The sequence below is a fragment of the Pseudorasbora parva genome, chromosome 5, assembly GCF_024679245.1.
Source record: "Pseudorasbora parva isolate DD20220531a chromosome 5, ASM2467924v1, whole genome shotgun sequence".
Lineage (NCBI taxonomy): Eukaryota > Metazoa > Chordata > Actinopteri > Cypriniformes > Gobionidae > Pseudorasbora > Pseudorasbora parva.
The window spans coordinates 1,273,494-1,417,672 of record NC_090176.1 but is presented as its reverse complement, the minus strand read 5'-3'; the positions used below and the strand labels follow the sequence as shown (position 1 = coordinate 1,417,672).

General features: G+C 40.9%; 4 protein-coding genes across 4 annotated transcripts; 3 read left to right on the top strand and 1 right to left on the bottom strand.

The window, feature by feature from the left end:
• The first annotated feature begins 31,818 nt into the window (after window positions 1-31,818).
• Window positions 31,819-52,739, top strand: aaas (achalasia, adrenocortical insufficiency, alacrimia). Its single transcript, XM_067442989.1, has 17 exons — window positions 31,819-32,033; window positions 32,175-32,270; window positions 33,058-33,185; window positions 33,301-33,356; window positions 33,472-33,563; window positions 33,657-33,703; window positions 34,193-34,291; window positions 34,580-34,723; window positions 36,820-36,940; window positions 41,126-41,250; window positions 42,112-42,172; window positions 42,261-42,351; window positions 48,910-48,982; window positions 49,845-49,912; window positions 50,190-50,271; window positions 50,771-50,855; window positions 52,561-52,739. The coding sequence occupies exons 2-17, from the start codon at window positions 32,175-32,177 to the stop codon at window positions 52,690-52,692; spliced, it is 1,500 nt and encodes a 499-aa protein (XP_067299090.1). The 5' UTR covers window positions 31,819-32,033; the 3' UTR covers window positions 52,693-52,739.
• A 25,600-nt stretch (window positions 52,740-78,339) lies between these two features.
• On the top strand, window positions 78,340-103,688 carry LOC137074912 (cyclin-dependent kinase 16). Its single transcript, XM_067442992.1, has 16 exons — window positions 78,340-78,635; window positions 83,238-83,399; window positions 84,439-84,563; window positions 88,704-88,829; window positions 89,445-89,501; window positions 89,678-89,792; window positions 90,496-90,590; window positions 90,676-90,738; window positions 90,854-90,977; window positions 91,074-91,194; window positions 91,467-91,564; window positions 99,517-99,622; window positions 99,769-99,811; window positions 101,157-101,247; window positions 101,495-101,572; window positions 103,147-103,688. Exons 2-16 carry the CDS (start codon window positions 83,270-83,272, stop codon window positions 103,236-103,238), a joined length of 1,464 nt encoding a protein of 487 aa, XP_067299093.1. The 5' UTR covers window positions 78,340-78,635; window positions 83,238-83,269; the 3' UTR covers window positions 103,239-103,688.
• A 12,473-nt stretch (window positions 103,689-116,161) lies between these two features.
• Window positions 116,162-141,002, bottom strand: LOC137074915 (tripartite motif-containing protein 16-like). Its single transcript, XM_067442997.1, has 6 exons — window positions 140,391-141,002; window positions 139,718-139,813; window positions 139,398-139,631; window positions 131,560-131,719; window positions 131,371-131,406; window positions 116,162-117,630 (listed from the first exon to the last, which is right to left on the bottom strand). Exons 1-6 carry the CDS (start codon window positions 140,967-140,969, stop codon window positions 117,107-117,109), a joined length of 1,629 nt encoding a protein of 542 aa, XP_067299098.1. The 5' UTR covers window positions 140,970-141,002; the 3' UTR covers window positions 116,162-117,106.
• Window positions 136,491-137,552, top strand: LOC137076214 (uncharacterized; the record flags this gene model as incomplete). Its single annotated transcript, XM_067445147.1, has 2 exons — window positions 136,491-136,759; window positions 136,958-137,552. Coding segments are annotated over exons 1-2 (864 nt in total), but the record flags the coding sequence as incomplete, so codon positions are not given.
• Window positions 141,003-144,179: the final 3,177 nt, after the last annotated feature.

Genomic DNA, 144,179 nt, shown 5'->3' with positions numbered 1-144,179 from the left:
GATTCTCTCAAAAATGTAGCTTCTGTAAGCTTTTATGTCAAAAAAGACTGGGCGTCCTTTCAATAAAGTCCAATTATATTAGAACATTTGTGTAATAGTAAAGAGTAGTTTTTATTCAAATAAATCTGCAATAAACTGCTAATTATAATGCATTTGCAGTCCCTGATAACTAAAACAACTATTTACAGAATTTACAAGTGTAAAAAAAACTCATTTAGTTGATAAAAACAGTCTCTTATTTAGTCTGCGCGTTGTGTGTAAGTGTGTGCGCTTACACTGGCAGGCGCTGGATACGATGAATGAAAACTGTGGAGACGACGGTAAGTAACAGCTAAGTAAGCATGAGGTATTCACCAATGCTTCTTACGACATCTCTTACAGAAACTACGCAAAATATTGTCTTTTGATTCGTTACTACATCCATCAATCAAATCTATGCTGGCTATGCATTGGCTAGGCATTGACTGGCTTATCCAACAAAGGACCGGCGAGTTTGACTGACAGATGTATCACCCAGTGACGCGCTCCCTTTCTATTTATGTGTCCTAGTCAGCTTTTGATTGAAGGAGAGAGACCTGGGAGGGTTTAATATAACCGGAACAGTCCACAGTACAGGGGAGATTGTCAAAATAAGGCTTACAATCGCTATTTCATTGAAAATGGACATGATTGATTACTCTTAACACAAAACGCTTATGCAAACAACGGAGGATTTTTAGTTTTTTCCCCTTATTTTTTCGTTGTTTTGGATTAAAAGTGGGATGCATTTTGAAGAGTGGACTCTTACACAGACATGTATGCTGTTGTTTCGTGGATTCGTCCGATCTGATCTGAACGTCAGGAGATGAAAGATGAGTACCGCGTTCATTATGCTAATGTTTAAATAGCCACTGCTTTAGCATTTGATTTAACCCTTTCCTCTCTGGTGTATTTATTGCAAAAACGAGTTCAGAACATGAATCTTGAGTGTTTTAGCTTTTAAATGATGCATAGTTTGTGATAGTTGATTGAACAGTTTGTATAAAACAAAAGTAATTATAAGTAGAGACACGCCCACTTGCGTCAGACGCCCCGCCCACGATCCGGTGCGGATTAAGAAGTTAATGCCTATGTGCTTAAAAGGCCTTAAAGGCTTGAACCCCGCTAAATGCTGCTTGCAGCTTTAATTATTATTATTATTATTCTCCGCTAAAACGCATCGTGCAGACCAAACCGTAAAGCGTGGAACTTTGAAACTTTACCCGAAGGTAGTCCTCAATTTGGGGAGAACCTCAGAAAGTATGACCCCGATTGGCCAATAGGTGGCGCTACAGCGACCAAAAGCGCGAAATGGGTCATAACTCCTAAACCCTTTGGTCCACAATCAAGTGTCTTATATCATTGGAAAGCTGAGTCCTTGGTGAACAAAACGTATATCTCCGATTTCATTTCCGTCATGAAAATTTTTCCGCCATTTTGAATTTTGTCGAAAAACTACTTTTACGAACTAGTCCCTGGTTTTTTGACCGATTGAAACCAAACCAGTGGCAAAATGTTCTCTGTAGTCTGAATATCAATATTCATTGAGAAAAAGTTGAAATTTCGATTCACGGTTGCTAAGGGGTGGAAAAAGAATGTTGTGGGCGGAGCCTATTTTACTAAAAAGGATATAACTCAAGAAGGAAATGAGCTATCTTCACCAAACTTGGTAAACATGTGTATGGGCTCATTCTTTGGGCACGATAAAAAAATCGCGACGATTGGCCACTTGGTGGCGCTATAATGTGAAAAAAACATGTAAATAGCTATAACCACACGACCGCTAGTCCGATTGACCTGAAAATTGGTATGCAGTGTCTTGGTCCAAGTCCCCATGTATTTCTATGAGGACATTGCCGTATCTAAAAAAACATGGCCGCCATCGGCCAATGAAGTTTGAGCACCTATTAGATGGGGTTAACAGAGGTCGATCGGAACGAAACTCGGTGGGCATGTTTGACTCATGGTCCTAGAGGTCTGTAAGAATTTTGAAAGAAATCGGCCACTAGTTGGCGCTAACTCAAAAGGGAAGCTCAAAAATTCATGAAAATTGTTGGGTATATGTGGCATGACATGCTGATGAAGCATGCAAAGTTTTAAAGAGATTGGACTATAGGTGGCGCTATAACTGTTAAAAAGCTATAAAAACCATGCATTTCCTATGTTAAATTGCCTATATTGACTGTAAATGGACTTTTCCATCTATTATTTTAGTGTTTAAAATCTTGCTAAATAAAACTTAATGACTTTAATGCCTATGTGCTTTAAAGGCCTTAAAGGCTTGAACCCCGCTAAATGCTGCTTGCAGCTTTAATTATTATTATTATTATTCTCCGCTAAAACGCATCGTGCAGACCAAACCGTAAAGCGTGGAACTTTGAAACTTTACCCGAAGGTAGTCCTCAATTTGGGGAGAACCTCAGAAAGTATGACCCCGATTGGCCAATAGGTGGCGCTACAGCGACCAAAAGCGCGAAATGGGTCATAACTCCTAAACCCTTTGGTCCACAATCAAGTGTCTTATATCATTGGAAAGCTGAGTCCTTGGTGAACAAAACGTATATCTCCGATTTCATTTCCGTCATGAAAAATTTTCCGCCATTTTGAATTTTGTCGAAAAACTACTTTTGCGAACTAGTCCCTGGTTTTTTGACCGATTGAAACCAAACCAGTGGCAAAATGTTCTCTGTAGTCTGAATATCAATATTCATTGAGAAAAAGTTGAAATTTCGATTCACGGTTGCTAAGGGGTGGAAAAAGAATGTTGTGGGCGGAGCCTATTTTACTAAAAAGACTATAACTCAAGAAGGAAATGAGCTATCTTCACCAAACTTGGTAAACATGTGTATGGGCTCATTCTTTGGTCACGATAAAAATATTGCGACGATTGGCCACTTGGTGGCGCTATAATGTGAAAAAAACATGTAAATAGCTATAACCACACGACCGCTAGTCCGATTGACCTGAAAATTGGTATGTAGTGTCTTGGTCCAAGGCACCATGTATTTCTATGAGGACATTGCCGTATCTAAAAAAACATGGCCGCCATCGGCCAATGAAGTTTGAGCACCTATTAGATGGGGTTAACAGAGGTCGATCGGAACGAAACTCGGTGGGCATGTTTGACTCATGGTCCTAGAGGTCTGTAAGAATTTTGAAAGAAATCGGCCACTAGTTGGCGCTAACTCAAAAGGGAAGCTCAAAAATTCATGAAAATTGTTGGGTATATGTGGCATAACATGCTGATGAAGCATGCAAAGTTTTAAAGAGATTGGACTATAGGTGGCGCTATAACTGTTAAAAAGCTATAAAAAAACATGCATTTCCTATGTTAAATTGCCTATATTGACTGTAAATGGACTTTTCCATCTATCATTTTAGTGTTTAAAATCTTGCTAAATAAAACTTAATGACTTTAATGCCTATGTGCTTAAAAGGCCTTAAAGGCTTGAACCCCGCTAAATGCTGCTTGCAGCTTTAATTATTATTATTATTCTCCCCTAAAACGCATCGTGCAGACCAAACCGTAAGGGCTACAGACTTGACACTTTGCCACATGGTAGCCCAAAAATCGAGGAGAGCTTATCAAATTATGACCCCGATTGGCCAATAGGGGGCGCTACAGCAATCAAAAGCGCGAAATGGCTCATAACTCCTAAACCGTTTAGTCCACACTCAAGTGCCTTATATCATTGGAAAGCTGAGACCATGGCGAACAAAACGTATATCTCCGATTTTATTTCCGTCTGGAAAAATTTTCCGCCATTTTGAATTTTGTCGAAAAACTACTTTTGCGAACTAGTCCCTGGTTTTTTGACCAATCGGAACCAAACCAGTGCCAAAATGTTTTCTGTAGTCTGAAAATCAATATTCATTGAAAAAAAGTTGAAATTTCGATTCACGGAAGATAAGGGGATTCAAAATGGACGCTCAGGGCGGAGCCTATTTTACTAAAAAGACTATAACTCAATAATGAAATGAGATATCTTCACCAAACTTGGTACACATGTGTATGGGGTCAATGTGAGGTCACGATAAAAAAATCGCGACGATTGGCCACTTGGTGGCGCAATAATGTGAAAAAAACCTGCAAATAGCTATAACCATGCGACTGCTACTCCGATTTACCTGAAAATTGGTATGCAGTGTCTTGGCCCAAGGTAGCATGTATGTCTCTGAGGATATTGGCGTATCTCAAAAAACATGGCCGCCATCGGCCAATGAAGTTTGAGCACCTATTAGACAAGGTTATCGGAGGCCGATCGGAACGAAACTCGGTGGGCATGTTTGACTCATGGTCCTAGAGGTCTGTAAGAATTTTGAAAGAAATCGGCCACTAGTTGGCGCTAACGAGTTTTATGGCTCTGTAATCACGTGGTGTTGCACACATCGGCAAAATATGCATATCATTTGATAGATCTCCTCATGCTGAACAACTTTGCCTCTAGAACCAGTGCTGTCAATCAAATCGTTAATTAAATATTTGCAATTATGTTAAAAACCTACTTTTGCGAACTAGTCCCTGGTTTTTTGCCCGACCGGAACAAAACCAGTCTAGTACAATTCTATAGACTCTCTAGATAAATATTCATTGAAAAAAAGTTGAACTTTTGCATTTGAAAGGCTATAACAGGGCCAATTAGAAAAGAGGCGTGGCAAAATATACTCAAAAGCCTATAAATCCTAAGGGAATACTCAAAACTTCACGAAAATTGTTGGGTATGTGTGGCATACCATGCTAATGAAGCATGCAACGTTTTACAAAGATCGGAGTATAGGTGGCGCTATAAGTGTTAAAAAGCTTTAAAAACCATGCATTTCCTATGGTAAATTGCCCATATTGGCTGTAAATGGACTTTTCCATCTATTATTTTAGTGTTTAAAAGCTTGCTAAATAAAACTTAATGTCTTTAATGCCTATGTGCTTAAAAGGCCTTAAAGGCTTGAACCCCGCTAAATGCTGCTTGCAGCTTTAATTATTATTATTATTCTCCGCTAAAACGCATCGTGCAGCCCAATCCGTAAAGCGTGGAACTTTGAAACTTTGTCAGATGGTAGTCCTCAATTTGGGGAGAACCTCAGAAAGTATGACCCCGATTGGCCAATAGGTGGCGCTACAGCAACCAAATGCGCACAAAGGGTCATAACTCCTAAACCCTTTGGTCCACAATCAAGTGTCTTATATCATTGGAAAGCTGAGTCCTTGGCGAACAAAACGTATATCTCCGATTTCATTTCCGTCATAAAAAATTTTCCGCCATTTTGAATTTTGTTGAAAAACTACTTTTGCAAACTAGTCCCTGGATTTTTGACCGATCGAAACCAAACTAGTGGCAAAATGTTCTCTGTAGTCTGAATATCAATATTCATTGAGAAAAAGTTGAAATTTCGATTCACGGTTGCTAAGGGGTGGAAAAAGAATGTTGTGGACGGAGCCTATTTTACTAAAAAGGCTATAACTCAAGAAGGAAATGAGATATCTTCACCAAACTTGGTACACATGTGTATGGGCTCATTCTTTGGTCTCGATAAAAAAATCGCGACGATTGACCACTTGGTGGCGCTATAATGTTAAAAAAACATGAAAAGGGCTATAACCACGTGACCACTAGTCTGATTGACTTGAAAATTGGTAGGCAGTGTCTTGGTCCAAGGCACCATGTATGTCTATGAGGACATTGCTGTATCTAAAAAAACATGGCCGCCATCGGCCAATGAAGTTTGAGCACCTATTAGATGGGGTTAACAGAGGTCGATCGGAACGAAACTCGGTGGGCATGTTTGACTCATGGTCCTAGAGGTCTGTAAGAATTTTGAAAGAAATCGGCCACTAGTTGGCGCTAACTCAAAAGGGAAGCTCAAAAATTCACGAAAATTGTTGGGTATATGTGGCATAACATGCTGATGAAGCATGCAAAGTTTTAAAGAGATTGGACTATAGGTGGCGCTATAACTGTTAAAAAGCTATAAGAACCATGCATTTCCTATGTTAAATTGCCTATATTGACTGTAAATGGACTTTTCCATCTATTATTTTAGTGTTTAAAATCTTGCTAAATAAAACTTAATGTCTTTAATGCCTATGTACTTTAAAGGCCTTAAAGGCTTGAACCCCGCTAAATGCTGCTTGCAGCTTTAATTATTATTATTATTCTCCGATAAAACGCGTTGTGCAGCCCAAACCGTAAGGGCTAGAGACTTGAAAATTTACCCGAAGGTAGTCCAAAAATCGAGGAGAGGTTATCAAAATATGAGCCCAATCGGCCAATAGGTGGCGCTATAGCGCAAAAAACCAAAAAATTTTACATTTGTGAGCTTTTCTCATAAACCGGTGGTCGTAGACTCAAATGATTTATACTTTTGAAATCCTTGGGCCAAGACGAAAAAACTGTAAGCGGGAATTTTTTTGTTTCGTCTTAAAATGTCCGCCATTTTGGAGTATGTCTGAAACCTATTTTTGAGAACTAGTCCCTGGTTTTTAGACCGATCGGAACCAAACCAGTGTCAAAATGTTCTCTGGTGGCTAATTATCAATAGTTATCGAAAAAAAGTTGAAATTTCGATTCATTTTTGCTAATTGGCTTCAAAATGGACGTTCAGGGCGGAGCCTATTTTGCTAAAAAGGCTATAACTCAAGAAGGAAATGAGATATCGTCACCAAACTTGGTACACATGTGTATCGGCTCAATTTGAGGTCACGATAAAAAAATTGCGACGATTGGCCACTTGGTGGCGCTATAATGTGAGAAAAACATGAAAAGGGCTATAACCACGCGACCGCTAGTCCGATTGACTTGAAAATTGGTATGCAGTGTATTGGTCCAAGGCCCCATGTATGTCTATGAGGACATTGGTGTATCTCAAAAAACATGGCCGCCATCAGCAAATGAATTTTGAGCACCTATTAGATGGGGTTAACAGAGGTCGATCGGAACGAAACTCGGTGGGCATGTTTGACTCATGGTCCTAGAGGTCTGTAAGAATTTTGAAAGAAATCGGCCACTAGTTGGCGCTAACCCAAAAGGGAAGCTCAAAAATTCACGAAAATTGTTGGGTATATGTGGCATGACATGCTGATGAAGCATGCAAAGTTTTAAAGAGATCGGACTATAGGTGGCGCTATAACTGTTAAAAAGCTTTAAAAACCATGCATTTCCTATGGTAAATTGCCTATATTGGCTGTGAATGGACTTTTCCATCTATTATTTCAGTGTTTAAAATCTTGCTAAATAAAACTTAATGTCTTTAATGCCTATGTGCTTTAAAGGCCTTAAAGGCTTGAACCCCGCTAAATGCTGCTTGCAGCTTTAATTAGGGGTTCAAGCACGAAGTGCTGAAACCCTATTGTAATTGTACTGATTTTTATTATTAGGGGTTCAAGCACGAAGTGCTGAAACCCTATTGTAATTGTACTGATTTTTATTATTATTATTATTATTCTCCGATAAAACGCGTTGTGCAGCCCAAACCGTAAGGGCTAGAGACTTGAAAATTTACCCGAAGGTAGTCCAAAAATCGAGGAGAGGTTATCAAAATATGAGCCCAATCGGCCAATAGGTGGCGCTATAGCGCAAAAAACCAAAAAATTTTACATTTGTGAGCTTTTCTCATAAACCGGTGGTCGTAGACTCAAATGATTTATACTTTTGAAATCCTTGGGCCAAGACGAAAAAACTGTAAGCGGGAATTTTTTTGTTTCGTCTTAAAATGTCCGCCATTTTGGAGTATGTCTGAAACCTATTTTTGAGAACTAGTCCCTGGTTTTTAGACCGATCGGAACCAAACCAGTGTCAAAATGTTCTCTGGTGGCTAATTATCAATAGTTATCGAAAAAAAGTTGAAATTTCGATTCATTTTTGCTAATTGGCTTCAAAATGGACGTTCAGGGCGGAGCCTATTTTGCTAAAAAGGCTATAACTCAAGAAGGAAATGAGATATCGTCACCAAACTTGGTACACATGTGTATCGGCTCAATTTGAGGTCACGATAAAAAAATTGCGACGATTGGCCACTTGGTGGCGCTATAATGTGAAAAAAACATGAAAAAAGCTATAACCACACGACCGCTAGTCCGATTGACCTGAAAATTAGTATGCAGTGTCTTGGCCCAAGGCCCCATGTATTTCTATGAGGACATTGGCGTATCTAAAAAAACATGGCCGCCATCGGCCAATGAATTTTAAGCACCTATTAGATGGGGTTAACAGAGGTCGATCGGAACGAAACGCGGTGGGCATGTTTTACTCATGGTCCTAGAGGTCTGTAAGAATTTTGAAAGAAATCGGCCACTAGTTGGCGCTAACTCAAAAGGGAAGCTCAAAAATTCACAAAAATTGTTGGGTATATGTAGCATGACAAGCTGATGAAGCATGCAAAGTTTTAAAGAGATCGGACTATAGGTGGCGCTATAACTGTTAAAAAGCTATAAAAACCATGCATTTCCTATGGTAAATTGCCTATATTGGCTGTAAATGGACTTTTCCATCTATTATTTTAGTGTTTAAAATCTTGCTAAATAAAACTTAATGTCTTTAATGCCTATGTACTTTAAAGACCTTAAAGGCTTGAACCCCGCTAAATGCTGCTTGCAGCTTTAATTATTATTATTATTATTATTCTGCCGTAAAACTCATCGTGCAGACCAAACCGTAAATGCTAGAGACTTCAAACTTTGTCAATAGGTAGTCCAAAAATCGAGGAGAGGTTATCAAATTATGAGCCAGATTGGCCAATAGGTGGCGCTACAGCAACCAAAAACGCAAAATGGCTCATAACTCCTAAACCGTTGCTCCTAAGGGTCAAGTGTCTTATATCATTGGAAAGCTGAGACCTTGTCGAACAAAACGTATATCTCCGATTTAATTTCCGGTATGCAAATTTTCCCGCCATTTTGAATTTTGTCAAAAACCTACTTTTGCGAACTAGTCCCTGGTTTTTTGACATATCAGATTCAAACCAGTGCCAAAATGTTCTCTCTAGTCTGACTATCAATAATTATTAAAAAAAAGTTGAAATTTTGACTCATGAACGAAAAGGGGCGTGGAAATGTACATTTAAGGCGGAGCCTATTTTATTAAAGAGGCTATAACTCCAGCAAGAAATGAGATATCTTCACCAAACTTGGTACACATGTGTATGGGCTCAGTCTTTGGTCACGATAAAAAAATCGCGACGATTGGCCACTTGGTGGCGCTATAACATGGAAAAAACACAAAAAGGGCTATAACCACGCGACCGCTAGTCCGATTGACTTGAAAATTGGTATGCAGTGTCTTGGACCAAGGTACCATGTCTGTCTATGAGAACATTGGCCTATCTCAAAAAACATGGCCGCCATCGGCCAATGAAATTTGAGCACCTATTAGACAGGGTTAACGGAGGTCGATCGGAACGAAACTCAGTAGGCATGTTTGACTCATGGTCCTAGAGGTCTGTAAGAATTTTGAAAGAAATCGGCCACTAGTTGGCGCTAACGAGTTTTATGGCTCTGCAATCACGTGGTGTTGCACACATCGGCAAAATATGCATATCATATGATAGATCTCCTCATGTTGAACAACTTTGCCTCTAGAACTATTTCTGTCAATCAAATCGTTAAATAAATATTTGCAATAATGTTAAAAACCTACTTTTGCGAACTAGTCCCTGGTTTTTTGCCCAATCAGAACCAAACCAGTCTAGGACAATTCTCTGGACTCTCTAGATTATTAATTATCAAAAAAAAGTTGATTTTTTGCATTTGGATGGCTATAACAGGGCCATTTAGAAAAGAGGCGTGGGAAAATACACTCAAAAGCCTATAAATCCTAAGAGGAAACTCAAAACTTTACGAAAATTGTTGGGTATATGTGGCATAACATGTTGAAGACACATGCAAAGTTTTATGGAGATCGGAGTATAGGGGGCGCTATAAGTGTTAAAAAGCTTTGAAAACCATGTATTCCCTATGGTGAATTGCCTGTAAATTGTATTTTCCATCTCTGTAATCAGGTGGGGTTAAAACAGCCACATAATATGCATATATTATGATAGATCTTCTCATACTGAACAACTTTGCCTCTATAACCAATACTGTCAATCAAATCTTTATTTAAATATTCACAATTATGTTAAAAACCTCGTTTTGCAAACTAGTCCTAGGTTTTTTGCCTGATCGGAACCAAACCACAGCAGTATGATTCTCTGCACTCTCCTGATCAATTCATATTTAGACTTTATAAAGTCACTATTATAAAATTTAAAATCACATTTTGTCAGTTTATCACTTCATTTCACCTGATATCTCTCAAATTCATTCAGTGCTTAAAAGCCTTTCATGCAAAAGGTGTCAAATGCTTAAAGACCTTAAATGGCTTGAACCCCGCTAAATGCTGCTCGCAGCTTTAATTATTAGGGGTTCAAGCACGAAGTGCTTGAAAACCTATTGTTATTGTAAGGATTTTTATTATTATTATTTTTCTTCTCCCCTAAAACGCATCGTGCAGCCCAAACCGTAAGTGCTAGAGACTTAAAACTTTGCCAAAAGGTAGTCCAAAAATCGAGGAGAGGTTATCAAAGTATGAGCCCGATTGGCCAATAGGTGGCGCTATAGCGCAAAAAACAAAAAAAAAATACTATTTTGCTTATATCTCGAAAACCCATTGTCGCACATTCAAGTGTCTTACATCATTGGAATCCTTGGCTCAAGCCGAACAAAACGTATATCTCCGATTTCATTTCCGTCATGAAAATTTTTCCGCCATTTTGAATTTTGTTGAAAACCTACTTTTGCGAACTAGTCCCTGGTTTTTTGACCGATCGGAACCAAACCAGTGCCAAAATGTTCACTGTAGTCTTACTATCAATAATTATCAAAAAAAAGTTGAAATTTCGATTCACAGACGATGAGGGGCGTGAAAATGTACATTGAAGGCGGAGCATATTTTACTAAAGAGGCTATAACTCAAGAAAGAAATGAGATATCTTCACCAAACTTGGTACACATATGTAGGGACGCAATTTGAGGTCACGATAAAAAAATCGCGACGATTGGCCACTGGGTGGCGCTATAATGTGAAAAAAACATGAAAATAGCTATAACCACAAGACCGCTAGTCCGATTGACCTGAAAATTGGTATGCAGTGTCTTCGCCCAAGGTACCATGTATGTCTATGACGACATTGGCGTATCTCAAAAAACATGGCCGCCATCGGCCAATTACGTTTGAGCACCTATTAGACAGGGTTAACGGAAGTCGATCGGAACAAAACTTGATGGGCATGTTTGACTCATGGTCCTAGAGGTCTGTAAGAATTTTGAAAGAAATCGGCCACTAGTTGGCGCTAAAGAGTTTTATGGCTCTGTAATCACGTGGTGTTGCACACATCTGCAAAATATGCATATCATTTGATAGATCTCCTCATGCTGAACAACTTTGCCTCTAGAACCATTGCTGTCAATCAAATTGTTAATTAAATATTTGCAATTATGTTAAAAACCTACTTTTGCGAACTAGTCCCTGGTTTTTTGCTCGGCCGGAACCAAGCCAGTCTAGGACAATTCTCTGGACTCTCTAGATCAATAATTATTAAAAAAAAGTTGAACTTTTGCATTTGGATGGCTATAACAGGGCCAATTAGAAAAGAGGCTTGGCAAAATACACTCAAAAGCCTATAAATCCTAAGGGGAAACTCAAAACTTCACGAAAATTGTTGGGTACATGTGGCATAACATCCTGATGAAGCATGCAAAGTTTTAAAGAGATCGGACTATAGGTGGCGCTATAACTGTGAAAAAGCTGTAAAAACCATGCATTTCCTATAGTAAATTGCCTATATTGGCTGTAAATGGACTTTTCCATCTATTATTTCAGTGTTTAAAAACTTGCTAAATAAAACTTAATGTCTTTAATGCCTATGTGCTTAAAAGGCCTTAAAAGCTTGAACCCCGCTAAATGCTGCTTGCAGCTTTAATTATTATTATTCTCCGCTAAAACGCATCGTGCAGCCCAAACCGTAAGGGCTAGAGACTTGAAAATTTACCCGAAGGTAGTCCAAAAATCGAGGAGAGGTTATCAAAATATGAGCCCAATCGGCCAATAGGTGGCGCTATAGCGCAAAAAACCAAAAAAATTTACATTTGTGAGCTTTTCTCATAAACCGGTGGTCGTAGACTCAAATGATTTATACTTTTGAAATCCTTGGGCCAAGACGAAAAAACTGTAAGCGGGAATTTTTTTGTTTCGTCTTAAAATGTCCGCTATTTTGGAGTATGTCTGAAACCTATTTTTGAGAACTAGTCCCTGGTTTTTTGACCGATCGGAACCAAACCAGTGTCAAAATGTTCTCTGGTGGCTAATTATCAATAGTTATCGAAAAAAAGTTGAAATTTCGATTCATTTTTGCTAATTGGCTTCAAAATGGACGTCCAGGGCGGAGCCTATTTTGCTAAAAAGGCTATAACTCAAGAAGGAAATGAGATATCGTCACCAAACTTGGTACACATGTGTATCGGCTCAATTTGAGGTCACGATAAAAAAATTGCGACGATTGGCCACTTGGTGGCGCTATAATGTGACAAAAACATGAAAAGGGCTATAACCACGCGACCGCTAGTCCGATTGACTTGAAAATTGGTATGCCGTGTCTTGGTCCAAGGCCCCATGTATGTCTATGAGGACATTGGTGTATCTCAAAAAACATGGCCACCATCAGCCAATGAATTTTGAGCACCTATTAGATGGGGTTAACAGAGGTCGATCGGAACGAAACTCATTGGACATGTTTGACTCATGGTCCTAGAGGTCTGTAAGAATTTTGAAAGAAATCGGCCACTAGTTGGCGCTAACCCAAAAGGGAAGCTCAAAAATTCACGAAAATTGTTGGGTATATGTGGCATGACATGCTGATGAAGCATGCAAAGTTTTAAAGAGATCGGACTATAGGTGGCGCTATAACTGTTAAAAAGCTTTAAAAACCATGTATTTCCTATGGTAAATTGCCTATATTGGCTGTGAATGGACTTTTCCATCTATTATTTCAGTGTTTAAAATCTTGCTAAATAAAACTTAATGTCTTTAATGCCTATGTGCTTTAAAGGCCTTAAAGGCTTGAACCCCGCTAAATGCTGCTTGCAGCTTTAATTATTATTATTATTCTCCGCTAAAACGCATCGTGCAGCCCAAACCGTAAAGCGTGGAACTTTGAAACTTTGTCAGATGGTAGTCCTCAATTTGGGGAGAACCTCAGAAAGTATGACCCCGATTGGCCAATAGGTGGCGCTACAGCAACCAAATGCGCAAAAAGGGTCATAACTCCTAAACCCTTTGGTCCACAATCAAGTGTCTTATATCGTTGGAAAACTGAGTCCTTGGCGAACAAAACGTATATCTCCGATTTCATTTCCGTCATGAAAAATTTTCCGCCATTTTGAATTTTGTTGAAAAACTACTTTTGCGAACTAGTCCCTGGATTTTTGACCGATCGAAACCAAACCAGTGGCAAAATGTTCTCTGTAGTCTGATTATCAATATTCATTGAGAAAAAGTTGAAATTTCGATTCACGGTTGCTAAGGGGTGGAAAAAGAATGTTGTGGGCGGAGCCTATTTTACTAAAAAGGCTATAACTCAAGAAGGAAATGAGATATCTTCACCAAACTTGGTACACATGTGTATGGGCTGATTCTTTGGTCTCGATAAAAAAATCGCGACGATTGACCACTTGGTGGCGCTATAATGTTAAAAAAACATGAAAAGGGCTATAACCACGTGACCACTAGTCCGATTGACTTGAAAATTGGTAGGCAGTGTCTTGGTCCAAGGCACCATGTATGTCTATGAGGACATTGGTGTATCTAAAAAAACATGGCCGCCATCGGCCAATGAAGTTTGAGCACCTATTAGATGGGGTTAACAGAGGTCGATCGGAACGAAACTCGGTGGGCATGTTTGACTCATGGTCCTAGAGGTCTGTAAGAATTTTGAAAGAAATCGGCCACTAGTTGGCGCTAACTCAAAAGGGAAGCTCAAAAATTCACGAAAATTGTTGGGTATATGTGGCATAACATGCTGATGAAGCATGCAAAGTTTTAAAGAGATTGGACTATAGGTGGCGCTATAACTGTTAAAAAGCTATAAGAACCATGCATTTCCTATGTTAAATTGCCTATATTGACTGTAAATGGACTTTTCCATCTATTATTTTAGTGTTTAAAATCTTGCTAAATAAAACTTAATGTCTTTAATGCCTATGTGCTTAAAAGGCCTTAAACGCTTGAACCCCGCTAAATGCTGCTTGCAGCTTTAATTAGGGGTTCAAGCACGAAGTGCTGAAACCCTATTGTAATTGTACTGATTTTTATTAGGGGTTCAAGCACGAAGTGCTGAAACCCTATTGTAATTGTACTGATTTTTATTATTATTATTATTCTGCCGTAAAACTCATCGTGCAGACCAAACCGTAAGGGCTAGAGACTTGAAACTTGGCCAATAGGTAGTCCAAAAATCGAGGAGAGGTTATCAAATTATGAGCCAGATTGGCCAATAGGTGGCGCTACAGCAACCAAAAACGCGAAATGGCTCATAACTCTTAAATCATTTGTCCTAAGGGTCAAGTGTCTTATATCATTGGAAAGCTGAGACCTTGGCGAACAAAACGTATATCTCCGATTTCATTTCCGGTATGCAAATTTTTCCGCCATTTTGAATTTTGTCAAAAACCTACTTTTGCGAACTAGTCCCTGGTTTTTTGACATATCAGAACCAAACCAGTGCCAAAATGTTCTCTCTAGTCTGAATATCAATAATTATCAAAAAAAAGTTGAAATTTTGACTCATGAACGAAAAGGGGCGTGGAAATGTACATTTAAGGCGGAGCCTATTTTACTAAAGAGGCTATAACTCTAGCAAGAAATGAGATATCTTCACCAAACTTGGTACACATGTTTAGGGTCTCAGTCTTTGGTCACGATAAAAAAACCGCGACGATTGGCCGCTTGGTGGCGCTATAACATGGAAAAAACACAAAAAGGGCTATAACCACGCGACCGCTAGTCCGATTGACTGGAAAATTGGTATGCAGTGTCTTGGCCCAAGGCCCCATGTCAGTCTATGAGAACATTGGCGTATCTCAAAAAACATGGCCGCCATCGGCCAATGAAATTTGAGCACCTATTAGACAGGGTTAACGGAGGTCGATCGGAACGAAACTCAGTGGGCATGTTTAACTCATGGTCCTAGAGGTCTGTAAGAATTTTGAAAGAAATCGGCCACTAGTTGGCGCTAACGAGTTTTATGGCTCTGCAATCACGTGGTGTTGCACACATCGGCAAAATATGCATATCATATGATAGACCTCCTCATGTTGAACAACTTTGCCTCTAGAACTATTGCTGTCAATCAAATCGTTAAATAAATATTTGCAATTATGTTAAAAACCTACTTTCGCGAACTTGTCCCTGGTTTTTTGCCCAATCAGAACCAAACCAGTCTAGGACAATTCTTTGGACTCTCTAGATCAATAATTATCAAAAAAAAAGTTGATTTTTTGCATTTGGATGGCTATAACAGGGCCATTTAGAAAAGAGGCGTGGCAAAATACACTCAAAAGCCTATAAATCCTAAGGGGAAACTCAAAACTTCACGAAAATTGTTGGGTATATGTGGCATAATATGTTGAAGACACATGCAAAGTTTTATGGAGATCGGAGTATAGGGGGCGCTATAAGTTTTAAAAAGCTTTGAAAACCATGTATTCCCTATGGTGAATCTGTAATCAGGTGGCGTTAAAACAGCCACATAATATGCATATATTATGATAGATCTTCTCATACTGAACAACTTTGCCTCTATAACCAATCCTGTCAATCAAATCTTTATTTAAATATTCACAATTATGTTAAAAACCTCGTTTTGCAAACTAGTCCTAGGTTTTTTGCCTGATCGGAACCAAACCACAGCAGTATGATTCTCTGCACTCTCCTGATCAATTCATATTTAGACTTTATAAAGTCACTACTATAATATTTAAAATCACATTTTGTCAGTTTATCACTTCATTTCACCTGATATCTCTCAAATTCATTCAGTGCTTAAAAGCCTTTCATGCAAAAGGTGTCAAATGCTTAAAAACCTTAAATGGCTTGAACCCCGCTAAATGCTGCTCGCAGCTTTAATTAGGGGTTCAAGCACGAAGTGCTGAAACCCTATTGTAATTGTACTGATTTTTATTATTATTATTATTATTATTATTATTCTCCGATAAAACGCATCGTGCAGACCAAACCGTAAGGGCTAGAGACTTGAAACTTTACCCGAAGGTAGCCCAAAAATCGAGGAGAGGTTATCAAATTATGAGCCAGATTGGCCTATAGGTGGCGCTATAGCAATCAATTGCGAGAAAGGGCTCATAACTCCTAAACCGTTTGGTCCACACTCAAGTGTCTTATATCTTTGGAAAGCTGAGTCCTTGGCAAACAAAACGTGTATCTCCGATTTTATTTCCGTCATGAAAAATTTTCCGCCATTTTGAATTTTGTCGAAAAACTACTTTTGCGAACTAGTCCCTGGATTTTTGACCGATCGAAACCAAACCAGTGGCAAAATGTTCTCTGTAGTCTGATTATCAATATTCATTGAGAAAAAGTTGAAATTTCGATTCACGGTTGCTAAGGGGTGGAAAAAGAATGTTGTGGGCGGAGCCTATTTTACTAAAACGGCTATATCTCAAGAAGGAAATTAGATATCTTCACCAAACTTGGTACACATGTGTATAGGCTCATTCTTTGGTCTCGATAAAAAAATCGCGACGATTGACCACTTGGTGGCGCTATAATGTTAAAAAAACATGAAAAGGGCTATAACCACGTGACCACTAGTCCGATTGACTTGAAAATTGGTAGGCAGTGTCTTGGTCCAAGGCACCATGTATTTCTATGAGGACATTGGTGTATCTATAAAAACATGGCCGCCATCGGCCAATGAAGTTTGAGCACCTATTAGATGGGGTTAACAGAGGTCGATCGGAACGAAACTCGGTGGGCATGTTTGACTCATGGTCCTAGAGGTCTGTAAGAATTTTGAAAGAAATCGGCCACTAGTTGGCGCTAACTCAAAAGGGAAGCTCAAAAATTCACGAAAATTGTTGGGTATATGTGGCATAACATGCTGATGAAGCATGCAAAGTTTTAAAGAGATTGGACTGTAGGTGGCGCTATAACTGTTAAAAAGCTATAAGAACCATGCATTTCCTATGTTAAATTGCCTATATTGACTGTAAATGGACTTTTCCATCTATTATTTTAGTGTTTAAAATCTTGCTAAATAAAACTTAATGTCTTTAATGCCTATGTGCTTTAAAGGCCTTAAAGGCTTGAACCCCGCTAAATGCTGCTTGCAGCTTTAATTATTATTATTATTCTCCGATAAAACGCATCGTGCAGACCAAACCGTAAGGGCTAGAGACTTGAAACTTTACCCGAAGGTAGTCCAAAAATCGAGGAGAGGTTATCAAATTATGAGCCAGATTGGCCTATAGGTGGCGCTATAGCGATCAATTGCGAGAAAGGATTTATAACTCCTAAACCGTTTGGTCCACACTCAAGTGTCTTATATCATTGGAAAGCTGAGACCATGACGAACAAAACGTATATCTCCGATTTCATTTCCGTCATGAAAATTTTTCCGCCATTTTGAATTTTGTTGAAAATCTACTTTTGAGAACTAGTCCCTGGTTTTTTGACCGATCGGAACCAAACCAAGGTCAAAATGTTCTCTGGTGTCTATTTATCAATAGTTATCAAAAAAAATTTGAAATTTCGATTCATTTTTGCTAAAGGGCTTCAAAATGGACGTTCAGGGCGGAGCCTATTTTACTAAAAAGGATATAACTCAAGAAGGAAATTAGATATCTTCACCAATCTTGGTACACATGTGTATGGGCTCAGTCTTTGGTCACGATAAAAATATCGCGACAATTGGCCACTTGGTGGCGCTATAACATGAAAAAAACACAAAAACGGCTATAACCACACAACCACTAGTCCGATTGACTTGAAAATTGGTATGCGGTGTCGTGGCCCAAGGTACCATCTATGTCTATGAGGACATTGGCGTATCTCAAAAAACATGGCTGCCATAGGCCAATGAAATTTGAGCACCTTTTATGTTTATGGCTCTGTAATCACGTGGTGTTGCATACATCTGCAAAATATGCATATCATATGATAGATCTCCTCATACTGAACAACTTTGCCTCTAGGGCCATTGCTGTCAATCAAATCGTTAATTAAATATTCGTAATTATGTTAAAAACCTACTTTTGTGAACTTGACCCTGGTTTTTTGCCCGATCAGAACCAAACAAGTCTAGGACAGTTGTCTGGACTCTCTAGATCAAAAACTATCAAAAAAAAGTTGATCTTTTGCATTTGGATGGCTATAACAGGGCCATTTAAAAAAGAGGCGTGGCAAAATACACTCAAATGCCTATAAATCCTAAGGGGAAACTCAAAACTGCACGAAAATCGTTGGGTACATGTGGCATAACATGCTGATGAAGCATGCAATGTTTTAAAGAGATCGGACTATAGGTGGCGCTATAACTGTGAAAAAGCTATAAAAACCATGCATTTCCTATGGTAAATTGCCTATATTGGCTGTAAATGGACTTTTCCATCTATTATTTTAGTGTTTAAAACCTTGCTAAATAAAACTTAGTGTCTTTAATGCCTATGTGCTTAAAAGGCCTTAAAGGCTTGAACCCCGCTTAAATGCTGCTTGCAGCTTTAATTATTATTATTATTATTCTTCTGCCGTAAAAGCGATCGTGCAGACCAAACCGTAAATGCTAGAGACTTCAAACTTTGTCAACAGGTAGTCCAAAAATCGAGGAGAGGTTATCAAATTATGAGCCAGATTGGCCCATAGGTGGCGCTATAGCAACCAAAAGCGCGAAAGGGCTCATAACTCCTAAACCGTTGCTCCTAAGGGTCAAGTGTCTTATATCATTGGAAAGCTGAGACCATGACGAACAAAACGTATATCTCCGATTTCATTTCCGTCATGAAAATTTGTCCGCCATTTTGAATTTTGTCGAAAATCTACTTTTGCGAACTAGTCCCTGGTTTTTTGACCAATCGGAACCAAACCAGTGCAGAAATGTTCCCTGGAGACTGAATATCAATATTCATTGAAAAAAAGTTGAAATTTCGATTCATGTTTGCTAAAGGGCGTCAAAATGGATGTTCAGGGCGGAGCCTATTTTACTAATAAGGCTATAACTCAAGAAGGAAATGAGATATCGTCACCAAACTTGGTACACATATTTATGGTCTCAGTCCTTGGTCACAATAAAAAGATCGCGACGATTGGCCACATGGTGGCGCTATAACATGAAAAAAACATAAAAAGGGGTATAACCACCTGACCGTTAGTCTTATTGACTTGAAAATGGGAAAGCAGTGTCTTGGCCCAAGGCCCCATGTATGTCTATGAGAACATTGGCGTATCTCAAAAAATATGGCCGCTATTGGCCAATGAAGTTTGAGCACCTATAAGACAAGGTTAACGGAGGCTGATCGGAACAAAACTTGATGGGCATGTTTGACTCATGGCCCTAGAGGTCTGTAAGAATTTTGAAAGAAATCGGCCACTAGTTGGCGCTAAAGATTTGTATGGCTCTGTAATCACGTGGTGTGGCACCCATCCACAAAATATGCATATCATGTGATAGATCTCCTCATACTGAACAACTTTGCCTCTAAAACCATTGCTGTCAGTCAAATCATTAATTCAATATTTGCAATTATGTTAAAAACTTACTTTTGCGAACTAGTCCCTGGTTTTTTGCCCAATCGGAACCAAACCAGTGCCAAAATGTTCTCTGTAGTCTGAATATCAATATTCATTGAGAAAAAGTTGAAATTTCAATTTACGGTTGCTAAGGGGTGGAAAAAGATAGTTGTGGGCGGAGCCTATTTTACTAAAAAGACTATAACTTAAGAAGGAAATGAGATATCTACACCAAACTTGGAACACATGTGTATGGGCTCAATTATTGGTCTCGATAAAAAAATTGCGACGTTTGACCAGTTGGTGGCGCTATAATGTGAAACAAACAACGACCGCTTGTCCGATTGACCTGAAAATTGATATGCAGTGTCTTGGCCCAAGTTACTATATAAGTCTATGAGGACATTGGTGTATCTCAAAAAACATGGCCGCCATCAGCCAATGAATTTTGAGCACCTATTAGATGGGGTTAACGGAGGTCGATCGGAACGAAACTCAGTGGGCATGTTTGACTCATGGTCCTAGAGGTCTGTAAGAATTTTGAAAGAAATCAGCCACTAGTTGGCGCTAACCCAAAAGGGAAGCTCAAAAATTCACGAAAATTGTTGGGTATATGTGGCATGACATGCTGATGAAGCATGCAACGTTTTAAAGACATCGGACTATAGGTGGCGCTATAACTGTTAAAAAGCTTTAATTAGGGGTTCAAGCACGAAGTGCTGAACACCTATTGTATTTGTGCTGATTTTTATTATTAGGGGTTCAAGCACGAAGTGCTGAACACCTATTGTATTTGTACTGATTTTTAGGGGTTCAAGCACGAAGTGCTGAAACCCTATTGTAATTGTACTGATTAGGGGTTCAAGCACGAAGTGCTGAACACCTATTGTATTTGTGCTGATTTTTAGGGGTTCAAGCACGAAGTGCTGAACACCTATTGTATTTGTGCTGATTTTTATTATTATTATTATTATTATTATTATTATTATTATTCTGCCGTAAAACTCATCGTGCAGACCAAACCGTAAATGCTAGAGACTTCAAACTTTGTCAATAGGTAGTCCAAAAATCGAGGAGAGGTTATCAAATTATGAGCCAGATTGGCCAATAGGTGGCGCTACAGCAACCAAAAACGCGAAATGGCTCATAACTCCTAAACCGTTCATCCTAAGGGTCAAGTGTCTTATATCATTGGAAAGCTGAGACCATGACGAACAAAACGTATATCTCCGATTTCATTTCCGGTATGCAAATTTTTCCGCCATTTTGAATTTTGTCAAAAACCTACTTTTGCGAACTAGTCCCTGGTTTTTTGACATATCAGAACCAAACCAGTGCCAAAATGTTCTCTCTAGTCTGAATATCAATAATTATCAAAAAAAAGTTGAAATTTTGACTCATGAACGAAAAGGGGCGTGGAAATGTACATTTAAGGCGGAGCCTATTTTACTAAAGAGGCTATAACTACAGCAAGAAATGAGATATCTTCACCAAACTTGGTACACATGTGTATGGGCTCAGTCTTTGGTCACGATAAAAAAATAGCGACGATTGGCCACTTGGTGGCGCTATAACATGGAAAAAACACAAAAAGGGCTATAACCACGCGACCGCTAGTCCGATTGACTGGAAAATTGGTATGCAATGTCTTTGCCCAAGGTACCATGTCTGTCTATGAGAACATTGGCGTATCTCAAAAAACATGGCCGCCATCGGCCAATGAAATTTGAGTACCTATTAGACAGGGTTAACGGAGGTCGATCGGAACAAAACTCAGTGGGCATGTTTAACTCATGGTCCTAGAGGTCTGTAAGAATTTTGAAAGAAATCGGCCACTAGCTGGCGCTAACGAGTTTTATGGCTCTGCAATCACGTGGCGTTGCACACATCGGCAAAATATGCATATCATATGATAGATCTCCTCATGTTGAACAACTTTGCCTCCAGAACCATTGCTGTCAATCAAATCATTAAATAAATATTTGCAATTATGTTAAAAACCTACTTTTGCGAACTAGTCCCTGGTTTTTTGCCCAATCAGAACCAAACCAGTCTAGGACAATTCTCTGGACTCTCTAGATCAATAATTATCAAAAAAATGTAGATTTTTTGCATTTGCATGGCTATAACAGGGCCATTTAGAAAAGAGGCGTGGCAAAATACACTCAAAAGTCTATAAATCCTAAGGGAAAACTCAAAACTTCACGGAAATTGTTGGGTATATGTGGCATAACATGTTGAAGACACATGCAAAGTTTTATGGAGATCGGAGTATAGGGGGCGCTATAAGTGTTAAAAAGCTTTGAAAACCATGTATTCCCTATGGTGAATCTCTGTAATCAGGTGGGGTTAAAACAGCCACATAATATGCATATATTATGATAGATCTTCTCATACTGAACAACGTTGCCTCTATAACCAATACTGTCAATCAAATCTTTATTTAAATATTCACAATTATGTTAAAAACCTCGTTTTGCAAACTAGTCCTAGGTTTTTTGCCTGATCGGAACCAAACCACAGCAGTATGATTCTCTGCACTCTCCTGATCAATTCATATTTAGACTTTATAAAGTCATTATTATAATATTTAAAATCACATTTTGTCAGTTTATCACTTCATTTCACCTGATATCTCTCAAATTCATTCAGTGCTTAAAAGCCTTTCATGCAAAAGGTGTCAAATGCTTAAAAACCTTAAATGGCTTGAACCCCGCTAAATGCTGCTCGCAGCTTTAATTATTATTATTATTATTATTATTATTATTATTATTATTCTGCCGTAAAACTCATCGTGCAGACCAAACCGTAAATGCTAGAGACTTCAAACTTTGTCAATAGGTAGTCCAAAAATCGAGGAGAGGTTATCAAATTATGAGCCAGATTGGCCAATAGGTGGCGCTACAGCAACCAAAAACGCGAAATGGCTCATAACTCCTAAACCGTTTGTCCTAAGGGTCAAGTGTCTTATATCATTGGAAAGCTGAGACCTTGGCGAACAAAACGTATATCTCCGATTTCATTTCCGGTATGCAAATTTTTCCGCCATTTTGAATTTTGTCAAAAACCTACTTTTGCGAACTAGTCCCTGGTTTTTTGACATATCAGAACCAAACCAGTGCCAAAATGTTCTCTCTCGTCTGAATATCAATAATTATCACAAAAAAAGTTGAAATTTTGACTCATGAACGAAAAGGGGCGTGGAAATGTACATTCAAGGCGGAGCCTATTTTACTAAAGAGGCTATAACTCCAGCAAGAAATGAGATATCTTCACCAAACTTGGTACACATGTTTATGGGCTCAGTTTTTGGTCACGATAAAAAAATCGCGACGATTGGCCACTTGGTGGCGCTATAACATGGAAAAAACACAAAAAGGGCTATAACCACGCGACCGCTAGTCCGATTGACTTGAAAATTGGTAAGCAGTGTCTTGGCCCAAGGTACCATGTCTGTCTATGAGAACATTGGCGTATCTAAAAAAACATGGCCGCCATCGGCCAATGAAATTTGAGCACCTATTAGACAGGGTTAACGGAGGTCGACCAGAACGAAACTCAGTGGGCATGTTTGACTCATGGTCCTAGAGGTCTGTAAGAATTTTGAAAGAAATCGGCCACTAGTTGGCGCTAACGAGTTTTATGGCTCTGCAATCACGTGGTGTTGCACACATCGGCAAAATATGCATATCATATGATAGATCTCCTCATGTTGTACAACTTTGCCTCTAGAACCATTTCGGTCAATCAAATTGTTAAATAAATATTTGCAATAATGTTAAAAACCTACTTTTGCGAACTAGTCCCTGGTTTTTTGCGCAATCAGAACCAAACCAGTCTAGGACAATTCTCTGGACTCTCTAGATCAATAATTATCAAAAAAAAGTTGATTTCTTGCATTTGGATGGCTATAACAGAGCCATTTAGAAAAGAGGCGTGGCAAAATACACTCAAAAGCCTATAAATCCTAAGAGGAAACTCAAAACTTCACGAAAATTGTTGGGTACATGTGGCATAACATGTTGAAGACACATGCAATGTTTTATGGAGATCGGAGTATAGGGGGCGCTATAAGTGTTAAAAAGCTTTGAAAACCATGTATTCCCTATGGTGAATTGCCTGTAAATGGTATTTTCCATCTCTGTAATCAAGTGGGGTTAAAACAGCCACATAATATGCATATATTATGATAGATCTTCTCATACTGAACAACTTTGCCTCTAAACTAGTCCTAGGTTTTTTGCCTGATCGGAACCAAACCACAGCAGTATGATTCTCTGCACTCTCCTGATCAATTCATATTTAGACTTTATAAAGTCATTATTATAATATTTAAAATCACATTTTGTCAGTTTATCACTTCATTTCACCTGATATCTCTCAAATTCATTCAGTGCTTAAAAGCCTTTCATGCAAAAGGTGTCAAATGCTTAAAAACCTTAAATGGCTTGAACCCCGCTAAATGCTGCTCGCAGCTTTAATTTTTATTATTATTATTATTCTGCCGTAAAACTCATCGTGCAGACCAAACCGTAAATGCTAGAGACTTCAAACTTTGTCAATAGGTAGTCCAAAAATCGAGGAGAGGTTATCAAATTATGAGCAAGATTGGCCAATAGGTGGCGCTACAGCAACCAAAAACGCGAAATGGCTCATAACTCCTAAACCGTTCATCCTAAGGGTCAAGTGTCTTATATCATTGGAAAGCTGAGACCATGACGAACAAAACGTATATCTCCGATTTCATTTCCGGTATGCAAATTTTTCCGCCATTTTGAATTTTGTCAAAAACCTACTTTTGCGAACTAGTCCCTGGTTTTTTGACATATCAGAACCAAACTAGTGCCAAAATGTTCTCTCTAGTCTGAATATCAATAATTATCAAAAAAAGTTGAAATTTTGACTCATGAACGAAAAGGGGCGTGGAAAATTACATTTAAGGCGGAGCCTATTTTACTAAAGAGGCTATAACTCCAGCAAGAAATGAGATAACATCACCAAACTTGGTACACATGTTTATGGGCTGAGTCTTTGGTCACGATAAAAAAATCGCGACGATTGGCCACTTGGTGGCGCTATAACATGGAAAAAACACAAAAAGGGCTATAACCACGCGACCGCTAGTCCGATTGACTTGAAAATTGGTATGTGGTGTATTGGCCCAAGGTACCATGTCTGTTTATGAGAACATTGGCGTATCTCAAAAAACATGGCCGCCATCGGCCAATGAAATTTGAGCACCTATTAGACAGGGTTAACGGAGGTCGATCGGAACGAAACTCAGTAGGCATGTTTGACTCATGGTCCTAGAGGTCTGTAAGAATTTTGAAAGAAATTGGCCACTAGTTGGCGCTAACGAGTTTTATGGCTCTGCAATCACGTGGTGTTGCACACATTGGCAAAATATGCACATCCTATGATAGATCTCCTCATGTTGAACAACTTTGCCTCTAGAAACATTGCTGTCAATCAAATCGTTAAATAAATATTTGCAATTATGTTAAAAACCTACTTTCGCGAACTAGTCCCTGGTTTTTTGCCCAATCAGAACCAAACCAGTCTAGGACAATTCTCTGGACTCTCTAGATCAATAATTATCAAAAAAAAGTAGATTTTTTGCATTTGGATGGCTATAACAGGGCCATTTAGAAAAGAGGCGTGGCAAAATACACTCAACAGCCTATAAATCCTAAGGGGAAACTCAAAACTTTACGAAAATTGTTGTGTATATGTGGCATAACATGTTGAAGACAGGTGCAAAGTTTTATGGAGATCGGAGTATAGGGGGCGCTATAAGTGTTAAAAAGCTTTGAAAACCATGTATTCCCTATGGTGAATCTCTGTAATCAGGTGGGGTTAAAACAGCCACATAATATGCATATATTATGATAGATCTTCTCATACTGAACAACTCTGCCTCTATAACCAATACTGTCAATCAAATCTTTATTTAAATATTCACAATTATGTTAAAAACCTCGTTTTGCAAACTAGTCCTAGGTTTTTTGCCTGATCGGAACCAAACCACAGCAGTATGATTCTCTGCACTCTCCTGATCAATTCATATTTAGACTTTATAAAGTCACTATTATAAAATTTAAAATCACATTTTGTCAGTTTATCACTTCATTTCAGCTGATATCTCTCAAATTCATTCAGTGCTTAAAAGCCTTTCATGCAAAAGGTGTCAAATGCTTAAAGACCTTAAATGGCTTGAACCCCGCTAAATGCTGCTCGCAGCTTTAATTATTATTATTATTATTCAGCCGAAAAACGCATCGTGCAGACCAAACCGTAAGGGCTGGAAACTTGAAACTTTGTCAATAGGTAGTACAAAAATCGAGGAAAGGTTATCAAATTATGAGCCAGATTGGCCCATAGGTGGCGCTATAGCAATCAATTGCGCAAAATGGCTCATAACTCCTAAACCGTTTGGTCCACACTCAAGTGTCTTATATCATTGGAAAGCTGAGACCCCGTCGAACAAAACGTATATCTCCGATTTCATTTCCGTCATTAAAAATTTTCCGCCATTTTGAATTTTGTTGAAAACCTACTTTTACGAACTAGTCCCTGGTTTTTTGACCGATCAGAACCAAACCAGTGCCAAAATGTTGTCTGTAGTCTGAATATGAACATTCATTGAGAAAAAGTTGAAATTTCGATTCACGGAAGATAAGGGGATCAAAATGGACGCTGAGGGCGGAGCCTATTTTACTAAAAAGACTATAACTCCAAAATGAAATGAGATATCTTCACCAAACTTGGTACACATGTGTATGGGCTCATTCTCTGGTCTCGATAAAAAAATCGCGACGATTGACCACTTGGTGGCGCTATAATGTGGAAAAAAACATGAAAATAGCTATAACCACACGACCACTAGTCCGATTGACCTGAAAATTGGTATGCAGTGTCTTGGCCCAAGGTACTATATAAGTCTATGAGGACATTGGTGTATCTCAAAAAACATGGCCGCCATCGGCCAATGAATTCGAGCACCTATTAGACGGGGTTAACGGAGGGCGATCGGAATGAAACTCAGTGGACATGTTTGACTCATGGTCCTAGAGGTCTGTAAGAATTTTGAAAGAAATCGGCCACTAGTTGGTGCTAACGAGTTTTATGGCTCTGTTATCACGTGGTGTGGCACCCATCCACAAAATATGCATATCATATGATAGATCTCCTCATACTGAACAACTTTGCCTCTAGAACTGTTGCTGTCAATCAAATCATTAATTAAATTTTCGTAATTATGTTAAAAACCTACTTTTGCGAACTAGTCCCTGGTTTTTTGCCCGATCGAAACCAAACTAGTCTAGGATAATTCTCTGGACTCTCTAGATCAATAATCATTGAAAAACAAATTGAACTTTTACATTTGGATGGCTATACTAGGGCCGTTTAAAAAAGAGGCGTGGCAAAATACACTCGAAAACCTATAAATCCTAAGGGGAAACTCAAAACTTCACGAAAATTGTTGGGTACATGTGGCATACCATGCTGATAAAGCATGCAAAGTTTTAAAGAGATCGGACTATAGGTGGCGCTATAACTGTCAAAAAGCTTTAAAAACCATGCATTTCCTATGGTAAATTGCCTATATTGGCTGTAAATGGACTTTTCCATCTATTATTTCAGTGTTTAAAAACTTGCTAAATAAAACTTAATGTCTTTAATGCCTATGTGCTTAAAAGGCCTTAAAAGCTTGAACCCCGCTAAATGCTGCTTGCAGCTTTAATTATTATTATTATTCTCCGATAAAACGCGTTGTGCAGCCCAAACCGTAAGGGCTAGAGACTTGAAAATTTACCCGAAGGTAGTCCAAAAATCGAGGAGAGGTTATCAAAATATGAGCCCGATCGGCCAATAGGTGGCGCTATAGCGCAAAAAACCAAAAAAATTTACATTTGTGAGCTTTTCTCATAAACCGGTGGTCGTAGACTCAAATGATTTATACTTTTGAAATCCTTGGGCCAAGACGAAAAAACTGTAAGCGGGAATTTTTTTGTTTCGTCTTAAAATGTCCGCCATTTTGGAGTATGTCTGAAACCTATTTTTGAGAACTAGTCCCTGGTTTTTAGACCGATCGGAACCAAACCAGTGTCAAAATGTTCTCTGGTGGCTATTTATCAATAGTTATCGAAAAAAAGTTGAAATTTCGATTCATTTTTGCTAATTGGCTTCAAAATGGACGTTCAGGGCGGAGCCTATTTTGCTAAAAAGGTTATAACTCAAGAAGGAAATGAGATATCGTCACCAAACTTGGTACACATGTGTATCGGCTCAATTTGAGGTCACGATAAAAAAATTGCGGCGATTGGCCACTTGGTGGCGCTATAATGTTAAAAAAACATGAAAAGGGCTATAACCACGCGACCGCTAGTCCGATTGACTTGAAAATTGGTATGCAGTGTCTTGGTCCAAGGCCCCATGTATGTCTATGAGGACATTGGTGTATCTCAAAAAACATGGCCGCCATCAGCCAATGAATTTTGAGCACCTATTAGATGGGGTTAACAGAGGTTGATCGGAACGAAACTCATTGGACATGTTTGACTCATGGTCCTAGAGGTCTGTAAGAATTTTGAAAGAAATCGGCCACTAGTTGGCGCTAACCCAAAAGGGAAGCTCAAAAATTCACGAAAATTGTTGGGTATATGTGGCATAACATGCTGATGAAGCATGCAAAGTTTTAAAGAGATCGGACTATAGGTGGCGCTATAACTGTTAAAAAGCTTTAAAAACCATGCATTTCCTATGGTAAATTGCCTATATTGACTGTAAATGGACTTTTCCATCTATTATTTCAGTGTTTAAAATCTTGCTAAATAAAACTTAATGTCTTTAATGCCTATGTGCTTTAAAGGCCTTAAAGGCTTGAACCCCGCTAAATGCTGCTTGCAGCTTTAATTTGTAATTTGTATTTTGCAGGTGTGGAAAAAATAAAATGTAGTTTGTAACAAAATATTTTGAGGGAGTGTATTTGAGTATTTCAAAAACTTAAATACTTAAGAAAAATCACTCACCATAGTAAACGATTTTGCCATATTTTCGGTCTGATGTTGGCAATGGCAATGTCCAGGTTAGATGCACGAAAATCACGTGACACCCTAACAGCTCTGGACCGGGTCTCTCCAAGAAGTAATCGAGTTTTGAAAACAGGACAAGAAGTGGCGTAGCCTGACAAGCCAGACCCACATCAAGAAGATGTTGGGTCTGGAAACCAATCCAATGCTCTCCATTGACTTTGTATTGCGTGAAGCTACCTTCTTGTCATTTCAGACTCATTACAAAAAAACAGAACAATGTCTAAACGCTGATATGTGACAAGGTGTATACAGCAAACAAGCTAAAAAACATATACCGGTAACAACATTTTTATCAACCCAAAAAAATGAGCGTTTACGGAGACAAAAGTGGATACAGGCTTTCCCCTCCAGTGGGCGTAGTTCTCAGTGTAATATAACTTGTCACGCTCTGTCTCTATTGCATGTATGCACTTTTATGTCTTTAAACTAGGGGTGACCCCGAATAGTCGAAGATTCGATGCATCGATATGCGGTGCTGAATTCGACCACCTATCTCGCGGTCGAATCTTCACAGGTGTTAAGCAGGTGTGGCGCTGAGCTTCATGTCCGGTGTGCAACCCCTTTAAGGGCGCTGGGCCGCGCCACGCCTTTAAAATTCGCACACATTTAATGAGTGTACACACACACACACTGGTAGCGGCATTCAGTGCCTGTCCGATGCGACACAGGAAGTTGTTTAAAATTCTGCCGCGCCACAGAGCGCCATTTCAAGGTTTTATATTTAATTTATATTTACCTCAAATCGTCAATGTATACTGATTTCACCCTGTGCTACAAGATTGTGCAGCTCTTCTGTCAGAAAATCGATTCAAAATTGAGCTTGCGCGAATATAATGTGAGACACGGCGCTGATCTTCGTGTGCCTTTAGGCATAATCAGCTTAGGAACATGCATGTAAACGCACTCAAAGTTCTCTTTTCCTCTCTAGGTAGGTATTTTTTTTTTAGGTTTCACATAGATGATTCGACTATCAGTCGACCATAGAAAGATTCGACAATTCTGATTCGAATGTGTAAATCCTTAGTCAAGGACACCCCTACTTTAAACACTGTTTTTTGGGGGGTCAACAGCTTATAAAATCTTCTGGGTTTTTGGTTCTTTTTAGCTTTTCTGTACCCCTTGTCACATATCAGCTTTTAGACATTGTTCTTTTTTGTTATAAGTCAGAAATAACAAGGAGGCAGCCTCACGCAATAGAAAGTCAATGGAGACGGTTGGTTTGTCCCCAACGGAATAATAATTTCACATTATGATTAATGTGTACCTTGTAAAATGTGTTTTACAATGTTTTATCACTCAAGTAAAATGCGTACTTTGAATACAATGTAAGTTGCTTTGGATAAAAGCGTCTGCCAAATGCATACATGTAAATTATTAATCATATAAAAAAAGAAAAATCAGTATTTTTCACATCAGTATTTTGTATTTTATTTTGTTACATTTCATGAGCCAGTAATTGTAATTTGTAACAAAATAGTTTTTGATGTATTTGTGCCCACCTCTGCACCTTGAGTCTCTCTCTTATCAACATCAGACAATTCACACACTGATTTTTCAGGAATGTTGCCAAGTCGTTCCTTACTTACAATGTTTAGGCCTACATTACTCCCACTCACCTCCTGCTGTCCCTGCTCTTCCTCAGTAGTGACTGTATCATGCTCCTCGGCGCTCCGTGTTCCTGAGTCATTTGCTGATTTATCGGTGTTATTCGCGTCAGATGTAGACGGGCGCGGTTCGTCTCTGTGTGGACACGCGAAGTGCTTATGTCCCAGATCTCCACAATCAAAACAGCGTAGACTATCCGTAGTGGCATAAACCATGAAATAATTCCCCCCCTTGAATGACACGTAAGGATACTTCCAAGGTTCGCTCCGGTGAATTTAAAAACATATACACCTGACGTCTAAATGAAAGGACGTGCTTTAACACGGTGTTTTTACACCCTCAGGGAATCAATCGGACATCAATCGGACATCAATATGGACATCAATCGGACAATCGGACATTAATCGGAATCAATTTGGTAACCGCGATCTTACCAAATCGTTGCAACTCTTTTGTGATAACATCGTTAGATATAAAAGGCGGAACGTTTGAAATGGTAACTTTTGTTGCTGGAGCGGATAGCGGGGTTACCGGGACATACGTTTCCTTCACCCATATGCCACTGACAGTCAACTGATTGACTAACGCCTCAGATTTCAAAAACACAACAACTGCCCTATTCATTCGAGAGGTCAAGACGACATTCTCAAAATCCCCCAGTTCTCCTATCACCAGCAGCAGATCCTCCACTGTCACTCCGGGCTCTGGCACACACCTGCACCCGTTACGCAGTGACAGTGTTGGCGTTCCTGGCGTGGGAACAGACGCCATGCTGGCGTCTCTAGACGCACACACACTAAGAGAAAAACAACTTTTCTCTATGTGTGTTACAACAAAAACGAAACGAACAAGAAAAGAAACGTAAAGTGGAAAGAAAATTAAGAAAAACAAAGTTTCCACAAGTGCTCTCAGCAAACACTCAGCTCCCACACACAGAGAGTAATATAATATAAAACTATTATGAGCTGAAGACTTACTGAAGAATTACTGTATTTTACTTAATAAGGCATGAGAAACCATGTTCTATTATGAAGATAGTAAAAGGTACAACATGTTCAAATCAATAACAAGCATGAACACTTACCCAAATGATTCTTTATTCAATTCAATTCAATTCAGCTTTATTGGCATGACTGTCGGATAGTACAATGTTGCCAAAGCATTAAACATGTAACAAGTTATACAGGTATAGATATCTAAATACAAAATAAAAAAATTCAAAACAAAAACAAACATATACATTGCTATATTGTAAATATAACTCAATCACATGGGGGACTTTAAGGCTCGCATATTCATACCAGCAACTCTTTTATTTTCAAGGGAACTTTAACAAGAATGTTTAATGAAAGAAATAAACCAGAATCATAGCTAGTGCAGTTTTACTATAGTAACACCTTGGTTAAATTAAAAAACGATCGTTATTAAGTTACAGCTTCAGGACTTTTATTATGAAAACGCGTTCGACGGTTTGGTGTTGTGCTTCATCGCGGCTTCCATAAACCTAAAGGCGCGAGTTCAGCTGCGGTCCTTATATTTACCTCAGACAGTGAGTAACACACAACAACACACCCATGAGGCTAAAAGATCATGTTTAAAGCTTGATTGAGCTTGCTGGTCATGCGTGTGTGTGTGTTATCCTCCTGCGGAAGTGAATGAGAATGTGATTGTGTGTGTGTGTTTTTTGTAGATGTGTTCACTCAGTCTGTTCCGCGCGCCCGTGACCGCCGGACTGACGCTGCGCGAGCACAACAACGAGCTCGTGCCCGGACTGCCCGACACGCAGGTGCGCGTGACACACGAGATGATTTCCCTGTTTCTTATCTTCTACTGTTTAAACACAACTTTCAGGTTTTTGTTTCGAAATGAAGACGCCAGAGAGTTTACTTTAACCGGGCCATGAAATGCATTATGTTATTATAATGTTTTGCGCGTTGTGCGAGGATTTGATTAGAACTACAAACATGAATAAAAACTACAAACATGGCGGATGTCACAGACTGACGGTTATGCTGCCTTTACATGCTATCGGAATTTGTAATATTATCGGCTTTCGATTGATATGACATCCTATATTTTAATTTAAAGATGGTGAATAAGTGAATAACACATTCACAACATGCTTCAACATTTCACTAAATATTTTGATTAAAAAGAAAAAATTGTTTAAACTTCAGATAGTAACTTCTTCATTCGTTCTGTACACTATATTGGACTACAAACACGAATAGAACTAAAGACACGAATGAAAAGTGTTAAACTACAAACATGGTGGATGTGCGAAACTGGCGGTTATTATGCCTTCATGTGCTATCGGAATTAGAGTAAATGCCAGTTTCCTAGTTAAAAAATTGGACATGAATGCCCTCTCAAGTTAAAATATGAATGCGATGAAGGTCCTAATCAAGACTTGGGAAGTGGGACATTTATGATGGAATTATGGGAATATCCGAGTTCCAGCCAATCACACATTCACATGTTGCCCACATGATGTCACCATGACACAACGTTCTGTGTGTGACTGATGTCAAAAGCGGAATATAATGACTGTGTGTGTGTGTGTGTGTGTTCAGTGGTCAGATCTGCCCAGTCCTCAGTTCACCAGAGACACTCTGAAGGGTCACAGCCGTCCCGAGAGCAGCAGTAAATCAGCCTTCCTGGACCAGAGGGACACGCTGTGGATGAGGAGCGCCGGAGCCTGGTGAGAGTGTGTGTGTGTGTGTGTGTGTGTGTGATCCATCGGACTGTGTGTGTGTGTGTGTGTGTGTGTGTGTGTGTGTGTGTGTGTGTGAGACTAACAGTCCTCTCTCTCGTAGGAGAGATGCGGGCCTGTACGGCCTGCTGGACGAGATCACGAACAGCGCTGAGGAAGGTGAGTTGTGTTTACATGTTTGTGGTGGGGTGTGTGTGTGTGTGTGTGTGTGTGTGTGTGTGTGTGTGTGTGTGTGTGTGTGTGTGTGTGTGTGACGTGTGTGTGTGTGTTTCAGTGCCCAGGTTCCTGTCGGTGAGCTCGGCCTGTCTGCTGGCTCTGCTGAGATGGGCTTCTTCCTTCCACGGCTCTCTGTTCCCTCATCTGACCGTGAGTATGAGCTGTCCCACACACACACACACACACACACACACACACACACACACTCTCTCACGAGCGCTCTGCTTCTGCTTCTGTCTGTAGTTGAGCAGTGATGAGATGGTGGCAGAGTTTTCGCAGATGCTGGATTGGTAGGTCCTTTATCAGCCCTTCCGTCTGCTCTGTTTGTCATAAGTGCAAACTAATACACATTTTAAAAACCGCACCTTTGACTGATTTAACTGCAGGTAGAACATTGATTCTGTCACTGAGCAACACAAAAGCATAAGCACCGATTATACACCCAGTCATATTCCCTATGATTGCTGATGTGCTGCTCTTATGGTCAGTGTTGGGAACAGTTCTGCTCAAGATCCTCTGTGTTTGTGGGATCTGAGGTTCAGGATTCATTCAGGAACTAAAAGAAAAGATCAGCATTAGTCACAGTAGTTCTCTTTACTGTCACTTTAATCAATTTAACACTTCCTGGATCAATACAAGTGTTCATTTCTTTCATAATAAGACCGATAAGAGCAGGATGAAGCCCTTGGGCTGGTCAGGTGGTTTGATCCCTTGTGTCGACACTGTGTGTGTGTGTGTGTGTGTGTGTGTGTGTGTGTGTGTGTGTGTGTGTGTGTCAGGTCTGACGCCGCTCTGAGGAGCTTCGCTTGGCATCCTCACACAGATAAGTTTGCAGTGGCGTTACTGGACGACTCCATCAAGATCTACAAATCACACAGGTACTAATGCTCTGTCTAACACACACTGCACTGCACAGCCAATCAACAATACACAACACTGACATTACTAAGGTCAAAGGTCAGATGAATGGAGTTATGTCCTAAAGGAAAGAAGCGATTCTGGAACGGGAACGAGCCGTCAGTAATTCAGTCCCACACTACGTAGCTTTGTGGCTAATTTGCATAATGCCCGCCTCTGGTCGTGATTGGCTGTGTGTGTGTGTGTGTGTGTGTGTGTGTGTGTGTGTGTGTGTGTGTGTGTGTGTGTGTGTGTGTGTGTGTCTACAGCTCGACGAGTCCCACGCTGAAGCACCGCTGTCAGAGATCTGTGTGTGCCCTGCAGTGGAAGCCTCTGTGCGGCTCGGCTCTGGCTGTGGCCTGCCAATCCTGTCTGCTCATCTGGCACGTGGACCCCGCCTCACTGTCCACCAGGTACACACACACACACACACACACACACACACACACACACACACACACACACACACACACACACACACATGCTGGTCTATGTGGTTTACAGGGACTCTCCATAGGCATAATGGATTTTATACTGTACAAACCGTATTTTCTATCCCCTTACACTGCCCCTAAACCTACCCATCACACACACACACACACACACACACACACACACTGCCCCTAAACCTACCCATCACACACACACACACACACACACGCACACTGCCCCTAAACCTACCCATCACAGGAAACATTCTGCATTTTTACTTTCTCAAAAAAACATCATTTAGTATGTTTTTAAGGCCATTTGAATTATGAGGACATTTGATATGTCCTCACAAACCACATTTATAGTGTAATACCAGTGTAATACCCATGTAGTTATACAAATTTGTGTCCTCATAAACCACATAAACAGGCTCACACACACACACACACACACACACACACACACACACACACACACACATCAGTCCTGTCTGCTCATCTGGCACGTGGACCCCGCCTCACTGTCCACCAGGTACACACACACACACACACACACACACACACACACACACACACACATCAGTCCTGTCTGCTCATCTGGCACGTGGACCCCGCCTCACTGTCCACCAGGTACACACACACACACACACACATCAGTCCTGTCTGCTCATCTGGCACGTGGACCCCGCCTCACTGTCCACCAGGTACACACACACACACACACACACACATCGGTCCTGTCTGCTCATCTGGCACGTGGACCCCGCCTCACTGTCCACCAGGTACACACACACACACACACACACACACACACACACACACACACACACACATCAGTCCTGTCTGCTCATCTGGCACGTGGACCCCGCCTCACTGTCCACCAGGTACACACACACACACACACACACACACACACACACACACACATCAGTCCTGTCTGCTCATCTGGCACGTGGACCCCGCCTCACTGTCCACCAGGTACACACACACACACACACACACACACACACACATCAGTCCTGTCTGCTCATCTGGCACGTGGACCCCGCCTCACTGTCCACCAGGTACACACACACACACACACACACACATCGGTCCTGTCTGCTCATCTGGCACGTGGACCCCGCCTCACTGTCCACCAGGTACACACACACACACACACACACACACACACACACACACACACACACACATCAGTCCTGTCTGCTCATCTGGCACGTGGACCCCGCCTCACTGTCCACCAGGTACACACACACACACACACACACACACACACACACACACACACACATCAGTCCTGTCTGCTCATCTGGCACGTGGACCCCGCCTCACTGTCCACCAGGTACACACACACACACACACACACACACACACATCAGTCCTGTCTGCTCATCTGGCACGTGGACCCCGCCTCACTGTCCACCAGGTACACACACACACACACACACACACACACACACACACACACACACACACACACACACACACACACACACACATCAGTCCTGTCTGCTCATCTGGCACGTGGACCCCGCCTCACTGTCCACCAGGTACACACACACACACACACACACACACACACACACACACACACACATCAGTCCTGTCTGCTCATCTGGCATGTGGACCCCGCCTCACTGTCCACCAGGTACACACACACACACACACACACACACACACACACACACACACACACACACACACACACACACACACACACACATCAGTCCTGTCTGCTCATCTGGCATGTGGACCCCGCCTCACTGTCCACCAGCCGCTGTAGTGAGATGGGCTGTGTGTCGATGTGTTTAGGGCCTTTATGGGTCTTGTGAGTGGGAATGGACTGAAGGCCAATGGAGGCCTATCTGAAGCCTTTCTCAGCTTTACACTAAAATATCTTCATCTGTGTTCTGAAGATGAACAAAGGTCTGACGGGTGTCCAACCACATGAGGGGGAGGAGTTAATGACAGAATATTCATTTTTGGGTGAACTAACCCTTTAATACTGTAAAGTATTAGAGTAATCTGACTGTGTGTGTGTGTGTGTGTGTGTGTGTGTGTGTGTGTGTGTGTCTCAGGCCGTCGTCCGGCTGTGCGCAGGTGCTGTCTCACCCGGGGCATTCTCCCATCACGTCCATGGCCTGGTCCCCCACCGGCTCTCTGCTGGTGTCTGCGTCTCCTGTCGACACGGCCATGATGGTAAGGCTTAGGGCTGGGCCATGTGCAGCAAAACATATATCTCTATCTGTACAGGAAACATATCCCCCCAAAGACCACACCAAAAACAAATACGCCAAATACCACAAAGTGTTTTTTAATTGAAGTGCAAAGAGGTCGGCAGGTCATGTAGGAGCTAGGGATGGGCATGCGATTAAACGTTCTTAACGATCGTCGGGAGAATTAACGATCGGCTATCGATTAATCATTCATATTTATTATAATATAATTATTTATTTCACTTTTATAATTCAAAAATCCAATGTGTTTTTCCTCGATGAGACCTTTATTACAAGATACATGTAATATATTACAACATACACTCCTATGAACATTAATATTTCTTTATGAGTTGTGTTGGAAGGAAAATCATGGTCTCTAAACTGAGCCCTGAACAACGCACGCGCTGGTCAACATGAAACCCACCGCCGTGTTCAATGAGACGCGCGAGCGGTGCGGTGCGGTGCGGTGCGGAGCGTTGCGGAGCGGTGCGGAGCGGTGCGGTGCGGTGCGGTGCGGTGCGGTGCGGTGCGGTGCGGTGCGGTGCGGTGCGGTGCGGAGCGGTGCGGAGCGGTGCGGTGCGGTGCGGTGCGGTGCGGAGCGGTGCGGAGCGGTGCGGTGCGGTGCGGTGCGGAGCGGTGCGGTGCGGTGCGGGGCGGGGCGAGCACAGAGAAGGCAAACAAGCAAAGTGGAGGAATCAGAGTTAAATCAGTTAAATATCAACTATATATCGATATATACGATATGGCAAAATCCATATCCAGTTTAAGAAATATCTCGATATATCACCCACCCCTAGTAAGGCTTCCTGCTCTCTCTCTCTCTCACACACACACACACACACACACACACACACACACACACACACACACACACACACACACACACACACACACATAGATATCTGTTAAACAGCTTTCACAATCTTGTTAATCATAATGCAGTAACATTCATAAGTAGGTATGAGACACCACAGCCATCACAAATAATGCAAATAACCAAAAGTGAAATTAAAGTGTGCAGTGTAGAAGAGCCACCGCCACCAGAATACCGTTTCCATCAAAGGCTGAACATGGTCTCAGCAATGCTTAGGTAGGTGGAGCGTGTCAAAGGAACATCCACATGGATGGAGGACCCAAGGTTTCCCAGCAGAACATTGGCCAAAGCATCACACTGCCTCCGCCGGCTCGCCTTCTTCCCATAGTGCATCCTGGGGCCATGTGTTCCCCAGGTAAGCCACACACACACACACACCCGGCCATCCACGTGATGTAGAAGAACACGTGATTCCTCAGACCAGGCCACCTTCTTCCATTGCTCCGTGGTCCAGTTCTGATGCTCACGTGCCACTGTTGGTGCTTTCGGCGGGGTCAGGGGTCAGAGGTCACCCTATGCCGCCCCATACGCCTCAAACTGAGCTGCTCTGTGTATTCTGACAGCTTTCTATCAGAACCAGCATTAACTTGTGGAGCAGTTTGAGCTCCAGTAGCTCGTCTGTTTGATCGGACCCCACGGGCCAGCCTTCGCTCCCCACGGTCATCAATGAGCCTTGGCCGCCCATGACCCTGTGGCCGGTTCTCCACTGGTCCTTCTTTGGAGCACTTTTGATAGATACTGACCACTGCAGACCATTTCTCCTGCTTCTAACACATCAACTGTGAGGACTAAATGTTCACTTGTTGCCTAATGTATCCCACCCACTAACAGGAGCCGTGCTGAAGAGATAATCGGTGATATTCACTTTACATGTCATAATGTTATGCCTGATCGGTGTATATAGTGCATCTGTATTTATATGAACATCTGGTCTGACCGCAGAAACTGAATCAGGATGGAGTGTTTCCCTCAGGCTCTTGTCACTGCGTCTGGCAGAAGACTCGACAGCTTTCACACACGCGCTTCAGCCTTAAAGGGGGGGTGAAACACTCAGTTTCAGTCAGTGTCATGTCAATCTTGAGTACCTATAGAGTAGCATTGCATCCTGCATATCTCCGAAAAGTCTTTATTTTTTTAATAATTATATAAGAAAGATGCGCTGTTCCGAGTCTTTCCGAAAAAAGCCGAGCGGGTGGGGGCGTATCGTGTGGGCGGAGCTAAATAATGACGTGTGCAGCAGCGCGCTGTGTGTTGAGTCGAGCGTCATCCCTAACAGCGGGAAAAAAACTTTATTCAAAATAAAAATATGGCTTTTAATCAGATACAGCCATACATCTATGATCCGGAATCAGACCCAGAGGCTGCAGTTGAACAGGAGCAGCAGCAAAAACGACTAGAGCAGGACGTCTCTATGTGCTACAAGTTATACACTAACTATATAATATGCTGAGCGGCTTGTGTTATTTACATATTTATACTTGAATTATATCGTCGTATTTTTGTCTTTGAAGGTGTACATGTGGGAAGTGCAGTTGTGCACGTGTGTGTGTGTGTTTACGCGTGGTTTGTGTAGACAGTAAGCGGACTGGTTTTGCACGGCAGGCTAAGTTAGTGTTTACATAGAAAGACACGGAATAGTAGCGCATTTGAATGAAGAAGCGCGCTTATTTAGTTCAACATATTTCCCCCCTCTTTGTGTATTATTGTTTGGAGTGCTTTTACAATACACAAACATAAAGTTACACATATAGTGGCAGCTAAACAAATGTACACGCACTACACATCGCATGCTCCATTGATCAATTAACTATACGTGATCATGTTTGGGCTACTTGATGAGCATAGGCAAAAACACAGACATTTGAAGCAGTCTCACTCACCGCCTGCGGTTCTACCGTTGGGACCTTTATCGTTGGGACTGCTCCATCCTTCAGCATTAGGCGATCGGGAAATCCGGCGTCGAGCTGGGCCTTGTTTATGAAACAGTCGGCACCGAAATGCAGTGAACAGATATAAACATTCGCTCAACTGAGTTGCTGATCCGGAAAAGCAAATTACATCCACTGTTGCCTTAACGCGGGGTTTTTGGCGAATCTGTGCAGGACTGTCTTGGTCTGGCAACCAAAAACGCACTTTTTTGGTGACATTATGTGCACATCACCTGTTTAGCATCCTACGAGCCAGCGCTTTGATGGGCGTAGCCTGTTGCTTTCGCTCTCTCCCTCGCTCTCTCTCTCTCTCCCTCTCTCTCTCTCTCTCTCTCTCTCTCTCTCTCTCTCTCTCTCTCTCTCTCTCTCTCTCTCTCTCTCTCTCTCACGCGCTTCCGGTAGAATTGTCCGTAAGGCCCATACAAGGAAATTCCGCCCCCACTAACGTCAAAGGGGACGCATGATCTCAAAAAACTTGCCGAAACTTATGACTAACCGGAAGTAGTATTTTTGACACAGAAATACTCCCATCAAACGTCCACCTTAACTTTTGAAACTTTGTCCATGTTTAGTATGGGATTCCAAGTCTTTAACAGTGTAAAAAGATCAGTATGCATGAAACAGCATTTCACCCCCCCTTTAAAGTCTCGCATCAGAAAAACTAGGGTTGCACGATTAATCATATTTTAATCGCTAGAACGATATCTGCTTCTCTCGATTGATTTCAAATAATGGTCATGATATTGGCCCGCTCGTTATTATTCCTAAAGCGTGTTTTTCTTTGGGGTTTGCGTTATCTTGCGTTGCTAACGAGCCTCCACTAGCAGTCGTGCGTGTGGTTGCCAGATTCAAAGAGCTTAATACCCCAAACAGAGCTTTTCCCTTAAAAAAAGGATATACTTTCTTCCCTTTACTTAATCTGTGCAATCTGGCAACCCTGTGGATAGCCAGAGACATTTATTTTATGTATTTTAGAGCATCGTTCTCTGCCTTATGGATTCGCAGGGCAATCTGGGGTTTGTCTCATTTTGCAAACGAATTGTGTTGCTTTAAAAATCTAATGTGAATACAGATTACAAAGCCTTCACCAAAACCATGTGTTTGTGTTGATTTAGCATCTAACGAAGTTATCATAGCTGGTTAAATGAAGTCGGTGCGCCACCTACAGGCCTTTGGCTGAAGCGTAGGTTGGTGAAGAACATGAGAATGGCCACAACTACACTACCCTTTGGGATAGAATAACCGTCAGCAAAATTATTGTGATTATTAGTTTAACCATTAAAGTGCAGCCCTAAGAAAAACAATGATGTGTGTGTGTGTGTGTGTGTGTGTGTGTCTCTCTCTCTCTGCGTGTGTGTGTCAGGTGTGGGACGTGGCGGCGGAGAGCTGTGTTCCTCTGCAGCGGGTGGGTGGAGGCGGAGTCACGTATCTCTCCTGGTCTCCAGATGGCGGCCGGCTGCTGGCCGCCACACCCTCCGCTCTCTTCAGGTACAGAAGAAGAACAATTATAATATTATTATTATTATTAAGTATGGTGGAGAACAATAGTGATGTCTTGCTACCGCAAGCGCCACTAACTAGAATGTATAATTCCTGAAGATAATGTGAGTGGTGCCTGCCGTGGTACCTCAGGACCCGGTGATGCAGAAGAGGCCACCCCCATGTCTGGAGCTGAGATAGGGCTTAGTCATGTGTTTGTACGGTTGCTAGGGTACTATAAATGGTTGCTAGGGTGTGGCTATACAGTCTATGGGGTGATATTTAAAGATTATTTGCCAGTCTGAGTCAAAAGAGCCCAACTCTGTGTGCAATGCTGTGGTGCTGAGATATGGCTTCACTGCAGAAACGCTCTTCTTACTCAGTGTTTTTGTCCTGTTTTAAATCCAAATACCTAAACATTCTTACATTGAGAAACATTTACTAGACAAACAAACATTTGTGTCTTGTTTTGGGGAAAAATAACTCAAAATGAAGAGAGTTTTTGCTTAAAATAAGATAAATAATCTTGTTTTCTGTTTGAATTAAGATTATTTTTCTCACCCCATTGGCAGATTATTTATCTTATTTTAAGCAAAAACTCTCTTCATTTTGAGTTATTTTTCCCCAAAACAAGACAATTACTTTTGCTTGTCTAGTAAATACTTCTTGTTTTAAGAATTTTTTAGATGTTTGGACTAGAAACAAGACAAAAATACTGAGTAAGAAGAGCATTTTTGCAGTGTTGTTAATGTTGATATACGGTTGCTAGGGTGCTGTATCTGGTTGCTACGGCGTGGATATGATGTTTGACTCAGGTATAGTCATGTGACGCGTGCAGGTTTCTCATATTCAGACACTGGTGTGTTTTAGGGTCTGGGAGACGCGCATGTGGACCTGTGAGAGATGGCCGTGCCTCAAGGGCAGCTGCCAGGTAAGACCACTGCTCACACTGCGGCCGGTGCATTAGGGTCTACGGCTCGCTCACTCAGCGTGTATGTGTGTGTGTGTGTGTGTGTCAGTCGGCCTGCTGGAGTCCTGACGGAGGCTGTCTGTTGCTGAGCATTCAGGGAGAGCGGCTCATATACGCGCTGACCTTCTCTGACCTCACAGGTATGAACATCAGCACATCACCTCCGCACTGACCCGACGAACAGAGCCATTATCCACAAGACAAGCGCACACGGCTTTAAAACACAGATCAATACAATTAGGGATGCACAGAATCCAGGATTCGGGTTCGGATTCGGACGAATATTGGGCTTTTTGGCTGGGTTCGGTTTCTGCCGAACCTCAGGACTTAGGGGAAAGTGAAATGGAACTGAACTGTCCAAAGAAGGCGATTCAAGTCCAGCTATATGTTCAGTTTGCTCTGCCGATTTGTCTGGTGGTGGCGAGGACCCTAAACTGTCGCTACTGTTAAAACGTTTGCGAATGAAACATCCGAAAGAATACGAGTTGAGCATGAAGCAATCTACAGACAGCAGCCAAAACACAGCCAAGGAAGGACCGTCATCCTGGCATAATGTTGCCTGTTAAATTAAATTAAAAACACTGCTTATTATCCGATTACTAAAGGAACACTTTTTTTGAAAATAGGCTCATTTTCCAAGTCCCTTAGTGTTAAACCGCTCAGTTTTACCGTTTTTGACTCCATTCAGCCGATCTATTTTCAGGCACTGTAATATCACTGCGCCGCTGCACCCATGGGATGCCCTCACGCAGGAATGAGGGAATAGCTCCTAGCCGTATCTGTTTAAAAAAATCACAACTTTTCATTTTCCGTTGGTCTTAGTACACAATGTAACTACAGTAGAGTCCAGCCCTGCGTCTCAATCAGCTCCCTAGTCCACTAGTCAGGGCACTGATCAGGACATAAGTCAATGGGCTGACCCTGATCAGTGTCCTGACTACTGAACTAGGGAGCTGATTGAGACGCACCCCAGGTTTAAATGGGAGAAATATTGAAAGTCTTTGGCCTTCCTTTTTGGCTAATCCGATTCAATGTTGTATGCTAAGCTATGCTAAAAGTGCCCCAGAGATCGGCTGAATGGAGTCAAAAACGCTAAAACTCAACGGTTTAACTCTAAGGGACGTGGAAAATGAGCCTATTTTCACAACAAGTGTTCCTTTAACAGTTAACTGATAAGATTATAATATTGAATTGGCATTAAATACAAATACCAACCAACCAGACATGGCTTTAGCATACTAGCATGCACTATAGAGTCTGTCATTGCGCAGTGCATTCTGGGTAGTCGCCGTCATGTTCTAGGACACACTCACTAAGACTAAATTGACTGAAATGTTTGAATCTCTTGGGAACATGAGCGCTCAGCCGTGCGGCCAGGACTCATCACATTTCACACTGTCAGAAATTACCTTTAATTACACATTTAGTTAAAGGGATAGCTCACTTTACAATGAATATCCTGTCTTCCTTTCCTCACCCCCGAGCTGTTTCAAGCCTGTGTGAGTTTCCTTCTTCAGCTGAACACAAAGGAAGATATTTTGAAGAATGTCAGTAACCGATCAGTTAACTGGAGCCATTGACTGCCATAGTATTTTTTTTTTCCTACTACAGAAGTCAATGGCTCCAGTTAACTGATCGGTTACTGACATTCTTCAAAATATCTTCCCTTGTGTTCAGCTGAAGAAAGAAACTCGCACAGGTCTGAGGGTAAAGGAAGACAGAATATTCATTGTAAAGTGAACTATCCCTTTAATAGCGGAACTAAGAAGTCTGTTTCTGACAGATTAAATAATAAATACATATAGCTTGAGCTCAGCCCGTGGATCAATTATTCAATCAACATATATCATATCGCCCTGTTGTGTCTCAATTATTAGTATTTCAGCGATTAGTTCACTTTTAAATAAACTCACTGATAGTTTCCTCACCCCCATGTCCTCCGAGATGTCCGTGTCTTTCTTTCTTCAGTGGAAAAGAAATGAAGGTTTTTGATGAAAACATTCCAGGATTTTTCTCCATATAATGGACTTCAATGGGCCTCAAACGGCTCAGGGTCCAGATGACGGTATCCAGAGCCGGCCCAGCCACTAAGCGACCCTTGCAATTGCAAAGGGCCCCGTGGCCTGCAGAGGGCCCCCTAGAGAGCGCACGCACCTCGCCTCATCTGTTTGGGGAGGTGTTTATTATACTCGAAGCGCAGACTGGGTGCAGGCGTGATGAGCGAGACGTCATGCTCGGCCAGATTCGCCTCGAGCTTCTTCGGTTGCGGAGCCGCACGCAAAGTTACAAAATTTGACGTGCACACCGCCAAGCGAAATTGGGTCTCGCGCACTCCTCGTTGACGCAATTTTTGCCGTGCTCGTGCGGACGCGTCAAGTATAAACAAGGCTTAAAGCTACACTGAAGTTGGCCGTTTGATAAATGCAAGTTAATTCTTCAGTTCAATATTTGTGTCTAAAAAAGGCACATAAGTTCCTGTAGAGATAGCAATACACATTCTCCTTTTTTTGCCAAATAAAAGAAAGCATGTCATCAATGTCTTTCTCTTGCTGTATCAAAATCTCACCTAGCTTTCCTCAGAGATGGTCAAGTTCAGTTTGTGCATGATTACATGATATAACAATTGTGTTAATACTGTATCCTGAATTGTGGATAAGTAAGCTATATATCATATTATGCTGAAGTAAATTTCTGGAGTGTTAACAAGTAAAAGCAAAAACAACAACAACAACCGTACAGAACTTAAAAACCGTGACCCTAAAGCCGTGATACGAACCGAATCGTGGCTTTTGTGAACCGTGCCACCCCTAATGTGTACCTAAAGCAGTTTTCATCCATTTTATTTATTGCTTTTGGTATTTATTCAAGTGTATTTTTTGTTAACAGACTGAGAGTCCATTGCTTTTCTTGTTTTTTGGTTGTTTTGTTAATTTATTGTGGATATTTAAAATGTTTTCCGTATCAGAGTCTTTAGAGATAAAAGTTTATTGATCTTTAAAAAAGGTGTACCTGCATTATTATGTCATTATCATTATTTTAGATGAAAATGGGTTTAGAACGAAAAATCTTATCATTTATCGCAATAATTTCTTGACCAATTTCTTGTCCAGCAAAATTTGTTATCGTGTGCTGTTTTTGCCTTTTAAACTCTGGTGTCAATTAAAAATGTTTCTTTGATGGTCAGTGAAAATCACTTTATCAGTCTTTTTATTCAGCAAGTTCATCCGTGTGTGTTCATTGCACTGCACTGCCATTCAGCTCAGTGGTATCATAATTTTCCTGTTAGACATCAAACATGGAACTCAACTCAAGAACTCAAGGTCTTTTATTGACGTTCTGTACATGTTACCACATAAGAACGAAATACGTACTCAGGACCAGCAGCGTAAAAAAAGATAATTATCATACAGTAGGCTACATAGAATAATTAAAACATAATTTAATAGACTACAAAATTTTAAAGTAACATAGTAGATATATGTACAGTATAGTTATAAGGTAGTCATTGCTTTTCTTTAGGCCTTACTTAAAACGGTCAAGGGCCTCCAACCAAATTTTGCTTAGGGCCCCCAAAGGTCTAGGGCCGGCTCTGACGGTATCAGTGGCGCTCCAGAGGGCTTTAAACGACAGCAGACGATGAAGAAGGCTCTTATCTAGACAAACCAGCACCATTTAAACACTAAATAATAACGTTTAAGTTTTATAAGAACAGATGCTGGCCTCCATCTGTTGTGTGATGTTCGTGACGTGACAATACGCAATTACGCTGAAAAGGTCCCGCTTGACGCAGGTGGAAGAACAGAGTCAGTGTTTACACGCGTTTCTAAAACCGTTTTAAACGATAAACCGACGCAAAGCCATTAGAATGTGTGTGTATGGTCCTCCTTCCTATCACGGTATCTTGATTTATTTTTTCTGATCACGATTTTGACACACACAGACAGGCTTTACAGTTATTAATGCATTCTGTGTGAACTTCAGACATATTTCAAGAGGAAACCAATTAGGGCTTTATCGAAAAGTTAACACGTCTCTAGAACACACAAATGTCCTAAATAAATAATATAAATGTATAATTGGCATCTTTATTTGAAATGACCCGACTGACTGCGACCTGAATATCATTCAAATATTTGTGGATGGCTCGTGACCGCAGGCACCTGCTCATTTTGGACAACAACAACCCAGACTAAAGTCTCCAGAAGTGGTAACGTTTGTGTGGCTATATCCCAGCACTGCAATAGCTATTATTTTTATTGGAAGGATAGACGTTATCCATGCATTCATTAAAATTAAAAGAACAAAACGTTTGAATTTGCATTATGGTAACTCAAAGTAGTTTTTTCTCATTATTTTGGCTTTGAATTTCGTTTGTTGGAAATATGAACTGAATTTAGAAATGCTTTTAAAATGAAAAATCTTTGCATTTAATAAACTAAATACATTTTTTGAAATGAAGACGGCGTTTGGAGGGAGTGCATTCAAAATCAGGGTTTCTGGGGGGTCATAAGCCATAAATTTAACAATAAGAACTTAAGGCCATAACAAGTCATAAAAACGGATTTTCCATACAAGGTCCTAAAAACAAATATAAGGCCTAAAAAGTCTTAAATTCGCGGAAGCACTGCGTTCTAGGTCTTAAATAACGTTAAACCCGTCTTCATTTTCCTGCGTCCATGTAACACTTTTATTGCCATGTGTGACTCGTGTTATGGTTAATGTGACGTCCTAATTATGGAAAAAATACAAATGTTCACAAATTTGTGACTACCACAAAATAAAAAAATATAGTTTGATAAAATAAAATAAAATGTCACGTGTGTGTGTATATCCCACCCCGATGGAACTGAGCTATGTATAATAAGATTACTAATACTTTGTTCAATTTAAATAAATTAATTCGCTTTACAAGTAATTTAGTGATTCTGCATTTCTGTAGCATGTTTTTTTTATTCCGCGATATAGGTCTTAAATTTAATTCATAATGGTCTTAAAAGGTCATAAAGTCTTAAATTTGACTTGGTGAAACCTGCAGATACCCTGATAATAATCCGTTCGCAACGGCCTTTGTGAGTGTACACTAATAAAAGTAGACGGTTTATAGTTTATAATTATGTCTTGCACATCTGTATGGCTAATGTCTACCGTATTGTGAGTTCAGGAGCGGGAAAAATGTAGAAATCGTGCATGCTCAAATCGTGATTTTATTACGGTTTCAATGAATCGCACAGCCCTATTGTAAACACTGACTGTACTTCTGCCTTCGTCAAGCGTCACCTTTTCAACATCACGAACATCACACAACAGATCGAGGCCAGCATCTGTTCTTATAAAACATAAACGTTATTATCTAGTGTTTAAATGGCGCTGGTTTGTCTTCTTCATCGTCTGCTGTCGTTTAAAGCCCTCTGGAGCGCCACTGATACCGTCATCTGGACCCTGAGCCGTTTGAGGCCCATTGAAGTCCATTATAGGGAGAAAACTTTATTTAAAAGTGAACTAATCCTTTACTTTACTGATTAAAAATAAGAATTTGACAATAAAGTTGAAATCTTGATCTATTTGTGCTATAAATGTGGTCCATATGACTCGTGCTCTATAGTCCAAGTCTTCTGACGTCACGTGACGTGTGTGTAACAGAGCCAAACGCCCGTTATTCTGAAACCTTCATCTGCCACGGCTCAATATATATATATATATATATATGTGTGTATATAACTCAACACTTCCTCTCACACCCCATCCTACATTCACCCTCAGATGATATCGCATTAGATGATCCTCAGATGATATCGCATTAGATGATCCTCAGATGATATCGCATTAGATGATCCTCAGATGATATCGCATTAGATGATCCTCAGATGATATCGCATTAGATGATCCTCAGATGATATCGCATTAGATGATCCTCAGATGATATCGCATTAGATGATCCTCAGATGATATCGCATTAGATGATCCTCAGATGATATCGCATTAGATGATCCTCAGATGATATCGCATTAGATGATCCTCAGATGATATCGCATTAGATGATCCTCAGATGAGATGATCCTCAGATGATATCGCATTAGATGATCCTCAGATGATATCGCATTAGATGATCCTCAGATGATATCGCATTAGATGATCCTCAGATGAGATGATCCTCAGATGATATCGCATTAGATGATCCTCAGATGAGATGATCCTCAGATGATATCGCATTAGATGATCCTCAGATGAGATGATCCTCAGATGATATCGCATTAGATGATCCTCAGATGATATCGCATTAGATGATCCTCAGATGATATCGCATTAGATGATCCTCAGATGAGATGATCCTCAGATGATATCGCATTAGATGATCCTCAGATGATATCGCATTAGATGATCCTCAGATGATATCGCATTAGATGATCCTCAGATGATATCGCATTAGATGATCCTCAGATGATATCGCATTAGATGATCCTCAGATGATATCGCATTAGATGATCCTCAGATGATATCGCATTAGATGATCCTCAGATGACACTGAGAGTTGTGTAATGTGTTGAAGTGTGCCGTTATAAATTGGATTAACAGCAGCAACACTTGATTACAGCTGCTACGCTGAGACGTTTGCTGAAGGCTTGGCCATGTTGTTCTCATGAAGAAAGGTGTGTGTGTGTGTGTGTGTGTGTGTGTGTGTGTGTGTGTATGTGTTTCAGGAGGGCCTAAAGCCGCCACAGTGGTGGCCGATCTGTCTGAGACCAGCTTCCCTGGACCTGATGGAGACCTCACGTAAGATCTGCTTACATACTCGCACTGATCTGATTAAAGAGTGAGAGAGTGTGTGTGTGTGTGTGTATTCCTTGTAGGGCTATACTTGTGAGGGCACAAATGTCCTCACTTATATATATTATAAAATATGAAAACAACTCACTAGTGTGACGTGACTGGTCCTCACTAGTTATTAACGCTTAAATCGGCCTAAGCATGTTTTTATTTGAATCTATTGTTCTGCAGATGTGTGTGTGACGGGGAGGTTTACACCGTGTCCTAACCACACGCGACGACGCGATAAAAGCCGTCTTTTCCATGTTAATCTGAGTTTTTGTCCTAACTACAGGCCGACGCCGCAACACGATGAATATATTTTAGAAACGGTTTCTATTTTTGTGTGACGTTGCGGCTGGAACAGCAACACAGTGTTAATCTCAGGCAGTGTTTATGAGCTTTATTTAATGTTAAGAGTGTGTAATGTGACTCTGAATATCATGTAGCGCTCCAGCTTTGTCAAACTAAAAGCAGCAACGGATAATTCACCTCAGATCTGGAAACTAAACACACTGAAACAAAAGCGTTCAAACTGTGAACAAACAAGGATATTCTATGACAACGATTGTTTTAGTGACTCGGTGTGTGTTTTAAGTAGTTTAAATGGTGTAATATTTGTGAATTTGACAATTATTGACATCAATTAAGTTCCTTTTCGCTGGAATCGTATCGCGTGAGGTTAGGACACGGTGTAAAGGATTGGGTTAGCGGATAGAAAATATCATTAACCTCATATAAAATCAGTGGAAGTCTATCCAATGTCCTCACTAATGTAGTGAAACGTGTGTGTGTGTGTGTGTGTGTGTGTGTGTGTGTGTGTGTGTAGTGTTGGTGGAGAGGTGTGCTCTCTCTCCTGGGATCCCAGAGGGGAAAGGCTCGCCGTGCTCCTGAAAGGTAAAGCACATCCACACACACACATTGGGAGCATGTTTACATCACATCTAAATCATTATTTCACAAAAGGAGAAGGGTTTTCTTTCACAAATATCCTAAATTAAAGAATATCGGGTGGGATGTAAGAAGCCCTCCATGACGCCAGCAGTGTCTGGAAAGTTGTTAAAGTGTTGAATAATTATAAAGAAGTGTAATAATTGCTGATGATAATGAGAGATAAGCTGGTGTCCTCTCTCTCGAAGCCTTTAACCTGAGGTGTGTGTGTGTGTGTCTGCAGGAGATTCCCAGTCCGCTCATCACCCGTCCGTCATCGCTGTGTTTAAGACACGCTCCGCTCCTGTGTTTGAGCTGCTGCCCTGGTGAGTGTGTGTGTGTGTGTGTGTGTGTGAGACGAGTAACACACCTACAGAAACCACTCTCATCTCCACTCAGAAAATAATCTTGTTTTCTGTTTGAATTAAGATTATTTTTCTCACCCCATTGGCAGATTATTTATCTTATTTTAAGCAAAAACTCTCTTCATTTTGAGTTATACCCCCCCCCCCAAAAAAAAAAACAAAAAAAAAAAACAATTTGTACTTGTCTAGTAAATGTTTCTTAATGTAAGAATTTTTAGATTTTTTGACTAGAAACAAGACAAAAATACTGAGTAAGAAAAGCGTTGTTTGCAGTGTGCTGACTGATGTGTTTTTCTTGTTGCGTGTACTGTGCATCACAGTCATTAATTCAGATCATTTCAGGTTTGATTATTAGCTAATGATCCCCAAACTCCAGGTGATTGGCTGTGTTTAGAAGTGTCCGAGCTCGTGTTCTGAGCCAGATCTGGTCTTGATCTCTGCGTGTGTTTCTCTGCTTCAGTGGGTTTGTGATGGGCGAGGCTGGAGCTGAGCCCAGATTCATGCAGTTTCATCCACACTTCCTCCACGGCGCGCTGCTGACTGTGGTGAGTCTCAGAGATATAACCCTCATGTCCAGAAAACTGGCCCATTTGCCTCCGCTCATCAAAATATCATATTTGAGGCGACCAATCAAATCAGTCAGAGTAGGCGGCGTTTACCTTCACAGAAGATGCTTAGCACGAATTCCAGCTCAGCGCTTCTGCAAACGGACATAGTGTGAGTGCACGTAGCTAAACCTAACGCTAACACTTTATTATAAGGTTCAGTTATTAACTATTAACTAGTGTCTTATGATCATGCATATTACTATGATATTGTCTGTTTATTAGCACTTCTAAAGCTCATATTAATGCCTTATTCTGCATGAGCTTATTCTACATCCCTTAATCCGACCCAATACCTAAACTTAAACGCTACAAAAACTACCGCACTAACTATTAATAAGCAGTAAATTAGGAGATTATTGAGGCAGAAGTCGGAGTTAATAGTGAATGTGTGTTCCCCATACTAAAGTGTTAGCAACTTAACATTTGACAGCTGTTTTAGGATAGAAATGTTTGACAACCGGCAAAAATAATAAGGTCAGCTGATAAAAAATGTCATTAATTTTGCCATTTTGAATTAAAAATAGGCTTATAATTCAAGTGATTCATGTAACTGTAAAAAAATTTGTCAGTGTGAGGAGAAAAGAAACATGAATGAAGCTGATTTCATCAGATTAGTGTAGGAGAGAGCAGACACACCCTAACACTTTATGACTCAGTTTTTTTCTGGTACAATTCTAGTACTAATGTGGTTTTGTTTCATTACAGTATATACTTTTTTTCTTGATTTTACCCTAAAAGAATGGAAGTGAAATGAGACGACATGCCCCGTAGGTGGAGCACAGTGTAACATGAGCATATGACTGATTAAAATGTTATCTGATATAATAGAAGAAAAACAAACTTCATATTTTGTCAGTAAAAATTCTAATAAATTGACAACAAACCCATTGTAAAATACAGCTATGCAACATAGTTCAACACATCATAATGAAAGGGTTAGTTCAGCCAAAAAATGACATGTCATTAATGACCCCCCTAATGTCGTCCCGATGTTCAGCGGATCGCCAGTGTCTCGTGATTTCAGCAGTTTGACACGCGATCCGAATCATGAATCGATTTGCTGACTCATAACCGTTTGAATCTTTATTTGAGGATTGAACACAAACGCGGAAGAGAAGCCAATGCTGAATAAAGTCGTAGTTTTTGTTATTTTTGGACCCAAATGTATTTTGGATGCTTCAAGAGACTCTAATTAACCCACTGATGTCTCATATGGACTACTGTGATGATGTTTTTATTCCCTTTCTGGACATGGACAGTATAGTGTGCATACACTTGCATACGCTCTCGGACTAAATATAAAATATCTTAAACTGTGTGTGAAGATGAACGGAGGTCTTACGGGTGTGGAGCGACATTAGGGAGAGGAGTTAATGACAGACATTTCATTAGTGGCTGAACTAACCCTTTAATACTTATGAACATTGACTCTCAGTGTTTATTCCCCTTTTCTTCCCTGTTTCTCATTTCATAAAAGTATAGAATATAATTTTTATAATTTTTGGGAGCCTTTAAAAATGCACATATGTAGATTACACAGAGTATTCCCCGAACCCCCCTAACGTCCTCAAATTGGAGACTGATTTTAGCGCCTGCTTACGGCTGTGATTGAGCCGTCTCCATCTGTCTGTGTTTCTGCTAGTGCTGGTCTGACGGACGGATCTCTCATGTGCCGTTCTACTTCAGCGCCGCTGGGCTTTTATCCGGAGAGAAAGTTCTGGCCAGCAGGACCGAAGCATCCGCAAACAAACTCTACACTGAGCTCGATTCCTGAGCAAAGCCAGCCCACGTCACCGGCCACAATAAACTCTTTTTGCAGCAGATTGTGTGGCTTGTGTGTATTTGCAGCTAAAGCCTTTGGGTTGACTTGGGTTCACTGCAAAAGATGCTTCTTATTTAGTCTTTTGTTCTTGTTTCCAGTCCAAATATCTAAAAATTCTTTAATCAAGATGCATTTACTAGATCAGTAAAATGACAGAAGATATTTTGTCAATCAATCATTTATTTTTAACTCGGTCCCTCATAATAATTCCCCAAATCTCGCTCTCTGAGCTGCACATCTTACGGAGGAAAGCTTCCACAATCGTCGCGAGTTCAGTGCAGGATTCGCACAACGGCTGGTCCTCAAAGATGGAGCAGTTCCAACTTTAGAAACGGGCCACAGCCTGTAAGTATGAGTTATTGTTTGTCGATGTGTTTTCCTGTAATAGCTCGTATTGTTAATTGTACGTTGTAGTTAGGAAGTTTGCTAACTTAACCAGTTTGTTAAATGCTCATTCATACTTAACCTTATCCGACAAACACATAACATTACAAACTTTTTTTTAAATCTCAACAGCGATCTTTGAATTAGTGTGAATTATTCTTTGATTATTGTTTTATGTGTAGTTTATCTACAGGCCTGATAAACATGGTTCTGGTTTTGATCTGGCTACTATAGTAAAGCCAGTGTTTAGGGCTGGTTTCGGGTTAATAGCTCTTCTAGCGACAGATATTTGGCTATACTCGTGCTAAAAATACCAAAGGTGGCATTCAGTAGCGATCGCTATAGATCCGCAGTCTTGGCCGGTAAAGGGGAGGGGTTTACGAAACACGTGCACTAGGCCGTTAGCCAATCAGAACACAGCTGGGCCAGCCGACCAATCTGAGCCCATTGTGTATTTCTGAGGACCATCAGACTGTTTTTACAGGAGCAATGTGGCATAAAGGTGAAATATATGAAAAATAATGCAGTTTTTAAAAAACAAAGCATGACCACGTTACAGTGCACCCCACGAACACCATCAGGCCTTTCGAAAGAATGTGTTTTAGCACCCCTTTAAAGAGACAAAACATCTGGTATGTAACCACAGATGCCATGTTTTAAGGACATAGTTGGGAACTATGAACAACAACTGCTGAAATTGAAGTAGTTTAACCCAAATCAAGGGCCAAGATCCCATCCAAAGGGAACACTAATCGGCATCAGCATGTCCTGGTCCACCAGAACCCCAGCGGCACTCACTGAACTTTCACACTGACTTCAAGATATTCGCGAACTAATACACACACACCATACTTAACGCATAACGAAAACACATTAACGTCCTGATTTGCAACACACATATAGTATACACTCCCCTAAAGGATTATTAGGAGCACACACTAATCCTGTGTTTGACCCTTTCACCTTCAGAACTGCCTTAATTCTCCGTGGCGTTGATCAACAAGCTGCTGAAAGCATTCTTTAGAAATGTTGGCCCATATTGATAGGAGAGCATCTTGCAGTTGATGGAGATTTGTGGGATGCACATCCAGGGCACGAAGCTCCCGTTCCACCACATCCCAAAGATGCTCTATTGGGTTCAGATCTGGGGACTGTGGCGGCCATTTTAGTTCAGTCAGCTCATTGTCATGTTCAAGAAACCAATCTGAAATGATTGGAGCTTTGTGACATGGTGCATTATCCTGCTGGAAGTAGCCATCAGAGGATGGGCACATGGTGGTCATAAAGGGATGGACATGGTCAGAAACAATGCTCAGGTAGGCCGTGGCATTTAAACGATGCCCAATTGGCACTAAGGGGCCTAAAGTGTGCCAAGAAAACATCCCCCACACCATTACACCACCACCACCAGCCTGCACAGTGGGAACAAGGCATGATGGATCCATGTTCTCATTCTGTTTACGCCAAATTCTGACTCTACCATCTGAATGTCTCAACAGAAATCGAGACTCATCAGACCAGGCAACATTTCTCCAGTCTTCAACTGTCCAATTTTGGTGAGCTTGTGCAAATTGTCGCCTCTTTTTCCTATTTGTAGTGGAGATGAGTGGTCCCCGGTGGGGTCTTCTGCTGGTGTAGCCCATCCGCCTCAAGGTTGTGCGTGTTGTGGCTTCACAAATGCTTTGCTGCATACCTCGGTTGTAACGAGTGGTTATTTCAGTCAAAGTTGCTCTTCTATCAGCTTGAATCAGTCGGCCCATTCTCCTCTGACCTCGAGCATCAACAAGGCATTTTCTCCCACAGGACTGCTGCAGACTGGATGCTCTTCCCTTTTCACACCATTCTTTGTAAACCCTAGAAATGGTTGTGTGTGTAAATCCCAGTAACTGAGCAGATTGTGAAATACTCAGACCGGCCCGTCTGGCACCAACAACCATGCCACGCTCAAAACGGCTTAAATCCCCTTTCTTTCCCATTCTGACATTCAGTTTGGAGTTCAGGAGATTGTCTTGACCAGGACCACACCCCTGAATGCACTGAAGAACTGCCATGTGATTGGCTGATTAGATAATTGCAGTAATGAGAAATTGAACAGGTGTTCCTAATAATCCTTTAGCTGAGTGTATCACACACACACACACACACACACACACACACACACACACACACACACACACACACATACACGTCTATATTACCAAGAGGGGACTATCACTCTACACTATCCAAGAGGGGACCTGTGTTTCTAGTCATTTTGAAGAAACAAAAATCACATACAAAATTTTCTTTTAAGGTCCTTATTCACAATATAACTTCAAATAAGCATTTTTTTTATTTTTTTAAAAATATGCCAAGAGGGGACCTGAACGATGTCTACCTATCCAACAGGGGACCTCCATAGACTCTAATGGAGCTGTGTGTGTGACCGATGTCTACCTATCCAACAGGGGACCTCCATTAGTCTGCAGTGGAGCTGTGTGTGTGTGTGTGAATGTGAAGTGAGCTGGCAGTCAAGTCTGTCTTCATTTTATATATATATATATATATATATATATATATATATATATATATATATATATATATATATATATATATATATGCATTTGGCATATATATATGCCATCTCCACCATTACATGTCTTTACAAATAAATAACATAAATCCAGTTAAGCTTCGTACAGACTATATAATGTGTTGAGTAATAATTTGTCTTTTTATAATAACTGTGTTCTTTTGAATGTACTGAGAAGTATTTATTTGTAACCTAAAATATACTTTAATACTTTAATTTATTTTTAAATATATTTATTACACAGTCGCAATAAAGTTACAAGATGTAACATCAAGTAACACACTACACTTAGTTAGTCAACAAGTCTTCTTGTGCTTTAGTATGTTAGTCAACACATTAAAATAAGTTAACTTGTTTACACAGGCATCTGGTATCACAATAGGCACACACACACACACACACAAACACAATATACCTTAGACATAATACCTAATACATTACAGAAAAGTCATTTCTTTAAGAAATTCATTCTCTGTTGTGTCTTCATAATTACAGTATATGATCAGTCCACATCTCTCATTTAAGATTATTGTCAGATACACCAATGTATTTACATTATTGAATATTACAGGTCATTATTGAATAGTGATTACGTTACACACACAGTGACTCAGGTCCCCTGTTAGATAGTAAATCACGACGCCTGTGTGTTTGCTGTGACATTTCTTATCATCACAAACACACTGCAAAGATTTAGAGTTTTTACAGCAATACCTGAGTTTAAAGGGTTAAATCAAGCAGAAAAAGCTCTCTAAGGTATTAATTGCAGGTCATTATTGAATAGTGATTACGTTACACACACACACTGACTCAGGTCCCCTGTTAGATAGTAAATCACGACGCCTGTGTGTTTGCTGTGACATTTCTTATCATCACAAACACACTGCAAAGATTTAGAGTTTTTACAGCAATACCTGAGTTTAAAGGGTTAAATCAAGCAGAAAAAGCTCTCTAAGGTATTAATTGCAGGTCATTATTGAATAGTGATTACGTTACACACACACACTGACTCAGGTCCCCTGTTAGATAGTAAATCACGACGCCTGTGTGTTTGCTGTGACATTTCTTATCATCACAAACACACTGCAAAGATTTAGAGTTTTTACAGCAATACCTGAGTTTAAAGGGTTAAATCAAGCAGAAAAAGCTCTCTAAGGTATTAATTGCAGGTCATTATTGAATAGTGATTACGTTACACACACACACTGACTCAGGTCCCCTGTTAGATAGTAAATCACGACGCCTGTGTGTTTGCTGTGACATTTCTTATCATCACAAACACACTGCTAAGATTTAGAGTTTTTACAGCAATACCTGAGTTTAAAGGGTTAAATCAAGCAGAAATAGCTCTCTAATGTATTAATTGCAGGTCATTATTGAATAGTGATTACGTTACACACACACTGACTCAGGTCCCCTGTTAGATAGTAAATCACGACGCCTGTGTGTTTGCTGTGACATTTCTTATAATCACAAACACACTGCTAAGATTTAGAGTTTTTACAGCAATACCTGAGTTTAAAGGGTTAAATCAAGCAGAAATAGCTCTCTAATGTATTAATTGCAGGTCATTATTGAATAGTGATTACGTTACACACACACACTGACTCAGGTCCCCTGTTAGATAGTAAATCACGACGCCTGTGTGTTTGCTGTGACATTTCTTATCACCATAAACACACTGCAAAGATTTAGAGTTTTTACAGTAATACCTGAGTTTAAAGGGTTAAATCAAGCAGAAATAGCTCTCTAATGTATTAAATGCAGGTCATTATTGAATAGTGATTACGTTACACACACACTGACTCAGGTCCCCTGTTAGATAGTAAATCACGACGCCTGTGTGTTTGCTGTGACATTTCTTATCATCACAAACACACTGCAAAGATTTAGAGTTTTTACAGTAATACCTGAATTTAAAGGGTTAAATCAAGCAGAAATAGCTCTCTAATGTATTAATTGCAGGTCATTATTGAATAGTGATTACGATACACACACACTGACTCAGGTCCCCTGTTAGATAGTAAATCACGACGCCTGTGTGTTTGCTGTGACATTTCTTATCATCACAAACACACTGCAAAGATTTAGAGTTTTTACAGCAATAACTGAGTTTAAAGGGTTAAATCAAGCAGAAATAGCTCTCTAATGTATTAAATGCAGGTCATTATTGAATAGTGATTACGTTACACACACACTGACTCAGGTCCCCTGTTAGATAGTAAATCACGACGCCTGTGTGTTTGCTGTGACATTTCTTATCATCACAAACACACTGAAAAGATTTAGAGTTTTAACAGCAATAACTGAGTTTAAAGGGTTAAATCAAGCAGAAATAGCTCTCTAATGTATTAATTGCAGGTCATTATTGAATAGTGATTATGATACACACACACTGACTCAGGTCCCCTGTTAGATAGTAAATCACGACGCCTGTGTGTTTGCTGTGACATTTCTTATCATCACAAACACACTGCAAAGATTTAGAGTTTTTACAGTAATACCTGAATTTAAAGGGTTAAATCAAGCAGAAATAGCTCTCTAATGTATTAATTGCAGGTCATTATTGAATAGTGATTACGATACACACACACTGACTCAGGTCCCCTGTTAGATAGTAAATCACGACGCCTGTGTGTTTGCTGTGACATTTCTTATCATCACAAACACACTGCAAAGATTTAGAGTTTTTACAGCAATAACTGAGTTTAAAGGGTTAAATCAAGCAGAAATAGCTCTCTAATGTATTAAATGCAGGTCATTATTGAATAGTGATTACGTTACACACACACTGACTCAGGTCCCCTGTTAGATAGTAAATCACGACGCCTGTGTGTTTGCTGTGACATTTCTTATCATCACAAACACACTGCAAAGATTTAGAGTTTTTACAGTAATACCTGAATTTAAAGGGTTAAATCAAGCAGAAATAGCTCTCTAATGTATTAATTGCAGGTCATTATTGAATAGTGATTACGTTACACACACACTGACTCAGGTCCCCTGTTAGATAGTAAATCACGACGCCTGTGTGTTTGCTGTGACATTTCTTATCATCACAAACACACTGCAAAGATTTAGAGTTTTTACAGCAATAACTGAGTTTAAAGGGTTAAATCAAGCAGAAATAGCTCTCTAATGTATTAATTGCAGGTCATTATTGAATAATGAATATGTTACACACACACACTGAGTCGAGTCCCGTTAGATAGTAAATCACGACGCCTGTGTGTTTGCTGTGACATTTCTTATCATCACAAACACACTGTAAAGATTTAGAGTTTTTACAGCAATACCTGAGTTTAAAGGGTTAAATCAAGCAGAAATAGCTCTCTAATGTATTAATTGCCGGTCATTATTGAATAGTGAATATGTTACACACACACTGACTCAGGTCCCCTGTTAGATAGTAAATCACGACGCCTGTGTGTTTGCTGTGACATTTCTTATCATCACAAACACACTGTAAAGATTTAGAGTTTTTACAGCAATACCTGAGTTTAAAGGGTTAAATCAAGCAGAAATAGCTCTCTAATGTATTAATTGCAGGTCATTATTGAATAGTGATTACGTTACACACACACTGACTCAGGTCCCCTGTTAGATAGTAAATCACGACGCCTGTGTGTTTGCTGTGACATTTCTTATAATCACAAACACACTGCAAAGATTTAGAGGTTTTACAGCAATACCTGAGTTTAAAGGGTTAAATCAAGCAGAAATAGCTCTCTAATGTATTAATTGCAGGTCATTATTGAATAGTGATTACGTTACACACACACACTGACTCAGGTCCCCTGTTAGATAGTAAATCACGACGCCTGTGTGTTTGCTGTGACATTTCTTATCATCACAAACACACTACAAAGATTTAGAGTTTTTACAGCAATACCTGAGTTTAAAGGGTTAAATCAAGCAGAAATAGCTCTCTAATGTATTAATTGCAGGTCATTATTGAATAGTGATTACGTTACACACACACTGACTCAGGTCCCCTGTTAGATAGTAAATCACGACGCCTGTGTGTTTGCTGTGACATTTCTTATAATCACAACCACACTGAAAAGATTTAGAGGTTTTACAGCAATACCTGAGTTTAAAGGGTTAAATCAAGCAGAAATAGCTCTCTAATGTATTAATTGCAGGTCATTATTGAATAGTGATTATGTTACACACACACACTGACTCAGGTCCCCTGTTAGATAGTAAATCACGACGCCTGTGTGTTTGCTGTGACATTTCTTATCATCACAAACACACTGTAAAGATTTAGAGTTTTTACAGCAATACCTGAGTTTAAAGGGTTAAATCAAGCAGAAATAGCTCTCTAATGTATTAATTGCAGGTCATTATTGAATAGTGATTACGTTACACACACACACTCACTCAGGTCCCCTGTTAGATAGTAAATCACGACGCCTGTGTGTTTGCTGTGACATTTCTTATCATCACAAACACTCTGCAAAGATTTAGAGGTTTTACAGCAATACCTGAGTTTAAAGGGTTAAATCAAGCAGAAATAGCTCTCTAATGTATTAATTGCAGGTCATTATTGAATAGTGATTATGTTACACACACACACTGACTCAGGTCCCCTGTTAGATAGTAAATCACGACACCTCTGTGTTTGCTGTGACATTTCTTATCATCACAAACACACTGCAAAGATTTAGAGTTTTTACAGCAATACCTGAGTTTAAAGGGTTAAATCAAGCAGAAATAGCTCTCTAATGTATTAATTGCAGGTCATTATTAAATAGTGATTACGTTACACACACACACTCACTCAGGTCCCCTGTTAGATAGTAAATCACGACGCCTGTGTGTTTGCTGTGACATTTCTTATAATCACAAACACACTGCAAAGATTTAGAGGTTTTACAGCAATACCTGAGTTTAAAGGGTTAAATCAAGCAGAAATAGCTCTCTAATGTATTAATTGCAGGTCATTATTGAATAGTGATTACGTTACACACACACACTGACTCAGGTCCCCTGTTAGATAGTAAATCACGACGCCTGTGTGTTTGCTGTGACATTTCTTATCATCACAAACACACTGCAAAGATTTAGAGGTTTTACAGCAATACCTGAGTTTAAAGGGTTAAATCAAGCAGAAATAGCTCTCTAATGTATTAATTGCCGGTCATTATTGAATAGTGATTACGTTACACACACACACTGACTCAGGTCCCCTGTTAGATAGTAAATCACGACGCCTGTGTGTTTGCTGTGACATTTCTTATCATCACAAACACACTGCAAAGATTTAGAGTTTTTACAGCAATACCTGAGTTTAAAGGGTTAAATCAAGCAGAAATAGCTCTCTAATGTAATAATTGCAGGTCATTATTGAATAGTGATTACGTTACACACACACACTGACTCAGGTCCCCTGTTAGATAGTAAATCACGACGCCTGTGTGTTTGCTGTGACATTTCTTATCATCACAAACACACTGCAAAGATTTAGAGTTTTTACAGCAATACCTGAGTTTAAAGGGTTAAATCAAGCAGAAATAGCTCTCTAATGTAATAATTGCAGGTCATTATTGAATAGTGATTACGTTACACACACACTCACTCAGGTCCCCTGTTAGATAGTAAATCACGACGCCTGTGTGTTTGCTGTGACATTTCTTATCATCACAAACACACTGCAAAGATTTAGAGTTTTAACAGCAATACCTGAGTTTAAAGGGTTAAATCAAGCAGAAATAGCTCTCTAATGTAATAATTGCAGGTCATTATTGAATAGTGATTATGTTACACACACACACACACTGACTCAGGTCCCCTGTTAGATAGTAAATCACGACGCCTGTGTGTTTGCTGTGACATTTCTTATCATCACAAACACACTGCAAAGATTTAGAGGTTTTACAGCAATACCTGAGTTTAAAGGGTTAAATCAAGCAGAAATAGCTCTCTAATGTATTAATTGCCGGTCATTATTGAATAGTGATTACGTTACACACACACACTGACTCAGGTCCCCTGTTAGATAGTAAATCACGACGCCTGTGTGTTTGCTGTGACATTTCTTATCATCATAAACACACTGCAAAGATTTAGAGTTTTTACAGCAATACCGGAGTTTAAAGGGTTAAATCAAGCAGAAATAGCTCTCTAATGTATTAATTGCAGGTAATTATTGAATAGTGATTACGTTACACACACACTGACTCAGGTCCCCTGTTAGATAGTAAATCACGACGCCTGTGTGTTTGCTGTGACATTTCTTATCATCACAAACACACTGCAAAGATTTAGAGTTTTTTTAGCAATACCTGAGCTTAAAGGGTTAAATCAAGCAGAAATAGCTCTCTAATGTATTAATTGCCGGTCATTATTGAATAGTGATTACGTTACACACACACTGACTCAGGTCCCCTGTTAGATAGTAAATCACGACGCCTGTGTGTTTGCTGTGACATTTCTTATCATCACAAACACACTGCAAAGATTTAGAGTTTTTACAGCAATACCTGAGTTTAAAGGGTTAAATCAAGCAGAAATAGCTCTCTAATGTATTAATTGCAGGTAATTATTGAATAGTGATTACGTTACACACACACACTGACTCAGGTCCCCTGTTAGATAGTAAATCACGACGCCTGTGTGTTTGCTGTGACATTTCTTATAATCACAAACACACTACAAAGATTTAGAGTTTTTACAGCAATACCTGAGTTTAAAGGGTTAAATCAAGCAGAAATAGCTCTCTAATGTATTAATTGCAGGTCATTATTGAATAGTGATTATGTTACACACACACACTGACTCAGGTCCCCTGTTAGATAGTAAATCACGACGCCTGTGTGTTTGCTGTGACATTTCTTATCATCACAAACACACTGTAAAGATTTAGAGTTTTTTTAGCAATACCTGAGTTTAAAGGGTTAAATCAAGCAGAAATAGCTCTCTAATGTAATAATTGCAGGTCATTATTGAATAGTGATTATGTTACACACACACTCACTCAGGTCCCCTGTTAGATAGTAAATCACGACGCCTGTGTGTTTCTCTCCTCAACCCCCACAACCCCCCACTCACAATTTACATTTCAATAAGGGAGACTTGAAAAACCAGTTTGTGAACCACAGGCCAATAGAGCTCAAACTACCAATGTGGCAGAACCCTTCTCAAATAAACTAGAGAAGATGCTGGGATTTGCCCTGCCAAATTAAACTAAATTACATTTTTTACAATCGCTAGGCCACATTTCTCAATACTTTGGTCATTTTCAAAATCCTTCACACAGTTCTCCAAACCAACTTTCTGCTTCACATCAGTTATTTCACATTCAAAATCCACAAAAACCAACAAAACACTTAATTCACGTCTCAAATCAAGTGCCAATGATCCACAGTTTAGCTTGCACAGACTGAAGTTGTGATCACTGTGTGAAGAGTTTTGAAAAAGTGTGTTTATTATTGAGAAATGTTTTGTAAAAGAACATTTTATATCACAGCTTAACTGTGGATCAACATTGCTTTAGCAAAAAATGCGTTCAAAGGCAACATCTTTCAATTTACCTGAAATCTTTTCTCACTTTGACACAAACACAATCAAATATTTGTTCTACAGGCCAATTCGCACATCCTTACATGCTGTTTTCAAAAGTGTTAAACTTATGGACAAAACAATAACATAATACAAAACTGAATGAGACAGCAATTTACAACATGTATACAGTAATACTGTAATGCAATTTATCCTGCTAAAAAAATCAAACACTATCAAAGCAACTTTGATGAAACTGAACACCAACACAAGTGTTAGACCATTACCATCCATTCAAAAGAGGAAACTTAGGAATAATGTTGTACTGTACTGTAAGCATGCAGTGAATTATAAGCAGCAGAGAGTGTCATTCTAGTTTTGTAAAGACATTTTAATTGTCTAATGTTCCTGATGTTAGTGTTGATGTAAACCTGCGCTGCTAGTGCTCTGGAAGAATGAGTTGATTTGTAAATGTAAAATTAACTGCTGTGAAGCTGAAAGTTGGTTAGCAAATTTATAAACTCCTCACTCAGTTCTCCTAAATATTGGTAAATATGTCCTAGCGATTGTAATTTCATTTCATCATGTAATTTCAATTTATTTTTGGCAGTGTATTTGGTCTAGGACACAGGTAACAGTAGTGAGGTTCTGTGTCTCACCTGTGAGAGTCTTCATGCATTGAAATGTAAATTACTGGAGGGGGGTTGAGCAGCAAACTCAACACACACTATTCTCTATTCCAATATCAAGAGCACATCTAAACCACTAGCCCAAACACATTACAAGTGAAAGCACAAATAAATACAAAAGATATGATCCACATGAAATAAACAGTGCTTTTCAGGACGGTCTGTCAGTAGTTGTAATATAACACTGTATTGTCCTCACTGTAAAAAATAATAATAAAAAAAAATATATATATATATATATATATATATATTTTTTATAAGTTAATAATTTTAAAGTTACTTTTTCTCAAAGTGTATGTTCACTTAACTGAACCTACTATGACATAAGCAACTATGTTTACTGGGATACTTCCTATTTTTTTTTAAAATAATTTTGTATTAATTTTAGCATTTTAGTTTAGCATTCGTGGACTGTCAGAGATCCAGCTTTTGGGGCGTGTGCTTCAGATGTTCACCCATATAGCACGTGAGTAATGAAGAGCCTTCTGAAGCAAAGTGGCACGTTTGTGTAAGAACAATGTCCATATTTTAAACTTTATAGACTAAACTAACTATTTTTATTGAAATAAATTGTGTTTTAGTGTTATTATGAAAAGAGTAACCCCTGACGCTAAGTTTTGTTTAGCTCTATCTTCTCTCTTCAGTGTTTGTCAGTGCACATACGTCAAGGATTCATGGGTGAAGAAGGATTACTCTTTAAAGTACAACTCCGGTGAGAAATGACCCTCGGGGTAATTAACAGATGGTTACCGAGTAGATCGTTCTCTGGGATGCGTTTTCATGGAAATCAAGTGTAAAGAGTTTTATCTCTAAAAACAGATTTGAGTGACGAACGCTGTGCTAAGTGATGAACTGTGACTTGGAATCTCATATGGGCCGTTGTTTCCGGAAGAAAGGACTGAACGCAGTAGAGAAAAAAAAAGAAAAAAAAGTCCATGTAATTAGATTTCACAAACTTAATTCCTATCGATCAGCTCACTTAGCACAACGTTCGTGGCTCGACTAGTCGAGACTGTTTTCCAAGATGGCTGCAGTCTGTAAACGTGTAATGTACTGTCTTTATAAAGTATCTTCTTATTAAACCGTTTGTACTCTAACAAGTTCTCAATGCTGCGTAGGGATCCTCATTATGCTGCCGTGTTAGTGTGAGGATATTTTGAGCCTTGTTAGTGGTATTAACTAGCGGTTTAATTTCACTTATTCCATGCCCCATAGACAAACATTATAAGCTAATCTGTGTTTAGAGATAAAACTCTTTAAATTCGATTTTCATGAAACCGCATCCCAGAGAACGATCTACTCGATAACCATCTGTTAATTACCCCTAGGGTCATTTCTCACCGGAGTTGTCCTTTAAGCGCAATGTGATTCGTGTGGCACTGAAAACCGAAAGCTAGTATTTTAGTCTATGGATCAGTTACTGTGTGGATAAGTTATATGATGGTTAGATGCACTTTTATGGACCGACAAGGCACTGGCATTTTAAAGCTGGGAAGAGCCAGGACTTTTTTAATATAAATTTAAATAACTCAGATTTTATTCATTTGAAAAAAGAATGTCATATACACTTGGGATGACTTGAGGGTGAGTAAATCATGGGCTAATTTTCATTTGTAGGTGAACTAACTGCTGTAAACTGGGCCCACAAACACAGTAGATCCACACAACCCCCCACACAATTTACATTTTAATAATAATAAATAAGGGAAGACTTGAAAACCTAGGGCCCTATAATTTCCACGATCACGGAATCGCGGACGGAATCGCGGAATTGGCATATTAACGCGGAATCTGCATATAAACGCGGAATCTGGTGTTAACGCAGATTTCCCCGGAATTTTACATATTTGTAATGAAATTCTGTTTCGTGTGGGTGGAGAACGTATGTCTGAGGAAAGTGCAGACCGGGGGAAGCAAATCTTCGCGACACAACTCCTCCCGTCATTTCAGCTCGCCCTTCAAAACAATGGAAGTATGGCGAAGTTGGTCTCCACGGCTCTGCTTTCGGCAGAGAAAAAGTTAAGAAACTCGACGCTAACGGCGGTTTCACACTGCACCCGCAGGCGGCGCAGAAGCTTTCCGTATGGAGAGCGTGAGCCGCGCTCGTGTATTGCACAGACAGACAAATATTGTCCATTCTGTCAGATTTTCCGGTGTTCTGCTCGACCCCTGTCATCTCGTGCTTTGATTTATAATGGGCACATTAGGCAGCAATGCATATCTGCTGCAAATGCGACCGTTTTCCCCTCTGTTAGTCTGTTCCAAACATGCATTTAACATGCTGTATATGGGTAGTTTACATGATAAGTAACCTTAAAGTTAAAATTAAGCATCTAGTTTTAATCATTTAAAGGGGCCTTTGAAGTTGGGGAAAAAAACTTCTGGCAGTGTTGTGTTTTCGTGTATTTTTATTTTTCACAGCTCTGGATATCATTATGGTGATTGTTAAACACACAGAACAATTCACTACATGATTTCATGGTGCAATGTTTTTTTTTATGTTAATTTTCAAATTTAAATGTTTTACTTAATAGTACTTAAGAGTACTGTAAAAGATGATTCTTATGATTTTTTTTTTTAGTTATTTTTTTAAAAAAAATTACTTGAAAGAAAAAGCTAATGTAGCACTTTCATTTTAACTTATATAAACTATTATAATTTATTTTACCGGAAAGTTTAAAGCTAATAACCATTAATATTTGAAGTATTTGAAGTGCAGTGTTATGTCAAATATCATATTTGTCCTAAAAAGTAAATGTGATGTTTGTTACCTCGATAAATTTAAGGTCATTCCTATTTTTTGTTTTATGTTGTATTATATTAACATTAAAAGCACACTCTTTTTTCACCAAAATTACAGTAAAGGGTAAAAAAACTGAATTACCAAACATTTTAACGGAAAAAAAGGAATCTGCAAAAATTAAAACGGAAAAAACGGAATTTGGGAAAAAATAAAACGGATTTTATAGGGCCCTCAAAACCCAGTTTGTGAACCAAAGGCCAACCTAGAGGAAAGGAAAATCAAACCTGAGATCTCCTTCTCAACTCACATCTTTCTCCTAGACAGAAATGAGATCAAGTGAACATCAAATTGAGACATAAGGCTAAGTCTCCTGCTTCTCACATGTTTATCCTGAGACAAAAAATGACATTCTCTCATGTTTATCTCCACTAAAGTTTCATAAGAGATCTCAACAACATCACATACTACGCTCTGATTTGTCTCCTTGGCTAGAGAGACTGGATTGCTCATATGTGTCTCCTCTAAAGTTTCAGAAGGGATCTCAACAGTATCGCATGCTGTGCTCAGACTTTTTTCTTCAGCTAGATACTCTGGAACTCTCACTTTTGTCACCTCTAAAAAGTTTCATAAAAGATCTCAATAACATCACACAGTGTGCTCAGAATATTCTCCTTAGTCAAAGTCTCTGGCACTCTCAAATTTGTCAAACAAATGTTGGTCACTTTTTCAAAACTCTTCACACAGTGATCACAACTTCAGTCTGTGCAAGCTAAACTGTGGATCATTGGCACTTGATTTGAGACATGAATTAAGTGTTTTGTTAGTTTTTGTGGATTTTGAATGTGAAATAACTGATGTGAAGCAGAAAGTTGGTTTGGAGAACAAGTTTTGAAAATGACCAAAGTATTGAGAAATGTGGCCTAGCGATTGTAAAAAATGTAATTTAGTTTAATTTGGCAGGGCAAATCCCAGCATCTTCTCTAGTTTATTTGAGAAGGGTTCTGCCACATTGGTAGTTTGAGCTCTATTGGCCTGTGGTTCACAAACTGGTTTTTCAAGTCTTCCCTTATTGAAATGTAAATTGTGAGTGGGGGGTTGTGGGGGTTGAGGAGAGAAACACACAGGCATCGTGATTTACTATCTAACAGGGGACCTGAGTCAGTGTGTGTGTAACGTAATCACTATTCAATAATGACCGGCAATTAATACATTAGAGAGCTATTTCTGCTTGATTTAACCCTTTAAACTCAGTTATTGCTGTTAAAACTCTAAATCTTTACAGTGTGTTTGTGATGATAAGAAATGTCACAGCAAACACACAGGCGTCGTGATTTACTATCTAACAGGGGACCTGAGTCAGTGTGTGTGTGTAACATAATCACTATTCAATAATGACCTGCAATTATTACATTAGAGAGCTATTTCTGCTTGATTTAACCCTTTAAACTCAGGTATTGCTGTTAAAACTCTAAATCTTTACAGTGTGTTTGTGATGATAAGAAATGTCACAGCAAACACACAGGCGTCGTGATTTACTATCTAACAGGGGACCTGAGTCAGTGTGTGTGTAACGTAATCACTATTCAATAATGACCTGCAATTAATACATTAGAGAGCTATTTCTGCTTGATTTAACCCTTTAAACTCAGGTATTGCTGTAAAAACTCTAAATCTTTACAGAGTGTTTGTGATGATAAGAAATGTCACAGCAAACACACAGGCGTCGTGATTTACTATCTAACAGGGGACCTGAGTCAGTGTGTTTGTAACGTAATCACTATTCAATAATGACCTGCAATTAATACATTAGAGAGCTATTTCTGCTTGATTTAACCCTTTAAACTCAGGTATTGCTGTAAAACCTCTAAATCTTTGCAGTGTGTTTGTGATGATAAGAAATGTCACAGCAAACACACAGGCGTCGTGATTTACTATCTAACAGGGGACCTGAGTCAGTGTGTGTGTGTAACGTAATCACTATTCAATAATGACCTGCATTTAATACATTAGAGAGCTATTTCTGCTTGATTTAACCCTTTAAACTCAGGTATTGCTGTAAAAACTCTAAATCTTTGCAGTGTGTTTGTGATGATAAGAAATGTCACAGCAAACACACAGGCGTCGTGATTTACTATCTAACAGGGGACCTGAGTCAGTGTGTGTGTAACGTAATCACTATTCAATAATGACCTGCAATTAATACATTAGAGAGCTATTTCTGCTTGATTTAACCCTTTAAACTCAGTTATTGCTGTAAAAACTCTAAATCTTTACAGTGTGTTTATGATGATAAGAAATGTCACAGCAAACACACAGGCGTCGTGATTTACTATCTAACAGGGGACCTGAGTCAGTGTGTGTGTGTAACGTAATCACTATTCAATAATGACCTGCAATTAATACATTAGAGAGCTATTTCTGCTTGATTTAACCCTTTAAACTCAGGTATTGCTGTAAAAACTCTAAATCTTTACAGTGTGTTTGTGATGATAAGAAATGTCACAGCAAACACACAGGCGTCGTGATTTACTATCTAACGGGACTCGACTCAGTGTGTGTGTGTAACATATTCATTATTCAATAATGACCTGCAATTAATACATTAGAGAGCTATTTCTGCTTGATTTAACCCTTTAAACTCAGGTATTGCTGTAAAAACTCTAAATCTTTACAGTGTGTTTGTGATGATAAGAAATGTCACAGCAAACACACAGGCGTCGTGATTTACTATCTAACGGGACTCGACTCAGTGTGTGTGTGTAACATATTCATTATTCAATAATGACCTGCAATTAATACATTAGAGAGCTATTTCTGCTTGATTTAACCCTTTAAACTCAGGTATTGCTGTAAAAACTCTAAATCTTTGCAGTGTGTTTGTGATGATAAGAAATGTCACAGCAAACACACAGGCGTCGTGATTTACTATCTAACAGGGGACCTGAGTCAGTGTGTGTGTGTAACGTAATCACTATTCAATAATGACCTGCAATTAATACATTAGAGAGCTATTTCTGCTTGATTTAACCCTTTAAACTCAGGTATTGCTGTAAAAACTCTAAATCTTTGCAGTGTGTTTGTGATGATAAGAAATGTCACAGCAAACACACAGGCGTCGTGATTTACTATCTAACAGGGGACCTGAGTCAGTGTGTGTGTGTAACATAATCACTATTCAATAATGACCTGCAATTAATACATTAGAGAGCTATTTCTGCTTGATTTAACCCTTTAAACTCAGGTATTGCTGTAAAAACTCTAAATCTTTGCAGTGTGTTTGTGATGATAAGAAATGTCACAGCAAACACACAGGCGTCGTGATTTACTATCTAACAGGGGACCTGAGTCAGTGTGTGTGTAACATAATCACTATTCAATAATGACCTGCATTTAATACATTAGAGAGCTATTTCTGCTTGATTTAACCCTTTAAACTCAGGTATTGCTGTAAAAACTCTAAATCTTTGCAGTGTGTTTGTGATGATAAGAAATGTCACAGCAAACACACAGGCGTCGTGATTTACTATCTAACAGGGGACCTGAGTGAGTGTGTGTGTAACGTAATCACTATTCAATAATGACCTGCAATTAATACATTAGAGAGCTATTTCTGCTTGATTTAACCCTTTAAACTCAGTTATTGCTGTAAAAACTCTAAATCTTTACAGTGTGTTTGTGATTATAAGAAATGTCACAGCAAACACACAGGCGTCGTGATTTACTATCTAACAGGGGACCTGAGTCAGTGTGTGTGTAACGTAATCACTATTCAATAATTACCTGCAATTAATACATTAGAGAGCTATTTCTGCTTGATTTAACCCTTTAAACTCAGGTATTGCTGTAAAAACTCTAAATCTTTGCAGTGTGTTTATGGTGATAAGAAATGTCACAGCAAACACACAGGCGTCGTGATTTACTATCTAACAGGGGACCTGAGTGAGTGTGTGTGTAACGTAATCACTATTCAATAATTACCTGCAATTAATACATTAGAGAGCTATTTCTGCTTGATTTAACCCTTTAAACTCAGTTATTGCTGTAAAAACTCTAAATCTTTGCAGTGTGTTTATGATGATAAGAAATGTCACAGCAAACACACAGGCGTAGTGATTTACTATCTAACAGGGGACCTGAGTCAGTGTGTGTGTAACGTAATCACTATTCAATAATGACCTGCAATTAATACATTAGAGAGCTATTTCTGCTTGATTTAACCCTTTAAACTCAGGTATTGCTGTAAAAACTCTAAATCTTTACAGTGTGTTTGTGATGATAAGAAATGTCACAGCAAACACACAGGCGTCGTGATTTACTATCTAACGGGACTCGACTCAGTGTGTGTGTGTAACATATTCATTATTCAATAATGACCTGCAATTAATACATTAGAGAGCTATTTCTGCTTGATTTAACCCTTTAAACTCAGGTATTGCTGTAAAAACTCTAAATCTTTGCAGTGTGTTTGTGATGATAAGAAATGTCACAGCAAACACACAGGCGTCGTGATTTACTATCTAACAGGGGACCTGAGTCAGTGTGTGTGTAACGTAATCACTATTCAATAATGACCTGCAATTAATACATTAGAGAGCTATTTCTGCTTGATTTAACCCTTTAAACTCAGTTATTGCTGTTAAAACTCTAAATCTTTACAGTGTGTTTGTGATGATAAGAAATGTCACAGCAAACACACAGGCGTCGTGATTTACTATCTAACAGGGGACCTGAGTCAGTGTGTGTGTAACATAATCACTATTCAATAATGACCTGCAATTAATACATTAGAGAGCTATTTCTGCTTGATTTAACCCTTTAAACTCAGTTATTGCTGTAAAAACTCTAAATCTTTGCAGTGTGTTTGTGATGATAAGAAATGTCACAGCAAACACACAGGCGTCGTGATTTACTATCTAACAGGGGACCCGAGTCAGTGTGTGTGTAACGTAATCACTATTCAATAATGACCTGCAATTATTACATTAGAGAGCTATTTCTGCTTGATTTAACCCTTTAAACTCAGGTATTGCTGTTAAAACTCTAAATCTTTACAGTGTGTTTGTGATGATAAGAAATGTCACAGCAAACACACAGGCGTCGTGATTTACTATCTAACAGGGGACCTGAGTCAGTGTGTGTGTAACGTAATCACTATTCAATAATGACCTGCAATTAATACATTAGAGAGCTATTTCTGCTTGATTTAACCCTTTAAACTCAGGTATTGCTGTAAAAACTCTAAATCTTTGTAGTGTGTTTGTGATGATAAGAAATGTCACAGCAAACACACAGGCGTCGTGATTTACTATCTAACAGGGGACCTGAGTGAGTGTGTGTGTAACGTAATCACTATTCAATAATGACCTGCAATTAATACATTAGAGAGCTATTTCTGCTTGATTTAACCCTTTAAACTCAGGTATTGCTGTAAAAACTCTAAATCTTTGCAGTGTGTTTGTGATGATAAGAAATGTCACAGCAAACACACAGGCGTCGTGATTTACTATCTAACGGGACTCGACTCAGTGTGTGTGTGTAACGTAATCACTATTCAATAATGACCGGCAATTAATACATTAGAGAGCTATTTCTGCTTGATTTAACCCTTTAAACTCAGGTATTGCTGTAAAACCTCTAAATCTTTGCAGTGTGTTTGTGATGATAAGAAATGTCACAGCAAACACACAGGCGTCGTGATTTACTATCTAACAGGGGACCTGAGTCAGTGTGTGTGTGTAACATAATCACTATTCAATAATGACCTGCAATTATTACATTAGAGAGCTATTTCTGCTTGATTTAACCCTTTAAACTCAGGTATTGCTGTAAAAACTCTAAATCTTTGCAGTGTGTTTGTGATGATAAGAAATGTCACAGCAAACACACAGGCGTCGTGATTTACTATCTAACAGGGGACCTGAGTCAGTGTGTGTGTAACGTAATCACTATTCAATAATGACCTGCAATTAATACATTAGAGAGCTATTTCTGCTTGATTTAACCCTTTAAACTCAGTTATTGCTGTAAAAACTCTAAATCTTTACAGTGTGTTTATGATGATAAGAAATGTCACAGCAAACACACAGGCGTCGTGATTTACTATCTAACAGGGGACCTGAGTCAGTGTGTGTGTAACGTAATCACTATTCAATAATGACCTGCAATTAATACATTAGAGAGCTATTTCTGCTTGATTTAACCCTTTAAACTCAGGTATTGCTGTAAAAACTCTAAATCTTTGCAGTGTGTTTGTGATGATAAGAAATGTCACAGCAAACACACAGGCGTCGTGATTTACTATCTAACGGGACTCGACTCAGTGTGTGTGTGTAACATATTCATTATTCAATAATGACCTGCAATTAATACATTAGAGAGCTATTTCTGCTTGATTTAACCCTTTAAACTCAGGTATTGCTGTAAAAACTCTAAATCTTTACAGAGTGTTTGTGATGATAAGAAATGTCACAGCAAACACACAGGCGTCGTGATTTACTATCTAACAGGGGACCTGAGTCAGTGTGTGTGTAACATAATCACTATTCAATAATGACCTGCATTTAATACATTAGAGAGCTATTTCTGCTTGATTTAACCCTTTAAACTCAGGTATTGCTGTAAAAACTCTAAATCTTTGCAGTGTGTTTATGATGATAAGAAATGTCACAGCAAACACACAGGCGTCGTGATTTACTATCTAACAGGGGACCTGAGTGAGTGTGTGTGTAACGTAATCACTATTCAATAATGACCTGCAATTAATACATTAGAGAGCTATTTCTGCTTGATTTAACCCTTTAAACTCAGGTATTGCTGTAAAAACTCTAAATCTTTGCAGTGTGTTTGTGATGATAAGAAATGTCACAGCAAACACACAGGCGTCGTGATTTACTATCTAACAGGGGACCTGAGTCAGTGTGTGTGTAACGTAATCACTATTCAATAATTACCTGCAATTAATACATTAGAGAGCTATTTCTGCTTGATTTAACCCTTTAAACTCAGTTATTGCTGTAAAAACTCTAAATCTTTGCAGTGTGTTTATGGTGATAAGAAATGTCACAGCAAACACACAGGCGTCGTGATTTACTATCTAACAGGGGACCTGAGTGAGTGTGTGTGTAACGTAATCACTATTCAATAATTACCTGCAATTAATACATTAGAGAGCTATTTCTGCTTGATTTAACCCTTTAAACTCAGGTATTGCTGTAAAAACTCTAAATCTTTGCAGTGTGTTTGTGATGATAAGAAATGTCACAGCAAACACACAGGCGTCGTGATTTACTATCTAACAGGGGACCTGAGTCAGTGTGTGTGTAACATAATCACTATTCAATAATGACCTGCATTTAATACATTAGAGAGCTATTTCTGCTTGATTTAACCCTTTAAACTCAGGTATTGCTGTAAAAACTCTAAATCTTTGCAGTGTGTTTATGATGATAAGAAATGTCACAGCAAACACACAGGCGTCGTGATTTACTATCTAACAGGGGACCTGAGTGAGTGTGTGTGTAACGTAATCACTATTCAATAATGACCTGCAATTAATACATTAGAGAGCTATTTCTGCTTGATTTAACCCTTTAAACTCAGGTATTGCTGTAAAAACTCTAAATCTTTACAGTGTGTTTGTGATGATAAGAAATGTCACAGCAAACACACAGGCGTCGTGATTTACTATCTAACAGGGGACCTGAGTCAGTGTGTGTGTAACATAATCACTATTCAATAATGACCTGCATTTAATACATTAGAGAGCTATTTCTGCTTGATTTAACCCTTTAAACTCAGGTATTGCTGTAAAAACTCTAAATCTTTGCAGTGTGTTTATGATGATAAGAAATGTCACAGCAAACACACAGGCGTCGTGATTTACTATCTAACAGGGGACCTGAGTGAGTGTGTGTGTAACGTAATCACTATTCAATAATGACCTGCAATTAATACATTAGAGAGCTATTTCTGCTTGATTTAACCCTTTAAACTCAGGTATTGCTGTAAAAACTCTAAATCTTTGCAGTGTGTTTGTGATGATAAGAAATGTCACAGCAAACACACAGGCGTCGTGATTTACTATCTAACAGGGGACCTGAGTGAGTGTGTGTGTAACGTAATCACTATTCAATAATGACCTGCAATTAATACATTAGAGAGCTATTTCTGCTTGATTTAACCCTTTAAACTCAGTTATTGCTGTAAAAACTCTAAATCTTTGCAGTGTGTTTATGGTGATAAGAAATGTCACAGCAAACACACAGGCGTCGTGATTTACTATCTAACAGGGGACCTGAGTCAGTGTGTGTGTAACGTAATCACTATTCAATAATGACCTGCAATTAATACATTAGAGAGCTATTTCTGCTTGATTTAACCCTTTAAACTCAGTTATTGCTGTAAAAACTCTAAATCTTTACAGTGTGTTTGTGATGATAAGAAATGTCACAGCAAACACACAGGCGTCGTGATTTACTATCTAACAGGGGACCTGAGTCAGTGTGTGTGTAACGTAATCACTATTCAATAATGACCTGCAATTAATACATTAGAGAGCTATTTCTGCTTGATTTAACCCTTTAAACTCAGGTATTGCTGTAAAAACTCTAAATCTTTGCAGTGTGTTTGTGATGATAAGAAATGTCACAGCAAACACACAGGCGTCGTGATTTACTATCTAACAGGGGACCTGAGTCAGTGTGTGTGTGTAACGTAATCACTATTCAATAATGACCTGCATTTAATACATTAGAGAGCTATTTCTGCTTGATTTAACCCTTTAAACTCAGGTATTGCTGTAAAAACTCTAAATCTTTGCAGTGTGTTTGTGATGATAAGAAATGTCACAGCAAACACACAGGCGTCGTGATTTACTATCTAACAGGGGACCTGAGTCAGTGTGTGTGTAACGTAATCACTATTCAATAATGACCTGCAATTAATACATTAGAGAGCTATTTCTGCTTGATTTAACCCTTTAAACTCAGTTATTGCTGTTAAAACTCTAAATCTTTACAGTGTGTTTGTGATGATAAGAAATGTCACAGCAAACACACAGGCGTCGTGGTTTACTATCTAACAGGGGACCTGAGTCAGTGTGTGTGTAACGTAATCACTATTCAATAATGACCTGCAATTAATACATTAGAGAGCTATTTCTGCTTGATTTAACCCTTTAAACTCAGTTATTGCTGTTAAAACTCTAAATCTTTACAGTGTGTTTGTGATGATAAGAAATGTCACAGCAAACACACAGGCGTCGTGATTTACTATCTAACAGGGGACCTGAGTCAGTGTGTGTGTAACGTAATCACTATTCAATAATGACCTGCAATTAATACATTAGAGAGCTATTTCTGCTTGATTTAACCCTTTAAACTCAGTTATTGCTGTAAAAACTCTAAATCTTTGCAGTGTGTTTGTGATGATAAGAAATGTCACAGCAAACACACAGGCGTCGTGATTTACTATCTAACAGGGGACCTGAGTCAGTGTGTGTGTGTAACGTAATCACTATTCAATAATGACCTGCAATTAATACATTAGAGAGCTATTTCTGCTTGATTTAACCCTTTAAACTCAGGTATTGCTGTAAAAACTCTAAATCTTTGCAGTGTGTTTGTGATGATAAGAAATGTCACAGCAAACACACAGGCGTCGTGATTTACTATCTAACAGGGGACCTGAGTCAGTGTGTGTGTATCATAATCACTATTCAATAATGACCTGCAATTAATACATTAGAGAGCTATTTCTGCTTGATTTAACCCTTTAAACTCAGGTATTGCTGTAAAAACTCTAAATCTTTACAGTGTGTTTGTGATGATAAGAAATGTCACAGCAAACACACAGGCGTCGTGATTTACTATCTAACGGGACTCGACTCAGTGTGTGTGTGTAACATATTCATTATTCAATAATGACCTGCAATTAATACATTAGAGAGCTATTTCTGCTTGATTTAACCCTTTAAACTCAGGTATTGCTGTAAAAACTCTAAATCTTTACAGTGTGTTTGTGATGATAAGAAATGTCACAGCAAACACACAGGCGTCGTGATTTACTATCTAACAGGGGACCTGCATCATTTTGTTAAACATAAATAAATCAAAAGTGGTTAGTTTAAAAAGCTCATAAATGTATAAGGTGGTAAGATGGGCCTTTTATATGGGCCAAAAGTCACACATTATTTTTACAAATACTTGGCTAAAATAAAATGTTTTTAATAATGTCTATGTTAACACTTGTTTAAAAGAACTTTAGATGCAAAGTTTGTCCCATTTACCGTACCTTTTTTTTTATATATAAATAAAATAATGCATTATTTTTCAATAATTATAGGCCACTGTCATTAAAATCTTATATATATATATATACACAGAAACAAAAAATGTTTACAAAAGCATTGAATGAGATCCCTTAATATATTAATAAAGTTTTACGGTCTCTCCACGGCCATGATGGATGGTATTTACTATATTTATTTGTAGAAACTGAGGACACACACATTTTGATGGCAGATGTATTTCTAATTGCATCCTGGTTGTTTAGATTTTTTAATCATTTTTTCTTGGATCCTGTAGTATTTAATTTTAAAGTAATGCAAAGTTTGAAACTAGTCAGGGTATTTAGTAAAGAGATATAATCTATATGATGTTTGTTCCTTTAGTAAGCAGCCTGTTAAACAGCAGCTCTAGAGTCAGAGGACAGCAGGCCATTCAAACAATAGAGGAGTGTGTGTGTGTGAACGACGTGTTTAAGGGCTATTACAGTTCCTGCTCCAGCCTACAGGGGAGCTGCTGAGCATGGCCTTAAACACTCACACACTCTTAGGTCCCCTCTTGGTCAAATTTTTTAAAAATTCACCAGAGTGTTGTTTCTTGATTTTAACATGATTTAAACACACACACCTGTAGGTCCTTAATTGGTCAAACATTTAAAAAATCACCAGAGCATTTCTTTAGTTTTTTACTTCATTTTCACATGATTTAATGCATGACCAACAGGGGACTTGAAAAATGTCCCCTCTTGGCTCAGAGGTCCCCTGTTGGTGAGTGTGTAACGACGCCAAGGTCCCCTGTTAGATAGGTAGACAAGTACACACACACACACACACACACACACACACACACACACACACACACACACACAGTATATCAAGCCTTTAATGGCCACACACACACACACAGTATATCAAGCCTTTAATGGCCACACATACACACACACACACACACACACACACACACACACACACACACACAGTATATCAAGCCTTTAATGGCCTGTTCTGAGTATTTTGGGTAAGTCTGTATTTTAAAGTGTCCTGTTGCATGTCACATTATCAAAGTAACCCAACCCTATAGTTAGTACATGCAGTCAATCAATATTACTCAGAACTCAAATAATTACACAGTGACACTGACACCTTAAAATAAAGTGTAGCCGTATTTTGTTTTGAGCGTTATTAATAAATCTGATACTGCTGTATTTAGATCTGTTTCATGCGCATCTGAAAGCTGACAGGAGGAGGAACTGCCACAGAAAGCTGCCTTGAGACACACACATCCCATTTTGTAATCTAATAAATGCCCAAAATAAACCTCTATCCTGAGACAGAATGAGCATGAAGTGCTGCTAATGAAGATCAGCAAGCCTAATGCCTTTCATATTAAATATATTGTGATGTAGCTAAAGCGCATGTGTGTGTGTGTGTGTGTGTGTGTGAAGAGGCTGATTCCGATATGGGATGCTCTCAGTCACGCGCCTCATCACGGAGGGCAGCGCGGTCACGTGATCCCGAGGAGTCCCGGCCGGACCGGAGAAATGTCCGTTACTCGGTGCAGTGCTTCAGCGCGAACTCTCCCGAACCCGCCCGGTGTCAGATGTGATTTAACCCGACACAGATGCGACACGGAGGACTGCAGCGAGCCGCGTCGGTGAAAGCGCTGCGTCAGCACAGGACACGCGTCCGTCCGGCGCGTCGCGTCGCGTTTTGCCGCAGGTAGGCTCCGTATGACCCGCTGCGGTGTTTCCACGCGTTATGCTTCACATATCCGTACGGTTAGCAACTTTCAGCTCAGTTACCGACTGATGTAGAGCTGTGTCGGTTCGCTAGGACGCGGATTAAGCGCTTATAACGCGTCGTGATGATCTGATGGGACGATGACGCATGTGTTTGGGATGGGACAAGATGTCAACACACACTCACGGTCGCTTTCAGAATAGCATACCATCATTTAAAGGGCTTTACATGAACCCGGTGACTTTGTTTCTTCAGTGGAGCACAATACGTGAGATTGTGAAGAATGTTCACGCTGCTCCACAGGAAACAGTGATAAACCAGATGGAGCTATTCATGAAATACACCACACAACCTGATTATAAATGTGTCATTCAGCTTGGTCAGTGTTTAGTGTCAGATAACATCATCTCTCTCTCTCTCTCTCTCTCTCTCTCTCTCTCTCTCTCTCTCTCTCTCTCTCTCTCTCTCTCTCTCTCTCTCTCTCTCTCTCTCTCTCTCTCTCTCTCAAGGAGATTTGAGCACATGTTCATTTGCAGAGCATCCAAGAACACGTCCTGTCTAATTAAATGAGGGATCCTCAAATCTGCTTGCTAAACTATATTTTAATTCAAATCAGTAAAACAATCCGACATTAACTGTCCTATAATTGTTGTTTCTTATGCTCAATACAATGCAAAACATTATTTTCTTACTCAGTATTTTTGTCTTGTTTCTAGTCAAAATATCTAAAAATTCTTACAGTAATAAACATTTACTAGACATGTAAATGATTGTCTTGTTTTGAAAGAAAATCTTGTTTTTGCTTAAAATAAGATAAATAATCTGCCAATGGGGTGAGAAAAATAATCTTGTTTTCTGTTTGAATTAAGATTATTTTTCTCACCCCATTGGCAGATTATTTATCTTATTTTAAGCAAAAACTCTCTTCATTTTGAGTTATTTTTCCCCAAAACACGACAATTACTTTTGCTTGTCTAGTAAATACTTCTTGTTTTAAGAATTTTTAGATGTTTGGACTAGAAACAAAACAAAAATACTGAGGAAGAAGAGCATTTTTTGCAGTGTACTATTAAAAAAGTGTATTTTTCAGGCTATAATGCGCATGTGCAAGCCTAATAGTGACGTCATGACTTTAGCAATCAGCGATTGGCTCTTTTATTTAGAGGGCGGGACTTATTCCGCCATTTTGAGCGCTGCACTCATTCCCATTCATAGGCAAGGCAAGATTATTTATATACAATGGCATGCCAAAGGTCCAGGATTTAAGTCTGTATTTTTGTAATAAACAAGTGTTCTTTTAAGCAATGACGGCCAATAACTTGAATCCAGACCTCTGTATTTTTCCGGTTATAAATATGTAAGATAACCAATCAAAACAAAGATTGGCGTTATGTTCACTGAAGCTGCTGTAAACGCTCATAAAGTGTGAGATAAGATGTAAGTAGCTAAACTAAACATTTCATATTTGACAGCTGTTTTAGGATTGACAAAAATAATCAGGCTAACTAATAAACCTTTGTTTAATTTCGCCATTTTGAATTGAAAACAGGCCCATATAATTTACGTGATTCATGTAATGTCAATGAGAGAACAAGAAACATTAACAAATGGATAATTTGTCCCCATGTTGAGAGGCGGAAGTGGCCAATAATGATGTTTTAAAGCTATTTCTCATCGATTGTTTGGTCTTCAAACATCTTAAAATGCACAAATGTAGATCAGAAAAATAAAAAAAATTCCCTCGAACCCCCCAGAATAGCAAGTGTGTGTGTGTGTGTGTGTGTGTGTGTTTTTCACAACATGAAACAAAAACATGTCATCTTAATAGTTCTGTCATTTGAATGTGTGATTTGAACATTGCCAAATAATATACACTCGACACAGTGTGTGTTTGGACTGAAAAAGGTGATCTTGGTGAGCAATTTGACAACATTGTAATAAATAAGCATGCTTTTTGATCCACAGAAAATAGCCTGCCGGCAGGGGGGATTTTGCAGTTCCATTTCCATTTTGTATTGAATTATGATGTTCAAATACTTCATTTTGTTGACTTTATGCACTAATTTGTGCTGGATCATCTTGATCAGTCAGATCAGTCAGTCAAGGCTAACCCTAACCATAACCCACAGTTTAAAAAACTAGCCCTAAACAAGCCCAAAACTAGCCCTAAACAAGCCCAAAATTAGCCTCAAAACAAGCCCAAAACTAGCCCTAAACAAGCCCAAAACTAGCTCAAAACTAGCCCAAGACTAGCCCTAAACAAGCCCAAAACTAGCCCATGACTAGCCCCAAACAAGCCCAAAACTAGCCCATGACTAGCCCCAAACAAGCCCAAAACAAGCCCTAAACAAGCCCAAAACTAGCCCTAAACTAGCCCTAAACAAGCCCAAAACAAGCCCAAAACTAGCCCATGACTAGCCCCAAACAAGCCCAAAACAAGCCCTAAACAAGCCCAAAACTAGCCCTAAACAAGCCCAAAACTAGCCCTAAACAAGCCCAAAACTAGCCCTAAACACGCCCAAAACTAGCCCAAGACTAGCCCTAAACAAGCCCAAAACTAGCCCCAAACTAGCCCAAAACTAGCCCTAAACAAGCCCAAAACTAGCCCTAAACAAGCCCAAAACTAGCCCTAAACACGCCCAAAACTAGCCCAAGACTAGCCCTAAACAAGCCCAAAACTAGCCTAAAACTAGCCCAAAACTAGCCCTAAACTAGCCTAAAACAAGCCCTAAACAAGACCAAAACGAGCCTAAAACAAGCCCTAAACTAGCCCAAAACAAGCCTAAAATGAGCCCAAGACTAGCCCTAAACAAGCCCAAAACTAGCCCTAAACAAGCCCTAAACTAACCTAAAACAAGCCCTAAACTAGCCCTAAACTAGCCCTAAACAAGCCCTAAACTAGCCTAAAACAAGCCCTAAACAAGCCCAAAACTAGCCCTAAACAAGCCCTAAACTAACCTAAAACAAGCCCTAAACTAGCCTAAAATGAGCCCAAGACTAGCCCTAAACAAGCCCAAAACTAGCCCTAAACAAGCCTAAAATGAGCCCAAGACTAGCCCTAAACAAGCCCAAAACTAGCCCTAAACAAGCCCTAAACTAACCTAAAACAAGCCCTAAACTAGCCTAAAACAAGCCCTAAACAAGCCCAAAACTAGCCCTAAACAAGCCCTAAACTAACCTAAAACAAGCCCTAAACTAGCCTAAAACGAGCCCTAAACAAGCCCTAAACTAGCCTAAAACAAGCCCTAAACAAGCCCAAAACAAGCCCAAAACAAGCCCAAAACTAGCCTAAAACAAGCCCAAAACTAGCCCAAAACAAGCCCAAAACTAGCCCAAAACAATCCTAAAACAAGCCCAAAACTAGCCCTAAACTAGCCCTAAACAAGCCCTAAACTAGCCCTAAACAAGCCCAAAACTAGCCCTAAACAAGCCCTAAACAAGCCCTAAACTAGCCTAAAACAAGCCCAAAACTAGCCTAAAACAAGCCCAAAACTAGCCCAAAACTAGCCTAAAACAAGCCCTAAACTAGACTAAAACTAGCCCAAAACTAGCCCTAAATGAGCCCTAAACTAGCCTAAAACTAGCCCTAAACTAGCCCAAAACAAGCCTAAAACTAGCCCAAAACTAGCCTAAAACTAGCCCAAAACTAGCCCTAAACGAGCCCTAAACTAGCCTAAAACAAGCCCTAAACTAGCCCAAAACTAGCCCTAAACAAGCCCAAAACTAGCCCTAAACGAGCCCAAAACTAGCCTAAAACAAGCCCAAAACTAGCCCTAAACTAGCCTAAAACAAGCCCAAAACAAGCCCTAAACGAGCCCAAAACTAGCCCTAAACGAGCCCTAAACTAGCCCTAAACGAGCCCAAAACTAGCTCTAAACGAGCCCTAAACTAGCCTAAAACAAGCCCAAATCTAGCCCTAAACTAGCCTAAAACAAGCCCAAAACTAGCCTAAAACAAGCCCAAAACGGATGTCAGGCCAACCCCACTTCATGAGCACAAACATTAAATCAGAAAATACAATATTTAGGCTGCATCTGTCTGACTTTATTTTCAGCTTTTAATAAAATCCTATCAAAAAAAAGAACTTTATTCACATTTATTTATCTTTAACAAGTATCCTTTTAGTAAGCTGACCTCAGAAATCTGAAACCAGAATGAAAAAAACGTTTTTGCTCAAAATGGTGTTGTTTCCAAACAAAGGGAAGAAATAAATGTATATCGGCATCGGCCAAAATGAGCTGAGATTCCCAGATGCTCACATTCCCTCAGGCCTGTCCAAGAACTGTAGGATAATAAATAATATAATGTAATATAATAAGGACGGTATATGATTGCGTTATTTTACATATGCATCTGATTACGTGTGACATGGCTTGTTTCTGCTTCTTCTTCTCCTGTGTTTTGAGATTCAGTACTCGTTCAGGAGATGTGTAACAGCACCCCCTACAGTATAACATTGAAAACAAAGCTGGAAAAACTTGTCAATGGCAGGGAAAGAGTTACATTTGTGGCAATGAGAAAAGCATCCCAAGTGTCTGAGTGGCCCTGAGATTAATGTGCACATGTGACCTGATCCCACAGCATCCTCGAGGTCGCGGACGGAGCCGGGTTTGATGGACCGCATGAAGATCATTAAAAAACGCCTGTCCATGAGCTTGCAAAGTGTGCGGCGTTTGGACGACAGTCTGTCCGAACTTCCGGAAGACACCGGACTGGACGAGCCGCCCTTGTCACAAGACACTGGTGAGAACGGAAAGTCTGTGTACACACACTCACACACACACTCACACACACACTCACTCAAACACACATCTGAGACTTTCACACTGTTGAGAATAGATAAGCAGATTCCTAGCATTAGGATCCTTTGTAAGGTGCTGTTATTTTTAGTCAGTTCGTCTCTCCTCGTCATCTCACTAACACTCCAGTGGGCGGGGCCAAAGTTAGGATGATGAAGTAGGCCTTGATCTAATGCTGCGTTCCAGGCAGGTTTTTTAGCCCGTAAGTCACGTCTTCAACCCACCACTCACGACTTTGTAGCATTCCAGGCAAAGTCACGCCAAACTGCCTGAGCGAGAGGAACTGCTGTAACTAGATGTGAATAAATCATGGCGGAGCGTACGGGGCTTATGCTCATTTACAATCATTTCTATCGCCAAAGGTGCTTATTTAAAGGGAAACGGTGGAGAAAAACGGCACATAAGGCAGGAGAAGCTGTTATTCCTTTTATTTGATGTTATTTGTATATTTGGAAATGTATTTGGTATTAATGTATTCTTGCACTCAATGGACTGGAAACTAGCTAACACTACTCCAGCTGCTGATAATGGATAACATTTGTGGATAAATAACGTTAGAGCAATACCTTATTTTAATAAGTGATTTGGTTTTTAATGCTTGACTTTCATAAACACCGCATCCATAGGGGCTGATATTGCTATGTGACGTCCGAACTCGTAACTGGGAGAACATCGGTCTAGCACGAGTCTACGGTTGGGAAGTCACGGGTTTAATGGCGTTCCGGTGCAGTTTTACGGGGTGAAGGTGGAAAAACACGGGTTATGGGTTGCCTGAACCGCGGCATTATTCTGCAGAGGCGATCTTTCACCATATATTATAGGCTCATTCCACGAGTCGTTCTCTGGGCTGGGTTATGATAAAAGCTGTTTTGGGACTGACAGGGAAGTTACAGGATATTCTTATAATATGATGGCCTCTTATTTGTCAAAAGCTCAAGGCACATTTTATTTCTCAGTTGAAGGGTGTGTGTGTGTGTTTGCAGGTGTAGTCCATGGGAAAATGTGGTCAGATGGAGAGAGTGACCAAGCTTCAGGAACCTCCTCTGATGAAGTTCAGAGTCCTGTAAGAGTGCGAATGCGAAATCTCCAGCAGCGCATCTCTAATGAGGTAAGGCATCTTCAGTGAGTATAAAAACATTCCAACAGGTAGACACACACACATGTTAAGCCAAATTATATATTAAACTAAGCAAATGCTGTCTCAAGGATGGCGTTCTGTACCCAAACTTGTGGTTCCTTAGTGCCAAAGGGGGTTATGCTCTCATATACCACAATGCCAAAGCCAGAGGAAAACATTCAGCGGTCTTCCTGATAAGCAGATCATTAGACACCAGTCATAGATATATTATTACACTATCATTATTAGGGATACCTTATTGTTTGTCAGTTATTTTTCCCTTTACATTTCTTTTAGTAGGTGAAACTCCAAACCACACAAAAGTAAAGGGATCAGGTGCAGGCTGTGATTGTAGGATTGATCTCTACATCTAAAATCAAATTTGCCCATTGGCCGCTTTCCATCATGCTGCATCACTCGGTCTCCTCTCCACCAATCAGCTGATGTGTGGTGAGCGTTCTGGCGCAATATGGCTGCCGTCGCATCATCCAGGTGATGCTGCACATTGGTGGTGGTTGAGGAGATTCCCCCCTTCCAATGTAAAGCACTTTGAGTGCCTAGAAAAGCGCTATATAAATGTGATGAATTCATATTCACTAGCCCAGCTGAACCTGACTGTGGTTCAGAAAGTGCAGTGTGTTATGTTCCTCTCTCTCTTTGGACTCTCTTTGATCGCTCTCTAGCCTTTGTTAATCAGCCCGATTTTGAAATCGTTGAAATGGTTGCTGATTGAGGAAAGAATTAGCTATAATCAATAATCATGTTTTTTAAGGTAGGCACCACACAGTTTTGCCCCTATATACCTTTCTAATATGTTGGTACTTTATAATCCATAAAGATCCTTGATATTGTCATTCCTGTCATTGCCAAAACTAAACGCAAACATAAGAGTAGCCGAGCATTCTCTCATATAGGCCCCAAACTCTGGAATAATCTTCCTCTCTCTGTAGGTCAGCATAATCTACCAAAATTCAAGGTCTTGTTGAAAGCACATCTTTTAAAGCCCGCCTGGCCATCTTCTTGATAGGTGTTAGAGCATTATCTTGTCTATGTTCTGTGTTCTTATTTTTCTTTTTTTTTTCATTGTTTGAAAAGCCCTTTGCGCAACTTCAGTTACATGAAATGTTTTTGTTTTGTCTGATTTATGTGTCAGCTGTTCTGATCACATTTTGCCATCAGCGTGCCCACTCATTATGTTTTCACTCTGTCTTTCTCTGCTACTGATTTACTCTGTTTCTTTGTTATTGTGTTTTGTGCTACTGATGTTCACACGTGCCCAGTTCTCAGTTTTGTAAGTCTGCCTTCTCAGTTGCTTTCTTACTGTTGTCATCTGCCCAGTTCCTCTCCTGGAATCATGTCTTTCCAGAACACTCCACCCTCTGTGTTGACTCTTGGCATTGTCATTGGCTCTGGTTTTTGGATTCCCCCTTCCCTCCAAACACTGGGTTGTACTGTCTATTGCGGTTTGATCCCTGCCTCTGAACTCGGTCCTGAACTATTCCTTTTATCCTCTCTTCTTCCCTGGTTTTGACCTCCCTCCCTGCCTGACTCCTCTCTTACCTACCTTGATTTGGTTGCTTGTGGACTGTCAGTGATTTTGATCCATGCCTGACTCACTACTCCTCAGTTACCTCCTCTGGTTGGAGTTTGGCCCTGAGCTGTTTTTAGGGATTTAAAACATTTCAAGAGTGTCTGCACACTCTACCAAAGAATAAGTCTTCAAATGCAAGATCAAAATCAGTCGGTCACATGTGACCTTTGTCAGTGTCAAGCTTACCATTGATCCTTCCTCCATTCAACAAAAAGTATTTATCTGCTTTGGGTCCTTCTTTATAGAAAACCTGACATCACACATTGGCCAGAGACGGACCCAGTGAATGCATTGCCACATTTTTAATCGTGCTGCTCATCGTTTGGGCTTGTGGCTGGGGTGCTGCAGTCTGGCAGTATCGGTCTCCATGTAGTGCAGATTTCCAGCTTTTTAACTGTAATGATTGAGGTATTTTATAGGTCCGTCTTTAGTTAAGAGGCATTCTGGCAACTTGCTGCTCTTCTACAAGGTAGAAGGTTGGTGATTCAGAGTTCCCTGTGTCTTCAGAGCTCCAGCCCAGCCTGCCTTTCCCTCTTCAAAATTCAGCCAGTTCCTCTTCTGCTGGTTCACTTCAGCCCCTTGTCTTCTCCTTTAAGGCCACTCTGTGTGGATCTGCTTCGGGTCTTCTGGTCTCCAGCCCGTCTCGTCAAGAGGATCCCCGGCTCTGCCTCCATCCACTGATCCTGTCACTCCACTTCGGTTCATCAACCTGCCGGCTCTACCTTGGACCATTGTCCTTACGGCTCCACCTTGGACCATTGTCCTTACGGCTTCACCATGGACCATTGTCCTTATGGCTCCACCTTGGACCATTGTCCTTACGGCTTCACCATGGACCATTGTCCATACGACTCCACAATGGACCATTGTCCTTATGGCTCCACCATGGACCATTGTCCTTACAATCTGTCTCTCCACCCCTTTAGCTCTGTCTGGCTCCGCCTTGGTCCTCAGTCCCACTAGCTCCATCTCAGTCCTCTGGCACCCTGGCTCCACCTCGGACGCCTGTTGCTTTGCCTTGGTCTCCAAAACCAAAAATATTATTAGGTCCCATCTGGTCTCAAGTCTCCACAATGGCTCCTCCCTCCATCAACACTGCCATGGGCTATCATCCTGGGTCTCTGCCTGGTCCCCCTGAATCCTCCCACCATCCACTCCCCCACTCCGCCCCTACTTGGTTACGTTCTTCCTCTTCTTTGCTCTGTTCCCGTTCTGCCAGTTCTTTTTAGTTGTTTTGGTTACCCATTAGTTCATCATTCTGTTCAGCTGTTCATGTTTAGCTGCCTCATTTAATCTCTATACTTCCTGTTTTGTTCAGTTCTGGTTACAGTCACATTTATATTAGATGTGGTTGTGTTCTTCAAGTTTGATTCCAGTATTCTCCTACGTGTTTTAGTGAAGGCTTTGATATTGGATTTATATTCATTGTATAGTTTATTGTTAGAGCCACAATGTGACAAAGGGAGGCTCTGCAGAAAACATTAGACAACCATTACTTTATCCTATGGTGGTCTGATACCAGATACACTTATAAGAACCTTATGTTCAAACATGGTGTTTGTTATGGCCAATCCATGCAAAGCACAGAAGTCCAACAATACCACTTGGGTTTGGGGATCTCTCGTCCCCAACTTGGCCAATAAAGGTGTCCAGCAGTATTATGCAGTCACTAGTTGACTTTACCATCAGCACTCTGAGATACACTATATTGCCAAAAGTTTTGGGACGTCTGCCTTTACATGCACATGAATTTATATCCCATTGTTAATCCGTAGGGTTTATTATAGAGTCGGCCAACCCTTTGCCGCTCTAACAGCTTCAGCTCTTCTGGGAAGGCTTTCCTCAAGGTTTAGGAGCGTGTTTATGGGGATTTTTGCCCATTCTTCTAGAAGCTCATTTGTGAGGTCAGGCACTGATGTTGGACAAACCCAGACTCGTCCATGGGATTGTCAGACTGAAGCGTGATTGGTTGCTCAGAGAACACGTCTCACTGCTCTAGAGTCCAGTGGCGGCTGCTTTACTCCACTGCCTTCCACGCTTTGCATTGCTCTTGGTGATGTAAGGCTTGGATGAGCTGCTCGGCCATGGAAACCCAATTCCATGAAGCTCTCTCCGCTGTTCTTGAGCTCATCTGAAGGCCACAGAAGTCTGGAGGTCTTGAGCTGTTGACTCTGCAGAAAGCTGGTGACTTCTGCGCACTGTGACCCTCAGCGTGCGCTGACCCCGCTCTGGGATTTAACACTTCGTGGCTGAGTTGCTGTTGTTCCCAATGGCTTCCACTTTGTTATAATCCCACTAACAGTTGAGCGTGGAATATTTAGTAGTGAGGAAATGTCAGGAATGGCCTTATTGCACAGGTGTCAGCCTATCACGGCCCCACGCTTGAGTTTACTGAGCTCCTGAGAGCGACCCATTCTTTCACTAATGTGTGTAGAAGCGTCTGCAGGCCGAGAGCTGGAGTTATACACCTGTGGACATGAAGAGACTGAACACCTGAAGTCTTTGGCACATTATATCTTTATATCTTTTCTCCCCTCCAGGACATCAATAAACGTCTCTCACTGCCAGCCGACATTCGTTTGCCAGAGGGTTACCTAAAGAAATTTGCCACAAACAGCCCCCCGTTTAACAAGCCTCTAAGTCGAAGATTTCGCAGAACGTCACTAGTAAGTCTTTCTTTGTCATGATCTATCAGTGTTTAAAATGTATTTCTATTATATATCAATATATATTTTATAATTTACTTTAAAATCAAATGGGATCAATAATTCAGCATCATTTTAGACAGTAAAGTGTAGTCAAAATCAGGTTTCTACTCATGTAAAAATGTAACTTTTGAAAAAAGATTATTTTAATAGATTTTATTTTGAAATGTTATTTCCATATTTCCATACCATATCTTCGTGTGAAGAGTGAAGTCCTGTGGTTTTGATTGGTCCGATAAGCATATACGGTTAGAGGGACTGGTTTTTGTAAGCGAACTGTAAATCATCTTAGCGTTGTTATTTTCTATTAGGCAAGTTCACACCAAGTTCAGTGCGACGTTAAACATTTTAATTGGTCTGAACAGACACATTAACTGCTGTTCTTTCTTGTATAAAATCACCTAAATACATAAAAACAAGGGACTCTGACCATCAGATCTCTTTGTGTATGCCGAGGTTCATTACACTTTTATTTAATGTTTGAATTAGGTCATAAACAAAACATATAATGTGCCCTGTCTCTCAGTAAAGCCCGCTGAGTCCTATTGATGATGCCTGTCTTTGACTTCCTTTCAGTCAGAAATCGGCTTTGGCAAATTAGAGTCATACGTCAAACTGGACAAACTGGGAGAGGTGAGAGACTGACCAGCTCCAATCTTTCCACACTAGATCATGTAGTTTCTGTTGAACTAAATTAAATCATTTTGATGGAGTGCTTGACCTTGCATTAGAAGTGTACATGCAAAGGCCAGTGCACATTACACGGGCAACAGCTGATTGTGTGTGTGTGTGTGTGTGTGTGTGTGTAGGGCACATATGCCACAGTGTTTAAGGGTCGTAGTAAATTAACGGATAACCTCGTGGCTCTGAAAGAAATCCGTCTGGAGTATGAAGAAGGCGCACCCTGCACCGCCATACGAGAAGGTACAATATCCACTACCATTCAAAAGTTTGGGAACATACAGTAATTCATCAAACTGGTCTGGTGAAACTGGGAAGAGCTTGTGACTCCTACTTTCATCTTTCCAGACAATATTTAATGGAATAGACCGCATCTCAAGACAACAACAAACTGATTTGTTTCTAGAAAAATGTGTCATAGGTGTGTTTTGTTTCTTCAGCAGAACACAAATGAAGATTTAAAATTAAAGATTAGGAAATTAAAACACACAGACATACGAATCCATATTAAACCCTGAGGCTCGTGACGACACATTGATGTCTTAAGACATGAAACGATCGCTTTCTGCCAGAAACACAACAGTACTTGGGTTATTTTACCTCATATCAGGTGAATCTCATCTAGTGTTCCCAACTCCAGTACTTCCGCCGAGTAAGGTCAAAATACAGGCGCAATCATAGATATATTTACATAGATGCCTTATTCGACTGATCCGCGCAGACACTAATGAGGCATTGATTAGTGATCTTTGACTCGCCGGAAGTAATGGAGTTGGGAAGAAACACACACACCTATGATGCCCTGCAGATAAACATCACAGGCTCATTTATGGGTCAACTGTCCCTTTAAAAGCTAAATTTGACTAGCAAGCGTACCTGTAAGAGATGTAATTGTCTGTAAGGTTAGCGAATCATGCAGATGTGATGATATGTCTCTCTCTGTTAGTCTCGCTCCTGAAGAACTTGAAACATGCCAACATCGTCACGCTCCACGACATCATTCACACAGAGAAGTGCCTTACACTCGTCTTCGAGTACTTGGTGTGTGTGACGGCATGTTTAATACTCATTACCTTTCTAATTCTGTCCATCTCTTTCTAACACATCTGTGCTCTGTGTGTTTCAGGACAAGGATCTCAAACAGTATCTGGAGGACTGTGGGAGCATAATGAGCATTTATAATGTAAAGGTTAGCGGGCGAAGACATATCCTGCCAGCTGTAACTGCATGCCGTTTTCTCAATCTAACCCCAATAGACCCGATACTAGGATGACTTTATTGTATTGTTTGTGTCCACCCTGTAGATTTTCCTGTTTCAGTTACTGCGAGGTCTAGCTTATTGCCATCGGCATAAAGTTTTGCACAGAGACCTAAAACCTCAGAACCTTCTGATCAGTGACAGGGGAGAGCTCAAACTTGCTGATTTTGGTAGGCCCAATCACTCACCTCCCCAAACTCACATTACTCGTATAGTGTGATCCCGAATCGTCGCGTGTACTGGTGAATGTCTTGTGTCTGCTGTAGGTCTTGCACGTGCAAAGTCAGTTCCCTCGAAGACTTTCTCTAATGAAGTCGTCACTCTCTGGTACAGACCTCCAGATGTGCTGATGGGATCAACAGAGTACTTCACCTCCATCGACATCTGGTGAGGTCACTCACACACACACACATGCACATATAGCTAAAATATGCGAATAAAACTTTCATGGGCATTAAATTTAGCCAACTAGGGAAGAACTGATCAGGATGTTACTCTGAAGACTATTTCAACTCTTTTCCATTATTCCTTGCCATGTGTTTTCCTGGCTTTGGTTGACCAGCGCACTTTTTATTTGGCCAGGGTAGCATATCAGGATATCCTTTTCTCAAAAACACATTTAACTCTTTCTGTCTGTGTGCTTTGTTCCATCACCATAGGGGTGTGGGCTGTATATTCTATGAAATGATCACCGGACGTCCCCTCTTCCCTGGATCGACAGTGGAGGATGAACTTCATCTTATATTCCGTATCTTGGGTAAGAGCTGTGGTGATACGCATGTTAAAGGTGCACTCAGTACGTGTTTTGCTTATATAGCCCTCAAGACAATTACAAGACTGGCGTTTTTCAACAGAGATTTGGTTCTTTCTTACCATGTTGGAAACCACAAACACTAGTCGAGATGTGTAAATGCCTAACCTGTAAACTTGAGAAGTGGAACCTGACACAGCTAAATTATTTCATCCAAAACCTACTAAAATATATTACAAAAAATACAGTATTTTTGTCTTGTTTCTAGTCCAAACATCTAGAAATTCTTAAAACAAGAAGTATTTACTAGACAAGCAAAAGTAATTGTCTTGTTTTGGGAAAAAATAACTTAAAATAATGCTTAAAATTAGCTAAATAATCTGCCAATGGGGTAAACAAATTAATCTTAATTCAAACAGAAAACAAGATTATTTTTCTCACCCCATTGACAGATTATTTATCTTATTTTAAGCAAAAACGTCTCGGTTACGTATGTAACCCTCGTTCCCTGAAGGAGGGAACGGAGATGTACGTCAGACTTAGACCGACGAATGTGCATCACTTCTGGGAGCCCCTATCAGCTTCGAGATTTAAAAAAACGGGCCAACGAACATTGGCATGCGTGCTTTGCATATCGCATCCCGCCCCCGCGGCGCGGGTATAAAGTGGAAGCGATCACCACGCACCATTGTTTTTCACTGAGGAGCCGAACCGGGGCTCGAACTGCAGTGATGGTACAGCAATCGTGGCGACGGGATGTACATCTCTGTTCCCTCCTTCAGGGAATGAGGGTTACCTACGTTCCCTTTCAGTCGGTCACGTTCGAGATTACGTCGGACTTAGAGTGACAAAGGAGGATCCCTATGGAAAACGCCACAGTTACTACCACTTCCAGTGCCCTGCCGGAGTCCCTCGGACCCCGTCTCAGCGGGCGGGGAATTTCCTGCAGGGAGAGCCCTACTGCTATCCCACAAGACCCAAGAGTGGACTATTGGATAACGCTGGGAAGCGTGTCCCTGGAGGCCGCTGCGGAAGCCACACTCCCCCGAAGGAGATAACGTGTGGAATTACACGTATGGACTGGCCGTGGGCAGTACTACATACGGGAGTCCCAGGGGTGGCCCCGGCCCGATGGGCGGGGGACAGTCACCGTACTGAGATGGCAGAGCAGGCTCTGCCAAGGGACAGACACTGGCTCGCCGTAAGGAGCCGTACCGTGGATAATACACATATGGGACCACCGTGGGGGTCACTACATATGGAACCCAGCCTAACACAAGTTCCACACTGCATACGAGTGTTAGACCTGGCGTCAGATGCTCCGCCACGTCTGACTGCCGTGGGTTGCGGAGGACTTGACAGGGTTCGCCATTGGTGGGAAACTCGACTGGAGCATATAAGCGCACATATCCGTTCCATGGGGAAGGAAGTGGCGCAGCAAGCCGACACTAGAACGGGCACTTCGGTGCTACCGACTCTGAGGAGTAAGTACACGGGAAGATACCGTTTCTGCACGTAGGCTATAAAATCTAGCGAGCGTGTTGGGTGTCGCCCAACCCGCAGCTCTACAAATATCCGTCAGCGAGGTGCCACGAGCCAGCGCCCATGAAGAGGCTACACCCCTGGTGGAGTGGGCTCTAATCCCGAGCGGGCAGGGCACATCTTGGGACTCATAAGCCAAGACAATGGCATCCACTATCCAGTGGGCCATCCTCTGCTTGGAGACAGCCTTTCCCTTCTGCTGTCCTCCGTAACAGACGAAGAGCTACTCTGAGGTCCAAAAGCTTTGCGTTCTGTCCACATACGTCCGAAGAGCTCGAACAGGACAGAGAAAAGCCAGGGCTGGGTCTGCCTCTTCAGAAGGCAGCGCTTGCAGGTTCACCACCTGGTCCCGGAAGGGAGTGGTGGGAACCTTGGGCACGTATCCGGGCCGAATTCCAGGCACGATTCATCGACCGAAAATGCCTGCAGGTCCCCTACCCTCTTAACCTGTTAAGCTGATTTCTAAATTTTGAAAAAATCCTAAGAAATGTATACTCAGACTAAAACAAATACAGTATGAGAATCCTTTGCACTAAAAGCATAATTATGGTCTCATTTGAAAGCAGACACCTGGCAGTTTACTGTAAAGTCAAAATGATAATATTTTTTATAATAAAAAAAAGCTATAATAAGCTTCAAAGTTTTGTAAAGTTATTAGAAATTTATTTGTATGAAATATCTTTATGAAAATAAAATTGAAGTGGGCCTTGGAGAAATCTAGAAATGCACTACAGCTAAAGCCACAAGTCTGACCATGTTATATTTCAGATCTGAAGATGATCAGTCTAAAACTCTGAATTTTATTAAACGTTTTACAAGATCGTTTCATGTGATTTTATTTTGAGATATCTCTGAAATATCAACTGATGTTTATTGCCACATCTTCTCAGCTTTCATTCTCTATTTTGCCTCTATTGTTTAGAGGTGCAAACTGCCCCATTCAGTTTGTCTCCCCAACACATATTCACACTTCTGCGGACTGGTTATGGCTCTAATTATTATTCTTTTGTCTGCATTATAATTACTAACGATTCTCTATTCAAACTGTTCTATTCAAACCTCATTTCTAAATCAAACCTCTCACTTTACCCTCACTGAGACTCTATTGAATGCATTTCGTCCAAATAAGCATTTCAGTAGTTTTACATTTAGAAAATGTTCATAAAAATAAAGTATTTACTCAGTGGCAGGTGCATCTAGGGCAAGCTAGCATGTTAGCTTAGCACACCAGCAAAACAACAATTTATACGATTAAAATCATGTTTTATTCAAAACTTGCTTCATATCACTTTATAATTTATAAGTCGAGTGTTTTATATAACAATATGTGATCTCATGTAGCTTCGGGTCGAAAAATCTGAGAGAAAATATACAATGCTAAAAGCTATGTGGAATAGCATTGCATTATAAATATCATCTATTATGAAACCACCCAACATGGCATAAAGAACACAGACCAACCATATATTGCCGCGATTGTGTGTTTATTGTCTTAAAACGTGTCTATCTGCATAAAATAGCCATCTGACGATCGCTAGAAAGCAGCTTTGGTCATGTCAGATACTTCCTGAATGTTACATGGTGTGTCTGTTCTTCATCTATGCATAGGGGAGTGAATTTTCAGTAGTACAGCTTTCCAGCGCCCTCCGGCTGCCAGAATGAATTGAAAACACAGCATATCACAGTCTACTGCTCTCATAATCACACATCCACGGATTTTGGATAAAGATTGAATAAATAATACTTCTCTGTATAGAAATTTGACTCAAACATGTGAGAATCTATCAATATTTCTCCACATCTGCACACATTTGAAGTAAAAGCCCTGAGGGAAGTTGTTTTGTCGAGTGTCTTCATGACGACCAGAGAAGAGTTTTTTATGAATGGGAGCAAATGACGCGCATATTACAATCAAAAGGTAGCGACGCCCAAGATCATATTCATAACTCCTGGCACATATTAACACATTACGGTCATTATAAGACTTTGAGAATAAAACAGAGGTAACAAAATTAAACTTTAGTCTTAGATCTTTTTAATGATGTATAGTTTGTCAAGGTAATTACTTACATCTGATAGTAATTTTGAGCTAATTTAAGCAAAGAGAGTTTCAGCACGTCCTCGTCCTCGTGACGCTTATCAGGTTAATAGAGGCCAATGCAACCAGAAGTATTGTCTTCAGAGACAGAATTTTTAACTCCACTGACTGCAAAGGCTCAAAGGGAGATCTCTGAAGTGCACTAAGCACCAGAGAAAAGTCCCAAGAGGGTATAGAGGGGGGGTGAGGCGGATTTAATCTCCTCGCGCCCCTCAGGAACCTGACGATCAGGTCGTGCTTCCCTAAAGACTTACCTTCTACTATTTAGTGATGGGCAGTGATAGCGGCCACATACACCTTGAGGGTGGAGGGAGACAGCCTTCTCCCCAACCCATCTTGTAGGAAGGAAAGCACGGCCCTGACCGATCATCTTCGGGGGTCTTCTCAATGAGAAGAGCACCAGTCGACGAACATGTTCCACTTCAACGCATAGAGGTGCCTCGTAGAGGAAGCTCTAGCGGAAGCGATGGTGTCTGCCACAGCCTGTGGCAGGCCACCTAGAACCTCCGCATCCCGTCCCGGGACCACGGGTGCCAGAGAGTGCCCCGTCTCTGAGTCAGGAGGTCTTACCTCAGAGGAATGGGCCAAGGAGGTGCTGTCGCAAGGAGCACTAGTTCCCGGAACCATGTCAACAGGACCTGCTCCTCGTCCCCCTTGACCATGCACAGTGTCTGTGCAAGAAGGCTCACTGGGGAAAACGCATGTTAACGTAGGCCCCGGGGCCAGCTGTGTGCCAGCGTCTCCGTGCCGAGGGTCCCCTTGGCATGGAATAAAACCACTTGCAATGAGCCGTGTCCGGGGCAGCACACAGGTCTACCTGTGCGGCCCCGAAGTGGTCCCAAATCAGCTGGACCACCTGGGGATGGAGTTTCCACTCTCCCGGAAGCACTGGCTGCCGTGAGGGCTCGTCGGCCGCACGCATGAGCCGGCCCGGAATGTGAGTGGCACGAAGTGACCTCAGATACTTCAGACTCCATAACAGGGGGTGGCGGGCGAGTTGTGACATGCGACGGGAGCGTAGACCACCCTGTCTGTTGATGTACGCTACAACCGCCGTGCTGTCCGTACGGACCAGAACGTGCTTGCCCTGGAGCGGCGTCCTGACGCGGCTCAGGGTAAGACGAACTGCTAACAACTCTAGGCAGTTGATGTGCCATTGCAGTTGAGGCCCCGTCCGCAGGCCTGGAACCGCAAGCCCGTTGTACGTGGCACCCCAGCCGATGGATGAGGCCTGTTCTAGGGGCACCACCGCCTGTAGAAACACAGGGTCCGACCATGGGCTGAAGGTTTGGTGGCATCTCGGTGTAACTAAGACATGGAGGGATCCGCTGTGCCACGCCCACCTCGGGACTCGGCCGTGTAGCCAGCGTTGAAGCGGTCTCATATGCCCCAGGAGCCTCTGAAATTTTTCAGTGGGACCGCCGTCCTGCATTTGAACGAATTCAAGCAGTTCAACACCGACTGGACGCGCTCCTCGGTGAGGTGCGCTGTCAGGGCGACCGAATCCAGCTGCATACCGGGAAAAGGAAACCTCTGCGTCGGGCAAAGTTTGCTCTTCTCCCAGTTGAGCCAGTCCAAGCCCCAACTGGCTGAGGCGCTCGAGCACCAAAAGCCAGAAGGCTGGGACCTCATACTAATATGCTCGTTCGCCAAACACAGAGCGTGGAAACGGTCTGTGTCACGGAAGAACTGAGACCTGAAAGTACGCGTCCTTCAGGTCGATTGCTGCAGGCCAATCTCGGGGACGGATGCGTCCGAGGACGCGTTACTGCGTTAACATTCTGACCGGTAGCCTGAGAAGGGATTGGTTCAAGAACCGCAGATCCAAGATCGGCCGTAACCCGCCGCTTTTCTTGGGTACAAAGAAGTACGGGCTGAAAAAGCCCGTCTTCATATCAGCTGGAGGGACCGGTTCGGTCACGTCCTTCGCCAGTAGGACTGCGAAGCACCGGGGCGAGCTTCCTCAACACAGAGGTGAAGAGAGCGCCCCTGAGCTTGGGGGGATGCCGGGCGAACTGAATCGCATAGCCGAGTCTGATGAGTTCTGATTTCTGGTTGTTTACCGTGTGAGTTCTGAACACTGCACCATGTGCTTATTTAAATCTTTTCGTTTCTACACATATTAGGCTACATATTCCTCATGTCTGTGAGGCGAGCCGAGTTTCAGTTTATTTGAGACGCGCTTCAGTTAATGAGCAATGAAAGCGATGGCTTCCGCGACCTAGTCTACTTTTTTATTTCTTATTTATTAAATACATGCAATTAACCGAAGAAACCTTTATTAAAATTAAGAGACAATTTGTACAAAACGAAAGAAAGGCTTTTTACAAAACAAAACTTAATATTAAACTAAATATAACCACCAAAATCATTTCTGACCCACTTGCATCTTTGCACTTATAGCCTATCATAATCAGATGAAATCTAAAAATAATATTATAATATTTAAACATAAATATGAAGAAAAAAAAACATTGTTTAATGGCTACAACAAGTAGTAAGCTACAGATTTATGTCATGTCTGAGCTGGATTTGAACGAACATCATTTTACCGGCGGGTTCATGAGCGCGCGGCTGCGGATTATTGAGCTGATCACACCGGCTCCGCTCCGCTCATTAGTCATTACAGGCTCGTTCTCGATACTTACACGGGCAGGGCCGGTCTCTTGGGTGCATGGGCTCGGGTAGGGTTGGGCTTTATTTTTTTGAGCCGATCTACGCTCTAGTTCTGGCGAAAAATGTAGTGCTGTGCCGGCCCGTTGTCATAAATTGTTCTCGTGATGGAGCGGTAGTGGAGCTCTCTCGGAGCGAGTAAAAACCACAACGCTCCGACTTTTAAAAAAATCGCTCCTCACTCCATTCAAAATCTCGCCGCTCCACTCCTCACTCCTCACTCCGCTCCGCTCACATAGGCCTACTCTGCTAAGCAGGCTGTGGAGAATTGCAATCCTCCATAGCCACGGAGCGCTGTCATGACAGCGAGGGCATCACGTCGCAGGCTTACGGTATCGATAAGAGGCAGTTTTAATCTGAAAATTTGACCGAAAAGATTTCATTTTGTCGGACATTTAATATTTTTCCCGGCCAATGTCCGGTAATTACCGGACAACGTAAACCCTGGACTTGATCCCAACCCGTAAGTAGCCTATCTTAAATTGTGTTCCGACAATGAACGAAGGTCTTACGTATTTGGAACGACATAAGGGTGAGTAATAATGACAGAATTAACATGTTTGTGTGACCTAACCCTTTAAGGACCATATGCCGTTTTCTGTACAGTAGCCTATATGCGCACTCGCCTTTCAATTATGCAATGCGTCGGAATAACATGTTTCTTTGTTTCATAATATAAGATTAATTTTGGGAAACTTGTGTCATGTGCTCTCTCTGCTTGATTTTTAATATTTATATCATGTTAACCAAGAATAGTACGTCAAAATGTATTTCTACTGAGTAGTGCGCCATACTATCCACTAGCCAGACCAATAACAGACACGGACCGGAAGTTAACTTCGGGCCAGGCGCGTAACCGTAGCAACGCGCGTGTGTTCGATGAAACCGTCTATACCCGCACAACAGGGCGGGGTGTGATATGCAAAGCACGCATGCCAATGTTCATTGGCCCGTTTTCTAAATCTCAAAGCTGATAGGGACTCCCAGAAGTGATCCCCATTCGCACAACGTACGTCGAACGTGACCGACTGAAAGGGAACTCTCTTCATTTTGAGTTATTGTTTCCCAAAACAAAACAAGAATAAATGTTTCTAAATGTAAGATTTTTTAGGTATTTAGACTAGAAACAAGACAAAATTAATAAGTAAGAAAAGCATTTTTTTTACGTTCACTGTTTGATTAAGCGTTTTGTACCGACATCTGTTCATGTACAGTCAAAGCAAACCTTCATATGATTAAATCACCTAGTTTGTAGCATATAAACAAAAGGAACATTTCCTCTAAAATTACTAGGTGTTTCCAAACTTAACAGGCACTGTAAATTTGGCTAATTTTGCGCATCTGAGCAACCAGTTTTGTTTTTAATTAAGAATTAAGATTATTTTTCTTACCCCATTGGCAGATTATTTATCTTATTTTAAGCAAAAACTCTCTTCATTTTGAGTTATTTTCCCCAAAACAAGACAATTACTTTTACTTGTCTAGTAAATACTTCTTGTTTTAAGAATTTGTAGATATTTTGACTAGAAACAAGACAAAAATACTGAGTAAGAAAAGCATTTTTTGCAGTGTGTCTAACTTCTACTAGTGACTGATATAAAGTAAGAGTAGCCGGAGTCTGTTTTGATTCTGATATCATCTCCAGGTTCTCCTACTGAGGTCTCTTGGCCAGGAGTCAGTACCAATGAAAACTTCCTTTCCTACAACTTCCCTCATTATGAAGGGGAGCCTCTGATCACTCATGCACCCAGGTGTGTGAAAAGCCTTGAGCTACGACGCTTCTGTTGGGAAACGTTTCACTGAGGAAGAGATCGATGTGCAGAGAGCTATATCTAATATCTATAAAGGGACTGTAAAGCTATGGCTATAATATATTTTGTGTAATTTTGTCCTACAGGATCACCAATGACGGCCATGATCTGCTATGCCAGTTTTTAAAGGTAAAGTGCGAATTCTGTTTTAAGAAAGCCTTAGAGGTCAAAAGGTTGTTTCTTTAAAGATTTACATTATACCTGACCAGATTAGTAAGTTAATTATTAGATGCTTTTGGACTCTAGCAGTTAAAAATACTGAATCATACACTCCAAAAAATGAACTTTAACTGTTTGTTGCACTCAAATCATCCTTGTTCACATTACTTAAAAAATCATCTAACTATATGAACTTAAATTTACTGAGTTGTTTCTACTAAAAATTAGTATAGACAGCTTTACTTAATAAGTGTATGTTCGGTCAGATTACCATTGCTGAGTGAAATGAACAAACTGGGCTGTGGATCTGTAGTTCCCAGCATGCTTTGCAAGCGACTGCTTTAGGAGTGTATTTTTAGGGATTAAAGCATTATTTGATGTGTTTTTCAGTGAAGGGAAAGATGTTGTTAGATATGTTAGTGTTTATTGTTCAGTTATGTTGTTCATCTGGAGGAGTTTCGGTAAGTTTGTGGTTAGCATTATGAAGAAGAGTGGCTGTGTTTAGGGCACTCATACACATAATTATTGGGTGGAATTCCTGCCGTTAATTAAATTGAGTTTGTCCAATGAGTTATTTTTGCATTTTGTTTCTAAAACATGTTATTTAATAGTTTTCAACTTACACTTGTACAGCAAATGATTAAGTTAATAAGGTAATTTACCGAACATAATAAAATTGCTAACACTTTAGTACGGGGAACACACATTCACTATTAACTACGACTTTTGCCTCAATAAACACCTAATTTACTGCTTATTAATAGTTAGTAAGGTAGTTTTTGTAGCGTTTAAGTTTAGGTATTGGGTCGGATTAAGGGATGTAGAATAAGCTCATGCAGAATAAGGCATTAATATGAGCTTTAGAAGTGCTCATAAACAGACAATATCCTAGTAATATGCAGGATCATAAGACACTAGTTAATAACTGAACCTTAAAATAAAGTGTTACCATAAACTTTTATAAATGTAACATAACATTAAATAAACTGCACATATAAATATGATGTAACAGTGACAAATTCAAATGGTTTGTATTTCCTCAAAGAAATTTCGCCATCTTTACTTGAATTTCTTTTGTTCATATAATTAAATTGATATTTGTAAAAGTTACTCAGTATAGTTGTGTGGAGACACTTGACCGTGCTTTTTTAAGTAAATTCAACAAGTCATTTTTTTTGAGTGTACCGCATAACTCTCTGACTCGTTAGTACAACACAAAGCATGTTTAAAATGATATTTCACTGCCTTTCACTGAGATTGCCTTTGTAAATGTGTGCCTGGAAAAGAAACATATTCACTCTAGATGTTTTTGTAGTTTGAAGCAAGGCAGCGTATTTCTGCGGAAGGGGCTCTACGGCACATTTATTTCAGAGAACTGGGAGACAAAGTGCAGGACCTGGATGACAGTAAGTATTTTACACTAGTGATATTATAGCGGTATAAGCTAATTTTTAAAGGATGTGATGCTACGCATATACATCTCATTCATCAAAACATTTGGGAACATCCACGATGGCAGCGTCCGCTTGTAAGCAAATAAGAACTGATTTTGTAGGGACAATCTTGAACACAACGATTACTACACATCTATAAAGTTATGCATTTACAGTTGAAATGTTATCATTATAATAAACAGTTTTTCTATCACCGCAGCTACCTCCATCTTCTCCGTGAAGGAGATTCGGCTGCAGAAGGACCCAGGGAAACACTTTCCAGCTCAAAGAGAGTTGGGTGAGTTCAGGATTTACCTGGATTTGGCCTTCCTTGTACATAGTACAAAGTTGGTACAGTTGGTGACCCTGTTTTATCTTTCCTCAAAAAACAAAGAGATCAAATAGTCTGTAAATCATTCCATTTTGTAAAATAACACACCAGCAGTAAGTCACTGTTTACTGAGGATTTGTTGACTAATGTTTCTAAAGGAAGGTGATTATAAATGATAGGCAGACAACGGGAATGTTTTGGACTTTCCAACTTCAAACAAGGTTTTCTGTCTTCACAAATAATCTTAGAAGTAATCCTCAGCAGTTCGGTGAAATAGCGTGAGTTTGGGGAGTGGTTACTGTAAAGTACCTTCATCTGCACTCACCTAAAGGATTATTAGGAACACCTGTTCAATTTCTCATTAATGCAATTAATTAACCAATTACATGGCAGTTCTTCAGTGCATTTAGGGCTGTGGTCCTGGTCAAGACAATCTCCTGAACTCCAAACTGAATGTCAGAATGGGAAAGAAAGGCGATTTAAGCCGTTTTGAGCGTGGCATGGTTGTTGGTGCCAGACGGGCCGGTCTGAGTATTTCACAATCTGCTGTTACTGGGATTTACACACACAACCATTTCTAGGGTTTACAGAGAATGGTGTGAAAAGGGAAGAGCATCCAGTCTGCAGCAGTCCTGTGGGAGAAAATGCCTTGTTGATGATCGAGGTCAGAGGAGAATGGGCCGACTGATTCAAGCTGATAGAAGAGCAACTTTGACTGAAATAACCACTCGTTACAACCAAGGTATGCAGCAAAGCATTTGTGAAGCCACAACACACACAACCTTGAGGCGGATGGGCTACAACAGCAGAAGACCCCACCGGGTACCACTCATCTCCACTACAAATAGGACAAAGAGGCGACTATTTGCACAAGCTCACCAAAATTGGACAGTTGAAGACTGGAGAAATGTTGCCTGGTCTGATGAGTCTCGATTTCTGTTGAGACATTCAGATGGTAGAGTCAGAATTTGGCGTAAACAGAATGAGAACATGGATCCATCATGCCTTGTTCCCACTGTGCAGGCTGGTGGTGGTGGTGTAATGGTGTGGGGATGTTTTCTTGGCACACTTTAGGCCCCTTAGTGCCAATTGGGCATCGTTTAAATGCCACGGCCTTCCTGAGCATTGTTTCTGACCATGTCCATCCCTTTATGACCACCATGTGCCCATCCTCTGATGGCTACTTCCAGCAGGATAATGCACCATGTCACAAAGCTCCAATCATTTCAGATTGGTTTCTTGAACATGACAATGAGTTGACTGAACTAAAATGGCCGCCACAGTCACCAGATGTCAACCCAATAGAGCATCTTTGGGATGTGGTGGAACGGGAGCTTCGTGCCCTTGTTGATCAATGCCACAGAGAATTAAGGCAGTTCTGAAGGAGAAAGGGTCAAACACAGTATTAGTGTGTGCTCCTAATAATCCTTTAGGGGAGTGTAGATTATAGTGTAAATATAATCACATTGCAATTAGTTATTTTTTGCACATCTGCTGTGTTTTGTTTTTTGTTTGTTTTAATATGTGTTGATGTATTTCAGCCGTGGTCCATCGAATGGGCTCCGCCCCGCCTGAACACTTCCTGTCTGAAGGAGTCAATCGTCTCCTCCATCCTCCTCCGCTCTCTTCATAGACCTGCTCATACAGTCTCTGCTCTCCTTGGCATTTGCTGTATAACAGGTTGTTTGTTTTACTTTGTTTACAAAGTTCTCTTATTTTTGATCGTCTTTTGTATTCATTTATTTGCACATATTTTGTCTCTGTATGTAAATACCTGTATAAAATAGAATGAAGTGAGGAAAGATCATTATGATAGGCATCAGGTACCAAAGATGTGTAACGCCCCAAAAAGTGTTAATTAGTTCACTTTCCTTCTGTCTTGGCAATCGATGACAGCCCAAATAACCACAGGGTGTGTGAGATGGGATAGCCATGACATGTCTCTAATCCTCAGCAAATTCAGGATGTGCTCCTCTACGTCTCCATTGCCACTTCACTAGAAAAAATGCTCTTCTTACTTAGTATTTTTGTCGTTTCTAGGTAAAATATATAAGATTTCTTACATTAAGAAACATTTACTAGACAAGTAAAAATTATTGTCTTATTTTGGGAAAAAATAACTCAAAATGAAGAGAGTTTTAGCTTAAAATAAGATAAATAATCTGCCAATGGGGTGAGAGAAATAATCTTGTTTTCTGTTTGAATTAAGATTATTTTTCTCACCCCATTGGCAGATTATTTATCTTATTTTAAGCAAAAACTCTCTTCATTTTCAGTTATTTTCCCCAAAACAAGACAATTACTTTTGCTTGTCTAGTAAATACTTCTTGTTTTAAGAATATTTAGATGTTTGGACTAGAAACAAGACAAAAATACTGAGTGAGAAGAGCATTTTTTGCAGTGTTCATTTTCTGCCAATATCTGTTTTGCCGTATTTTCCAATTTGGCCAAGCAAAACTATCAGCCATATTGCAACGTTCACCATCTTGGATTTTAGCTGAAGTTTAGCGTCTTTTTCTTTTCTAAAAAAAGGTGTTAAAACTAGTCCCACATCATGTCTTCAAACTATGTTTGAGCTCAAGCACTTTGAATTACCACTGTAAATGAAGTGTATTATAAAAATAAACATGCCTTGCCAGAACAAAAATAACCAAATGGATTTTAATAATTTAATAATTCATCAATCCCTTGGCAATATTAGATGGTGAAGATGCCCAACAGGTAAGGATCTTTTCAATACCACTGAGCTCTGAATATTGAGTCTTACTTAGTATTTTTGTCTTGTTTCTAGTCCAAACATCTAAAAACTCTTAAAACAGAAGTGTTTACTAGACGTCTTGTTTTGGGAAAAAAATAACTCAAAATTAAGTTGAAAATACTTAGTTGAAATAAAATCAAAATGAAGTGTTTTTGCTTAAAAATAAGATAAATAATCTGTCAATGGGGTGAGAAAAATAATCTTAATTCAAACGGAAAACAAGATTATTTTTCTCACCCCATTGGCAGATTTTTTATCTTATTTTAAGCAAAAACTCTCTTCATTTTGAGTTATTTTTCCCCAAAACAAGACAATTACTTTTGCTTGTCTAGTAAATGTTTCTTAATGTAAGAATTATTAAAGTAAGAAGAGCATTTTTTGCAGTGTTCTCAATCGTAAGGCCATCTTATTCTGAGAGTCTGGAAGGCAGCCTGTCTTGCGTCTTTGATTCGGTGTATTTTGAAGAATGTACTCCAGAAGACTGAGCTGAAGACATCACGTTTGGTTGTAAATGAATCACACGATGATTTAAATACATTTCAGGACTTCTGTTTGAGAGGCTGTCCAACAACACAAATACTTCCAGAAGCCTTTTTGATCTAAAGGTTTAAAATCAATCGTGGTTTGGCATCATTTCCCTTTAGTTGTTTATTCTCTTTATCTCTCTCTCAGCTCAGGGGAAGTCTCATTAATAAGTGTTCTGTTATTTCTGCTGTTGGATATTATATGTGCTGATGTTACTGAGATGAATGTAGATGCAGACATCAGGCACAGCATGCAGTCCACATTCAGCAGATAAACTCACCATATGGGCACATCTGGAGCATGGTGTTCATGTAGATATACTTCATTTCTCTAATACACACTCACGGGTGGACATATGCATACTGTGCTATAATAAATAAATCTGATTGCAGCTTACAACAGTAATGTTTTATATTTGAATATATTTATATACGTAGGTCTTTGCACTTCTGGTTAGATGCTTCTGTATTTCATTGGCTCGACTGTACTCTGCACAATGACAATAAAGTTGAATCTAATTTAATGTAATTACTCAGACCTGTCGTGCCTTCGTCCCAGGCGGATCCATTTGAAGCAGAAAGTAAAGTTGGCTCTTCTGTGAGAAATCACTGGGGTCAAGCAATACACACATTGGTTCAGCCAAAGTATGTTAGCTAAATTAGTTATACTTTAAAATAACGTTCAAATTATAGTATTTAGCATCATTTACTAACTATGAATGCAACACTAAACAACTTGATCTAATTTCAGGAACAATAATGTAATTAAACATCATTTGTATCATGTATTATATACACATATTTGTCTTTTTTATTTTGCTCTTGAGAAGTTTAATATACTATATAATATATATATTGATATACTTTACAACCAATAAGTGAAGAGTAACAAATCTGGTTAGAGTAATTATTATTCAAATGATTTGTAATGCATAAATAAACTCGGACAGAGAAATCTTCTTTTAAGATATAGTTTATTTTTATTTATTTCATTCCTGAATTTGAAAAAAGAAAGATGACAGCTATGCCTTACGGAAATTAACCATGGTTTTACTATAGTAAAAATGTGTTTAAAGGTTCTCTAGAATGAAAAACTGAATTACCCTTGCCATAGTGAAATAATAAGAGTTCAGTTCATGGACATCACATACTGTGAGTCTCAGACACCATCGCCTCCTCCTTCTGATGTAAATCTCATGAATCAAAAACACCACGGAAAAAACAGTGCTCCTCAACATAACGCCAACCGTGACGCACGCGTTGGGGATCATTTATATGCACGCCCCCAACATTTGCATCTGTCCAAACATGTTCATTATCAGGCGGAACTGACGGAGCGAATCATCGGGACTGCAGATAAACAACACACTCGAGGAGAGCAAAAACAGCTCTCATGACACACTTCATGTTCAGGCTGTGCAGGGGACGGGAGGACTTTTCTCCTCTTCCCACAGATAAAACATGTCAGCAGTCATGGTTGATGTTTATAATCCGATACCACAGCAATTTAATTCAAGATCCTTCGTTTGTTCGGCCCATTTCAAGCAAACTTCACTCAGCGTCTTAAACTGAAGAAAGGGGCGACTGTATTCCTGCAGCAGTGAGCAGCGGTTTATCCACTTATTGACTGTTTAAACAATTTCTGACTAAACTGAAAGTTTCTTAGAGAGACAGCATTGTCTAGATAACGCGAGATGCTTACAGTAACAATAGGAAACACCAGTACCATACCAAACTAAATAGTGTGTCTGATGACAAAGGGGAATATTATTACAAAATACAACCGTAGATACTTCGCTTACAGATCGTTCACTCGATCCTTCTAGCAAACGTCACCTTTTCCACCATATAAGTTAAAACGACAGTCATTTGACAAGTCTATTCATTTAGTAAACATATAAGTTATATATTTATATTTTTGAGAGCTGAAGTATGGTGTTTCCTCTGATGTTTTTGCCTATTTGTATTTCAGATTAGGCTACAACACAGTCACTGCGTAACCTTAGCCTACATTGTGACTAACGTTATATAAACATGTAATATCGCTGACGAAAAAAGACAAGTCTAGAATGTAGACTGAATGACACTTTAAGCAGAACATCTCACCACTTCCTCCCCCCGGAGGAGGGCCGGGGGATTGTTTGTGTGTTTAATATCTGTTCCGCCACTGGCCCCAGCGTCAGTGGTTCCCAAAACTTCACAAAAAGAGCAGTTTCCAAAATCTCTGGGTGCCAATAGAGCGCGCTTGGCGGTGTTCAACGCTCCCATGCCTTGTCACCCTCAAACGTCTCTCCAATCGCCAGCAGGGGGCTCGCGGTACAGTGGGGAGGCCGCTTGTGGGCGTTCCGCACGCCCCCTGCTGGCGATTGGAGAGGCGTTTGAGGGTGACAAGGCATGGGAGCGTTGAAGCAGGTAAGTGTTGCCACGAGCACGCAGACCCCGCCGCGGGCCGCCACCATGCCGTCCGGGTCCCTGCATGCCGCTGCGCTGCCCCGCTGCGGGTACGTCTGTGGTGCCGTCGGTCACGCTGGTTCGGTTGCTGGGGGCCTGGCTAACGCTCCCCAGCCCGTCCCGCTGGCTCATCCGCACCATCAGACTCGGCTATGCGAATCAGACCGAGTCCCGAGGTGGGCGTGGCACAGCGGGTCCCTCCGTGTCTCAGTCACACCGAGGTGCCGCCAAACCTTCAGCCTGTGGTCGGACCCTGTATGTCTACGGGCGGGGGTGCCCCTAGAACAGGTATCCAGGCATGCGATTGTCTCCACGGATGCCTCATCCACCGGCTGGGGTGCCACGTACAACGGGCTTGCGGTTTCAGGTCTGTGGACGGGGCCTCAACTGCAATGCAATCGTATCATGGACATGGACAGTATAGTGTGCATACACTTGCATACGCTCTCAGACTAAATATAAAATATCTTTATTTAAAAATATATATATTCCTATTAAAATAGTAAAATTGTATTCTAATCTCGCATTCTGTCAGTGAACATGTTTTTGCTGTTCTTGTTGCATTTCCACGGCTTTAACCAGCAGATTTCCTCAGCATGAAGTGTTTGGAGTCGATCGAGTGCAGTCCATCTCATCTAACAGTGAATTTACCTGACAAGAGTCAATATAGAGGAATAAAACCAAGGGTGTAGGTTTGGTCTCAGCTTTAGTGGGGACATCCCACCAGGTTTGCCCAGATTATATAGTCTATTATTTATTACTGAGTATGGAAATGCACCATAGTTTATTAATACGTCTATTCATTTATGACGCTCTTCAGTTCAAATTATCCAGTACCAAAATAATAATAAAACAAAATACTCTTTCATTTTCAAGTTCATAAATGATTTTCAAAACTAACAACAAAAAAAAACGCGCACACACACACAAAATGACTTTTTTTTTTTTTTTTTTACCTCTAATCACAGTATTGGGCATGCCAACGATTAGTAACAACTTTAGCTTTGATGCATTGTTAACTTTTGTACAGGATCAATATTTTTCCTCCCTCATTGACAGTTTGTGGCTGTTTTTGCCGCATTGACTTCCATTATAGCCTCATTTTTTGATTGGAATATATAATTAATTATCACCATTGACAGTAGCGGAGGAAAGCCACCATGACACCATATAATCACAAATTCTTGGTTGTTGGTGGTTTTCCCTTTTGAGAAGAGGTAAAATATGTAATTTTTACAGTTGATAACCTGTTGGCACCATTAAGCCTTTAGATAGGACTGTGTATATATGTATATATAATAATAATAATTCATTACATTTATATGGTGCTTTTCTAGGCACTCAAAGCGCTTTACATTGAAGGGGGAATCTCCTCAACCATCACCAATGTGCAGCACCACCTGATGATGCAACGGCAGCCATATTGCGCCAGAACGCTCACCACACACCAGCTGATTGGTGGAGAGGAGACCGAGTGATGAAGCCAATCAGGAGAGGGGGATGATTAGGAGGCCATGATGGACAGGGGCCAATGGGTAAATTTGGCCAGGATGCCGGGGTTACACCCCTACTCTTTATCGAAGGACATCCTGGGATTTTCAATGACCACAGAGAGTCAGGACCTCGGCTTAACGTCTCATCCGAAGGACGGTGCTCTTTGTCAGTATAGTGTCCCCATCACTATACTGGGGTGTTAGGACCCACACAGACCCCAGGGTGAGCGCCCCCTGCTGGCCTCACTAACACCATCACTATACTGGGGCGTTAGGACCCACACAGACCACAGGGTGAGCGCCCCCTGCTGGCCTCACTAACACCATCACTATACTGGGACGTTAGGACCCACACAGACCACAGGGTGAGCGCCCCCTGCTGGCCTCACTAACACCATCACTATACTGGGGCGTTAGGACACACACAGACCACAGGGTGAGCGCCCCCTGCTGGCCTCACTAACACCATCACTATACTGGGGCGTTAGGACCCACACAGACCACAGGGTGAGCGCCCCCTGCTGGCCTCACTAACACCATCACTATACTGGGGCGTTAGGACACACACAGACCACAGGGTGAGCGCCCCCTGCTGGCCTCACTAACACCATCACTACACTGGGGCGTTAGGACCCACACAGACCACAGGGTGAGCGCCCCCTGCTGGCCTCACTAACACCATCACTACACTGGGGCGTTAGGACCCACACAGACCACAGGGTGAGCGCCCCCTGCTGGCCTCACTAACACCATCACTATACTGGGGCGTTAGGACCCACACAGACCACAGGGTGAGCGCCCCCTGCTGGCCTCACTAACACCATCACTACACTGGGGCGTTAGGACCCACACAGACCACAGGGTGAGAGCCCCCTGCTGGCCTCACTAACACCATCACTACACTGGGGCGTTAGGACCCACACAGACCACAGGGTGAGCGCCCCCTGCTGGCCTCACTAACACCATCACTACACTGGGGCGTTAGGACCCACACAGACCACAGGGTGAGCGCCCCCTGCTGGCCTCACTAACACCATCACTATACTGGGGCGTTAGGACCCACACAGACCACAGGGTGAGCGCCCCCTGCTGGCCTCACTAACACCATCACTATACTGGGGCGTTAGGACCCACACAGACCACAGGGTGAGCGCCCCCTGCTGGCCTCACTAACACCATCACTATACTGGGGCGTTAGGACACACACAGACCACAGGATGAGCGCCCCCTGCTGGCCTCACTAACACCATCACTATACTGGGGCGTTAGGACCCACACAGACCACAGGGTGAGCGCCCCCTGCTGGCCTCACTAACACCATCACTATACTGGGGCGTTAGGACACACACAGACCACAGGGTGAGCGCCCCCTGCTGGCCTCACTAACACCATCACTATACTGGGGCGTTAGGACCCACACACACCACAGGGTTAGCGCCCCCTGCTGGCCTCACTAACACCATCACTATACTGGGGCGTTAGGACACACACAGACCACAGGGTGAGCGCCCCCTGCTGGCCTCACTAACACCATCACTATACTGGGGCGTTAGGACCCACACAGACCACAGGGTGAGCGCCCCCTGCTGGCCTCACTAACACCATCACTATACTGGGGCGTTAGGACACACACAGACCACAGGGTGAGCGCCCCCTGCTGGCCTCACTAACACCATCACTATACTGGGGCGTTAGGACCCACACAGACCACAGGGTGAGCGCCCCCTGCTGGCCTCACTAACACCATCACTACACTGGGGCGTTAGGACCCACACAGACCACAGGGTGAGCGCCCCCTGCTGGCCTCACTAACACCATCACTATACTGGGGCGTTAGGACACACACAGACCACAGGGTGAGCGCCCCCTGCTGGCCTCACTAACACCATCACTATACTGGGGCGTTAGGACCCACACAGACCACAGGGTGAGCGCCCCCTGCTGGCCTCACTAACACCAACACTATACTGGGGCGTTAGGACACACACAGACCACAGGGTGAGCGCCCCCTGCTGGCCTCACTAACACCATCACTATACTGGGGCGTTAGGACCCACACAGACCACAGGGTGAGCGCCCCCTGCTGGCCTCACTAACACCATCACTATACTGGGGCGTTAGGACCCACACAGACCACAGGGTGAGCGCCCCCTGCTGGCCTCACTAACACCATCACTATACTGGGGCGTTAGGACACACACAGACCACAGGGTGAGCGCTCCCTGCTGGCCTCACTAACACCATCACTATACTGGGGCGTTAGGACCCACACAGACCACAGGGTGAGCGCCCCCTGCTGGCCTCACTAACACCATCACTACACTGGGGCGTTAGGACCCACACAGACCACAGGGTGAGCGCCCCCTGCTGGCCTCACTAACACCATCACTATACTGGGGCGTTAGGACACACACAGACCACAGGGTGAGCGCCCCCTGCTGGCCTCACTAACACCATCACTATACTGGGGCGTTAGGACCCACACAGACCACAGGGTGAGCGCCCCCTGCTGGCCTCACTAACACCAACACTATACTGGGGCGTTAGGACACACACAGACCACAGGGTGAGCGCCCCCTGCTGGCCTCACTAACACCATCACTATACTGGGGCGTTAGGACCCACACAGACCACAGGGTGAGCGCCCCCTGCTGGCCTCACTAACACCATCACTACACTGGGGCGTTAGGACCCACACAGACCACAGGGTGAGCGCCCCCTGCTGGCCTCACTAACACCATCACTACACTGGGGCGTTAGGACCCACACAGACCACAGGGTGAGCGCCCCCTGCTGGCCTCACTAACACCATCACTATACTGGGGCGTTAGGACCCACACAGACCACAGGGTGAGCGCCCCCTGCTGGCCTCACTAACACCATCACTATACTGGGGCGTTAGGACCCACACAGACCACAGGGTGAGCGCCCCTGCTGGCCTCACTAACACCATCACTATACTGGGGCATTAGGACCCACACAGACCACAGGGTGAGCGCCCCCTGCTGGCCTCACTAACACCATCACTATGCTGGGGCATTAGGACCCACACACACCACAGGGTGAGCGCCCCCTGCTGGCCTCACTAACACCATCACTATACTGGGGCGTTAGGACCCACACAGACCACAGGGTGAGCGCCCCCTGCTGGCCTCACTAACACCATCACTACACTGGGGCGTTAGGACCCACACAGACCACAGGGTGAGCGCCCCCTGCTGGCCTCACTAACACCATCACTATACTGGGGCGTTAGGACCCACACAGACCACAGGGTGAGCGCCCCCTGCTGGCCTCACTAACACCAACACTATACTGGGGCGTTAGGACACACACAGACCACAGGGTGAGCGTTAGGCCCTGCTGGCCTCACTAACACCATCACTATACTGGGGCGTTAGGACCCACACAGACCACAGGGTGAGCGCCCCCTGCTGGCCTCACTAACACCATCACTACACTGGGGCGTTAGGACCCACACAGACCACAGGGTGAGCGCCCCCTGCTGGCCTCACTAACACCATCACTACACTGGGGCGTTAGGACCCACACAGACCACAGGGTGAGCGCCCCCTGCTGGCCTCACTAACACCATCACTATACTGGGGCGTTAGGACCCACACAGACCACAGGGTGAGCGCCCCCTGCTGGCCTCACTAACACCATCACTATACTGGGGCGTTAGGACCCACACAGACCACAGGGTGAGCACCCCCTGCTGGCCTCACTAACACCATCACTATACTGGGGCATTAGGACCCACACAGACCACAGGGTGAGCGCCCCCTGCTGGCCTCACTAACACCATCACTATACTGGGGCGTTAGGACCCACACACACCACAGGGTGAGCGCCCCCTGCTGGCCTCACTAACACCATCACTATACTGGGGCGTTAGGACCCACACAGACCACAGGGTGAGCGCCCCCTGCTGGCCTCACTAACACCATCACTACACTGGGGCGTTAGGACCCACACAGACCACAGGGTGAGCGCCCCCTGCTGGCCTCACTAACACCATCACTATACTGGGGCGTTAGGACCCACACAGACCACAGGGTGAGCACCCCCTGCTGGCCTCACTAACACCATCACTACACTGGGGCGTTAGGACCCACACAGACCACAGGGTGAGCGCCCCCTGCTGGCCTCACTAACACCTCTACCAGCAGCTCCAGGTTTTCCCAGTTGGTCTCCCATCCAGGTACTGACCAGGCTCAGCCCTGCTTAGCTTCAGTGGGAAACCAGTCTTGGGCTACAGGGTGATATGGCTGCAGAGTCATTGTTATACTGGTTATATAGTACGCACACTATTCTGTCCATGTCCAGACAGGGAATAAACACATCATCAAAGTAGTCCATATGAGACATCAGTGGTATATATATATATATATATATATATATATATATATATATATATATATATATATATATATATATATATATATATATATATATATATATATATATATATATATATGGCTTTTGTATAGAGTATATTAACTGCATATAAATGAGGGAGAAAAAACATGTAAATCTGATGCTGCACACAAACTAACATCGCATCAGAGCCTGTGATAAAAGGTCAAGAAATATCCAGTCCACAATCACTTTTTATATTGAAAATAAGTTATTTTGTGTGTTTTTTTTTTCCAAATCAGTTTTGAATCCGTTTTTGAAAATAATTTATGAACTTGGCAATATAAGAGTGACAATGAAACAATGACAGCAGCTCAACAATACACAATCAAGTATGTAAACTTGCAACGGAGCAAAAATTATATTATTTTACATTTGATTATTTTATTTATTTCTAAAGAACTCTTTAGTAGCCTGTATTGGTGCACTTTAAGTGGATAGTTCACCCAAAAATGTATGTCATGTCATCATTTACTCTCCCTCATGATGTCCCAAACCTGCTAGGGGTGTAAGAAAATATCGATACACGTGAATATCGCGATATTATGTTTGGCGATACTGTATCGATTCTCAAAAACGCCGTATCGATATTTATATATTTACATCCAAGATTCGTGGCTTTGTGTTCGGTTTAAACCACAGACTGTATAACACCCAACCGCTAGATGGCAGTGTTATCTCAGAATGTATAACTGACGCGGAGCCGGAGAAGCGCAAGGTGAAAGTGCATCGCTAGTGTTTAGATTAGCAAACCCAGCTCTGAAGACGATAGCATTATTCGCTCCTGCAGTACACAGAGCTGAAGTGTGGACTCATGATGGCTTCAGCTATAAAGAAGCCACTAAGGAAATCGACAAGAATCATTCTGATTGCAAAATAGGCCAAGTTATAATCTAATACTCGGGAAACACACTGAAACAGAGCTCGCTTAACATCCTGACGTCACCCGCGCTGCTGAGAAGCGTTTCGATAGAATGTCCTGCACGCTTTCCTCTCAGTAACAAAATAAACACACTCCAAAACTGACAGCGGTGGCAGGAGAACGAAAGATAATAGCGATGTGGATATGGATGCACCAGCTCTGCAGTTCAGTGACGTTACCTGAAATAGCACTTTATACAATAAACTGCTTTCTGGAAAACAGCTTTAGGCGCACTGCACTCCCTTTTTTGGTCGGCGTTTATTCATTCAAAAATCGAATCACCTGTACTGTCAGTCAAATCAATGTAACGGTCAACCCAACGGAAGGCCCGCCTCTTCCTTCATTCGTTTGGACAACAGAACATAAGCGCGATGATGTTGCATGCTTTTCCGCTCAGAGTGGACTTTTTTTCAACTTCACGCGCTCGCAGCGCTCCTTCAAAAACGCGAGGCGCCCAGGGCGCATAAGCAGCGCGCATAACGCTCTCTGCCAACCGAAACCCATTGAAAAAAGGCGCCTCTCGCTGCAAAAACGCGTTCTGTGTGATCGGGGCTGCTGTGTTAAATATAAAACAAACAGTCATTCAGTCATGAAATGGACTGCACTTTCTGTTGTTAAATAGCCACTGCTATACTGTGAACCTTTAAAACATACACACAAAGAATCCTGCAGTCCCTTTACATTCCTCTTAACTTAGATTGCACATTGCATATGATTAGTGATATAAATTATACTGTATTAATTAAATAAAATACTTTGTCTCGTGTTTTAGGCTTATGGTTGTGTTCTTTATTCTTTTAAATTATAAAAAACAAAAACACACAAAAAAGAAATATCGCAATATATTGCCTCTCTTACAATATCGCAATATATTGCAATATATCGTATCGTAACCCCTGTATCGTGATACGTATCGTATCGCCAGAGTCTTGGCAATACACAGCCCTAAAACCTGCATGAGTTTCTTTCTTCTGCTGAACACAAGAGAAGATATTTTGAAGAACGTAACCAGGCTGCTTTGGGGCACCGTTTACGTCCATGGTAGGAATGAGTCTTCATAGGTGTTCAACATAAAGAAAAGCATTCAGGTTTGGAACAACTTGAGGGTGAGGAACTTATGACAGATTTTAAATGTTTGGGTGCACTATCTCTTTAAGCAGTCATCTGAACCAGTAACCACTTTACTGACAAATCTGAAATACAAAAATGTTTAATTTTCTTTATTCATTTACTATTGTGACTATATTATTATGTAATTATTTGTCCCATTTTAATCTAAATATTTTTTAAATGTCAAACTGCTAAATGATAAGTTAATAACATTAATTAGGCTATGATCTATTAATTAACCGGTCTAATGTCTAGAAAAATAAGTCTGCCAAGCTCTGATAATGTATGGAATATTATATGAATATATTATCCATTAAAAAAACAATAGGCCTACCTTTAGCTCACGGATGTGTCCGTCATCGCATGCTTTCAGTCAGACAGTCGGAGACACTGAAATGCTTCTCTGCAAAGGCTGCAGTTTGTCTTAGGTTCATCGTAAGTTACTGGACAGACCCACTGACCCCTTTGTTTCTATTCAGCCCTATATCTGGAAATCCTCTTGCGTTCAAACGGTGGACGCGAGCTCGACATGTTTTTAAAAAAGGGACTGACAACCGTTTCTTTTGTTTCATCCTGGCCGTCGGAATCGATCCATATAGCAGCACGAAGGAGTTCACTAAAATATTGGTGGGGACAATTTTGCCATCTTAAAATATTGATTAGCGTTCCCCCCTAAACCTACGCCCATGAATAAAACCAACCCCTATGGAGCTAATAATATGATTATAATTATATTTATATAATTATAACAAAATAATTTTAATGAATGTAATAATAACTATAACTATTATTATTATTACGATATGTAATATTAAGACTCGAGGGAACTCTTGAACACGTGTGATTTGCTCCCATCTCTGATTTCTACTTTCATCCTGAAGTGAAATTGAGAAGTTTCCCTTTATATTAGTTTTTATTTTGCATTTCATGAACAGAAGAGTAAAGAAATAGACACACATTCCCTCATAAATGCACATCTACATCTACACACACACCAACAGAAGACACACATCAGAGATAATGAGACAGAACAATATAGTTATTGAGTTTAGTGAGTATATTATATCAGCTTCAAGCTCATCTCTTGTGACGCTGCGCTAGATATCCCGCTGTGTGCCAGTGCGCTCCACTCACACTTCCCTCTAAAATGTGAATTGTTTGATTTAAAAGTAGCAATTTCAAGCTTTCTTCAGACGTATGTTTCATGTTTATGTCATGTGATAAGTATTCAGTGAGTTTCAGGTTCTCTCGCAGACAGAAAGTGCACGCAAAAAGAACTATACTAAACTAAGCTGATTTTAGTTGGTCTAAATCAATTCCATTTGTAGCTAACTACCTCACATGTGGAATCTCAGTGATTATAAACCCGTGCCTTTATTATGATTAAGGGATGTAGGTCCTATACAGAATAAGGCCTTAATATTTGATTTATAAGTAGCAATAAACAGCCAATATCCTAATATAGAATTGGACCCTAAACTAAAGTGTTACCATTTTTGTCATACCCTCACTGGGCCCGTCATTACTAAGTTACGCCACTGTCTCTAGTGCTTTAAAATTGTGTGTGTCTATAGGATGTATATACAAACCGTCATATAGATGCAAAAAACAAACAGACAATAGTACCCCATTCAAATGCTGATGCATATATAGAGAGAGCTATTATTATTATTTATTTATTTGTTTATTTGTTTTTGCAATTTTTGCTTTGTACGGCAACATTTTGGCAGCTCTGGAAAGACTCTATAACATCTCAGCGTTTATGATTTATCATGCGGCTCAAAGCATTATGGGTAGAATCTCTCTACAGTCTATTCGGATTCATCAACACAGTTTCACTGAAGATCCAATATAATGAACCCTAAACCCAGGATAGAGTGTGTGTGTGAATGTGGTCTGGACTGTGTGTATGAGGCTCATCGTGTTAGAGACGCTGTAGAAGGACAGAGTTCCTGCGCTGTGATCCACACACACTCCTATTCTACGGCCGATGGCCTTTACAGAGAGTTCAGTCTCTATGTTATTGTGTCTGAATGAGTATCTGGAGGAAGAGCAGAACAAACTCCAGGACTGATCATTATATCCAAACCAACACTCATTACCCCATCCCTTCCTGCTGATGCTCTTATATGACACTGATATACACACACCATCACCACTCCACTCAATCTCCCAGTAACAGCGTCCACACACACTCTCTCTACACAACACCTGAGGCACATCAAATCTGTCTGGATGATCAGGATACGGCTGAGGCTTTGGGAAAGTGTTAGTAATCTCTCTGTTCATCTCAGACAGACGGACGTGTTTATTCACTGTGTTCAGATCCAGAGTCAGCGGACGAGAATCTGGTGGAGATAAAACACATCAGAACCAGGAATTATGAATCTGTCGGATCTTTAACTCTCACCCCTAGAAGGAGAAAATGAAGAAAAACATCTTAAAATTCTTATTATTGAACATATGAGAAAACTAAAAGATGTTCAACTCTACCGTACGGTGCAGATGTAATAGGGAAAGAATCAAACAATCCGTTATTGTTCAGTCCATAAGTTATCTTTAAACGCGAGAGATGATGTTTTTTGAATGCTAAATGAAACTTGTAACAATGTTTACAATGTATAAACTTGTACAGTATACATTTATTGTACTATATATATATATATATATATATATATATATATATATATATATATATATATACAACCAATCAGGCATAACATTATGACCACCTTCCTATATTGTGTTGGTCTCCATTTTGCTGCTAAATCAGCCCTGACCCGTCGAGCCATGGACTCCGCTAGACCCCAGAAGGTGTGCTGTGGTATCTGGCACCAAGATGCTAGCAGCAGATCCTTTCAGTCCTGTAAGTTGCACTGTTGCGTCTCTATGGATCGGCCTTGTTTGTTCAGCTCATCCCACAGATGCTCGATTGGATTGAGATCTGGGGAATCTGGAGGCCGAGTCGACGCCTCAAACTGGTTGTTGTGCTCCTCAAACCATTCCTGAAGCATTTGTGCTTTGTGTCAGGAGCATTATCCTGCTGGAAGAGCCACAGCCACCAGAATACCGTTTCCATCAAAGCAGGGCCGTACCCAGGATTTTCTAAATACCGAGGTCCAAATATGAATTTTGGAGGGTTTGAAAAAAAAAAAAAAAACATTTCCAGGAGCATTATCAATTCAATGTGTGCATTTATGAATCGTGTGTGTGTATTTATGAATCGTGTGTGTGCATTTATGAATCATGAGTGTGCATTTATGAATCGTGTGTGTGTATTTATGAATCGTGTGTGTGTATTTATGAATCGTGTGTGTATTTATGAATCGTGTGAGTGCATTTATGAATCGTGTGAGTGCATTTATGAATCGTGTGTGTGTATTTATGAATCGTGTGTGTATTTATGAATCGTGTGTGTGTATTTATGAATCGTGTGTGTATTTATGAATCGTGTGAGTGCATTTATGAATCGTGTGTGTATTTATGAATCGTGTGTGTGTATTTATGAATCGTGTGTGTGTATTTATGAATCGTGTGTGTGTATTTATGAATCGTGTGTGTGTATTTATGAATCGTGTGTGTATTTATGAATCGTGTGTGTGTATTTATGAATCGTGTGTGTGTATTTATGAATCGTGTGTGTATTTATGAATCGTGTGTGTGCATTTATGAATCGTGTGTGTGCATTTATGAATCGTGTGTGTGTATTTATGAATCGTGTGTGTGTATTTATGAATCGTGTGTGTATTTATGAATCGTGTGTGTGTATTTATGAATCATGTGTGTGTATTTATGAATCGTGTGTGTATTTATGAATCGTGTGTGTGCATTTATGAATCGTGTGTGTGCATTTATGAATCGTGTGTGTATTTATGAATCGTGTGTGTATTTATGAATCGTGTGTGTGCATTTATGAATCGTGTGTGTGTATTTATGAATCGTGTGTGTGTATTTATGAATCGTGTGTGTATTTATGAATCGTGTGAGTGCATTTATGAATCGTGTGAGTGCATTTATGAATCGTGAGTGTGTATTTATGAATCGTGTGTGTATTTATGAATCGTGTGTGTGTATTTATGAATCGTGTGTGTATTTATGAATCGTGTGAGTGCATTTATGAATCGTGTGTGTATTTATGAATCGTGTGTGTGTATTTATGAATCGTGTGTGTGTATTTATGAATCGTGTGTGTGTATTTATGAATCGTGTGTGTGTATTTATGAATCGTGTGTGTATTTATGAATCGTGTGTGTGTATTTATGAATCGTGTGTGTGTATTTATGAATCGTGTGTGTATTTATGAATCGTGTGTGTGCATTTATGAATCGTGTGTGTGCATTTATGAATCGTGTGTGTGTATTTATGAATCGTGTGTGTGTATTTATGAATCGTGTGTGTATTTATGAATCGTGTGTGTGTATTTATGAATCATGTGTGTGTATTTATGAATCGTGTGTGTATTTATGAATCGTGTGTGTGCATTTATGAATCGTGTGTGTGCATTTATGAATCGTGTGTGTATTTATGAATCGTGTGTGTATTTATGAATCGTGTGTGTGCATTTATGAATCGTGTGTGTGTATTTATGAATCGTGTGTGTGTATTTATGAATCGTGTGTGTATTTATGAATCGTGTGTGTGCATTTATGAATCGTGTGTGTGCATTTATGAATCATGTGTGTGTATTTATAAATCGTGTGTGTGCATTTATGAATCGTGTGTGTGTATTTATGAATCGTGTGTGTATTTATGAATCGTGTGAGTGCATTTATGAATCGTGTGTGTATTTATGAATCGTGTGTGTGTATTTATGAATCGTGTGTGTGCATTTATGAATCGTGTGTGTGCATTTATGAATCGTGTGTGTATTTATGAATCATGTGTGTGTATTTATGAATCGTGTGTGTGTATTTATGAATCGTGTGTGTATTTATGAATCGTGTGAGTGCATTTATGAATCGTGTGTGTATTTATGAATCGTGTGAGTGCATTTATGAATCGTGTGTGTGCATTTATGAATCGTGTGTGTATTTATGAATCATGTGTGTGTATTTATGAATCGTGTGTGTGTATTTATGAATCGTGTGTGTATTTATGAATCGTGTGAGTGCATTTATGAATCGTGTGTGTGTATTTATGAATCGTGTGTGTATTTATGAATCGTGTGTGTGCATTTATGAATCGTGTGTGTGTATTTATAAATCGTGTGTGTGTATTTATGAATCGTGTGTGTGCATTTATGAATCGTGTGTGTGCATTTATGAATCGTGTGTGTGCATTTATGAATCGTGTGTGTGCATTTATGAATCGTGTGTGTGTATTTATGAATCGTGTGTGTGTATTTATGAATCATGTGTGTGTATTTATGAATCGTGTGTGTGTATTTATGAATCGTGTGTGTGCATTTATGAATCATGTGTGTGTATTTATGAATCGTGTGTGTGCATTTATGAATCGTGTGTGTAAATTTATGAATCGTGTGTGTGTATTTATGAATCGTGTGTGTGTATTTATGAATCATGTGTGTGTATTTATTAATCGTGTGTGTGTATTTATGAATCGTGTGTGTGCATTTATGAATCATGTGTGTGTATTTATGAATCGTGTGTGTGCATTTATGAATCGTGTGTGCGCATTTATGAATCGTGTGTGTGTATTTATGAATCGTGTGTGTGTATTTATGAATCGTGTGTGTGTATTTATGAATCGTGTGTGTATTTATGAATCGTGTGTGTGCATTTATGAATCGTGTGTGTGTATTTATGAATCGTGTGTGTATTTATGAATCGTGTGTGTGCATTTATGAATCGTGTGTGTGCATTTATGAATCATGTGTGTGTATTTATAAATCGTGTGTGTGCATTTATGAATCGTGTGTGTGCATTTATGAATCGTGTGTGTGCATTTATGAATCGTGTGTGTGTATTTATGAATCGTGTGTGTGTATTTATGAATCATGTGTGTGTATTTATGAATCGTGTGTGTGCATTTATGAATCGTGTGAGTGTATTTATGAATCGTGTGTGTGCATTTATGAATCGTGTGTGTGTATTTATGAATCGTGTGAGTGTATTTATGAATCGTGTGTGTGTATTTATGAATCGTGTGTGTGTATTTATGAATCGTGTGTGTGCATTTATGAATCGTGTGTGTATTTATGAATCGTGTGTGTGTATTTATGAATCGTGTGTGTGCATTTATGAATCGTGTGAGTGTATTTATGAATCGTGTGTGTGTATTTATGAATCGTGTGAGTGTATTTATGAATCGTGTGAGTGTATTTATGAATCGTGTGTGTGCATTTATGAATCGTGTGAGTGTATTTATGAATCGTGTGTGTGTATTTATGAATCGTGTGTGTGCATTTATGAATCGTGTGTGTGTATTTATGAATCGTGTGTGTGCATTTATGAATCGTGTGTGTGTATTTATGAATCATGAGTGTGTATTTATGAATCGTGTGTGTGCATTTATGAATCGTGTGTGTGCATTTATGAATCATGTGTGTGTATTTATGAATCGTGTGTGTGTATTTATGAATCATGAGTGTGTGCATTTATGAATCATGAGTGTGTATTTATGAATCATGTGTGTGTATTTATGAATCGTGTGTGTGCATTTATGAATCGTGTGTGTGCATTTATGAATCGTGTGTGTGCATTTATGAATCGTGTGTGTGCATTTATGAATCGTGTGTGTGCATTTATGAATCATGAGTGTGTATTTATGAATCATGTGTGTGTATTTATGAATCGTGTGTGTGCATTTATGAATCATGTGTGTGTATTTATGAATCATGAGTGTGCATTTATGAATCGTGTGTGTGCATTTATGAATCGTGTGTGTGCATTTATGAATCGTGTGTGTGCATTTATGAATCGTGTGTGTGTATTTATGAATCGTGTGTGTGCATTTATGAATCATGGGTGTGTATTTATGAATCATGTGTGTGTATTTATGAATCGTCTGAGTGCATTTATGAATCATGTGTGCATTTATGAATCGTGTGTGTGTATTTATGAATCATGAGTGTGTATTTATGAATCGTGTGTGTGTATTTATGAATCGTGTGTGTGCATTTATGAATCATGAGTGTGTATTTATGAATCGTGTGTGTGTATTTATGAATCTTGTGTGTGCATTTATGAATCGTGTGTGTGCATTTATGAATCATGTGTGTGTATTTATGAATCGTGTGTGTGCATTTATGAATCATGTGTGTGTATTTATGAATCGTGTGTGTGTATTTATGAATCATGAGTGTGTATTTATGAATCGTGTGAGTGCATTTATGAATCCTGTGTGTGCATTTATGAATCGTGTGTGTGCATTTATGAATCATGAGTGTGTGTATTTATGAATCCTGTGTGTGCATTTATGAATCCTGTGTGTGCATTTATGAATCCTGTGTGTGCATTTATGAATCCTGTGTGTGCATTTATGAATCCTGTGTGTGCATTTATGAATCGTGTGTGTGTATTTATGAATCGTGTGTGTGCATTTATGAATCCTGTGTGTGCATTTATGAATCCTGTGTGTGCATTTATGAATCCTGTGTGTGCATTTATGAATCCTGTGTGTGCATTTATGAATCCTGTGTGTGCATTTATGAATCGTGTGTGTGCATTTATGAATCCTGTGTGTGCATTTATGAATCCTGTGTGTGCATTTATGAATCGTGTGTGTGCATTTATGAATCATGTGTGTGTATTTATGAATCCTGTGTGTGCATTTATGAATCGTGTGTGTGTATTTATGAATCGTGTGTGTGCATTTATGAATCGTGTGTGTGTATTTATGAATCATGAGTGTGTATTTATGAATCATGTGAGTGCATTTATGAATCATGTGTGTGTATTTATGAATCGTGTGTGTGCATTTATGAATCATGAGTGTGTGTATTTATGAATCGTGTGTGTGTATTTATGAATCCTGTGTGTGCATTTATGAATCCTGTGTGTGCATTTATGAATCGTGTGTGTGCATTTATGAATCATGAGTGTGTATTTATGAATCGTGTGTGTGTGCATTTATGAATCGTGTGAGTGCATTTATGAATCATGTGTGTGTATTTATGAATCGTGTGTGTGCATTTATGAATCATGTGTGTGTATTTATGAATCGTGTGTGTGCATTTATGAATCATGTGTGTGTATTTATGAATCATGTGTGTGCATTTATGAATCATGAGTGTGTATTTATGAATCGTGTGAGTGCATTTATGAATCATGAGTGTGCATTTATGAATCATGAGTGTGTATTTATGAATCGTGTGAGTGCATTTATGAATCATGAGTGTGCATTTATGAATCATGAGTGTGCATTTATGAATCATGAGTGTGCATTTATGAATCATGAGTGTGCATTTATGAATCATGAGTGTGTATTTATGAATCGTGTATGTGTATTTATGAATCATGTGTGTGCATTTATGAATCATGTGTGTGCATTTATGAATCATGTGTGTGTATTTATGAATCCTGTGTGTGCATTTATGAATCATGAGTGTGCATTTATGAATCATGTGTGTGTATTTATGAATCGTGTGAGTGTATTTATGAATCGTGTGAGTGCATTTATGAATCGTGTGTGTGCATTTATGAATCATGTGTGTGTATTTATGAATCATGTGTGTGCATTTATGAATCATGTGTGTGTATTTATGAATCATGTGTGTGCATTTATGAATCATGTGTGTGTGTATGTGACTGTATATGTGACTGTAGCGTGTGTATATGTGACTGTAGTGTGTGTATATGTGACTGTAGTGTGTGTATATGTAAATGTAGTGTGTGTATGTGACTGTAGTGTGTGTATGTGACTGTAGTGTGTGTATATGTGACTGTAGCGTGTGTATATGTGACTGTAGTGTGTGTGTATATGTGACTGTAGCGTGTGTATATGTGACTGTAGTGTGTGTATATGTGACTGTAGTGTGTGTGTATGTAAATGTAGTGTGTGTATATGTGACTGTAGTGTGTGTGTATGTAAATGTAGTGTGTGTATATGTGACTGTAGCGTGTGTATATGTGACTGTAGTGTGTGTATATGTGACTGTAGCGTGTGTATATGTGACTGTAGTGTGTGTATATGTGACTGTAGTGTGTGTGTATGTAAATGTAGTGTGTGTATATGTGACTGTAGCGTGTGTATATGTGACTGTAGTGTGTGTATATGTGACTGTAGCGTGTGTATATGTGACTGTAGTGTGTGTATATGTGACTGTAGTGTGTGTGTATGTAAATGTAGTGTGTGTATATGTGACTGTAGTGTGTGTGTATGTAAATGTAGTGTGTGTATATGTGACTGTAGCGTGTGTGTATATGTGACTGTAGTGTGTGTATATGTGACTGTAGCGTGTGTATATGTGACTGTAGTGTGTGTGTTTGTGACTGTAGCGTGTGTATATGTGACTGTAGCGTGTGTATATGTGACTGTAGTGTGTGTATATGTGACTGTAGTGTGTGTATATGTGACTGTAGTGTGCGTATATGTGACTGTAGTGTGTGTATATGTGACTGTAGTGTGTGTGTATATGTGACTGTAGCGTGTGTGTATATGTGACTGTAGTGTGTGTATATGTGACTGTAGTGTGTGTATATGTGACTGTAGCGTGTGTGTATATGTGACTGTAGTGTGTGTATATGTGACTGTAGCGTGTGTGTATATGTGACTGTAGCGTGTGTGTATATGTGACTGTAGTGTGTGTATATGTGACTGTAGCGTGTGTGTATATGTGACTGTAGCGTGTGTGTATATGTGACTGTAGTGTGTGTATATGTGACTGTAGTGTGTGTATATGTGACTGTAGCGTGTGTATATGTGACTGTAGCGTGTGTATATGTGACTGTAGCGTGTGTGTATGTGACTGTAGCGTGTGTGTATGTGACTGTAGCGTGTGTATATGTGACTGTAGCGTGTGTATATGTGACTGTAGCGTGTGTATATGTGACTGTAGCGTGTGTGTATGTGACTGTAGCGTGTGTATATGTGACTGTAGCGTGTGTATATGTGACTGTAGCGTGTGTATATGTGACTGTAGCGTGTGTAGCTGTCTTTTCTCCCTCTGCCCACAGTGTCATCATTTGAATACCTTGCTTTTAAATGTAAACCCCCTTTTTCGTTGACAATACTGCTCATTTATCGGCCCCCAAAAACAAATTCAGTTTTTATCTCTGAGATGCATGACTTTCTCACAACACTCTGCTCTACTTCTGCCAACATTTTAATATTAGGAGATTTTAATATTCATGTAGATACCCCCTCCTGCCACCTGGCAGCTGAGTTTCTGCAATTATTGGACTGCCTCAATCTCCAACAGCATGTGGATGGACCCACTCATTCTAGGGGGCACACTCTGGACTTGGTCATTTCCAACTCTCCTCATATTAGAAACCTCTTGGTGTATGATCTGGGTGTGTCTGACCACCAGGCCATCTCATTGGAGCTGCCACGCCCCTCTTCCCTTACCAAAGATTCCCGTCAAATTTGCTTCAGGAACCTGAAAAAGATTAACCAAGACTCTTTAACTACAGACCTTCAGCAATTCTCCTCTGTTGATCTCTCCTCAGTCTCTGAGTCGGTTGACTTCTACAACAAGTCTCTGAGCAGCCTTCTAGATCTTCACGCACCTGTCATAACTAGAATGGTCACCTTCTCGCGCTCAGCACCCTGGTACACCAGCGAACTGCGGAAGATGAAGACGGTTGGGCGTGTACTTGAGAGGCGTCTCAAGCTCTCAGGACTCACTGTTCATAGGCAAGCCTATAGAGATCATCAGAAGGCCTACGCAAGGTGTTTAAGAGATGCTCAGTCACAGTTCTACTCTAGCATCATCAACAATAACCCTGGAAACTCCAAGAAGCTTTTCTCCACTATTAATCACATCCTCAAACCGCAAACTCACTCTTTTTCAGAAGCCACAGAAGAGAGGTGCAATAAGTTCATGACCTTTTTTAGGAACAAAGTAGACAACATCCACTTGCTCCTATCTAGCACCTCCGCTCTGCCTGTCCCGTCTGTTGATCCACAGCCAGGGACCTTCCAACATCTCTGCTGCTTCTCCATCATCACACAGCTCGAGGTTGAGGACATCATCAGAAAAATGAAACCATCCACCTGTGCACTGGATCCTTTTCCTACAGCCTTGGTAAAATCTAACCTCAGTGTCTTAAGTCCATTCATTACCAAGATTATTAATAATTCCCTCCAGGCTGGCCATGTTCCTTCATCTCTTAAAACTGCTATCATCAGACCACTTCTGAAAAAACCTACTTTAGACCCAGATGTTAATGACAACTACAGGCCCATCTCCAACCTCCCATACCTCTCTAAGGTGCTGGAAAAAGTTGTTGCTGCACAGCTTCAGGTCCATTTGGAGCATAACCATCTTTATGAGAAATTTCAGTCTGGTTTCCGCTCAGGACACAGCACAGAAACAGCTTTGGTCAGGGTCACAAACGATCTTTTGATGGCGGCAGATGCTGGTTCCCCATCCCTTCTCATCCTCCTGGACTTAACTGCAGCTTTCGATACAGTTGACCATAACATCCTCCTTCACCGTTTACATTCCACCATTGGTCTCTCTGACTCGGTCCACAACTGGTTTTCTTCTTATCTCACTGGGAGAACTGAATATGTCGCGTTAGGAGAAGCTACATCCCTGTCACACAATGTCACCTGCGGTGTCCCTCAAGGCTCTGTGCTCGGACCCACCCTGTTCATACTCTACATGCTCCCCCTTGGTCGTCTCATCAACCGGCATGGGATTTCTTTTCACTGCTATGCTGATGACACTCAACTTTACTTTAGGACAAGTTCATCTCCCTCTGCTGACCTCACACCATCCACTTTGATCACTTGCCTGGATGAGATAAAGGCGTGGATGAAGCAAAACTTTCTGCAGCTAAACAGCTCCAAAACTGAAGCTATCCTAGTCGGCACTCCACTTCAGGTCCAGAAGTCCGTTATCACCAGCATTGCTTTCTCTGATCAGGTCATTCCTCTTTCCACTTCAGTCACGAATCTGGGGGTCAGAATGGAATCACAGCTTACTTTTGAAGCGCACATCAAACACCTGTGTAAGACCTCCTTCTTCCACCTCAGAAACATTGCCAAACTTCGTCCCATTCTATCACTGGCAGATGCGGAGAAGCTTGTCCATGCCTTTATCTCCTCCAGGCTGGACTACTGCAATGCGCTCCTTATTGGCATCCCTAGCAAAAATCTCCAGAGGCTGCAGTGTATTCAGAACAGCGCTGCTAGGATTCTCATGAGGGTGCGCAAATACGACCACATCACCCCCATTCTAAAATCACTCCACTGGCTTCCTGTGTCATTCAGGATCGAGTACAAGATCTCTCTCCTTACCCACCAGTGCATCCATGGTGATGCTCCCTCCTATCTCAAGGAACTCCTCACCACACAAACAGCCACTCGTAACCTCCGCTCTGTTTCGCTGTATCGCCTCAAAACTCCCACAGCCAATCTCCGTACTATGGGGGATCGGGCATTCTGCTCTTCAGCCCCCAGTCTGTGGAATGCTCTCCCTGACCACCTGCGGACTCCACAGACTATAGATACTTTTAAGCGTGGTCTTAAAACCCACCTTTTCAGCAGAGCTTTTAATTGACTTTTAATTGACTTGCTACTTGTTTAATTTATTTTATTTTATTTTTCGGTTTTATTTATTTATTGTTGTTGATTGTTTTGTTTTTGTTTTTAAATTCTGTAGCACTTTGAGATTTTGTTTAATATAAAGTGCATTATAAATAAAATTTATTATTATTATTATTATGTGACTGTAGTGTGTGTATATGTGACTGTAGCGTGTGTGTATATGTGACTGTAGTGTGTGTATATGTGACTGCAGTGTGTGTGTATGTGACTGTAGTGTGTGTGTATGTGACTGCAGTGTGTGTGTATGTGACTGTAGTGTGTGTGTATGTGACTGTAGCGTGTGTGTATATGTGACTGTAGTGTGTGTATATGTGACTGTAGTGTGTGTATATGTGACTGTAGCGTGTGTGTATATGTGACTGTAGTGTGTGTATATGTGACTGCAGTGTGTGTGTATGTGACTGTAGTGTGTGTATATGTGACTGTAGCGTGTGTATATGTGACTGTAGTGTGTGTGTATGTGACTGTAGCGTGTGTGTATGTGACTGTAGTGTGTGTATATGTGACTGTAGTGTGTGTATATGTGACTGTAGCGTGTGTGTATGTGACTGTAGTGTGTGTGTATGTGACTGTAGTGTGTGTATATGTGACTGTAGTGTGTGTATATGTGACTGTAGCGTGTGTGTATGTGACTGTAGTGTGTGTGTATGTGACTGTAGCGTGTGTATATGTGACTGTAGCGTGTGTATATGTAGCGTGTGTGTATGTGACTGTAGTGTGTGTATATGTGACTGTAGTGTGTGTATATGTGACTGTAGCGTGTGTGTATGTGACTGTAGTGTGTGTGTATGTGACTGTAGTGTGTGTATATGTGACTGTAGTGTGTGTATATGTGACTGTAGCGTGTGTGTATGTGACTGTAGTGTGTGTGTATGTGACTGTAGCGTGTGTATATGTGACTGTAGCGTGTGTATATGTAGTGTGTGTATATGTGACTGTAGTGTGTGTGTATGTGACTGTAGCGTGTGTGTATGTGACTGTAGTGTGTGTGTATGTGACTGTAGTGTGTGTATATGTGACTGTAGTGTGTGTGTATGTGACTGTAGTGTGTGTATATGTGACTGTAGCGTGTGTGTATGTGACTGTAGTGTGTGTGTATGTGACTGTAGTGTGTGTATATGTGACTGTAGTGTGTGTGTATGTGACTGTAGTGTGTGTATATGTGACTGTAGTGTGTGTATATGTGACTATATATACATAGTCACATTGATTGTTCCTGATCGATTGCTCCTGTCTGTCTGCCTGCTGCTGCTGCCACCACAGTGTTTGTAGCTCTGTATAGCTGTGTTTGAATCTCTATTTGATATATTTTCTTTGTAATTTACACTGCTAAATATAACTTACTCATCACCATATAGTGTTTTATATAGCCTATCAATTTATATTTGACATTACTAGCTTTTAATCTAAATCACTACCACACGTTAGCTTTTCGCTAGCCTGGTAGCTTTCCATCCCAGCATCCAGGTCTCCTGTTTTCTAAGTTCTTTAGACAACTGTGGTGAGTTGGATTATTAAAAAGACTCCATCAGACAACTGTGGTAAGTTTTGGATTCATCAACAAATACGGTAAGCCATGTCTTCTTCTCCTGTCATTGTCATTTGCACTGCATGCTACATGTTTAGCATATCTATCTCCGTTGGCGAACAGGGCTTCACATGTGATAAATGTAAGGAATTAATCAGGCTGACGGAGAAGATTTCAGTTTTAGAGACACGCATCCAAGCTTTATGTGAGAGTAGTGAGAATGTAACAGCTTTAGATACTGCTTTGGATGCGACTAGCTTAGTGAACACTCATTGTTTGGTTCCGGCTGAGCCCGCGCAGCAGGGCTGGGTGACGATGAGAAAGCATAGTCGCGGATCAAAAAACCACTCTTCCGTTCCGATTAGAACATCAAACAGGTTCTCCCCACTCAGTGACGCACCCACTGAGGATCCTGTTGAAAGTGCCCTAGTTATTGGCGATTCTATTACACGGAATGTGAAAATAGAGACACCAGCCACCATAGTCACATGTTTACCGGGAGCCAGAGCGCCTGACATCAAAGCAAATTTAAAAGGGCTGGCTAAAGCTAATCGTAAATTCTCTACGATTATTATTCACGTTGGCACTAATGATGTTCGACTTCGCCAGTCGGAGATCACCAAAATTAACATTAAAGAGGTGTGTAATAGTGTGTGTATATGTGACTGTAGCGTGTGTGTATGTGACTGTAGCGTGTGTATATGTGACTGTAGCGTGTGTATATGTGACTGTAGCGTGTGTATATGTGACTGTAGTGTGTGTATATGTGACTGTAGCGTGTGTATATGTGACTGTAGTGTGTGTATATGTGACTGTAGTGTGTGTGTATGTGACTGTAGTGTGTGTGTATGTGACTGTAGTGTGTGTATATGTGACTGTAGCGTGTGTATATGTGACTGTAGTGTGTGTATATGTGACTGTAGCGTGTGTATATGTGACTGTAGTGTGTGTATATGTGACTGTAGTGTGTGTATGTGACTGTAGTGTGTGTATATGTGACTGTAGTGTGTGTATATGTGACTGTAGTGTGTGTATATGTGACTGTAGTGTGTGTATATGTGACTGTAGTGTGTATATGTGACTGTAGCGTGTGTATATGTGACTGTAGTGTGTGTATATGTGACTGTAGTGTGTGTATATGTGACTGTAGTGTGTATATGTGACTGTAGCGTGTGTATATGTGACTGTAGTGTGTGTATATGTGACTGTAGCGTTTGTATATGTGACTGTAGTGTGTGTATGTGACTGTAGCATGTGTATATGTGACTGTAGTGTGTGTATATGTGACTGTAGCGTGTGTATATGTGACTGTAGTGTGTGTGTGTGTGTGTATGTGACTGTAGTGTGTGTGTATGTGACTGTAGTGTGTGTATATGTGACTGTAGTGTGTGTATTTATCTTTATTGCTACTGATTTAGCTCCATACCATTTTGTGTAAGGTTGTGTAGAGTAGAGTCTGGCCTGACACCGCCCTGAGAGACTCTGAAGCTGACTCTACTGATGAAACTGCAAACTACTCTTCAGTAAAATTCTCTCCGATGATTGAACATCCTGACTCCTGGTCTTCATTTCGCATATCTGGTCTATGGGTCAAAACTGTCAACCCCTAACAATCCTGATTTAGCTCCATACCCATGACCCTGTGGTCGGTTCTCCACTGTTCCTCCTGATCCACTCTGTCCTGCTATAGGGCTATTTTAATGGAGCTGAACTCTTCATGTCCAATATATCATCAGTGTCTCAGTCCAGTTTACCAGATCCTGTGCTAATCATCATTGACATGATCAACTCTAAAACTCTTCTGTCATGTTTTCTTTCTCCTTCTCCAGGAAGAACATGAACACACTCAGTGAGTTTTCTGCTTGTTTTCTCAGTGACTTACATTGTAGGAAGTCGTTCCTGGTCCTGGGAACAATGACTGTGGAAATCAATAGACAGGAAGAGTGTGATTATCATGTCAAGAGGAAATGATCCCTGCATCCGTTCCTAAGACATTTCTAATATGATCTTCTACATGATATGAGATGTTGGATGATGATTTCTGAGAGCAGATGAATCTCCAGGACTTTACCTCTGTTAGAGATCTTCTTCAGCTCCTCTTTGCAGAAATCCTCCAGTTTGTCTCTCAGCTGACGGACAGATTCTCTCACTCCATCAAAAGAGGAGAGAGAACTGAAGGGATCGTCATTGACGTCTGTAGATTCAGGAGGAGTTGAGAGAGACTGGAAACTCTACAGAAAACAGAAACCAAAGCTCATCACCTCCACACTTCAGCCAATAACCTGCACTACTGTCAGATTTGAGCAGCTCTTGATGATCTTTAGTGGCTCTCCTCAATCCAGCACTTTCACAGCATCAGCTTCATTCTTCTCATATTCATTAAATCACATTAGAGCGAGAAGTTCTAGCGTTTGACACTTTCACTATAGGATAACTTTCTGGGAATCACTCGGATGATCAAACATCTGACAATAACATAAATGTAACGGATCACGGTTGACATTCAGGGCTTTAAGTTTTACTGAAAATAATAATAGTCTACTGTTGCATTATTGAAAGTGAAGAAACAATACTGTTGCATTATTAAAGTATTATAACATTTCACATTTTATTCTAAGCATTGTCCATTTATTGTTGGTTGAATATATTGCGTGTCTAGAGATTATCATTATTTAAAAGCACAGAGTGAAAACAGAGTGAGGTTTTTTATTAGTGATCGGGCAGCGAGTGATGAGGAGAGAGAAACGCTCAACTACAAGTCTCAATAGAAAGGAAACCGGACAATCAGTTTACTATAAATGAGTTCAGATTTGGATCCTGTGCGCTGGAACCTGTGAAACTTTCATTGCTAACTAACTACGCTGAACCGCCGAACGCTAATGTTCTTCCTGCAACCAATGTGTGTGAGAAAATAATAAATGGACATCAGTGGGGAATCATTTCAATGTTAAGAAACAATTTATTCTTATAATTTGTTAAAAGTACCATATCAATGCTTAGAAACGCTGCTGTTTAAGAGTTGAGTGTGTAAGGTTTGGGAAGTTGGGCTAAAATGTTCAGAAACGGCCTCGTCTCATTGAAGGCTTGAGTAGATTCACTCAGGAAAAGCAGTTCAAAGGTCACGAGCAGATTGAGCATTATTTATCACTTTGAGCAGTTGGTGGCAGTGAAATTCACAAGGACTCTTAGGACCTATTCGGACGGTGATTGTTTCTCAATTTCTCAAGCCTGTTTATAGCCGCTTTTCCACAGTCCGCTCACGGCCCTCCTGTAAAACCCGCCCTAAACACGCCTTCACTGGACCGTCACACACAAAGGTTCAGCAGCCAGAAGAAGAAGAATGAAATAAATCACTCTACAGATATATCAGAAGCTGTCGTTTAGTCTTAGACTCCACACGCGGCTATTGACTGACCACGAACAGGTAACTGTATTTTTCATTCGTTATGTCTTGTTGTTGTTGTTTTTTAACTATAACATGTTGGGCTAAAATTGTTATAACGCAAGCGTTACAGAAAATGGACCAATTAAAATATTTCTGAAAATTGATTAGTAATGCCTTACACTACAGCACAGAGTAAGGCAGCGGCTATTTGCACAATGTGTAAGAAAATAGATTTTATTAACACTCAGTAAAAATAGCATATTTTCTTAATAATTGCTATTTACACTCAGTGAAAATAACATTTCCTTAGCGATAGATGATATTTACTAAGTGACAATAGTGATATATTCTAGGGGTGACCCTGAATAGCTGACGATTCGATGCATTGATATGCGGATCCAGAGTCGATCACCGATCTCGCGGTCGACTCTTCGTGGGGTTTATGAAACGAGGATCACACCATTTTGGCAATATGGGGGTGCTCAATATTTTAAAGACGTGGCGCGGTGCTGAGCTTTGCGTCCAGTGTGCGACCCCTTTAAAATTTGAACACATTGTTTTCAATGAGTGTACACACACCGGCGCGGCATTCGGTGCCTGTCCGCGGTGACTCAGGAAGTTGTTTAAAATCCTGCCGCGCCACAGAGCGCTATTTCAAGGTTTATATTAAATGTATATTTCCCTCAAATCGTCAATGTACTGATTTCACCCTGTGCTACAAGATACACTCATCGCGCAGCTCTAATGTCAGAAGTCGATTCAAAATTGAGCTTGTGTGTGTGTGTGTGTGTATATAATGTGTGTGTCCGGTGTGCAGCCCTCTTTTACGTGCATGTAAACGCACTCAAAGTGTTCTTTTCCTCTCTAGGCAGGTCTTCTTTTAGGTTTATTTATCAAAATGTTCTTTTATATATTTGTGTGATGTTCTGTATTTCGATCGCAGCTTTAACATGTTATGAGAATGTTTTCCGAATGTTTATCCACCACATTACCTTTATTTAAACCTAAATTAGAAAGCCATTGTCAGTTCGTCAGTCAGTTCGTCAGTCAGTTGGCAGGCAATTTTGGTCGCTTTATTAAAAGTTGTTGCTGTGCAGTGTGTAAAGGAGAATAAAAATAGTTTTACCCTTCTGCTGACAAGTGTCGTGCCCCTCCAAACCCACACACACACACACACACACACACACACACACACACACACACACACACACACAAACACAGATGATTCGACTATCAGTCGACCATAAAAAGATTTGACAATTCTGATTCGAATGTGTAAATCCTTAGTCGGGGACAGCCCTAATATATTCTCAAACATACATGTGCACACAAACTCACCTACACAAGTCACAAACAGATCGGCGGCCGGGCACACACACCTGACAGACTGCTCTGTCTCAATCGAGATGTTGGGCTGCTCAGTCTCCACGACAGGGGCTGAATCTGAAATCGACCCCTATACCCTGAAATAGGGCATTATTTGAAGGGACGGCCATTTGTAGAGATCTAGAGAGGAGCAATTAATTGACTGATAGACAACTACTCTGTAAGTGTTTGTAACTTTTCTCATTTGATTGTTTGTTCATTTGTTGTTGAATAAGTGTGTCTGTGTAGTGCAGTGGTGTGTATTACTAGTTTTGGTGTGTGTGGGAGTTAGCATTTGTTGAGTTAGCATTTGTTTGGTCATTGCCACGTTGTGAGTGACCGTTTGTTGGGGCGTTCCCAGCTGCTTTCAATAACGATACTCAAGTGAGTATAAATAGCGTGATAGTCCGCGGCAGCGGAAGCGGCAGTGTGAAGCCCTCCTTGTGTGAAGACCGACGAGTGTAAAGACTTCAACTCTTCCCAGCGCAACTCCGCCCGAGCAAGGACCCCGGCAAGGCACTTGAGTATCATCTTCCTTTCCATTATTTGTGTTCGGTTCTTTTCTAATATCTATTTGGCCTTTTCTCTGATCTGTATTCACCATGTGCTTTCAAATCTCAACTATAACTACTAGCACTCGTAAATCACGCTCTGTACGCACGAGACGCCGCAATCCTAATAATTTGCGCTATATCCTAACATCCTCTGCTACTTTACTCTCTATTCCAATTGGTCTCTGGAATTGCCAGTCGGCTGTAAACAAAGCAGACTTTATTTCATCTATTGGGACTCATTCTCAGCTTAGCCTCATGGCCCTAACTGAGACCTGGATCAAACCAGAGGACACTGCCACTCCTGCAGCCCTCTCAACCAATTATACTTTTTCACACACTCCTCGGCCTATTGGGAGGGATGGGGGTACTGGTTTGCTTATCTCAAATGATTGGAAATTTGATCCATTACCGTCTCTACCGGCCAATTCATTTGAATCGCACTCAATCACTATTACTCACCCTGTTAAAATCCATGTGGTAGTGGTCTATCGTCCTCCAGGTCACCTCGGTAACTTTGTGGAGGAGTTGGATGTGTTACTTTCTAGCTTCCCTGAGGATGGCACTCCTCTGATTCTGCTTGGTGACTTCAACATCCATCTTGATAAACACCTAGCTGCAGACTTCAGCACTCTACTGACTTCATTTGACCTTAAGTTAGTATCTACTACGGCTACTCACAGATCAGGTAACCAATTAGACCTCGTATACACACGCAACTGCTCCACGGACAACACTTTAGTTACTCCATTACACACCTCAGACCACTTTCTCATCACTCTTAACCTCATACTGACTCCTGATACAACACGTACTCCTACACAGATTACCTTTCGGCGTAATCTACGCTCACTCTCTCCCTCTCGTCTATCCACTATGGTTTCATCGTCACTCCCTCCACCTGCTCAGTTCTCAGCACTGGACACTAACAGTGCTACCGACACTCTTTGCTCCACTCTAACATCCTCCTTAGACAGTTTTTGCCCCCTTTCATCCAGACCAGCCCGCCCCACCCCATCTGCCCCCTGGCTGTCTGATGTTCTCCGTGAACATCGCTCTGGACTCAGGGCGGCAGAGAGGAAATGGCAGAAATCTAAAAACTATACTGACCTTACCTTGTATCAGTCTCTTCTCTCTTCTTTCTCTACAAATGTCTCCACTGCTAAAACAACATACTACCACAACAAAATCAACAATTCTCTGACTCTCACAAACTCTTTAAAACATTCACCTCTCTCCTTTGTCCTCCTCCTCCCCCTCCTTCATCAACTCTTACAGCTGATGACTTTGCATCATTTTTCACAAACAAAAAAATCTCTCATTAGCAACCAGTTCTCCTCATCACAAACTGACAAGCACATCTCAACAACTAACACGAACACGCTTCCATCCTTCTCTCCACTCTCCGAGGCAGATATTTCTAAACTCATCCTTTCCAATCACCCTACTACCTGTCCACTTGATCCTATACCCACTCACCTCCTTCAGGCCATTTCTTCTTCAATCACTCCTGCACTCACTCACATTGTCAACACTTCTCTTCACACGGGAACCTTTCCCACAGCATTTAAGCAGGCTCGGGTAACCCCACTGCTTAAGAAACCCTCTCTGAATCCAGCACTTTTAGAAAACTACCGACCAGTATCCCTTCTGCCTTTCATTGCAAAGACCCTTGAGCGAGTTGTGTTCAATTAACTCTATATGTTTCTTGAACGGGACAACCTCCTAGACAACAACCAATCCGGCTTCAAAAGCGGCCATTCGACCGAGACTGCCTTGCTCTCGGTAACTGAGGCACTGAGACTGGCAAAAGCAGCTTCCAAATCCTCAGTGCTCATTCTGCTGGATCTGTCTGCTGCTTTTGACACAGTTAACCACCAGATCCTCCTGTCAACACTTAAGACGATGGGTATCTCAGGAACTGCCCTCCAGTGGTTCAGGTCTTACCTCTCTGGAAGGTCCTACAGGGTGTCATGGAGAGGTGTAGTGTCTAAGTCACATCCTCTAGCTACTGGGGTTCCCCAGGGCTCAGTGCTTGGACCACTTCTCTTCTCCATCTACATGTCATCATTAGGTTCTGTCATTCAGAAACACGGCTTCTCCAATCACTGCTATGCTGATGACACTCAACTCTACTTCTCATTTCAACCAGATGATCCTACAGTCAGTGTTCGTATCGCTGCCTGTCTGACAGACATTTCTGACTGGATGAAAGAGCATCATCTTAAACTCAATCTTGCAAAGACAGAATTACTTGTTTTCTCAACCAACCCCGCACTTCATCAAAATTTCTCCATTCAGCTTGGTTCATCGACCATATCTCCATCAAGGACAGCCAGGAACCTTGGAGTTGTGATTGATGACCAGTTAAACTTCACTGACCACATTACTGCAACAGCCCGGTCCTGCAGATTTGCTTTATACAACATTAGAAAGATTAGACCCTTCCTATCAGAACAGGCTGCACAACTCCTGGTTCAAGCTCTTGTTCTCTCCAGACTGGACTATTGTAATGCTCTTCTGGCTGGGCTTCCAGCATGCACTATCAAACCCTTGCAGCTGATCCAGAATGCAGCGGCGAGAGTGGTCTTTAATGAGCCGAAGAGAGCGCATGTTACGCCTCTCTTCATCAAACTGCACTGGTTTCCAATGGCTGCTCGCATCAAATTCAAGGCACTAGTTCTTGCCTACAAAACAACCACTGGCTCTGCACCAATATACCTAAACTCACTTGTTCAGACTTACACTCCCTCCAGAAGCTTGCGTTCTGCGAGTGAGCGGCGCCTCCTGGTTCCATCCCAAAGAGGCATGAAATCGCTCTCACGGACATTTTCCTGGACCGTTCCCACCTGGTGGAATGACCTGCCGATCTCAATTCGTGCTGCCGAGTCTGTAGCCATTTTTAAAAAACATCTTAAGACACATCTTTTCCATTTGCACTTGACCAATACAGAATAGCACTTAATGATCACCACAGCAACGACCAAAAGCGCACACTCCTGGATCATATCTACGTCTCTCATCCGGATTTGTGCCTTCAGGCGGGTATGTTACATAGTAATCATAACTGTCAGAATCCAGTGTTCTGTATATTGCTTACGTGAGTTTTTGTTGTAGATGGCTATTGCTGCGCGTTTAGCTAGAATGCCATACAAAACCAACCCATTGGGCCACTGAATCTGCATTAACGACAACAGCTGGGGCAACAGCCTTAGTCCTAATGGGTTGTTATCATAGCTATCAAAATCCAGTGTTCGGCATTTTGCGTACGTGAGTTTTTGTTGTAGATGTCTATTTAAAAAAAAAAAAAAAAAAAAAATGGTGTACTGTGCTAATTAATTGAGATTTCTTACAGCTCTTACAGGTTTTTGGCCTTGTCTGTTTCGTTGCTTCTATTACTCTCCCCTTTTTTGTAAGTCGCTTTGGATAAAAGCGTCTGCTAAATGATTAAATGTAAATGTAAATGTTGTAGTGTTGTCCGACACCATAGTGGACATGTTCGAGTGCAGTCATTCAGTCTCACGTTGCACCGCAATAACGAGTGTAGCCGATTTACACACAACAGCTGTCCGACTTCACGCACTCGTCTTCATTCACTCCTTTAAGTTGTATTAGTGAACTAAAGTAGGGAATGTTATTTGTGTCTTAAATATGAAAGTTTAAAGATTGAGGTTAATTCAATGAGCTTGAGCTCAAACTTTAATGCACGAACCAACATCCCATGCATCATCACCAAAACATCCTGCCTCTCTTCCTCACGTTCCCCTATCCCATCATCCTACCTAGATATTTCCCTCTGCTGGATACATTAGGCATTACAGTTAATCTACTGCATATCAACAGTCTAGATATGATGTCAACTCAGGGAATAGTGAATGAGGTGACGTATGTGCGCACACAGTGCGTGTGTGTGTGTGTGTGTGTGTGTGTGTGTGTGTGTGTGTGCGTGTGTGTGTGTGTGTTTGCGCCGATCTGTTGGGGTGTGTGTGAGTCTGTGAGAGAGAGAGTTTGTGTGCACATGTATGTTTGAGTGTGTTTTAAGTACAATTACAAAGCAATTCATTGGTTTTGTTTAACTTTGAAACAATTTTCGAGTTGCGTTGTGGTAAAAATAGCTACGGGTAACGCCAGCTGATTGAGGAGTGCAACCATTCTACGTCATCAACCTAGAACACAAACAAAATGGCGCCGCCCATGGTCCAAATATAAAATCGATTTTTTAAATAACGTAGATCTTTCATGGGTTTTCTACTACATATTTCAGTAAGAGACATCATTAATGTTATATTAAGCCATACAAGTCTCAACACCAGGGGATCCCTTTAAAGGCAAACAATCATGAAAATACTGTCAATTCAGTCAAGTGTGAAGATCATCAGATGAACTTTGATGAACATTACTCAAATTACTACTATCTTCCAGAGGAAAGAGTTTTCTTGAGAGATCTCCTGAGCTGAACTGCATCTGTAAGTGCGTCTCTTTCAACAGAAGATGATCAGATGAGTGTCTGACTGATGATTATATAATAACCGCACACACAGATCATCGGCTCATTCTGCTCTCATGAAATGCTTCTCTGAGTCTCTTGTTCTTCTAGATCTCTGTTACCTGCAGGAAATGGACGTGATCCTGTGTGTGTGAAAGCTGCTCCAGCTCAGCGTCTCTCCTCCTCAGATCATTGATCTCCTGCTCCAGTCGCTCCAGTCGTCCTTCAGCTCGACTCACTGCAGTCTTTTCCTGATCTCTGATCCGCTGTGTGGCCTCAGAGCGGCTTCTCTCAATGGAGCGGATGAGCTCAGTGAAGATCCTCTCACTGTCCTCCACTGCTGTCTGTGCCGAGCGCTGTTAGGACACACATCACAATCACACAGTGGCTTCAGTGAGTCCTGACTGAGACTTCTCAAACTGCTCTTCTTCTCCAGACTCACCTTATGAGCCTTCACAGCCTCTCTCAGCTGCTGAAGATCTTTCTCTCTCTGCTGGATTCTCAGCTGGAACGACCTCTGCGTCTCCTTCAGCCGCTTCTGCAGCACAAACCAGTGACAGAGACGGCACTTTATACTGCGCACACTAGAGCATCATGGGAGCTTTGGGAAAGGTTTGCTCACACTTTCTATGAAGCCTGTGTTTATAATCCATTATAAGGATATTCTTAGTGCTTTATAATACATGCATAATACCTTATAAACAACCTTATAATGTATTATCATCTCATGAATAATCATAACAACAGTAATAATGCTTACCTATTTGTGGTTATAACTATTATGATTGATGATTTATAACACAATGAAGATAGTTGTCCACTTAAGTTAATAGATTATATAGCCCATAGTTTCATATCTTTTACTTCCTCAAGTCTCATATCTTGACATTGTTTCCTTCAGATCTGCACAGCCTCAAACTACATCTTATGAGTCTTTTACTGCTTAAAGTGACACAAACACAGGCTTATCTTAACTTCTGTTTACTCAGCGGTGAAAGTCCACCTCCAGCTGCTGTTCTCTTCTGCTGACGTCTGCAGTGTGAATGATGTTTCCTGATCATATGGTGCCAGTATAAATAGTGTCAGCATTATTTGATCAGTGTGTGATTTCATACCTGATTCTCTGTCCTCTGTGCTGCGGCTGATACAGTGTCGTGGTTTTTATGTTCGTCCATCGTACACAGCACACATATAAACTTCTGGTCAGTGCAGCAGAAAACCTCCAGGAGTTTATCGTGTGTTTGGCAGATCATCTCCTGCAGTCGTCCAGTGGCATCGGTCAGATTGTGTCTCTTTCCTTTAAACCAACTCTCATGTTGTTGAAGGTGATTCTGACAGTAAGAGTTCAGACACACCAGACAGGACTTGACGGCTTTGTGTTTTCTTCCAGTACAGACGTCACACTGCACATCTCCAGCTCCAGCGTAACAGTCAGCAGGAAGTTTAGTCTTCTTCAGTTTCTCCACCAGTTCAGCCATCATGGTGTTTTTAGCTAAAGCAGGTCTTGGCCTGAAGGTCTGTCTGCACTGAGGGCAGCTGTAGACGCTCATCTGATCCTCCTGATCCCAGCAGCCTGTAATACAGATCTTACAGTAACTGTGTCCACACGGGATGGTCACTGGATCCTTCAGGAGATCCAGACACACTGAACACATCAACTCATCCTGATCCACTGAAATCTTCGCCTCTGCCATTTTACTGAATGAATACAGAGACACAAACACACACACCAGCTTGACTACACTTCAGTTTCTCTTTCCCAGAAGTCATGTGATTTCTGGTTTTGTGTTTGAGTGACGTGTGCAGAACTGGTTTATCAAGTTTATAAAGCGTCATGAAGCCTCATTCCTGCTGAGGTCACAATAGCAAATACAAAAAAACGTTATTAGTTGATTCAGAGTTAAGGATTTTTCTGTAGAACATTGGGCAGTTTAACTACTCAGGACAGACAAGAGACTCATGAACAACCATCATAAAACAAAAATGGGAAATTACCTCAAGGGTATTTTTATAAAATCAACAATTTGTCATGTGGATTATACTTAAACATTTTATTCAGGACAGTACTAAATAAAGAAATAACATGCATTTAGTATGATCCCTCTTATTTTGTTAAAATAACTATTAATTAAAATAATCAGATTCTGTGAGGGGTGTGTTAACCTTTGAGCATAATGAGATTGCATTTCATTATATTTTTACTTTACACTATAATACATTTTATTTTATATCCTTACCTGTTGGTGATGTCCTTGTGTTTTAATGTTTAATAATTATTTTTATTAAAAAAACAAGTTTTATTACAGAACCATTAATGATCAAATTGCAACAACAAATCAGAATAGAAGCAAAAATTAAATATTTATATTTAACTTCTTTTATCTGTTTATTGATAATACATTTTATTTCTGATTTCGGTGTTCAGCTAAATGAAAACTTTAGCTGTAGTTTCGAGGGGAAAGGTGCATCACTAGTGAGAACCGATGTCGAGATCGAAGCGTATGTTTTTATGGGAAGTTAAGTGAAGAATGTTTTATTACACTGTAAAAAAATGTGTTGGTTTTTGTTGGTTTAACTTAAAAAAGTGAGTAACCTGGTTGCCTTAAAATGTTGAGTTTATTGAAATTAAAAATTTAAGTTGATACAATGAAGGAAATTTGTTTAATAAATTGAAACTCTAATACTAAATATTATTGTATCTGAACCACACTATTTGGCTGCGTCATCAGAAATAAAACACACACAATTACCAAATATGCTTACAAAATCTTTTAATAATATTTTAATAAAGGTTGTCGAATCTCAAAAAATGTTCATTGTATTAACGCAAAATTTTAATTTCAATGAACTCAAAATTTTAAGGCAACCAGGTAACTTTTTTTCTCAATAATTTTTTACTGAGTGGTGTGATAAAAATACAAATTGGAAATAAAACAGTGAAAATGAACCAAATCTGTGTCTGTCATTATGATGAAATGTATAGCTTTGTTTAATCATTAAATATACTAAAGACAGCAGGAAGTGAAAAGCAGAATGGACTGTACTGGTTTAGACACTATTACAAGAGAACGGTATACGCAGAAAACAACATATACTATATTACCAAAAGAATTGTGACGCTTGCCTTTACACACACATGAGCTTTAATGTCATCCCATTGTTAATCCGTGGGGTTTAATCTGGAGTCGGCCCACCCTCTCTAGCAGCTCCAACTCTTCTGGGAAGGCTTTCCTCAAGGTTTAGGAGTGTGTTTATGGGGATTTTTGCCCATTCTTCTAGAAGCTCATTTGTGAGGTCAGGCACTGATGTTGGACGAGAAGGCCTGGCTCTCAGTCTCCGCTCTAATTCATCCCAAAGCTGTTCTATCGGGTTGAGCTCAGGACTCTGTGCAGGCCAGTCCAGTTCCTCCACACCAAACTCCTCATCCATGTCTTTATGGACCGACGCTTTGTGCACTGGAGCGCAGTCATGCTGGGACAGGAAGGGGCCGTCCACAAACTGATCCCACAAAGATGAGAGCATGAAATTGTCCAACATGTCTTGGTGAAGCATTAAGAGTTCCTTTAACTGGAACTAAGGAGCCAAACCCAACCTTATTGCACAGGTGGCAACCTATCACGGCCCCACGCTTGAGTTCACTGAGCTCCTGAGAGCGACCCATTCTTTCACTAATGTGTGTAGAAGCGTCTGCAGGCCGAGAGCTTGATTTATACACCTATGGCCATGAAGAGAGTGAACACCTGAAGTCTTTGGCACATTATATCTTTATATCTTTTCTCCCCCTCAGGACATCAATAAACGTCTCTCACTGCCAGCGGACATTCGTTTGCCAGAGGATTACCTAAAGAAATTTGCCACAAACAGCCTCCCGCCCCCTGGGCGGCGTAGGTGACCACACGCCCCCTGGGTCAGGAGATGTCCACAGCTGTGGTCCGGGAAAGACAATTGGCCTTACTTGGTCGATGTGGGAAGGCTGAGTGAGCCTGCCTCCTCAGCTCGCCCATATCCCAGGCTGGCCTTATCGGCGGCACGGTCGAGGACTGCGCCCAACAGTTCTTGGCCGTCCCCAGAGGCAGACTGAGGCCATCAAACACTTACTGCCCGGCGGCCCGCTGCTGCACCTAAAGCGCCGCCGACACAGTTGCCTCAGCCTCCTCGCCGCCAGGGCGACCTCCTGCGACCCCCTCCCGCATGGCCACAGCAGCAGCCTTCACCAGGGCCGCACAGCGGGGCGCGCCGCAGGAAGCCGCCCCAGTCCGCGCCAGCCCCGCAGCCTGCTGAACACTAGGCTAAGTGGCGCTCCTGACGCGGACAGCTCTGGGATGGGCAGTTCTTTTCAGGGGCCGGTGGCAGGACCTTTTGTCCAGCTGCTGGCCCACGGGTCAGCAGCACCCTTTGTAAAGAAAGAACTGATTAACCCATCCCTGAGCACCCAGAGACCGGTGACGGCAGTGCGCCCAAGGTTTGAGTATCCTACCACCTCCAGTGGTGGCTACCATTACTTCCGCTAGGGCCGAGTCCACGAGACAGGCCTATGCGTTGAAGTGGAACCTTTTCGTCAGCTGATGTTCTTCTCGCCAAGAAGACCCCTGGAAATGCCCGATCGGGTCTGTGCTCTCATTTCTCCAAGAAGGGTTGGATCGAAGGCTGTCTTCTTCCACCCTGAAGGTTTATGTGGCCGCTATCGCCGCCTACCATGACCTCCGGTAAACCGGTAAGTCAGCCCGACCTGGTCATCAGGTTCCTGAGGGGTGCGAGGAGACTACATCTTCCTCGTTTTCTACCTCTCAGTAGTTTTAAGTGCACTGCAGAGGGTCCCGTTTGAGCCTTGTGGTCAGTAGATGTGAAGTTCTTGAAAGTGAAGGCTCTCTCAAAGCAAAGGTTGTCCCACTGGATAGTGTAAA

What these genes read in the sequence shown, in the direction of transcription:
- aaas (XM_067442989.1), top strand. Translation starts at nt 32,175, where the DNA reads ATGTGTTCACTCAGTCTGTTCCGCGCGCCCGTGACCGCCGGACTGACG. An exon ending in AAGATCTACAAATCACACAG is followed by an intron (nt 34,292 to 34,579) that starts GTACTAATGCTC and finishes GTGTGTCTACAG; the next exon opens with CTCGACGAGTCCCACGCTGA. An exon ending in ACACCCTCCGCTCTCTTCAG is followed by an intron (nt 41,251 to 42,111) that starts GTACAGAAGAAG and finishes GGTGTGTTTTAG; the next exon opens with GGTCTGGGAGACGCGCATGT.
- LOC137074912 (XM_067442992.1), top strand. Translation starts at nt 83,270, where the DNA reads ATGGACCGCATGAAGATCATTAAAAAACGCCTGTCCATGAGCTTGCAA. An exon ending in AGCAGCGCATCTCTAATGAG is followed by an intron (nt 84,564 to 88,703) that starts GTAAGGCATCTT and finishes TCTCCCCTCCAG; the next exon opens with GACATCAATAAACGTCTCTC. An exon ending in GCTCAAACTTGCTGATTTTG is followed by an intron (nt 90,978 to 91,073) that starts GTAGGCCCAATC and finishes TGTCTGCTGTAG; the next exon opens with GTCTTGCACGTGCAAAGTCA.
- LOC137074915 (XM_067442997.1), bottom strand. Translation starts at nt 140,969, where the DNA reads ATGGCAGAGGCGAAGATTTCAGTGGATCAGGATGAGTTGATGTGTTCA. An exon ending in CACAGAGGACAGAGAATCAG is followed by an intron (nt 139,814 to 140,390) that starts GTATGAAATCAC and finishes TTTGTGCTGCAG; the next exon opens with AAGCGGCTGAAGGAGACGCA. An exon ending in ATCACGTCCATTTCCTGCAG is followed by an intron (nt 131,720 to 139,397) that starts GTAACAGAGATC and finishes TGTTTTCTGTAG; the next exon opens with AGTTTCCAGTCTCTCTCAAC.